This window comes from Juglans microcarpa x Juglans regia, chromosome 8S (genome assembly GCF_004785595.1).
Source record: "Juglans microcarpa x Juglans regia isolate MS1-56 chromosome 8S, Jm3101_v1.0, whole genome shotgun sequence".
Lineage (NCBI taxonomy): Eukaryota > Viridiplantae > Streptophyta > Magnoliopsida > Fagales > Juglandaceae > Juglans > Juglans microcarpa x Juglans regia.
In genome coordinates this window covers 5,379,889-5,524,067 of record NC_054609.1, presented here as the reverse complement: position 1 = coordinate 5,524,067, position 144,179 = coordinate 5,379,889, and the positions used below count along the sequence as shown (strand labels likewise).

The 144,179-nt window shown below is 35.4% G+C and overlaps 10 protein-coding genes and 1 non-coding gene across 18 annotated transcripts; 3 read left to right on the top strand and 8 right to left on the bottom strand.

Annotated features, from left to right (window-relative positions):
- Positions 1-13,277: 13,277 nt before the first annotated feature.
- On the bottom strand, positions 13,278-13,724 carry LOC121244157. The gene has a single exon (XM_041142192.1). It carries the CDS (start codon positions 13,722-13,724, stop codon positions 13,278-13,280), a length of 447 nt encoding a protein of 148 aa, XP_040998126.1.
- A 14,781-nt stretch (positions 13,725-28,505) lies between these two features.
- Positions 28,506-32,008, top strand: LOC121244035 (probable LRR receptor-like serine/threonine-protein kinase At3g47570). The gene is made up of 2 exons (XM_041142080.1): positions 28,506-31,294; positions 31,416-32,008. Exons 1-2 carry the CDS (start codon positions 28,597-28,599, stop codon positions 31,814-31,816), a joined length of 3,099 nt encoding a protein of 1,032 aa, XP_040998014.1. The 5' UTR covers positions 28,506-28,596; the 3' UTR covers positions 31,817-32,008.
- Positions 32,009-33,579: 1,571 nt separating this feature from the next.
- TRNAR-CCU lies at positions 33,580-33,652 on the bottom strand. Its single transcript has one exon. It is a non-coding gene; the product is annotated as a tRNA-Arg (tRNA).
- Positions 33,653-45,791: 12,139 nt separating this feature from the next.
- LOC121244093 (protein WEAK CHLOROPLAST MOVEMENT UNDER BLUE LIGHT 1-like) lies at positions 45,792-51,787 on the top strand. Of its 4 annotated transcripts, none has more exons than XM_041142138.1 (4): positions 45,792-46,037; positions 46,213-46,268; positions 48,161-48,861; positions 49,557-51,787. In XM_041142138.1, exons 3-4 carry the CDS (start codon positions 48,163-48,165, stop codon positions 51,465-51,467), a joined length of 2,610 nt encoding a protein of 869 aa, XP_040998072.1. In that variant the 5' UTR covers positions 45,792-46,037; positions 46,213-46,268; positions 48,161-48,162; the 3' UTR covers positions 51,468-51,787. The 4 variants fall into 4 exon arrangements, with proteins under 4 accessions (XP_040998072.1, XP_040998070.1, XP_040998073.1 ...); XM_041142136.1 differs by having other exon boundaries at positions 48,130-48,861; XM_041142139.1 differs by having other exon boundaries at positions 46,185-46,268.
- Positions 51,788-52,685: 898 nt separating this feature from the next.
- On the bottom strand, positions 52,686-55,077 carry LOC121243858 (photosystem I chlorophyll a/b-binding protein 5, chloroplastic). Of its 2 annotated transcripts, none has more exons than XM_041141924.1 (6): positions 54,792-55,077; positions 54,552-54,684; positions 53,687-53,799; positions 53,384-53,449; positions 53,214-53,302; positions 52,686-53,123 (listed from the first exon to the last, which is right to left on the bottom strand). In XM_041141924.1, the coding sequence occupies exons 1-6, from the start codon at positions 55,007-55,009 to the stop codon at positions 52,981-52,983; spliced, it is 762 nt and encodes a 253-aa protein (XP_040997858.1). In that variant the 5' UTR covers positions 55,010-55,077; the 3' UTR covers positions 52,686-52,980. The 2 variants fall into 2 exon arrangements, with proteins under 2 accessions (XP_040997858.1, XP_040997857.1); XM_041141923.1 differs by having other exon boundaries at positions 53,384-53,485; positions 54,792-55,076.
- Positions 55,078-57,577: 2,500 nt separating this feature from the next.
- On the bottom strand, positions 57,578-59,334 carry LOC121244948 (sterol carrier protein 2). The gene is made up of 4 exons (XM_041143201.1): positions 58,964-59,334; positions 58,787-58,847; positions 57,991-58,093; positions 57,578-57,892 (listed from the first exon to the last, which is right to left on the bottom strand). Exons 1-4 carry the CDS (start codon positions 59,096-59,098, stop codon positions 57,811-57,813), a joined length of 381 nt encoding a protein of 126 aa, XP_040999135.1. The 5' UTR covers positions 59,099-59,334; the 3' UTR covers positions 57,578-57,810.
- A 4,041-nt stretch (positions 59,335-63,375) lies between these two features.
- LOC121244988 (thioredoxin-like 4, chloroplastic) lies at positions 63,376-66,242 on the top strand. Of its 3 annotated transcripts, XM_041143250.1 has the most exons (5): positions 63,420-63,508; positions 64,830-64,853; positions 65,110-65,419; positions 65,631-65,684; positions 65,792-66,242. In XM_041143250.1, exons 2-5 carry the CDS (start codon positions 64,843-64,845, stop codon positions 65,912-65,914), a joined length of 498 nt encoding a protein of 165 aa, XP_040999184.1. In that variant the 5' UTR covers positions 63,420-63,508; positions 64,830-64,842; the 3' UTR covers positions 65,915-66,242. The 3 variants fall into 3 exon arrangements, with proteins under 3 accessions (XP_040999183.1, XP_040999182.1, XP_040999184.1); XM_041143249.1 differs by lacking the exon at positions 64,830-64,853 and having other exon boundaries at positions 63,376-63,508; XM_041143248.1 differs by having other exon boundaries at positions 63,378-63,508; positions 64,830-65,419.
- A 6,273-nt stretch (positions 66,243-72,515) lies between these two features.
- Positions 72,516-75,814, bottom strand: LOC121244043 (abscisic acid 8'-hydroxylase CYP707A1-like). The gene is made up of 9 exons (XM_041142087.1): positions 75,600-75,814; positions 75,178-75,499; positions 74,648-74,797; positions 74,292-74,533; positions 74,012-74,111; positions 73,794-73,872; positions 73,443-73,549; positions 73,232-73,350; positions 72,516-72,931 (listed from the first exon to the last, which is right to left on the bottom strand). Exons 1-9 carry the CDS (start codon positions 75,794-75,796, stop codon positions 72,832-72,834), a joined length of 1,416 nt encoding a protein of 471 aa, XP_040998021.1. The 5' UTR covers positions 75,797-75,814; the 3' UTR covers positions 72,516-72,831.
- Positions 75,815-81,902: 6,088 nt separating this feature from the next.
- Positions 81,903-86,925, bottom strand: LOC121244940 (cold-regulated protein 27-like). 2 transcript variants are annotated; one of them, XM_041143192.1, is made up of 5 exons: positions 86,726-86,925; positions 85,988-86,152; positions 85,559-85,865; positions 82,697-82,809; positions 81,903-82,390 (listed from the first exon to the last, which is right to left on the bottom strand). In XM_041143192.1, the coding sequence occupies exons 1-5, from the start codon at positions 86,810-86,812 to the stop codon at positions 82,313-82,315; spliced, it is 750 nt and encodes a 249-aa protein (XP_040999126.1). In that variant the 5' UTR covers positions 86,813-86,925; the 3' UTR covers positions 81,903-82,312. The 2 variants fall into 2 exon arrangements, with proteins under 2 accessions (XP_040999126.1, XP_040999127.1); XM_041143193.1 differs by having other exon boundaries at positions 81,903-82,325.
- A 2,322-nt stretch (positions 86,926-89,247) lies between these two features.
- Positions 89,248-99,615, bottom strand: LOC121244630 (serine/threonine-protein kinase tricornered-like). The gene is made up of 12 exons (XM_041142789.1): positions 99,119-99,615; positions 97,769-97,943; positions 97,262-97,345; positions 96,468-96,709; positions 95,291-95,522; positions 94,918-95,082; positions 94,708-94,839; positions 94,252-94,365; positions 92,406-92,453; positions 91,613-91,691; positions 89,974-90,030; positions 89,248-89,674 (listed from the first exon to the last, which is right to left on the bottom strand). The coding sequence occupies exons 1-12, from the start codon at positions 99,304-99,306 to the stop codon at positions 89,613-89,615; spliced, it is 1,578 nt and encodes a 525-aa protein (XP_040998723.1). The 5' UTR covers positions 99,307-99,615; the 3' UTR covers positions 89,248-89,612.
- Positions 99,616-112,253: 12,638 nt separating this feature from the next.
- LOC121244156 (glutamate receptor 2.5-like) lies at positions 112,254-125,122 on the bottom strand. Its single transcript, XM_041142191.1, is given in 6 exon segments — positions 112,254-112,710; positions 112,829-113,226; positions 113,523-113,609; positions 113,612-113,819; positions 114,052-115,367; positions 124,882-125,122. Coding segments are annotated over 6 exon segments (2,616 nt in total). The 3' UTR covers positions 112,254-112,344.
- Between the last annotated feature and the right edge of the window lie 19,057 nt (positions 125,123-144,179).

The following is a 144,179-nucleotide window of genomic DNA, read 5'->3' as shown; positions in this document are numbered from 1 at the left end:
TGCTTGGATGATTTGTATACTTCATGCAATTGTCAAAGAAATTTCTAAATCCTCTATTGAATTATTACCAATCTGACTTCAATAGTGCCTCATCAAAATAGTATTTATGCACAACCCAAGTGTTCACCGTGCCCTTTAGTCAACGATGAAACAAAGATTGGCAAGAAAACTCGAAAAAATAGCATCATGCAAAAGTTTGTTCATAACTCTCTAGGTACAAAATCTCATAACAAATGGAAATGGAACCAATCAATACACAACCCATTCAAAAGGATTTTTGAGCTTAAGTTTAAGAGATTACTCACACAGGCTATATTAAAAATGCAAAATCAAAGTAAATTGCAAAGCTAGAGTCGATATGGTGAAAAATGGATGAACTCCCCAGGAAACACACTACTTTTTTTCAGCGTAGGTAATCGATCCCCTCTCTCCTTGCTTCCCTCAATTTTATCATTTTTTCGTGCATCCTCTGCAGTGGGCATAACCAACTCTCCTTGCTTCCCTCCTTTTTATCATTTTCTCGCACATCCTCTAAGAATTTTTGTACATGTGATATGAAATTATTTTAGATCTGTTTTTTATCATATGAAAATGGTATGAATAGTTCAGCACGTGGTTTGATATGATATGTATCTGAAAAACCTTCTGCATGACTTATCTGTTTTTCCTCTGATTCTAATTCTAGTTCTGATATGATGATAATGGTGTTCACATGATATGGTTGCTACTAACATGATATGATATGATATGAGTGCACCCACTTTGGAAACAAAATGGGATTTTATGTATTCTTTATTGTGTGCACACTTGGGATTTCGAGAATGAATAAGGGAAAGTTTCACAATATAATATTGTCTAGTTTGGCCACCAGGGATAACACAACCCTATCACAAGAGTTGAACATAGTATATGATATAATGTAGTGATACGATACGATGCGATACGATATGATAAGAAGAAGATGTTCAGTTATGTTATACCAAAGCGTTTTCTTTAATATGAACAGTTTTTTTTTAATATGAGCAAGATTGGAATGTCACTCTAAAATGTTGTTAATATGTTTTGAGATCTGTATATGAAAATGAAATGTTTTTGTTTCCTGCATATTGAACGTAATGAAAAAGTTCATGTTGTACACACAAGTAAATGTGTTTTGCTTACTGAGTTGTTGATAACTCATCCTCCTATTATTTTCAAAATATTTTTCAAATGCTGTGGAGGGTTCAGCTAAGAACCAGGAATAGAAAAATGTGAGCAGGGCTAAGCTGAGAATAAGGCGTCAAGTACCTTAAGGTACTACTGTTAATAGAAGTATTTTTTATGTCTATTAGATATGTTTATGTATTTGGTTTAGTAAGACTTAAAGATTTATTAGTTTATTATGTTGAGATTATTTGGAGTTAGTGGACCCCTTGGTTTATATTGTTATTGTAGTGATGACTTTGTGTAGATTATTATGTGTCTAATTGAAAAATTATGAGATTGTTTATTGTTTTTGAAATCTTTGGAGAATTTAGATATGTTGGGAGACAGGTTTATAAGTGACAGGTAGTAATTTTTCGACCCATCCAAGTACGGGACGTTACAATAAGTTTCGGTCTATTTGCCAATACCTTTGCAATTATTTTGTAGAAAACATTGTAAAGACTAATAGGGCAATAATTGGACACTGTCTCTAGGGATTGTTTCTTTGGAATTAGGACTATGAAAGTCTTATTCACATCATCAAATCCCATCCTTGTACTAAGGATTTCCTTAATTACGCCAATGACATCACTCCCCAATATACTTCAATGATCTTGATAAAAAAAAAAAGCTGGAAACCCATATGGTCCTAGAGAGCTAAAAGGATTCATCTCAAATATTGTCTTTTCTATCTCCTCTCTAGAAAAGTCTTTTAGCAAGGCGATATTCATCTCTTATATTACTAGTGGGACGATTTGTGCTAGTGCTTCAGTAATCCCTTCTGATTGTAATGTAGTAAATAGATCCCGATAAAAGAATCGAAACGTGCTACTAATCTCCTCATCATGTTGCATAAATCCCCTCTCCATTTGATAACTTGTGTATTTGCATTAGCTTGCTTCCTTTGGTTTGGACACATATGAAAATACTTGGTATTCCTATCTCCTTGCTTCCTTTGGTTTGGACACATATGAAAATACTTGGTATTCCTATCTCCTTGTATCCACCTTTGTTTAGCTCTCTAGTGCACTTCATATCCTCATCTTCATGAAAAGAGTTAACTTTTCTTTGCAAGTCTTTGATAGCCACAGTGGAATGACCTCGGTTCAAAAATTGCAGCCGCCTAGTCATTTCTCTCTTCTGAGTTATGAGCTTTCTTTGATTGTTGTGAATTGTTTTACTCCAGCACATCAACTTGTCCCCACATCTATCCAAGCCTCTCTTTGTGGTCTCAACTTTACTAGAAAAAAGAAGTGAACACCGCCAAGCTTTCTTGATAACATCTTTACATTTTTCCCTTCTCGCCCAACTGGCCTCATATCTGAAAATTTTCCACCTACGCATGAAATCTCTCTCTTGATTATGGCAAGAAATGAGCAAAGGGTAGTGATCAAAGCTATGGATAGGAAGAATATAAATATCTGCAAGGTCATAGAGGGAATGCCAATCACTATTCCCCAACACTCTATCCAATCTATCTTTTGTGAACTCCATTCCTTCCTTGTTATTACACCATGTATATTTAGATCCCCTGAAGCCCAAATCCCTTAATTCACATTCTTCTACTACTTTCTCTAAATATCTCCATTTGTTTGTATGGTCTAACTATTGCTCCAAACTTCTCTTCTTGAGAAATAGTTTCATTAAAGTACCCCAGCACATCCATGGTAATTGATTGCAAGGTTTAATCATCCTCAATAGTTGCCAACTTTCCACCCTTTTTGCTACTACAGGGTGCCCATAGAAACTAGTCAAAGTCCATTTGTTATCCATAATAGAATTGTTTGTGATCAGAGAAATATGACTCTGGGAAAAAGAACTCAGCTCAACTTGTACTTCCTTCTTGCATAGAACAGTAATACCTCCACTTCTCCCAATACTATCAACCACGAAACTGTTTTCAAATTCCAATTTGTTATGAATAGCTTCTAGTCTGTCTCTTTTGCACTTGGTTTCAATAAGAAAAATAAAGAGAGAAAACTTTTCCCTCACCTAAAGGTAGAGTTCGCGAACTTTCTGAGGGTTCCCAAGACCTCAACAGTTCCAGCATAACAGAATCTAATTTTTGTAGGGATGTTGGACAACTTCTACCAATTCTATTTGTTGGTCATACCTAATAAAAGGGTGGATTTTGGTTCTTTTAACAATCAAAACTTGCTTTTCCTCTCGCACAATGTTTCTCTTTTTATTAGAACAATTGATATCCAAGTTCATAGATGATTCCAAACTATCACAATATCCCTTTATTTTCCTTCTCTAGCTCTCCTCTTCCAATTGGATAATGTCTTCTTTTTATCCACATTAACAACCATATTATTAGGGGTTGTGGAGGGAAAACATGTCTGGCTACTGCCATGCATGGTATCAGCCATGTGACCTTCGTTATTAGGAAAGGTTAGGATCAAGTTGCTTACTGAAATCTTGGAGGAAATTCTGTCCTTTTCCTGCATAAAAGATATGATTGAAGAATCATTCTTTTTTTAATTATCTCCAGTTGTGGCAGGTCAACACTCCTCTGACTTCCTCCATTTAACTTAGAGTCGGGTTATTCTGCCGTCAGTAGCCCGCTCAAGTTGAGTGCTTGTTGTTTTTTAGTTTTTTTTTTATTTATTTTTCTTTTCACATTTTTTAATATATTTAAGTATTTTAAAAAAAGAAAAAAAATCTCAATACAATTAAAACCACTTCCTTAATCTCTAAGTAAAAAAAAAAAAAATTGTCAAGCGATCAAATTGAGCGGTATAATTAGGAGGCAAAGTAGTTTTTTCCTTTAACTTATTACCAACTTCAGCATCTATCAACTGATTACTTCTTCTCTAATATCTTTATACGTTGTATCACCATCACATTCTTTTAAGCTCACAAGATACTTATTAAAGGACCATGGACGCCCTTGCATTATTCTATTTTACTCTTTTTCCCCTTGAAATTCTATTAAAAACCTATTACATCCGACCTCTTTGAAAGTTGTGTGCCCTTTAGCTTTTCATATTTTCGCCATTGTCGATCTAAAAGTTCCTCTATTCACCTTCTTATCTGATACTATGAGAGCTACTAGACATCTTTTTCCTTTCTCAATCGAAATCATAACATCTTCCTCTTGTACAACTACTTCTTGTCTCTCTTCTTCAGTCAGTTTTAGACCCTCGTAGAGATTAAAAAGCTCATCCTCCATTCCCAAAAACTCTTCAAACAAACTGTGCAAGAGAAAAACTTACCCACACCCTCAAAAGGAGAAAAATTCAGATTGCTATACACTGTACATGCAGTACTTCTAAGCTGCTATTAATTTTCTATATATACGTTTCATAATTTTATACAATTGGCAGGCATTTGACTGCATGTTGATGCTTGTTTTAAAGTGATTGCATTTGCCCCTAATTCCCGAACAGAGTAATCAGACATTTTTCTTGCACGCCTCATCCGCACATGCATGCTAGCGATAAAGCAAAATATGTACGGACTGCAAAGGATGAATAACCACTTAAAGCAATATTCTTCATTCATTTTAAAGTTTCCTTTAATCTAAGGGTGTTCATCCGGGTTCCAACTCAGGAACGGACCCGGGTTTCAAACCTGGGCCGGGTTGGTCCGGGTCAAACCTGGGCCGGAACCCGGGTGAATCCGGGTTTTTCAAAACCGGATTTCGGGTTCCGGGTTGAATCCGGATTTTTTTTTTTTTTTAACAAAAGCTTTTTTATTATTAATTGTACTTCAAATATTCTCAATAGAAAACCAATATAAATCTCTTTTAGTCTTATTTCTTAATATACCATAAGCATATAAACAATTAATTAACTTTTTAACTAAATGCATGTAAAAAAATAAATCAATCAATATTCATCATGTAAAATGCATGCGACATACAAGATCCAATCAACTACATATTACATTGTTTGAACTAATTTGCTAAGAATATTACAAAACATATACATTGCTTTAATTAAACTCTAATACACAACAAATTGTTTGCAAAAAATCAGAAAATTTTCCATCAATTAGCTCTTCTTCCAACAATCACAGGATAGCTCTCTTGGTTGAATCAGAAACTAGTATTTGATGTTGTTGCACGCCATATGGGAAAGGGGCATTTGTTACAACCTGTTCAAACTAGAAGCAATATAATAGGTCATTGTTAGGTGGCTGATTGGTACAACTTGCAGTGCTCTGTAACTAATCTCAGTATAATTTATATGCTGGAAACTACTCGTTCATGCATGAAGTTCATGATTAGGTGGCTGATTGGGAGAGTAAAGATGCTTATTGCTAAAATTTAGTAGAGCCTTAAGGCTCATCCCATTGGCAATGAGCATGTACTGCATGGATGCATGGATGTGTTGATAGAATTGTAATGCTAACATTTAGCTGCTGATTGCTTGTAGCTTCCTGATCTTTTCTTTCTATTTACAATCGTTTGAATAGACTTGGACATGAATTAATATTGATTTTAAAAAAACAAAGATGGGAAAAAGAAAAAAAAAAAAAAAAAAAAAAAGGATGAATTGCTTTAGCAACTCTTGCTTCTAGTTTGTAGTTTGTACAAGTTCATGCCTATCAAAAGGTAGGAGACAATATATCTACTAATGCAACAATGGCATCTGATTCTCCAGCTCAACAGGGTAACAGAAGCAGTGTCCCCTAGAAAATCAATTGTAGCAAGTCAACTTTAAAGCAATTTTCGTTGGTAGTATGGCAGCCCAAATCCATTTTCTAAACTAAGAAATAACAGCATTCAAGATCCGGAAAAGAACAAAATAGAAGCAATGAACTTACTCTAGATCTTTTTCAGCATGAATGGGAAGAGATACTCACAGCAGCATCTGTTGAAGATGAAGATAGATAATTATCTAAAAAAATATTAAAAATGAGTTAGATAGATAATAAACCGAGATAAATAGAGATATTAAAATAATATTTCAAATTTCAAACTTACCTTCAAGGTCTATCGATTGTACGTATTCTTCCAACTCCCGGATGTCAACATGTTTGGTCCTTAACCAATTTTGAGTGCAAATGAGGGCTTCGACAGTCTCTGGAGACAATGAACTCCTAAAAGGATCCAAGATACGTCCTCCAGTACTAAATGCGGACTCCAAGACAACAGTGGAAATGGGGGTGGCTAACACATCACGTGCTACCTCAGCAAGGACGGGATAATTGGCGGCATTAACTCTCCACCAATCCAAAATATCAAAACTGGGTGATTTTTGTGCACACCCCTCTTACAAATACCGATCTAGTTCTGATCTAAACTCCATAAGCCCTTGCTCCTAAAGATATTTCTCTAACCTGATATCAAATTTAGTCGAGATAGTAGAAGTAGAAGTGGTGCTTGGCCTCCCTTGAGCCACATTAGAACTCCCCCACTACCCACACGAAATTTGTTATACTGCTCAGTCAAGCGGCTTAACAAGAGTTTAACCTTGGCCTCTATCCTATCCGCCAACTCATCCATTTTGCACTGTTTCAACTAAAACTTCATTGCTATCATTTTATACCGTGGATCAAGCACAAAAGCAACATATATCATCAAGTTGAACCTATCTGTGCTACCCTAATACTTTTCATACTTACTTTTCATATTTATACCCATGGTGCTAGTGATAATATCATGACTATTGCACATATCATTTAATGCATCTTCAATTGTGCAGAGTTCTTGAAAGTATACATTAGCCGTCACATACAAAGAATCAGAAATGTTCAATGTAACATCATAAAATACTTTCAGCAACTCTACAAAAATATGTGCTTTTTTCCAATCATCAACAGTGGGGTTCACGAATTCACTATCCACACACATATAATAGTGTTCAAAGGCTTGTTTGTGTTTTTCAGCGGTACTCAACATCAAATATGTGGAGTTCCATCTAGTAGGAACATCCAAGCAAATCATCATCTCACTAATATTTTCCTTTACCGCACAGCCTTGAACTTGGCAAATCTCAACGGTGAAGACTTCACATATCTGACGGCATCTCTAATCCTTGTTGCAAACTCATAAACCTCTATCAAGCCGTCCATAACAATCAAATTCAATATATGGGCAGCACACCGCATGTGAGGAAACTCACCACCCAATATGGTACAATCACTATCCTTTATTCTCCTCCTCATGTAATCAACAACAACATCATTAGAGGAGGCATTATCAACTGTGATGGTCAAGATCTTATTAATCTCTCAATCATGCAACCCCAAGTCTAATATCCTCTCAATAGTTTCGCCCCTATGGTTGGAAATTTGGCAAAACTTTATTATTTTTTTGTGCAATTTCCAGTTGCAATCAATAAAATGTGCAGTAATGCACATGTAATTCATATTTTGCACCGATGTCCATGTATCGGTGGTTAGAGAGATTCTTTGACTATCCAACAATTTTTTTAGTTGTATCTTTTCTTCATTATACAGCTTAATACAATCCCTTTTTAAAGTGATTCGGGATGGCAAAGTAAATCAAGACTCTAAATCAACCACGAACACAACAAACCTTTCGTTCTCCACAAGCCTAAAAGGCAATTCACACCTAATAAAAAACTTAGCGGTTGACACCCTAAGTTTTTCTTCCATTTGTTATTGAGTAATAAAAACCACAAAAAACAATATAATAAGTAATTAAACACTAATAATCAAATATAATAAAATATAACAACTACAACCCTCTAAACAAGAACACTATATAGGGCATGCATGAGTAAGAAGTGAAAAAAAAAAAAAAACCTTGAAAACCTATCTCTGATATCATAAGCCTACATGAAAAAAAAAAATCTATTGCATCCTCACAAACCACAAGACATGCCAACATGTCCCCTGTAAAACCAAAGGTCTCATCTGTTGCCGGAACAATCATGGCAAAAAAAAATTCAATTCCAATAATAGCCACCTTTAAGCATGGCTTATGATTTTTTCCTGTGAGAAAAAGGTGGGGGTATAGCTAGCTTATAACGTAGCATGGAACTCCATGTTATCCCCCCAAAATCATGACTATCTAATGTTAGAAACCCATGATGCATAGAATTTTAATGATCTCTGAGTTCTTACTAGCTAGCTAGAGATATATGTTAAAGCTACTTCATTTCTCTGCAACTTGCTTTTCTCATTTCAAGCTTTAGTTTGTATAAGATATGCATGGTTTTTCTTTCTCCCAACCCTACTCCATTTGATTGCCCAGAAGTTTCTATGAACAGAAAAAGCAGTGTAACTACAACCCATGTCAATTGTCAACCCCTACAAGTCTAAGTATTCCAAATATACTTTTTGGCTCTTCCTGGCAATTAAACAGAATGACCCGAAAAACCAAATGTTAAACATCCTCTAATTCCTGGCGCACACAACTCAGCGATAAGCCAAGGAACATCAAGAACATTCTAATTTAGGAATTAATTTAGGAACTCCAGACCATCCCCCAGTAAAACTTATAATGCTAAGCCTTTTCCACCCAAACACAACTTAAAAACTTAAAATCATATTCAGGACATCAACTGATCAGACCAGTAGTGTACGGGAAAACTCAGTTTGCCAGATTCTTGTTAGCCAAAGCCTACATGCTCAAGCTCAAGTTCGCACGGAGAGATTTACAGAGACCCAAATCGAAATAAAAAGAAAAGAACAAACCTTGGATGACAGCGACGACGATGGTGAGGTCACGAGGATGATGGGGTTTCTTTGATCGGCAGATTCGGCACTGAGGGAGGCTAGGGTTCCTTAATGGCACTGAGGGAGGCTAGGGTTGCTTAACTAGAGAGAGAAAGAGAGAGAGAGAGAAGGCTGAAGGAGGTGGGGGGCGGGGGGTTTTTAACCCCTGTGTCAAAACGATGACGTTTTGACGCTAGGTTTGATTTTAAAAAAAAAAACCCGGGTACCGGGTTTAAAATCCAGAACCCGGGTTCTAAACCCGGTATCCGGCCCGGGTTGACCCGGGTTTTGCAACCCGGGTTCCGGCCCATATATGATCCAGGCCAGAACCAGAACCCGATTTTTCAGGTTCTGGAGGACCAGGTAGGGAAAAAACCCGGCCCGGATGAACAGTGCTACTTTAATCAACTCCTAACAGGTGAGATACAAAAGAAATTCTCATTATACTTCTTATCTCTTACACAATGAATCAACTTAATGGTTTTAAACTTTGGGCATCATGTAACCATGTTTATACATCTTTTGTTTTCAATTTAATGAAAGTAAAACGCTATCAATTCGAATGGCATGACTTAGGTTCAAACAAAATTAAAAACTCCACACCCTAAATGTATAGATTTCTCCCGCCATAATGTCCATTCGAACTAATAGTAAATGTTTGAATATAAAAATATGTCCATTCCAACGGAGTACTATCAGTTCGAACGTCACATTTCTTGTTCAAATAATTGATTATTCAACTGTTAGGATTTTTTGAGACGAAATTGATATTTCATCCCAAAAGGCGAAATTTGTTGCAGTGATTGCCTGTCATAAAACTGTATCACATTCTAATAAAATGACAAGATATATGTACGGACCAAAGTAGTGAACCAAACATTCCTGTAATTATTTTTTTTTTTTTTTACTATTATCATTACATATATAGTTCATTATATAAATTCTGGATATATACTTTAAACCGCCTTTAATATCCGCCGCTATCAAGCAGCAGATGCAGCACTAATATGCATGCTCAGTGGTCTGGCCATTATAACGCATCGGTCCCGCAGGGATTGAAGAGTTACTTCCTGTAACTTAAAACTCACAATTCCTCAATACATTTATAGACTCCAAAAATATAAAGTCATCAGAATACCACAAAAATCTCTTAATAAAATCCGCCGATTCTCAGAAATCCTCTATGAGTAATCCATCATGCTTAAATAATCATCTCACTGATGCTCCATAATCCTGATCCTTAGCTGAACTATTCAAAATCATCTGAAAAAATATATGGAGATAAGAGGTGAGTTATCAACAACTCTGTAAGCAGAGGACATATACTAGCGTGTAAACATGAGCATTTTTACAGAGTTCAGAATGTAGAAACAAAACATTTCAGTATCAATATGCAAATCTCAAAAATACACATTATCAGAAAATCAGAGCGACTTTTCAAACATTTTATATTCAGAAACCAACTTTTCATATTCAAAGACTCCTTTGGCACAACATGACTGAACATCCTCATCTTATCATATCATATCAGAGCATCATATCAGAACAAAAACCATGTTTAACCCCAGTGGTAGGGTTGTGCATCCTGCAGAAAGCCAAACAGAACATAAATCACCATGTTAACAAAGCGATTGCACTCAGAACAGAAAACCACTATTATATCCCGTGGTGGGCCAGAGGTCACTATTATCTCCCGTGACAGGGCCAGAGGTCACTATTATATCCCGTGACAAAGCCAGAGGTCACTATTGTATCCTGTGACAGGGCCAGGCATCAGAGCAAAACAGAATCAGAATCAGAATCAAAACAGAATCAGAAAGTCATGCCAATGGTTTTCAGAAATCACATCATATTAGAGTACAGAACATCTTCAGATCAGAACAGAATCAGATCACAAAACATAATTTATGCACAAAATTTCATATTCACTTTATTTTTCAAAGTTCAGAAACAGAATGTCAAAAATAAGCTCATGTCTAGACTAGTCATGACAAAAATACTTTCTTCTTAAATAGAATATCATGAGTAATGCAGAACAAATATCTGAGGTTGTTTTCAGATTTCTTTTCATAACAAAACATGCACATTTTTCAAAAAAAATACCTCAGTTCATTTTATTTTATTCAAAGTCTAGCATAGGAACCCCGCTTACCTAAACTTCTTAGCCCTTTCAGAGTTTTCCTCAAATATGTCGAACAATTAACAATCGTCACCTATAAAATAATCAAGTAATTCCTGTAAATTTCCAATCAACCACAAATTTACACTGTTTAAGCCTAAACTTTTACTATATCTATTTTAATTCTTCAATACCTAAAAATTCCATAACCTTAAAATATCTTCATTCTCTAAATTTCCTTGATATCAATCAACATTTAAGATAAGTACAAGTAAAAATTTCATAAAAAAATAAATAAACAAAAAAAACTTTAATCATAATTTAAATGTTTGAAATAAAATTACACTCTATAAAAATAATTTTCTTCCATTAGTACAAAATAAACATCCTATTTATTTCTGTAAAAAATTTCTTATACTTCCCACAAAGACCATGTAAAAACAGATTTAATATAAACATAATACCTAATTGAAACCACCCAATAATGAGGGTAATAATGTAATTTCATATCCAAAATATATGAAAACTAACTTTACGTAAAATTCTAGAGAAAACATTGAATGAGTTTACGGTGCAACAGTCGGTGACACGGGGTGCGAGATACTCACCGAGAAGAGAATGAGAGACGCAACGGTAGTGCTGGCCGGAGGTCGAAGGTGGCCCATGAGGCGGCGGTAGAGCACTGAGATTGAGAGAGAGAGAGGGAGGGAGATGAGAGAGAGAGAGAGAGAGAGAGAGAGAGAGACGGAGAGTGAGAGGGCGAGAGAAAAAAAATAGCATGTGAGGGACTCACCGTGAGGGCAGCGACGAAACGGAAACAAGGAGGCTAGGAGCGGCGACAATGTCGTCTTTTACAGCTGAGGCAAACAGCGTAGGCGGTGGCTTAAGGGCTGTGGGTTGGTTGAGTCAAGATTACTCTGTTTCGGGTATTAAAAACAGGGATCGTTCGATGGTAGTGAAGCAGCGTCTTCCGTCGTGTAGGGGGCTTGTCGTGTGGGTTGTGGGGTGGAACAGCTTCGGTGGTGGTTGTGAGGTTTGGGCAGGGTGGCTCCGTGCGGTGGACCTACGCGTGATTGGCCTTCATGGAGTGGCTCTCGGTGGGTGGGTCTCTTGTCGTGATCTTAACACTCGTGGTCGAGTTTGACCTGTGATGGCCGTGGCTGGTGCACTGCAGAAGTACACGGTGGGGGCGGTGGGCAGGCGATGGTGGCCAGACGTGGTGCAACGGAGGGTCTTGCTTCCTTGGAGTTGGGCTATCAATGGTTGTTAATCTTCACGTAAGAATGGGACGTTCTCACGGTAATGGCATGTTGCTGTGGTTGAGGCCGTGAAGGAGGTGATGGCGCACAGTGAGGTATTTAGCCTAGGTGATGGCAGCCTACGGTAGGAGGATGGGCGTCGGTTTTTTACATGGAGAAAGAGGTTGGCGTTGAACTAGGAGGGGTTGGTTGGTTCTGTGCAGTGGTTCAGCAACGGCACAGGGTAATTCTCAAGGGTATAAGATAAAAGTGTATCTTTATATGGGTGATAAGAAAACCCTAGAGAAAGAGAAGAGATAGACGTGCATGGGTAGTGTCGTGCGTGGGGGAAAAAAATTAATAATAAATTAATAATCATTAAAGTCCAACAATAAAAAAAATATTTATTAAAGCAAAGAGTAATTTAAAAGCAAACACTAATTAATATCAAGAAAGCACATCAAAGTAAATTTCACTACCTAAAAATTATAAAATAAATCTAACGAGAAATCCGATAAATTTTAAAACAAGAAAAGTAATGTTTAAATTAGTTAAAATAAACCTTCGCTATAAAAAACAAAAATACACTAAAAATATGGGATATTACATCCTCCCCCTTAAAAAAATTATGTCCTCGAAATTTGCTTATTTAACTGCTGCTACTTCCAATAGGTTAATCACGCTTCCGCTGCGCACTCTGATTTGAGTTGAACTCTAGCCTACACTGTGTTGTGTTGATTCCTGCCTCGTGCCGTGAAATCAGTCCTCCGAAGCGGGTTGGGGTTCATGCTCCCATCTGGTTGCTTTGGACAATCTCTGACGAGGTGGCTATGCTTCCCACATCGAAAACACCGTCCAGTTCTCCTTCTGCAATCCCCAAAGTGTACTACGTTGCATGACTTGCAAGAATTATTCCGTTGATTATCCTGCACCTGTCTCTGGCCTGGGTTGTTCACTAACTTCATCCTCTTCCATGGTCTTTGATTCTCGTTCAAGGGAAACCCCAATGGCGTCAGCCCCTTCCTCTGCTCCTGAAGTTCAACACTTCTCTTGAAGCTTCGCTCGACTATTGTGGCCTTATTTACTAATTCTGAGAAGTTCTAGATCTGAAGGGCCACCACTCGCTCATAAATCTGGTTATTTAATCCCTCCTCAAATTTTCGAGTCTTCTTCTCCTCATCGGGTATCAGATATAAGGCAAAGCATGAAAGTTCAATATATCTGGCAGCATACTGGTGTAACGTCATAGTATCCTGTACTAAATCGGCAAAGCCCTTGGCCCTAGCATCCCTAATCGATCTTGGGAAGAAACGGTCAAAGAAAATCTGCTTGAAGTGGGGCCAGCTAACCACTCCCCTCCCATCAGCTTCCCTGATGGTTCTCTCTGATATCCACCATCGCTTAGCCTCACCAGTCAATTTGAAGGTGGAGTACAATACTTTTCGTCTGTCAGTACAATTCAAGACACAGAGTACCTCCTCAATATCCTGGATCCAGTCCTCAGCTAAGGTCGCGTCGCCACGACCATCAAAAGTGGGAGGGTGCATCTAATTGAACTGCTCTATGGTGCATCCGTCCTCTTCATTTCTTGCATTCAAGCCCCCAAGATTTCGAACACGACGTCGAGCAACCATCCTGGAAGACTTATCTTTGGTTTAAACGTTTCAAATGAAGAAAATAATAAAGTAATAACTGCGCGGAAAAAAATATATATATATAACTACCAATTAATCTATAAATCATGAATCAAATAATCTCTTTCTTGTAGTGCATAAAATTCTAAACCCCAATTCAAAAATTTATTTCCTAAAGTCCTAAATTTCAAGACCTCATATATCATAGTCTACGGAACTTCAAACTTGGCTTTTAATCAAGCTTATTTACGCCTATAAAACCTAAACCTTAAATCTTATCAAAATCATTTTCTACATTCCATCAAAAACCTAGTGGATCTAAGACCTTAAACGTCATGAAGATCGGTTCTTAAAATTTACAAACTTTAATACCTCAAATTTCCTAGAACATATTCCCAAAAGCCTATCAAATTCTAAAACTTTAAATACAAATTTCATCACCTCTTAGTTCTAGAATTTCTATACCTCAAATCTGAAGTTTCTTCCTAAACCCACATATATCTAAACCTCCAAGGTTTATAGCATGCAGAATTCAAACCTGGCTCTGATACCAACTGTAATGCCCGGTCCCGCAGGGATCGAAGAGTTACTCCTTGTAACTTAAAACTCACAATTCCTCAACACATTTATAGACTCCAAAAATATAAAGTCATCAGAATACTACAAAAATCTCTTAATAAAATTCGCCGATTCTCAGAAATCCTCTATGAGTAATCCACCATGCTTAAATAATCATCTCATCGATGCTCCATAATCATAATCCTTAGCTGAACTATTCAAAATTATCTGAAAAAATATATGGAGATAAGGGGTGAGTTATCAACAACTCAGTAAGCAGAGAACATATACTAGCGTGTAAACATGAGCATTTTTACAGAGTTCAGAATGCAGAAACAAAACATTTCAGTATCAATATGCAAATCTCAAAAATACACATTATCAGAAAATCAGAGCGACTTTTCAAACATTTTATATTCAGAAACCAACTTTTCATATTCAAACACTCCTTTGGCACAACATGACTGAACATATTCATCTTATCATATCATATCAGAGCATCATATTAAAACAGAAACCAAGTTTAACCCCTGTGGTAGGGTTGTGCATCCTGCGAAAAGCCAAGCAGAACATAAATCACCATGTTAACAAAGCGATTGCACTCAGAACAGAAAACCACTATTATATCCCGTGGTGGGCCAGAGGTCACTATTATATCCCGTGACAAGGCCAGAGGTCACTATCATATCCCACAGGGCTAGAGGTCACTATTGTATCCCATGACAGGGCTAGACATCAGAGCAAAACAGAATCAGAATCAGAATCAGAAAGTCATGCCAATGATTTTCAAAAATCACATCATATCAGAGTACAGAACATCTTCAGAACCAAACAGAATCATATCACAAAACATAATTTATGCACAAAATTTCATATTCGCTCTATTTTTCAAAGTTCAGAAGCAGAATGTCAAAAATAAGCTCATGTCTACACTAGTCATGACAGAAAATACTTTCTTCTTAAACAGAATCTCATGAGTAATGCAGAACAAATATCTGAGGTTGTTTTCAGATTTCTTTTCATAACAAAACATGCACATTTTTCAAAAGAAGACCTCAGTTCATTTTATTTTATTCAAAGTCTAGCATAGGAACCCCGCTTACCTAGACTTCTTAGCCCTTTCAGAATTTTCCTCAAATATGTCGAATAATTAACAATCGTCACCTATAAAATAATCAAGTAATTCCTGTAAATTTCCAATCAACTACAAATTTACACCGTTTAAGCCTAAGCTTTTACTATATCTATTTTAATTCTTCAATACCTAAAAATTCCATAACCTTAAAATATCCTCATTCTCTAAATTTCCTTGATATCAATCAACATTTAAGATAAGTATTTGTAAAAATTTCATAAAAAAATAAATAAACAAAAAAAACTTTAATCATAATTTAAATGTTCGAAATAAAATTACACTCTATAAAAATAATTTGCTACCAATAGTAAAAAATAAACATCCTATTTATTTCTGTAAAAAATTTCTTATACTTCCTACAAAGACCATGTAAAAACAGATTTAATATAAACATAATACCTAATTGAAACCACCCAATAATAAGGGTAATAATGTAATTTCATATCCAAAATCTATGAAAACTAACTTTACGTAAAATTCTAGAGAAAACATTGAATGAGTTTACGAGGCGGGGTGCGAGATACTCACCGAGAAGAGAACGAGAGACGCAACGGCAGTGCTGGGCGGAGGTCGAAGGTGGTCCACGCGGCGGTAGAGCACTGAGATTGAGAGAGAGAGAGGGAGGGAGATGAGCGAGAGAGAGAGAGAGGGACGGAGAGTGAGAGGGCGAGAGAAAAAAAAAAACAGCATGTGAGGGACTCACCGTGAGGGCAGCGACGAAACGGAAACAAGGAGGCTAGGAGCGGCGACAATGTAGTCTTTTACAGCTGAGGCAAACGGCGTGGGCGGCGGCTTAAGGGCTGTGGGTTGGTTGAGTCAAGATTACTCTGTTTCGGGTATTAAAAACAGGGGTCGTTCGGTGGTAGTGAAACAGCGTCTTCCGTCGTGTAGGGGGCTTGCCGTGTGGGTTGCGGGGTGGAAGAGCTTCGGTGGTGGTTGTGAGGTTTGGGCAGGGTGGCTCCATGCGGTGGACCTACGCATGATTGGCTTTCATGGAGTGGCTCTCGGTGGGTGGGTCTCTTGTCGTGATCTTAACACTCGTGGTCGAGGTTGACCTGTGCTGGCCGTGAGTGGTGCACTGCAGAAGTACACGGTGGGGGCGGTGGGCAGGCGATGGTGGCCAGACGTGGTGCAACGGAGGGTCTTGCTTCCTTGGAGTTGGGTTGTCAATGGTTGTTGATCTTCACGTAAGAGTGGGACATTCTCACGGTAATGGCCTGTTGCTGCGGTTGAGGCCGTGAAGGAGGTGATGGCGCACAGTGAGGTATTTAGCCTAGGTGATGGTCGCCTACGGTAGGAGGATGGGCGTCGGTTTTTTACGTGGAGAAAGAGGTTGGCATTGAACTAGGAGGGGTTGGGTGGTTTTGTGCAGTGGTTCAGCGACGACACAGGGTAATTCTCAAGGGTATAAGATAAAAGTGTATCTTTATATGGGTGATAAGAAAACCCTAGAGAAAGAGAAGAGATAGACGTGCATGGGTAGTGCCGTGTGTGGGGGAAAAATTAAAAATAAATTGATAATCATTAAAGTCCAACAATAAAAAAAAATATTGATTAAAGCAAAGAGTAATTTAAAAGTAAACACTAATTAATTTCACAACCTAAAAATTATAAAATAAATTCAACGAGAAATCTGATAAATTTTAAAACAAGAAAAATAATATATAAATTAATTAAAATAAACCTTCACTATAAAAGAAATACATTAAAAATACAGGATAATACAGCCATCATGTTAGAAGAGACACTAACAAAATTGCTCATGTTTTAGTTCAGAATACCCTTCTTATTTATGATGTTGTAGTGGACATGAAGGATCCTCATTCATGCATTCAGTCTTTGATATGAGTTTTTATGAATGATATATATGATAATTGTCATAATTAAGTTATGAGAAATTAGATCTACATGGTCAAAAGACTCATATATACTCATCATGAAGGTTGGGAATTTAGTTTTTAACCATCATGATCAATAATCATTCTGGATCCACTTATAGTTGCTTAATTACTTGCTCAAGCATGAAATATATTCTTATCATTTATATATAGAGAATTAATATAGTCATAAAAAGATTCTATAAAAATAAGCTTACAAATTGACGTAATTTTATATTATACGTTAGATTATCTATTTCATAATAAAAATAATTTCATAATTTAATATATCATATCAAATCACGTCAATTAATGAATTTATTTTTATAAAATTTTTTTATAGCTAAAATATTTATCATATATATATATGACATTTATATAATATATATGTAACCATCCATGCATGCATGCTTAAAATTAGATCACACCATCCATTAATATTGTTATAAATGGTATAACCATGCATATATGCTTTAGTTTCAACGAAAGAACTGAATTAACTAACTTGGCAGTAGTTGATACGTTCAAAAATCTCGCTGCTAACGCTGACTAGGCACTAGTCCGTTCGTAATCATTCATGCTAGCTAGCTCCCAGACACTGTCATGATCATCTCTATTTGCAAGGACGTCTAGCTTGTCATCATCATTACTTACAGATTGGTCTTGAATCTTGATCTTAATTTGACACATAGGAAAATAGGATTATATGGATCGACGAGGATAATTATTATATATATTGAAAAATAAGTAATGAACTATTGCATGCTTCTTCTACCATATTTAAACGTTAACCCTAATCGGGGTTTCCAAATCAAAAGGGTTTTAGGTTATAAACAAGAATTAGCTAGGACACCAATTTAGCTTCAAGTTCTATCTTTATTTTTATAGATGAAATAAGAGAAATTGAGATGAAAATTAAAAGTTGAATAAAATATTATTAGAATATATTTTTTTAATATTATCTTTATTTTGAGATTTAAAAAAATCAAATTTTTATTTTATTTTGTCTAGTTTGTAATGATTAAATGAGTTGAAAAAAGTTATAAAAACAAACGAGGCCAATCACAAATTCTCTCATCTCATCTTATAATTTATTATATATAACATCTCGCATTTTAGTGTATTTTTTATTGAATGATTATTTTTATTAATTCAAAAATTTATTCTCTTATTTTAAAATTGTCAAATTTTTAAATGGTTTATTTTTATGATCTTTAATTTGTGAAAATTAAATTTGATATGTTTCCTTAATATTAATGATTGTTATGCATTTAAATTGTTCTTCTTTTTTTATATTAATTTATTGTTGAATTTAATTATTTTATCTTCATTTTATTATTACGTTTAAATTGTTTTAATTGACTTGCTGTTTTGAAATATTTTTCGTTGGATCATTTTTGTGACCCAAGATGTGAGGATTGGTACTCATTTCTTTTCCTCCATTTTTCCTTTTCCATTTTCTTTCTCCTTCTCTTTTCTTTCTTCTTCATTTTCTTTTTCTCCTCTCTCTCTCCCGCGCGCGAAGGTCTCTCCTCCCTCTCTCCCCGTGCGTTGCTTCTCCTCCACCTAGCCACCGTCGCGCGCCATCGTGTACCTCACCGCCCCTCTCCTTCTCTTCCCCACCCTCTGGCGACCACCCCCCTCCAATCTCAGCCTCCCTCATGCTGTCATTTGTCCCTACATTCAACGTGAAGTCGTGGCCTCCATTTGCTCCAATGCCACCGTCACGCCACCTCCGGCCACCATCTCTTCATCACTTCATCATCGACCTCATATCAACCCAATGCACCCATACTCAATCCCAATCTATCACCGGTGAAGCACATTTTCTAAATTTCCGTTTTGGGCATTTTGGCCTTGACCCACCCTCTACACCGCCACCCACGGCGAACCACCACCACCATCGGCTTCACCGACATCCCTAAGCCCTACCTTATCAATTTCGAGTCTTGGTTTTCCCCCGTTTGAAAGTGGGTTTTTGAGACACACAGTCATAATGCATTTTGCACTATTCTGTAGTTGTGTTGCCACTTCTTGCACCTTCGTGATCATTCAAAAATTATTATATAGCACTGTAAGTATTTTTTCCAAAGAACTATCATAATTTAAATATATTTTTGCACTAACTCATTTTACTGTGTTCTGGTTGGTTATATCGGACTGAGTCCGAGGAGTTCGGGGGTCAGATGGATTGGAGGACGGAGTTGTTTGTGTGTTTTGGACTGTATTGTGAATTGTTGGATGTTAGATTTTATGACGTTTCATGTACATTGCATATTTGCACACATGATCATGTTTGTAAATAAAAATGGGTTTTTGTGTAATTGCATTCATGTTCATGTGTTTATTGAAAACTGGATTTTCATGTATTAAAGGATTTTTGGGTGCGTGCGTATCACGACCCCAAGCCAAGATGGGGCATTATCTCGGTGGAGCTCCTCTGGTCACTCGGGAGCGGAATATACTGAGTGATGTCCTCTAGGTTGTCGCTGGGCGACAACGGGGATCGGACGGGATGGTAACGCTCTGGTGCCAACTCCGTGGCCCCTCTACTGGCGGGGGTTAGGGGATGCTTGGCCACGAAGGCGCTCGGTGCGGGACTGGGCATCGCTCGTTACGAAGTCACATACACGGTCGTTACCCGTGATGTGACGATGAGAGCCAGGGTGTGTGGATGATCCCTAAGGGAGATCATGGTGCATACAGTAAAATTGATTAATGGGCTATTTTCTGAAAAAATAGCGTATGTTGGATAAAATGGTTTTGTGTGGGTCATTTTCTGGGAAAATAATGGATTATTATTTTTGGGCCGAAAAATGAGATTTTGGCGGGTGTTGGAAAATATTTATTTTCGGAGAAAATGATATTTTGGGTTTGTTGAATATTTCTTCATATGCATGCATGTTGGTTGCATTAATATGTTTTTATCTCATGGTTCTTTGGTTTATACTTACTTGTAGTACCATTCTATGGTAACGCAGATTCTGATGTAGAGGAAGAGGAGGGTGAGTCTGAGGATTCGGCTCCGCCCGAGGAGTGATTAGGAACACTCGTATTTGTTTTGGGATTTGTTTTATATTTTATTTGGGATGACTGTATAACTTTTTAAAGATAATTTATTTTGAATATTTGAATTTAAAATTCTAGTACTTAGTTGACTTCTTTATATTTATTCGCTGCATTATTTATTGTACAATGTTGTATGTACAAATACTTGACACTATCGTTGAGATACGTGACCGTGTTGTCACCATCCTGACGTCACCATTCTCACATTTCCGTACGTGGGAGTCGGGAGCGTCACAATTTTATTTTTAAGCATCACTCAAATACATAAAAACACTTTTTAAGGAATACATTATAATTAATTAGCCCCTATAGACCATATATATTTTGAGAAATACATTATTAGCTCCAATTGTAAAAGTTTTCCACGTATGTATTGACTTGAGGTCTCCTCCACTTTGTTGGTGCTCCAACAATGCATCCACTTTCCTGCAGTGAGAAGTGATATTTGGAGTTCAATATTGTATCATTTTATTATTGGGAATGACTAATTAGTCCTTTTATACATTCCAGGGGGTAATGTTTCTTCATGATTCCTTTTCTACATTATGATAAGTGAATATACTAATTATTGATTCTAGTAAATGGTATTGTGAATAAATGGGGCTGAAAAAGCCGGATTTGAAACATCAAGAGGACCTAGAGTACATAAAAGAATTAGAGCGGAGCTATTCCCACCGCTAGGAGCTCCCGCTAGGGCTCCCGCTAGTTGTTTTAGGATGAAATTTTTTTTATATGTATTTTTTAACACATTTAAATATATTTTAAAAAATAAAAAAAATCAAAATATTATTAAAAAATTCTTACTTAATCATTAAGTAAAAAAAATATTAATAAAAAACTCACAGCAATAGAAACTAGCGATAAGAGTAGTATTTTCCAAAGAAATAAACACAAAAAAAAGAAAGTTACAACATTTATTAAACATTTATTGTTGTCCGAAATATTTACTCGAGAAGTTATAATTAATGAGTAATGTTAGATATATATATATATATATATATATATATATATATATATAGTCATGGGTTGTGTAAACGCATAGTTACTCATTTTTTTTAGAAAGAATGTGCGACGCTTTTAAAAATTAAAAGTTGAATAAAATATAATTAGAATATTATTTTTTAATATTATTATTGTTTTAAGATTTGAAAAAATTAAATTGTTTATTATATTTTTTGTATGAATTTGAGAAAAGTTGTAATTCTGAGATGAAACTGTTTTTGTATTTAAACGGGACCTTAATATTTCAAAAATAACTTCGGATCTCGGCTCGTGAAGCTGGTGGCATGCCAAGCAGCTTTATATATAAAGAGAAGTATTAAAGCCACAAAAAGATCTCATAAAAATAAATTTACAAATTGACGTGATTTTATATTATACGTTAGATTATTTACTTTACAATAAAAATAATTTTATAATTTAATATACCATATCAAAGCACGTCAGTTTGTGAATTGATTTTTATAAAATCTTTTTAAGATCAAAACATTTATCATACATATATTTATATAACATGTATATAATATGTACGTAAGCATGCATGCTTAAAATTAGATCACATCATCCATTAATATTGTTATAAATGGTATAACCAAGCATATATGCATTAGTTTCAATGAAAGAAATGAATTAATTAACTTAGCAGTAGTTTATACGTTCATAAATCTCGCTGCTAACACTGACTAGGCACAAGTGATCCGTTCGTAATCATTCATGCTAGCTAGCTGCCAAACACTGTCATGATCATCTCTACTTGCAACGTCTAGCTTTTCATCATCATTACTTACAGATTGGTCTTGAATCTTGATCTTAATTAGACATATAGGAAAATAGGATTAAATACTATATTATATAGAGATGAGGATAATTATTATATATATTGAAAAATAAATAATGAACTATTGCATGTTTCTTCTGCCATATAATTAAACGTTAACCCTAATCGGGGGTTTCCAAATCGAAAGGTTTTTAGGTTATAACCAAGAATTAGCTAGGACACCAAATTGGCTTCAAGTTCTATCCGTCTTGTTTGTTTTTGTAGATAAAATAAAATAAATTAAATTTAAAAATTGAATAAAATATTATTAGAATATATTTTTTTAATATTATTTTTATTTTATGATTTAAAAAAATTAATTTTTTATTTTCTTTTGTGAGAAAATTTAAAAAAATATTAATGATTAGATGAGATTAGTTAAAAGAAGTTATGAAAATAAACGAGGCCCAACACAAATTCTCTCATCTCATATCATAATTTATTATAATTTCACTTTTAAGCAATATCACTCAAACACATGAAAACACTTTTTAATTTCAAATTTTTAACTTTTTAATCTAATCATAACAATTTTTTCAAATTTTCAAATAAAATACAAAAAATAATACAACTTTTTCAAACTTTAAAATAAAAATTATATTAAAAGATTATATTCTTACAATATTTTATTTTTATAAAATTTTTATTCAATTTTTTCTCTCTCATTTTTCAAAACTTATTAAAATATCTTAATAAACTCAAATAATTTTACTATTTGAGGATGGAGTTGTTTGTGTGTTTTGGACTGTATTATGAATTGTTGGGTGTTAGATTTTGTGACGTTTCATGTACATTGCATATTTGCACACATGATCATGTTTGTAAATAAAACTAGGTTTTCGTGTAATTGCATTCATGTTCATATGTTTATTGAAAACTGGATTTTCATGTATTAAAGGATTTTTGGGTGCGTGCATATCACGACCCCAAGCCGAGATGGGGCATTACCTCGGTGGAGCTCCTCTGGTCACTCTGGAGCGGAATATACTGAGTGATATCTCCTGGGTTATCGATGGGCGACAACGGGATCGAACGGGATGGTAACGCTCTGGTGCCAACTCTGTGGCCCCTCTACTAGCGGGGGTTAGAGGATGCTTGGCCACGAACGCGCTGGGCGCAGAACTGGGCATCGCTAGTTATGAAGTCACACGCACAGTCGTTACCTGTGATGTGACGATGAGAGCCAGGGTGTGCGGATGATCCCTATGGGAGATCATGGTGCATACGATAAAATTGGTTAACGGGCTATTTTCTGAAAAAATAACGTGTGTTGGATAAAATGGTTTTGTGTGGGTCATTTTCTGAGAAAATGATGGATTATTATTTTTGGGCCAAAAAATAAGATTTTGGCGTGTGTTGGAAAATATTCATTTTTGGAGAAAATGATATTTTGGGTTTGTCGAATATTTCTTCATATGCATGCATGTTGGTTGCATTAATATGTTTTTATCTCATGGTTATTTGGTTTATACTTACCTGCGATACCATTGTATGGTAATGCAGATTTTGATGTAGAGGAAGAGGAGGGTGAGCCTGAGGATTCGGTTCCGCCTGAGGAGTGATTAGGAACACTCGTATTTGTTTTGGGACTTGTTTTATATTTTATTTGGGATGCTTGTATAACTTTTTAAAAATAATTTATTTTGAATATTTGTATTTAAAATTCTGGTACTTAAATGACTTATTTATATTTATTCGCTGCATTATTTATTGTACAATATTGTATGTACACACATTTAGTACTATCGTTGGGATGCGTGACCGTGTTCTCATCATCCTGATGTCACCATTCTCGTATTTCTGTACGTGGGAGTCGGAAGCGTCACAATTTCATTTTTAAGCATCACTCAAACACATAAAAATACTTTTTAAGGAATACATTATAATTAATTAGCCCCTATCTACAATATATATTTTGAGGAATACATTATTAGCTCCAATTGTAAAAGTTTTCCACGTATGTATTGACTTGAGGTCTCCTCCACTTTGTTGGTGCTCCAACAATGCATCCACTTTCCTGTAGTTAGAAGTAATATTTGGAGTTAAATATTGTATCATTTTATCATTAGGAATGACTAATTAGTCCTTTTATACTTTCAAGGGGGTAATGTTTCTTCACGATTCCTTTTCTACATTATGATAAGTGAATATACTAATTATTGATTCTAGTAAATGGTATTGTGAATAAATGGGGCTGAAAAAGCCGGATTTAAACCATCAAGAGGACCTGGAGTACATAAAAGAATTAGAGCGGTGCTATTCCCACCGCTGGGAGCTCCCGCTGGAGCTCCCGCTAGTTGTTTTTGGATGAAATTTTTTTTTTATATGTATTTTTTAACGCATTTAAATATATTTTAAAAAATAAAAAAATCAAAATATTATTAAAAAATACTTACTTAATCATTAAGTAAAAAAAAATATTAATAAAAAATTTACAGCGATAGAAACTAGCGGTAAAAACTAACGGTAAGAGTAGTATTTTCCAAAGAAATAAACACATAAAAAAAGAAAGTTACAACATTTATTAAACATTTATTGTTGTCCGAAAAATTTACTCGAGAAGTTATAATTAATGAGTAATGTTAGATATATATATATAATCATGGGTTGTGTAAACGCATAGTTACTCATTTTTTTCAGAAAGAATGCGCGACGCTTTTAAAAATTAAAAGTTGAATAAAATATTATTAAAATATTATTTTTTAATATTATTATTGTTTTAAGATTTGAAAAAATTGAATTGTTTATTATATTTTGTGTATGAATTTGAGAAAAGTTGTAATTATGAGATGAAACTGTTTTTATATCTAAACGGGACCTTAATATTTCAAAAATAACTTCGGATCTCGGCTCGTGAAGCTGGTGGCATGCCAGGCAGCTTTATATATAAAGAGAAGTGTTACAGCCACAAAAAGATCCCATAAAAATAAACATACAAATTGACGTGATTTTATATTATACATTAGATTATTTACTTTACAATAAAAATAATTTTATAATTTAATATACCATGTCAAATCACGTCAGTTTGTGAATTAATTTTTATGAAATCTTTTTATGATTAAAACATTTATCATACATATATTTATGCATGCTTAAAATTAGATCACATCATCCATTAATATTGTTATAAATGGTATAACCATGCATATATGTATTAGTTTCAATGAAAGAAATGAATTAATTAACTTAGCAGTAGTTTATACGTTCGTAATCATTCATGCTAGCTAGCTGCCAAACACTGTCATGATCATCTTTACTTGCAACGTCTAGCTTGTCATCATCATTACTTACAGATTGGTCTTGAATCTTGATCTTAATTAGACATTTAGGAAAATAGGATTAAATACTATATTATATAGAGATGAGGATAATTATTATATATATTGAAAAATAAATAATGAACTATTGCATGCTTCTTCTGCCATATAATTAAACGTTAACCCTAATCGGGGATTCCAAATCGAAAGGTTTTTAGGTTATAACCAAGAATTAGCTAGGACACCAAACTGGCTTCAAGTTCTATCCGTCTTGTTTGTTTTTACAGATAAAATAAAATAAATTAAAATTAAAGTTAGAAGTTGAATAAAATATTATTAGAATATATTTTTTTAATATTATTTTTATTTTGTGATTTAAAAAAATTAATTTTTTATTTTATTTTGTGAGAAAATTTAGAAAAATATTAATGATTAGATAAGATTAGTTAAAAGAAGTTATGAAAATAAACAAGGCCCAACACAAATTCTCTCATCTCATATCATAATTTATTATAATTTCACTTTTAAGCAATATCACTCAAACACATGAAAACACTTTTTAATTTCAAATTTTTAACTTTTTAATCTAATCATAACAAGTTTTTCAAATTTTCAAATAAAATACAAAAAAGAATACAACTTTTTCAAACTTTAAAATAAAAATTATATTAAAAGATTATATTCTTACAATATTTTATTTTTATAAAATTTTTATTCAATTTTTTCTCTCTCATTTTTCAAAACTTATTAAAATATCTTAATAAACTCAAATAATTTTACTACTATATATTCACAAATTTTTCATCTAATCTCATTTCTCAAACATCCTCTAACTAGAGGACATCACCTCCGGTCCTCAGGTTCTTATAATTAATTAGCCCCTATCGACCATATATATTTTGAGGAATACATTATTAGCTCCAATTGTAAAAGTTGTTCACGTACGTATTGACTTGAGGTCTCCTCCACTTTGTTGGTCCTCCAACAATGCATTAATTTATTAAACATTTATAGTTGTCCAAAAAATTTACTTGAGAAGTTATCATTAATGAGTAATGTTATATATATAGTCATGAGTTGTGTAAGCATACAATTACTCTTTTTTTTTTTTGGAAAGAATGCACAATACTTTTAAAAATTAAAAGTTGAATAAAATATTATTTTTTAATATTATCATTATTTTAAGATTTGAAAAAATTAAATTATTCATTATATTTTACAAGTGAATTTGAGAAAAATTATAATTATAAGACGAAACTATTTTTGTATCTAAATGAGACCTTAATATTTCAAAAATAACTTCGGATCTCGGCTCGTGAAGCTGGTGGCATGCTAGGCAGCTTTTGAAACCCTCACAGTTCTATGGTAAGAAGGATTCAATATAAACATCTTGTCTATTTTACAATTACTCAACATGGGATTCACATTTCTCCTACACTTCAAAATCTCCATGATTTTGGATTACCATACATATATATATAAATATATATATATATATATATATATATGTATATAGTTGACCGACTCTCTATCAATCGACTCTCTATCAGAAAAATGGAATACTGCATTATTACATTATTATTTAAAATACCCAAAATAATTTTATTATTTTAACAAAGTCTAACATGATGAGGTGAATCATGTTGACAGAATTGCAAGGATCAATATCCCTTAATCTTGACAGGCAATTGTTGCTCATCATCATGTGTTAGCTAAGCCAATATATTGAGACACGTGGGATCGTATTATCTATTTAATTAATGTCATTTTATTCATGATCAATCATAATGATATATTTGATGAAATTGTTGACCGTAAAAATATCTCACATTAAACACATGAAGTAATTAGTTAAAGTAGTTATTTTATATTAAAAAAATATCACAATCAATCATATTAATAGAGTCTGTAAAAGAGTACGCAGAAGTGAATATACATAAAATTTTTGAAAATTAAGCAACTTGGTAGTTTTACCATTTGTGTTTCTTGCTAAGGAAAGTGACTGGAAATATCATTGAAGACCTTTCATTGTATTGTCTTTATTACCGCAATAAATCCACTTAATTTATTGATATTAAGATTAAAAAAAAAAAAAAAAAAAGCAATGAAGACAAGATTTCCTTCCACTTATAAATATTTAAAAGAAAAAAAAAAGGTACCGTACGTTCTGATCTATACCGAGACATGTCCCGGTATATTTATACTTTTCTTTTTTTTTTTCTTTTTCTTTTAAAGATTTATAAAAAAAAAGTTTAAAAATAAAAAATACACGAGGGGTGCTTAAAATCACGAGACAATGTCACAAAGTAACATTTTCTTCTCGAATAGAGGAATCAAGCACGTATCTTGCACATGCTACCGATTGCAAAGGATGAATATTGACTAAAACAATCTCCTCCATTGATATTAAAGTTTCGTCTAATCTCCTAACAAAACAAATCGATCCTGATTATACTACTTATCTCTTACACACTGATAAATAAAAACAAAAAAAATCAAACTTTATTATATGGTGTGTATCAATCAAAAGTCTCAAACCACTACGATCTTGATTTGAATAAATGATCCAACACCCCTTGTAAAAGCATAAAGTGCATGGGCTAGGAATAAAGTTGACTTCATGACTTAATGGCATGCACATCATTCCAAAACATGGATAGAGAGAGAAACACGTTCTTGGCAAGAAAATCTAGCCAATATAATTGCATTTACATTGCGAGCGTGACATGCATGGCATTAAATTTCAACACCTAAGGCCTACAAAAAAGAAAAAAAAGTCATCACCTAAGGACCTAGTCACCTAGCCATCAAACTTGAACTTCTTTACCCTAAGTGAAGACATGTATAGAGAGCAAATTTCATCCAGAAAGAAGGCAACCCACTTAAATACATCCATGCATGCATCACACATACATACATATGTATATATATTATGCCGCCTTTTGAGCTGCTAAACTAAACAGCTAAAGAGCCTTCTGTTTTGCCGAAGCAAATACCCACATATCGGTACCAACAGCTAGCAAAACTATCAACCCGCCTTTGTTAGAAGCAGTTTATTCAGCCATTATTGATGGCGCATGCATCATCATCTTCTTTCTGCATGCAGTATTTTGTGTTCATCTGTTGCTTTGTCTCGTCGATCACCTTTGTGGTTGGCGCAGGGAATGAGACTGACAGGTTGGCCTTGCTGGATTTCAAGGCCAAGATAACTCATGACCCACTTGGTTTCCTGAGCTCCTGGAATGATAGCATCCATTTCTGCAGATGGCAAGGTGTTACATGTGGTCGAAAACATCATGAGAGGGTCACAAAATTGGACGTGCAATCCCAAAATCTGGGGGGCTCCATATCACCACAAGTAGGAAACTTGAGTTTTCTTAGGGAACTAACCCTCTTAAACAACAGCTTTATTCATATAATCCCTCCAGAAGTTGGGCGTCTGCGCAGACTGCAAATCTTGGCATTAGGCAACAACAGTATCAGTGGCCAAATTCCAAGGAATATATCTGGTTGCGCCAATCTCTTCTACATCCGAGTTCATTATAATCAACTATTTGGAGAAATCCCAGCAGAGCTTTCCACCTTGTCCAAGCTCCGACGATTGTCTCTTTACAATAATAACCTAATAGGAAGTATCCCTCCTTCTTTTGGAAACTTATCTTCTCTTGAAGTATTGGATGCTGCTTATAACAACTTGGGGGGGAGTATTCCGGAATCTTTTGGCGAGCTGACGAAACTAATACTTTTTAGTTTGGGTTCAAATAGATTTGCCGGTACAGTTCCTCCATCAATCTTTAATCTCTCTTCTATCATAGTCTTTGATGTAGGAGAGAACAAATTACATGGGAGTCTTCCTTGGGACATGGGCATCACCTTACCCAATCTCCAACATTTTCACATTTTTGAAAATCAGTTTTCTGGATCTATCCCTGTTTCAATAGCTAACGCTTCATATCTATATGGCCTGTATATAGACTCCAATAAACTCACTGGAAAAGTTCCCTCTGTAGAAATGCTTTACAGACTTGAGGCGTTTTCCATTCACTCCAATCTCTTTGGACATGGTGGAGGAAATGACTTAGGTTTTCTTTGCTCTCTCACTAATGCCACGGATCTCAGGATATTGTCTACAAATAATAATAACCTTGGCGGTGTGTTGCCTAATTGCATTAGCAACTTCTCCACTACTCTTAGCTTACTGGGTCTAGGAGAAAATAGAATATCTGGAAGCATTCCAAGAGGGTTAGGAAATCTCATCAACTTAGAGACGCTGGGGATTGGCAAGAACACAATCTCAGGTAGTATTCCTTCTGAGATCAGCTACCTTGGGAAGTTAAGAATTTTGGATTTATATGAAAACAATCTCTCAGGGAACATTCCAGCCTCTCTAGGGAACTTAACACTATTGATAAATTTGTATTTAGGAATGAATAACCTTCATGGTGCAATCCCTCCAAGCCTAGCTAAGTGCCAAAATTTGTTTGAATTGGTTCTTTCTAGGAATAAGCTCAGTGGTATTATCCCTCCACAAGTCATGGGTCTGATCTCATTCTCACTAATTTCTGTGCACTTGTCTGCAAACCAATTTACTGGTATCCTCCCCATGGAAATAGGAAACTCGAAAAATCTGGAAAGATTAGATATTTCTGAAAATAAGTTATTTGGTGAAATCCCAGCAAGTCTTGGCGGCTGTGTAAAACTAGAAGTTCTTGACATGAGAAAAAACTTCTTCCAAGGACCCATTCCTTCATCATTGGAGTCATTAAGAGGTATTGAACTTTTAGATCTTTCTAACAACAATTTGTCTGGAGAAATTCCAAAGTTTTTGGAACGTCTCAACTTATTGGAGAAATTGGATCTATCTTACAACCATTTTGAGGGTGAGGTACCAACAAAAGGAGTTTTCAGTAATGCAAGTGCAACTTCAGTTAAGGGAAATGGTGAGCTCTGTGGTGGGATAACAGAGTTTCAGCTTCCTAAATGTAAATTCAAAAAATCCCAGAAGGGGCAGAAGCTGAGCCGTACCTTGAAGTTGATCATCTCTCTGCTTGCTGCACTTCTTGGAATCGCTTTGGTTTTGTTGTGTCTACTTTTTTCTCTAAGAAAGAAGAGAAAAGAAAACCCTTCAAGAAACTCAGAAAATTCTCTTCTGAATGTATCTTACCAAAGCCTCCTAAAAGCTACAAACGGGTTCTCCTCGGCTAATTTAATTGGTGTTGGTAGCTTTGGGTCAGTGTATAAAGGAGTTCTTGATCAGGATTCTCGTACAATTGCTGTCAAGGTCCTCAACCTCTTGCGCCATGGAGCTTCTAGGAGTTTCATTGCTGAATGCGAAGCTTTAAGAAATATCAGACATCGGAATCTTGTAAAAGTACTTTCAGCTTGTTCAAGTGTTGACTTTCAAGGTCATGATTTCAAGGCTTTGGTGTATGAATTCATGGTAAATGGCAATCTAGACGAGTGGTTGCATCCAAATCCAAAAACAAATGATGATGAGGCTCTAGAGAGACCACAGAGTTTGAGTCTTCTTCAAAGGTTGAATATTGCCATTGATGTTGCTAATGCATTGGAATATCTTCACCATCATTGCGATAAACCGATTGTTCACTGCGATCTCAAGCCAGGAAACGTTCTTCTCGATGAAGAAATGACTGCACATGTTGGTGACTTCGGCTTGGCGAGATTTCTTATTGAGCGCGCACAAGATTGTTCAACTGATCAAACAAGCTCCATTGGAGTAAGAGGAACTGTGGGTTATGCTCCTCCAGGTATTTTCTTTTCTCAGATCACATTTTTTCTTTCCATCTCGAGTTTATTACAAATTCCAAGATTATGTACTTACTTTCATTTTCCTTTCAAACAAACATGTTGATCTGTGTGAATATACAGAGTATGGTATGGGAAACGAGGTATCAACATATGGTGATGTATACAGTTATGGCATACTCTTGCTGGAGATGTTCACAGGAAAAAGGCCAACTGATGACATGTTCAAGGACAGCTTTATGCTACATGAATTTGTCAAAGCAGCTTTGCCTGAACGACTGGTTGATGTTATTGATCCTGTTCTTCTTTGGGAAAGAGAAGATCAGCATGGAGAGACAAGAACTAATGAGACTCCCAATTATATTCAGAGTCAAATCACAATTAGTTCCAAAATCAGAGAATGCTTGAGTTTGATACTTGGAATCGGAGTTGCTTGTTCCATGGAATTTCCAAGGGAAAGGATGAACATCAAGGATGTCTTGAAAGAGTTGCATTCGATTCGAGAAAAAACTTCTCGGAATTAGTATTGCACAGAGAAAGAACTAAAGGGTCGATTGATTAGCAGTATATATTACATTTTGCTTGGGGGAAATAAGAAGCAATTTTACATTTTTGTTGTCACATAATATCTTCTTTTTTAATAAGTAGTTCAATTTCGTTACAAAAATGAGGGATGCAATCCTTGAATTTAAGACGACAACGTATCCATCGCTTAGTTTGAGTCTTAAATTTACGAAAAGAATAATCATCTATACAAATTTCAAGTATACAAGTCTCGCGAAGGTATTTTGTAAACAAATTGGATCCCATCCTAAAAATGTATAAAAAAAAAAATCATTTATTCAAGTAAAATTTATCTTTTTACAAAGGCTTGCACGAAATTTATACACATAAAACTTCCGCTTATCATTACTTTTAAAAAAATGGCCAATTTGAAAATTAATATCCCTTTACTCAAAAAGAGTGATAATCTCTTAAATATTGTAAATATAATAAATTTTATGGGATTTATAGAGAAAAAATCATCTACCTCTCTTATTCAAAATTGTCAAAATAATAATAGTTTAAAAAATTAAGATTTCTTACAATATTGGGCTGTCATGACAATTTTAGAGAGGGAGCTTGTAGGGTCTATGTAATCAAAATATTCTTCTACAAATTCTATGCTGAATTGAAATATATCCCTACCTACTATATATAATGATATGGTCAAAGTGTCCCTATATAGCTGCTACAGTTCTTAAGTTGGGTTAAAATGTGTTCCTACATATATGAATGGATTTAGTTGCGTTTGGGTAGTAAGATATGCTCAAGTATTTTGTAAATAGTAATAAAATAATAATAATAAAATATTAAATAGTGGTGAAAAGTATGTGAAAAGTAATAATAAAATAAGAATAATTCTACATATAACCGTGAAATGCGTAAACGTCGCGTAGTCGCTTTAAAAAAGAGTGTAGTCCATTATTAAAAAATTAATTTTTTTCATGTGGATTCTATATTTTATTCAATTTTTTCAAAACGATTACGTGGCGGTTGCACAATTTACAGTTGTAAATATCTTTTGTTATAAAATAATAAATAGTAATGAATTATTTTCAGTACCCAAACTAGGCCTTAAAACATTGATCATACAACAAATCAAATTAGACAAAAATACTGTCGATGCAAATCAAATCAGTCAATTGAAATCCAGCCAGAAATCTCCACAACTATAACATCTCCATCTCAGATCTCAAGCAATCATAAACCAGACACAAATTTACAGTGAAAAGTTCGGACTATTTTATCTTATGGTAAGACAATTATGCTGTAGTGGTTATTAGTCTATCATATCTGATCCTTTATCCTGATCAAGCAGAACCGAGCGCATGCCTTGCACATATATAAGAATAAAGTTTTACGTTACCCACTTCTTCATGTGTACGTGTGACATTACATTACTATAAAAAATCATTACTTTTTAATACAGACAGATGTGAGTGGGTTTGATCATGTCAATGTATATCCTGATGTTTTTACTAATTTGTTTGATCATGTACACGTTTATAAATAATTTTTTCCAGAAATAAATTATTTATTGGATGTACAAACTCTGCGTACTCCTTTTAAATTTAAGACTGATATAGATTGATATAAAATATATATATATATATATATATATTTTTACTCATTTATTTGAGTACAAATTTGAGTACGCGGGATTTATATTTAGCATTATGCCAAAAAAAAAAAAAAAAAAGAAAAGAAAAAATTAACTTCTTTAGCATACGGCTAAAACTTAGAACGCGCCAGATAGGGGTCGAACCTATGACCTTCTGCTTAGGAAACAGACGCTCTATCCACTGAGCTACAGGCGCTTGGATGCTTGATATACAACGCAAAATATCTTGATGATGACTTGGTTGGGCACATCATTTTATGGTGAAAAATCAAATAACAGACAAAAGTGTTTAATTGTTTTGCTTAGCTGCTTTCATTATTTTTTTGGTAAATGGGTTGTCCTTTAATTAGCTGTGCTCCTAATTTCATGCCTTAGCTACATCTATCTTGAAAATATGTCAACTTTTTAACAATTTCTTTATCCTCTAAATCCACTCATTTTAATCTTTTATGAATATTTTTAAGTATGTTTGGATGGTGAGATGATCTTACATGATTTATTAATAATAATAAAATAACAATAAAATATTAAATAATAGTAGAGTGATTAGTACTCAAACACATCTTTAGATGACATGTCTATATATCCGCATATTGTAAATAGAATAATGACGTGAGAAGAGGAAGAGATTATATCAAGTTAAATCCATAAGTTGACGTAATTTTATGTATATTGTTATATCTATTTTATAATAAAAGTAACTTTATAATCTGATATACTGTATCAAAACACATCAATTTGTAAATTTATTTTCTTGTAATTTTTTGTGGCAAAAGTATTTCTCCAATAATATATACAAACTCTAAATGTACAAGTTTGGTGCAGATATTTAATAAATAAAAAAAGAACCCCACCAATTGACAAGGCATGTGCGATACTTTGAAAAGGGTTTAGCATTTCTGTTTAAAAAATATTTGAAACTTTGAAAAGAGAAAGTCTACTATGCCGCCCCAAACATACCACTTGGTTTGACCGCTCGGTATTTTTTTTTTTTTTACCGAATGATGAAAAAATTGATTTTAAATGTATTGATATATTTTTTTATTGTTTAAAAATGTTTAAATACATTAAAAAAATGTGAATAGAAAAATGAAAAAAAAAAGTTACTTTGCAACTAGCGGTAACACCGAGCGGGGCTACTCGGGCGGCAGAATAGCACCCCTCCTTTGAAAAACAAGGCCAAAAAAAAAAATTACACTGTCGGTCAAAAATTCGGTAGAGTTTCACGGTGCACATAGCAGGATCCAAATAATAAATAATCAGACATATATGTATCAAGAGAAACACTACTATGCCACCCCACTCTTACCGCTTCATTTGACCGTTTGGCAAACAAAAAAATTTTTTTTTTTTGCTTACTAATTAAGGAAGTGATTTTAAGTGTATTGGTATATTTTTTTATTTTTTAAAAATATTTGAATGTATTAAAAAAAAAAAAAAAAAAAAAAAATTGCCTAACTGTAAGAGTGGGGCGACATAGTAGCCCCACTCATGCATCAATAGTAGTAATTAGTAATTATTCTTGCCTAAAAAGTAATAAAAAATAGTAATTATTCTTTCTGACCTAGTATGTTATTCTAGCTTTCATGCATGTATTGGGACCAATTGCTCATGTATTTGGGCTTTTGTATTCGCTAGGATCTCTTTTACCAAGATTAAAGTGATGCTTAGGGATAGTTTGATTTAAGTAATATTTAAAAAAAAGGGTTAAAAAAAATATTATAAAGTAAAAATATTATTAGAATATAATTTTTTAATAATATTTTTATTTTAAGATTTGAAAAAGTTGAATTGTTTTTTATTTGTTATTTGAAAGTTTAGAAATGTTATAATAATTAGTTTTAAAAAGTTGTAATGATTAGTTTGAAAGTATTTTTATTTGAATGATATTTGAAAAAAAAATGAAATGGAATGAAATAAAATGGAAATTATTTCCAAACATCCCCTAAAGAAAATTTTTTTTTATCTAGTTAAAACTAATAAAATAAATCCCACAATTTTTTTACCCTATCACATGTAGGGGGAGGGAATAAAAATCTATTTGTAAGTTTATTTATTACTCATCAAACATACTATTTATGTGAAATTCTGTCACATAAGCTAATATAAAAAATATTTGTGTTTATAACGTAAACCAAGAATATGATATGTATAATAATATATAGTTTAACAATAATAAAATGCGGTATAACCGGTTTAAGAACATACGTAATGGAATAATTATCATTTTTGCAATGTGATCATAATTATATTTTTTTCACCGTTTGACGGATAATTGGCGGGTTAAGAAAATAATGGTATTGAAAGAGGGATGAGATTTAATAACATATTCTCATTTCACAATCAAGTTTAATTTTGTTTCGATGGAGAAAAGAAAAGTGACGAACAATGTTTTAATACGGGTGTATAATCATTTTGGTATGAGAAAATCTTAAGCTTTCTTGGAGATGGATAGGAAGAAGAAAAGTTCAGGTCCATAATAATCTCACCACAGTAAAAAAAAAATCGCGCAAGTGTCCTAATCTCTTGTAATTTGTCAAAATGAAGGAACCGAGAATGACGCAAATTTTTGTTTTATTTTAAAAATATTTTTGTTCATGTCTACTGGTAATCGTAATAATCATAATATGGTGGGTCATGAGAATGAGAAAATTTTCTTGTCAAATAAGGATTTTTTCTCCATTGTTCCATAGTGAGGACTTGTTTAATGATAACTTTATGAAAGTCAATAATTAGAGATACAGGTGGAGAATGTTGAGTTTGAAGAGAACAATGAATTTCATAAAAAGAAATTGAATCTGTGTCTACTAATATAAATTTATAAAAATATTGAATTTTCTTAATATTTTGTGGAATATAATGCTAATCTGAAAAGAGAAAGACATCGAATAATTTTTTGGGATCAGACAAGTGCTGGATTTCAGACTCAATATGGAAGATTGGATGCCAGTGAGTCTTAATAATAATAGAGGATGCAGAAGGTTGTGATAAAAGTAAAGGATTAAAGATATGAGAATGAGTAAAAGAATAAAGAGAAACGGCTTTTGAATGTGTTGATAATTCTGGAAAGGCTAATAGTAAGAATGAGTTGTACAATAACCTAATTGGTTGTTGTAATGTTTCCAATACCGTGTATGGTTTTGGAGTTACAAAAGGGCAAGGTGAAGGATATGGAGGAGATGGTGGTCTAGCATATGAGGATTTAGACTTTACTTTTGATTTTGGGGATGACTTAATTTTCCTTGTAAGAATTCTCGGGATAGAAAATCAGAAAAAGAATTAGATTCTCTCTTAATATATTCAATATCAAAATAAAAAATACTTAATATAGTTTGCCATCTAGTAAATATTTTTTTAACAGCAAGTTTTTTACATCTTTAATCAAAACTTCCTTGGTTGATTTGCAATTTATTCTTAGTAAAAATTTTTGATTTAATAAATCATCATGAAATTTAAAAATGTGTAATACAATAGCTAAAATTTCTTTTTTTAATAGTACTGAAATTCTTTTGGGTAGAAAATAACATCCTGAATGGAATCTAATAATCTATTCAAAATTAGTTGATAATTTTTGCTTTATAATTCCTCCATAACCAAGATCAGAGGCATCGGTTTCAACGATTTTAAAAGTATGAAGAGATAAGAGTCTTAAGTATGGTAATTTTTTAACATAAGACTTGATTTGTTTTATAATATTGTATGTTTTTTCAACCATGGAGGATGATTTTTTTTTAATCTTTTAAATAATGATTTACATAATAACCTGAGAGATTGATAAAAATCTATAACATAATTAAGGCTTCCCAAGAATCTTTGTAATTGTTCCTTATCTTTTATTTCATCAGTGTATTTATTAGCAAATTCTATTGCTCTACTGATTGGAGTAATAGTTCTTTAATGGATATCATGTTCAGGAAATTTAATTTTATTTTAGAATAATTTATTTTTGGTGATAAACAACTAATCCATTTTGTTTAATAATTTGAATAAATGTATTTAAATGTTTCCAATGCTGCTCAATAAATGAAGAAAAAATTAATACATCATTTATATAAACAATTGAAAAGTGAGTGAAATGAATAAATATTTCATTCATAATATTTTTAAATTCACTAAGAGCTTTTTTAAATCCAAATAGCATAACATTTCATTCATAATGTCCGAATGAGATTGTGAATGTTGTTTTTTACTGATCTTTTACAACAATTTAAATTTGTCAAAATTCCACTCTTCATATTAAAATTTGAAAATATAGTAGCATTATAAAGGTGAGATAGTAAATCTTTTTTTATTAGGAATTAGATACATAATCCATTGTAATACTTTTTATGGTTGATTACTAATCGAGGGACTCCTCATTCTAATTCTGTCTATTTTTATTGTAAAATGGAGCACAACTCTATAGTGATTTACTTTTTTTTATTAATTCTTTTGGTAATAAATCATTAATTTCTTTTTTACAAAACTTCAATAATTCATTGTTCATTTGAATTAGTCTAGCTTTAGTACGAAAATTTTTTTCATAGAATTCTTTCTCATAAGGTAATTTATTTATATGTTATTTTATATTCCAAAAGAGATTTGACAAGCTGGAGCATACTTCTTTTTGAACTATAGTTTTAAAATTATTAATTTTTTGGATTAATAATAGATATTTTAATTGTTCTTCAATTCTTTTGTATTTTAATTCTTCTTTTAAGAAATTTATTTCTTTTTCTTCTCTTTTAATCTTCTATTTTGTTAAAAATCTAATTTCTTTGTTTAATGAGACTTCTTTTGAAACAAGAGAAAATAAGAATTTAAATTGAATTTTTTGCTCAAATATTTTTGTAAAAATTCCTTCTTCTATTACAGATAAATTGTATAGTAAAACAACAAATGGATTTCCCATTATTACTTTGATATTAATATTTTTTACTAAAATAAATGTTATATTAAAGTAAATTTCATTATTACATATATATGTGCATTAGATAATTTATAATTTATAATTTATATTTGATTTTGTTCCTTTGACATAGGATAATGTTTCTTTTATTTTTTTCAAAATATTTGAAAGGTATTAATCCTTCTTAGATACAATTTAAATCCGCTCTTGTGTCTAATAAGACAATTGTTGTAAAAGAAAATTATTGGTTAATAGAAACTATTACTTCAGTATACCATTTCTGAAAATTTATTCTATCAAGGATGTTAATGAAATTATTTGTCTCATCCTTAATAATTGTTGTTGAGCATTCTCCTTATTCTTTATTATGGGTATTAATATTCTTATCTATTTTTAATAATATAATTTACAATAATTGTTCATTTGAAACTTCTAATTTAAAATTAGATGTTTTCAGATTTTTAACCTCTTGTTTTATCTCATTAATCTCTTATTGTAAGTCTTGTAGTGTAACTCCCCGAATCTGGGTGTCCAAGTTCAGAGATCTGATTCTGATATCTATTTTGTGAGACTGAAGTAAGAACAGATTTAGGTGTGTGATAACTAGAAGGTGCTGGTGAAAAATAATGTGAAAATGATCTTTTAAAAAGTTGAAAATCTATTTAGACTGTACCATCTGTCTTTTGATCTATGTATTCTAGATTATCTATAGCATTGTTTTCTATTTTACATAATGGAGTTATATTATCCAACTTTCATTTATTAGGAAAAGTAATTTGATTCTAATGAATTTGTTTAGGGATATGCATACTAGAATTTGGTGTGTTAGATTGTAATAATAATGTATAGACTTTTGGACTAATAATAAGGGCTCTTGGCTCTAATATTATTTTTATAAGTTTATAATGGATCCTATAAACTACAGTTAAAGGATGCGATTATTTTATCATGTGATAACCACTTGTTTTAATAGTCAATGTTAAAGCATGTAAAATATTAGTACCAAATAAAGAAATGAATAATTGGGGTAACAATTGAAATAAACTAGACCTTGGAACAAGCTGGATTCTACCATAGTAAGTAATGAGTCATAAAATTTATAATGTCTTTCAGCTCTTAGGCAGAATAGTACTGAAGCATTTAAATCACTTCATGTTAGTAATTTTATAGCAACCTCAACCTGTATTAATCTAATATGTATGAAAGAATATTTTTGTTCCATATGATGTTTAATAGCATCTTTTGTTAATAATTATATTGATTCATAATCATTAATTAAACTAATAGTTTTTTCTACAGTTTTAATTGAATAATTAGTAAAAAATGATAATTTTGAAAAGAAAGTGGATTATCTATCGTTGTTAAAAACCTGTATCAGTGACTTTTTACTCTTTTTTATAAAGTAATGATACTCAAATGATTCTGTATTATTTTAATCTCATCTCTTAAGAAATTACAATGATCATTTCATTCATCTATTACTGTTTGTCTATTTTGAAAGACTAAATATTTGTTAATCATTACTACGTTATCTTGTTTCATTAATTGTTGTTTTTATTAAGATCATTTACTCTATCAATAATTATTTTTAATTCAAGTCTTGTATTATAATCTATATATTTTAAATAGTATAGAACACCGTAACCAATGCTACGAGTAAAATAATATTCCATAATAACAATATTACAATATTACAATATAAATAAGGTGTTATACGCTAATTTGTAAATAGTAGAATTCAAAAACAATATTTGTATACGGCCGAGTGAAAATTGTCGAGGATGGCCATGCTTTAATAATTAAAAAATAATATACATACAACTATTAAACAAATTTTGCACTACTATTTAATACACATGATTTTTTTTTTAATTTATATACATTTTGCTTGATTTTGATGGGCTTGAATTTAAAAAATAAAATAAAAAATTATTTTATTAGACAATCATTTAGAAATTACGAAATAATCGTCCATGTATAATTTCCCTTTAAAACATTCATTCCTCGAGATTTTGCTCAAAGTTGAGAGAGCCTCAAGTGAATAGAGAAAGACGCATCAAGTGTACTTTATAAATTTATTATTGTCCCCATAAGTATTTCAAGAGAAATGCTATTATGCCTAGGCATGTTCATCCGGGTCAGATTTTTTTCCAATCATGTCCGGAAATGGATAACCGGATTCCGGTTTCAGGTTCTAGTCCGGAACAAATTCAGGCCTGTACCCGCATAAAAAAAACTTAAGAAAACCCAGTCTGAGTACCAGATATTAAACCCGAAACCACATGCTACTCGGTTTTTTTTTCCCCCCTCGGATTGAATGTTTTGATGTTCTTTTTTATTTTTTGTATTTCGTTCTAGCAACTAAGGTTGCGTTTGGATGTTGAGTTGAGTTGAGTTCTCTATAAATAGTAGTGAGTTGAGATAATTGAGTGAGTTTTGTGGGACCCACTTAATATGAGTTTAAATATGTTTGGATATTAAGATGAATTTGAATATATTTATATAAAATTGAAAACATATAGGACCCACCTGACATGATATGTCACAACTGGCGCAACCGGTAAACAAAAAAAAAAAAATTTAAAACCATGCAGTCGCGTTTCATTCTTTCACATTTGTGTAAAGCCAGCAAATGGAAACACGAAAATCGAGGGATGGAAAGAAGAAACCGAGATATGGAAAATGAAACAATAGAAGAGGTGATATGATGTCTGTCAGTGTGGGGCCCAAGATGAGTTGAAAATTGAATTACATTCAATAAAAGTGAAACTTGTGTTTGGATGTCGAAGGCACTCTAAATATAAACTCATGTGAGACGAGTTCATCATCCAAACGAAACTTTTAGACATAAACTCAAAAAGAAAATGTATATTATATCCGATGAATTTTCCATTTTAGGTTTTTTTTTTTACTCTCTTCTCCACGTGACTTTTTATTGGTGGTCAATGAATATGTAGGCTTTGATTTAAAAAATTAAATAAATGGAGTTTAAATGATGCATCAATATTTTTTTTCATGAAAAAATATTCATAATATGTAGGCTTTGATTAAAAATAAAAAATCGAATGCAATCCGAAACTCGGGTTCCGGGTTTTTAAAAATCGGTTTCAATTTGGGTACTAGCCCGAACTCGATTTTGAAATCCAAGTTCTGCCCCGGATATACCTGGGTTCTCAGGCTAGAACTCGAATGAACAGTCCTAATTATGCTAATTATGCTGCCATAGTTATACCCTTCACTTTGTCCCATTAACGCGGTAACACCATATGATGTCACGTGCGTGGCTTATTACAAAAAAAAAAAAAAAAAAATCCAAACATGAAAGGGAATATAGTTTTAGTTGTCATCTTCTTGTGTTTTCGAACAAAATTTTATTTTGAATATAAATTTTTTAATAAGTCATATAGTACCACATAGTAATATCACATCAATGAGGCAAAATGATCAGCATAATTAAGATGACATAATAGCAAGACTCATATTTCAAACAATATTAATAAATGAGCAAAAATTGGTCTTAGGACCAATAATATTACGTTTGGATAATGAGATATTCTAAACTATTTTGTGAATATAATGAAAAAATAATAATAGAATATTGAATAATAGTAAATAATAGTGAATAATAATTAAAAGAAAGATAAAAAGATAAAAAAATAATAAATAATAATAAAGTATTCTTTTAATCATATATCTATTTTTCTGTTCGTCGAAGCCCTCAAGTTTAAGAAAGAAGTAGATATTTTTCTCAAGTTGAGGAACCTTGATCATGTTTCGTTTGGTTACTCAATCCACCTCAATTCATTTCAATTCATCATTACAACTTTTTCATATTTCAATATAAAATATAATAAACAATTCAACTTTTTTAAATTCTAAAATAATAATAATATTAAAAAATAATATTCTAACAATATTTTATCATCTCAATTCAACTCAAGCTTTGTTTGGAAAGTAAATCCATCTCAACTTATCTCAACTCATCATTACAATTTTTTTAAATCTCAATACAAAATATAATAAATAATTTAACTTTTTCAAATCTCAAAATAATAATAATAATAATAAATAATATTTTAATAATATTTTATCAACTCAACTCAATTTAACTCAACTTAATATTTAAATATACTCTTAATTTAACATCTAAAGTAACCTTGTAAGACCCAACCACTCAGCCGCCCATTAATTTAACGAATGTTGAGCGATTCTATATATTTCGCTTTTCAATAAATTTTAGAAAAATAAATATTTGAAAGATAAAATAAATAAATAGAATTTAATGCGTTTGGTAAAAAATTGGGTTAAATGGGGGGTGCAAGTACCAAGTACTAGTGTTTCCCATAAAACATTATTAATATCATGAGGACGCGCATGCCGCATGGCGCGTGAAACTCGTGACCACCGCATCATTAACATCGTATCACCTCTGCCTTAAAAACCTCATATTCTTCGATTCAACAATGATTCGGAACCTATATGTACCCTCTCTCTCTCTCTCTCTCTCTCTCTCTCTCTCTACGTATTTAATTTCAAGAAATGATTAATAGTTCTAAAATATACAAACTTCATGCATTTTTTTTTAAAAAAAGATAAATCTAGAATTTATTTAAAAAAATATTTTTTTAATAATAAATCTAATTCTTTTTTTTAAAAAATATGCAACTTGTATACTTTAAAATTATAATTAATATTACTCTTTAATTTTTATTCCAAATTACTACATTTTCCATGTGCATTGATATGATGGAATAATAGATTTTCAAAGAGGATTTTCTAAATTACTATCTTTAAATTTAATAAAATCAGTAAAAAAACATAAATACAATATTAAATAATAATAAAAAAATCAAGAACTACGTATAGTAGCCCTCGACAGTGAAGGTGACCCCTCCTTTGGTAGATGAAGACGACTTGTAATGATCATCCATCTCGTTGTAACTCGATCTAACAGATTTGGATTTCAGATCCCATAATATTTACTGAATATTTAATACTATATGATAAATTTATTTGGATGATTATAAATATTATAAGATCTACGTTATATATTTATTGCTATTCCACTATAAAATCTAGAGTTTAAGATTTTAAACTCTTAGGCTGCATTTGGATGTTGAGATAATTTAGATGTTGAGATAATTTCAGATAATTTGAGTTGATCTATGAACAATAATGTTTTGTGAGTTATATTGAGATGTATTTGAATATAGATAAGTTAAGATGTGTTTAAATATATGAAATAGGTTGAGATGAGTTTAAATTTTTTATAAAAATTAAAAAAGTAATGAATCTCATTAATAATTGAGTTGAGATGAATTAACAACCAAACACAATCTAAGGCCTCATTTGTTTTTACAGATGATATAAGTTGAATGAAAGTTGAATAAAATATTGTTAGAATATATTTTTTTTAATATTATTTTTGTTTTGAGATTTGAAAAAGTTGAATTATTTATTTTATTTTATGTAAAAATTTAAAAAAATTATAATAATTATATGAAATAAATTGAAATTAAAAATTTTATGAAAATGAACTAAACGTAAATCCCAATCTAGCTATCAAAAGGGGTGATATACTCTACCGTGAGTTGATATTTATTTTATTGTTATTTTTGTGCATTCTGTTATTTGATATTTATATAATATATCGAGGTTATTTTAAATAATGCAATTTGTGGTTTTAAGGTTTATATTTATTTGGATAGAGGGATGCAATTCTATGCATCAGTCATTATTTATTTTTACGGCTCATATCTTTTTATAAAATGTAAAATTATTTTTTATAAAATATAAAATATTTAATAATAAATAATAACTTATGACAAAATATTTTTTTCAAAACACATGGTGCTATTCACAAATCCCTAGCCCTCGGCTTCTTAAAAAATGGATGATTCTACTCACAAATCTTTCCGATCCATTTCCAATCCCAAAGCCCTTTTTAACGGCTCCGATTTGTCCAACTCGTCGGTCGGTGGTGTGTAATAGCATCTGGACCCCACTCACAAACGGGAAATTGATGGGATGGGGGGGTACTTCCGTCATTTAATGCGTCATGCCAGTTCTCACCGTTTTGACCGTTTGCGCTTTGTCGGGAATTCTACTAATTCCACGTACCGATATCTTTCGCCACTGCCATAACATAACCTTTTTACTAAGTTGGCCACTCATTCAACACCTGTGTCTTGACTAATAAAACTTGAATGACATGGGCATAACAGTCTTTTCATGTGGGAGGACTTTTCACGCGCTTTGAAGCGTTGACTTGATTTATTTAGGGGCCACATCGGGCCCTGAACTCCATGAGCTGGCCTTTATTATTTTTATCTCTACGTTTTTGGAAAATTGCTTTGCTTAAATTATTTATTCTGACAGATTTAAAAAATAAAAAATAAACAAAGAATAAACATCATTTAAAAACTAAAAATAAAATAAAAATGCTGCAACTTTGAATGGAATCATAGAACATGAAAATATTTGAAAACAAAAGAAAAGACTAATTAATATGTCCTTGTCTATCACTTATTTTATTGGATTTTTTATTTTTTTAAGTTCTAATTCGTTAGAGACTTATGTTGCGTTTAGGTATTGAGATAATTTATAAATAATAATAAAAAAATAAAAAAATAATAATAAAATATTAAACAATAATAAAAAATAATTAAAAAGTAATAATAAAATAATGAATACTCCACTACCCAAACTACCTTATTTATTTATTTAGACAGGATTTTCTATATTAATTTGAACCCTTATAAGCAGACAAGATTTGTTTTATTTTTGTATTTTATGTTATAGAGTAAGAAATATACCGTGGGAGAGATCTATATATGGAGTGGGTCATATGATATTTATTGAAAAGTATTAAATCTCCTAAAAATAAAATTCATAAACTGATGTATTTAAATATGATTCTTTAAATTTACTTTACAGTAAAATAAATTTTACAATCTAATATATTATAACAATCTATATCAATTTTTAAACTTTATTTAATGAAACAATTTTATGAAAAAAAATATTTTTCATATTTATTATTTTTATGGAGTTTTTGGAACATTACTAAGTATTATTTTTATTATTTCATTTTGCTATATTTTATCTCACATTAAATATCAAAATTCAGATAAATTCGGTAAAATCTTGATGAGATTTGGCTCAATCTTTTGTTTGCTAAGATTCTCTTAAAAATAATGCTTTAGGCAGAAATTTTTTTTATATAAATAAATTTATAAACTGACGTAATTTAATATAATATATTAAATTATAAAATAGATATAATAAATCGTAACACTTCTCAATAAATAACTAATTTTTTTTATTAAAAACAAAACCCACAAAGCTCCATATGTCACCATAAAAACAACAGTGACAGAGTGAATATAAAAAGCAAAACTTTCTTTTCTCTTTGTCCTTTTCCTTTTCCTTTTCCTTTTCAAATAATAATAATAATAATAAAGAGAAGAGAGAGAGAGAGAGCTGATTATTTTTTCCGAGCTGATTATTTTTCCATGGAGTTGGTAATGGATTATGGGCTCCTGCATTCCTATTTTTAGCTGCAAAAAAATCCAACCTTAATTTTTCAGCTGTATATGCTAATTATATAAAATAGTCTTCATTCATTCATAGACTTATCTTCTTCATCGTCCATTCGGTTTCACTTCTCCATTTCTCTTTCTCATCTCTCCAGGTACCCTTTTTTTTCTTCTTCTTTTTCCGTCTGCTTTTTCTTTTTATTTTCTTTTTATCTTTTTTTTTTTTATTCAGTTATTAACGATTCAAATTCAGCGTCTTTACTCTGCAATTAGCTTGATTTTGATTAGTTTTCAACGTTTAGTGCTTAAAAAATCTTGATTGGTGCTTAGGAAGCTGAAGTCCCGGCGTCGATTTGCATAGGATTTCTATTTGAGGAATTCCGCTGGTAAGTTGGTGTTTTTGCCGGCTAGTGATGCAGTTTTCTGGTTTGTTTGAACTTCTGATTTATATGCATGTTCGAAGCATGCTTTTGAAATGAATTTTCTATGTATGCTCGGTTTTGATTGAGGGATTTTCCTTCCACTTTCTTTTTTCGCTCTTTGCGAACAATGTTCGTAAAGAGCGTTGAAGTTGAAATAATAACTTCATGTGTACATGATAAAATGGGATAAATATTAGTCCAATTTTTTTAGGAATTTTGATTTTTTTTTTCTTTTTATTTGTACATGCTTATATTGTTTATATAAAGGCAAATCAATAGTTTGTGCGTGTTTGACAAATTTTAAAACACTTCTCCTTGGAATTGTCCTCTAATCCTTTGATTTCGGTTGGAAGTTTATAAGATATGGTTCGCGGTAAGGTTGATTGTTGTTCCTATGGGAGTTATATATAATTTGCGGGAATTACTGCATTTGAAAAGCTTGACCTTGACGTAATCAATGAGATGTACACCGACGTATTTGGGGAATCCTTTTTGATGTTTTTATTTTATGGTAGCATGGCTAATAAATTCTAAGATAGAATGCAAAATTTGGAAAATTTTGTGCTCTTTCTAAGCTGGTACAGTTTCAAAAATTTAGAAAGGATCTTTCATCTCAACATTACTTTAATGGTTATAGCAGCTAACCTTTCCTTGGAAAGGAGAAAGTACAATTACATTTTATTTGGCCTTTCAAGGTACTAGTTGATATGCAATTGCATGTGACAAGGAGTTGCTTGAACAAATTTTTGCATGTAATAGAAGCATCTAATACTTGCGTGATTGAAACACTATCTCCTCTGGTTGGACTGCTAGAAAGATTTGTGATATTGTTAAAGTGGCTGTGAATTCCGGAAATTCAATTTTATTCATTCAGTAACAAATTCAGGAAGCTGATAGGCAGCACACACGGCCTTTACCCTGGGCCCTATATCAAAGAGCAGTAATGAAAGTATTTTTTTTCCCCTTTAGTTTTGCTGTTGCTTGCTTGTTCCCTAATTGCTATGTATCTTTTTATTAGCTTTTATGTATCTGTGAGAATGAAAGTTTCACTAATCATGTTCAATGTTTATTTGAATCGTTTGGTATTTATGATGTAGAAATGGTAACCAGTTATCTAAAGGCCTGGGCCAATCATTATGATTTTATGTATTGACAATTCCTCAATATCCTTTTTTATGAATTGCAATGTTGCTCTTCACCCTCTGCCCATTTATTTTCTAATATCTGCCTTTGATTCTTGTCTAATTCACTGTACTCTGGTTACTAGTTGGAATCCCTTTTTAAATCATTTTTGAGGACCTATCTCCCATTACGCGTTTCCTGACCTCAACCCTGCTTCAGTTTCTTTCTGATCTCTCTTTGCCTCACATTTTTTTTTTTTTTAAATTCAATATGATTTCTGCAAGGCCTGACTTCCTTAACTGATCAGTAAACAATGTCAATTTTCAACGCACTTGGATGCAACTTATATCCCGTTCCCAATTTCCCCAGCTTGACATAGATGATGATGAAGTATTTTCAAAACATGTTATCTATGACGAGGATTGATACATACAGAGAGAGAAGAAAAAAAAAAAAATCCAAATCAACCTTATGGCCACCTAACTGAAATTTGAATTCATCTACTTGCCACTCAAGGAGTTTCAGTCTCCAATAATCCTAGCCACTGAGTTGTTTTAGCTAAATTTTGTTTTAGCTCCGTCTGTGGCCATATATGTCCAAGATATATATACTTTCAAGAATTCCATGAACTAGGTGATGAATTTCTTGTAATAATTTATATGCTCATATTTGCTAATTTGATTTCTGTTTATGTGGATGTTAGATACCCTCTCAGCTTTCCTTACACTTTCTAGGTATGGATGAAGTGAAGCCTCCTCATGATGTGAAAACTGCACAAGAGATGCCTCTACAGTCCTCACCTTCGCAGGATGATTGTCATTCTCATGTTGAAGCTAATCCAGTTACCAATGGAAAAGCAGAAGCCAACAGTCAGTCTTCAGAAACTGAACAAGATACATCTGATGTTCCAACTCTGGGACAAGATCGGCCAACTCCAGCAGACCCTTCAGCTTCAAGCTTAACAGATAAAACTGATAAAATAGAGACAGGCCAAGGGGCTAAAGTGACAGAAGATTCTACAAGCTGTGGGATAATAGATTCTCCTGATAAGCAGCAAGCTCAAGACAGTTCTTCTATTGACACTGCTCATATTCAAGTGGGTGATGTGAATTTGGCTTCTGCTTTCTCTCCTGAGGTAAGGAAATCCGAAAATCAGGACCATGAAGTATCTGACGAGCATTCCTCTCCCGAGGTAAGGGAATCTGAAAATGTGGATCATGCAGCAGCATCCAATGAGCTTCTTTGGCCCCGTGCAAAGGTTGCTGATACTGCCATTAAGAAACCAGCAACAATTGTTCCTTCTGAATATGTTAAACAGGTAGATGTAAACAGAGGCAATATTGATACAACAGCACCTTTTGAATCTGTCAAAGAAGCTGTTTCCAAATTTGGAGGAATTGTTGATTGGAAAGCCCATAGAATCCAAACTGTGAAGGTATATCCATTGTGTAGTTAGTTAATCTTCTCAGTGTTAAACATGATGACACCCTTTAAGCATCAACTTGCTTGAGCTTTGTTTTATGATTGGCCTCATACTTACCTTGTTTTGTTTCTGTTGCTACAAAGTCATACCCAAAGTATTTTCAGAGATTATTATACAGTAGATGGTACGTTTGGAAAAAAGTATTTGATTTCTTGATGTGGTTTTCATGATTATGGCAAGTGGCAAATGTAGTGGTAATAATTTTGTAGTGGCAATTGCAGGAGGTTGTATTGTTGGTGCCATTTCAGTATCTATGGTAGAGGAAATGCAAGTCAATCTCCCATAGAGATACCCAATTGAAAACTTTGATGTCAAACTCTATTTAGCCTGAGAGCAATTGCTTTTTCATTTAATAAGACTGCACAAGTTTCTTTTAATGTTTGTAGAACAATTTTATTTAACGTTGAAGTTTCTATATTATGTAAGCTTTTTTCAGTTTGATTAGGAAAAGCTCTCATTTCTGATTTGCTGCTTCTGGTTTTTCTCCTGACAACTTGTTTTTTGAACATTTTCCTGGAATACGTGATGTTTTCTTCATTAGATATTTTCTGATTTGCTTGTGAAGATTTTATCGCATTGTGGATTTTGCCTCCAGGTGAAGCTTGTGGTATGTTTTGCTGTAAATAAATGTTTCTCTGGCTGTGCAGAGGCGCAGGCATGTAGAACAAGAACTTGAGAAAGTACAGGAGGAGATTCCTGATCATAAGAGACGATCAGAGATAGCTGAGGAGGCAAAAGTGCAAGTGCTAAAGGAGTTGGACAGTACTAAGAGACTCATAGAAGAACTAAAGCTCAACCTCGAGAGGGCACAAACAGAGGAGGATCAAGCAAAACAAGACTCGGAACTTGCCATGCTCAGGGTGAAAGAGATGGAGCAAGGAATTGATGATGAGGCCAGTGTTGCAGCCAAGGCACAGCTTGAAGTGGCTAAAGCCAGGCATACAACTGCAATTGTGGAGCTAAAATCTGTAAAAGAAGAGTTGGAAGCACTGCATAAGGAATATGCTTCTTTGGTGGCTGATAAAGACGTAGCTGTGAAGGAAGCTGAGGAGGCTGTTGCCGCATCAAAGGAAGTTGAGAAGACCGTGGAAGAACTGACTATTGAGCTTATCGCCACAAAGGAGTCATTAGAGTCTGCACATGTGGCCCATTTGGAAGCAGAGGAACAAAGAATAGGAGCAGCCATGGCCAGAGAGCAGGATTCTCTCTATTGGGAGAAGGAGTTAAAGCAGGCAGAAGAGGAGCTTCAGAGACTTGATCAGCAAATTTTATCAGCAAAAGAACTCAAGTCAAAACTTGGCACTGCCTCAGCCTTGCTACTTGATTTGAAAGCTGAACTAGCATCTTATATGGAATCAAAATTGAAGGAGGAAACTGACGAAGGACAAGCACATAGTGATGTTGCTCACTATGCTGAGCTACACTCACATAGTGAGCTAGAGGAACCAGGAAATAAAACTCATAGCAATATACGAGCAGCAGTTGCTTCTGCAAAGAAAGAACTTGATGAAGTGAAGATTAACATAGAGAAAGCAACTTATGAAGTAAATTGCTTGAAGGAGGCTGCTGCATCATTGAAGTCGGAGCTTGAAACAGAGAAATCCACTCTTGCCACCATTAGGCAAAGAGAAGGAATGGCATCAGTTGCAGTTGCATCTCTTGAAGCTGAGCTAGACAGGACGAGGTCTGAAATAGCTCTAGTTCAGATGAAGGAGAAAGAAGCTAGAGAAAAGATGGTGGAGTTGCCCAAACAATTACAGCAAGCAGCCCAAGAGGCTGATCAGGCCAAGTCACTTGCTCAAACGGCTCGCGAAATGCTGCGCAAGGCAGAGGAAGAAGCTGAACAAGCAAAGGCTGGAGCAAGTACTGTGGAGAGTAGATTACTTGCAGCTCAAAAGGAGATAGAAGCTGCCAAGGCTTCAGAGAAGCTGGCCATAGCAGCAATAAAAGCACTAGAAGAGAGTGAATCGGCTAGAAGCACCAATGATGTTGATTTGCCTAGAAATGTAACGCTTTCTCTTGAAGAGTACTATGAGCTCAGCAAATGTGCCCACGAGGCAGAGGAGCAGGCCAACGTGAGGGTGGCAACTGCAATTTCCCAAATCGAAGCAGCCAAGGAATCTGAGTTACAAAGCTTAGAAAGGTTAAAACAAGTGAATGAGGAGATGGCTGCTCGAAAGGAAGCACTGAGATCTGCGATGGACAAGGCTGAGAGGGCCAAGGAAGGGAAGTTAGGTGTAGAACAGGAGTTAAGAAAATGGAGGGCTGAACATGAACAGCGACGGAAGGCTAGCGAGTCTGCTCAAGTAGTAAATCCGGTTAAAAGCCCGAGGAAAAGTTTCGAGGGGATAAAAGAATCACACAATTTTGAGGTGGCACCCGATGCCATACTCCCTACTCATGGTGCATCTAGCCCACAGACACATATGCGTGGGTATAACTCTGAAAGTGAGTTATCCACAGAAGGGAGGGTTGGAAGAAGAAAGAAGAGACCACTGTTTCCGCGGATTCTTATGTTTTTGGCCAGAAGTAAGTCACGTACACCCAAGCCAACATAATTCGTCTCTGAAAACAGTATGTAAGTATAGTCTTTGCTTTTGTGGCATTAGCATACCATTTCTTTTTTGCTTTGCCGTTTCTCTCACAGTGATCCCTAGTGTTGGACTTGGTATGATGGAAAGCTAGTAAAATATAATTATGATAATAATATTTAAGATTAAAAAAAAAATTTACATGTTGGGATTTTTTTATGTATTATAAGTCAGATTCGATTATATTTGTACTTGCCAAAAGGATGATATGGCTGGGGAATTTGGAGGATGTAATAAGTCTGTTTTGTTGCTTTTTTTGATGGGGAAAGACATTTTCATTGCTTTAATGTAATATATAAGTTTTCCATGCCCAAGAATCCAAGAATCAACTCCTGTAAAAAGGTGTAGGAAAGAGTTCGAGCCTCTTGTGAGCTACCCTTATGCGTCTCATTTTTTTTTTTGAGAAAGCGTGATTGTATTTTTCTTATTTAAATGGTTTTGTATATTTTTCTTATGGATTGAAAAGATAAACTGATGTTACTTTCTGCTTATTTCAAATACATTAAAGAGCTTTGATGTTTTTCATTTAGTGGGCAACAAAATGGATAGAGATGGTAAAAGTACTCCAACTTTCTCATCATTGCAGAAACGGTTTTATCTCACTACAAAATATTTTTCATTGAGACTCTATTTGGATACAGAAACGGTTTCATTTTATCTTATCTCATAATTATAAATTTTTCAAATTTTTACACAAAATATAATAAAAAATTCAATTTTTTTAAATTTCAAAATAATAATAATATTAAAAAATAATATTCTAATAATATTTTATTCAATTTTTATTAAAATCATCTCATTTTATCTCATCATCCAAACAAGGCCTAAACTCAATTGTGACTTTCAATCTTGAACTCCAATTGATAAATTTTGGAAGCTTGTCATTTGCTATTCATTATTATTCTTCAACTTGTAGAAAGATAATTTGGTTTTTTTTTTAATAATTTAGATTAATTGTACAATTTAGTTCAAGTTGTACAATTTTTGTTTGTACAATTTATGAGAATATATCCAAGGCATCGTGAGAAGCTATATGAAGTTATATTCTACCTACAAACATGGTTTTCCAACTACATCTGTTGTAGTTTAAAGATAGAAAACATTAAAAATATTTTAAATAATTACATATATATTATATATAATTCACAAAATAGGACAAATTTATTTATTTTTTCATTCACGATTAAAGAAAACTGTGAGCTTGTTCACCAGCCTAACTATTACCCACAAAAATATATTGTCAAAGTACATATGCAATGTTGGGAGACCAAGTTGGATTCGGATTTGAGGAGTGCTACACCCACATAAGAATTACACAAAAGTAATTCTACAAACTAATTTGGTTCCATGTGAGCCATCAGATCTACATTACAATAAAAATAACTTTACAATTTGACAGACCGCATCAAGACACCAATTTGTGAAATTGCTTTTGTGTAATCACTTTGTAACTAGAGTATTTTTCTTCGGATTTACACTTTTAAGAGGCAGGGTGAGAAAGGTTCTGAATTATAGTTGTGTGCCATGGATTTGAGAGGTGTTCCACAAGGTTATCAATTGGTCCTACATGAGTCACATAAGCTTGCACAAAGAATCCGAGCATGGCTACCATTGCAAGACGTCCTGAAATGAAATACAAAAGCCATAGAAAATAAGAAATGACCTAAGAGAAAGGAAAGACAATATGTAAGAAACAATGAGCAAAAGCCATACCATTTTTAATCTCTTTCAGTTTCCAGTCACCGGCATTTTTGATGTCTTTAGCCAAACCAAGAGGATTTAGCAAAGGACCACCGGGGTATCTGTTTGGCAAAAGCACCAGAACTTTAGCTTTTGGAGTAATTGTCATAGATACTAATTTGCAATTTTCTTGGGAAAATTACCCAGGTTCTAAGCCTTCTAGTGCTGCTTCTATCCCAAGAAAAGGTCCCTCAGCTTGAGATCCGGGACTAACAAAATCCATGTACCTCTTAGTTTCAGCAAAGCTGTGCAAAAATGAAGCAGCAGGAAAAATAAGTAAAGATTACCATAGAGATAGTTGCAGAAGATTTTCAACATCATGGACACAATAGCAAAAACATTCTTTGATTATCATTTATCACTAAGCAAGGTTTTTACCACAGAGGAAAGCAAAAAATATGTAGGAAATTCATCAATTCAATGGTTGATATTGGCGGAGGTTGTACCCCATCAAGATTAGTTGGACAATGAACAGAGTTCCTGTGTTGGCAAACTTGAATTTTATTGCACCTGCATCGTACCAAAGTGGTAGATTGATGATTCCTGTCGCACGCAGTAACTGTAAAAAAGTACAACAAATATTAGAAAATGACAACAAAAATTAAACTACCTGATAGAAGTTTTCTGGAGAAGGGTATGGTGGTTCTTATTATAAACCTTACAAAAGACTGCCATGTAATGGCACATTCTTTCAAATGCCCAGAATGTTTGAACTGAAATCGAATTACTTGCATAAGTTTGAAGTTCCTACAGTTTCTGTCCTAACTTAAATGCCTAAAGTTCTTGTCCTAAAAACTCACACGAACAACAACAAATGTTCTAAAACCCACGATCTAAGCGATCTATTCCTACTGTTTGAAGACCCAAAAAATCTGTATTGGTCCTTTATATTGGGATCAGAATCACAAGTTGGTTCCTTAAGGCTAATAATGTTGCTCTCAATGCAAACAAAAAGGTCATTTCTCAAAGTTTGGAATTTCAAATAAGAGAAATACTCTAGCTACAAATGGGATTAAATAAAAGTAAACTCACAATCTGATGTGGATTGATGCAGTACATTAGATTGTACAGTTACTTTTATTGTATGGTAGATGATCACATAAACATGAAGATTTCTACTACAATCCATGCGGTCAGATTCAAAATCCCATTTTTATTCAGAATTCAGATGATAACATGGAATGGGCTAGTTCTGGGTTGAACTGCAAAGCTCATTTTGTCCTTTATAATATTGAGTACATTTGGCCACAAATCAGGACCCTTTTTACAATTAATTTTGGCGACAAGGGATGAAGATTTGGAATTACTCACATCAGTAAAAAGAATTCCAGCAACTCCGAGCATGGCAAAGCGAGCATGAACCAGCTCTGCCTGCACATACCATTTCAAGCTTTGCGGATCCTCTCCAAGCCCAAGTGGGTCAAATCCATAATCTCCCGGTAGACTAAAGGCAGAGTGAGAAGAAACAACAACAATAACAACAACAAAATCATTCGAACAAACATCTAGTCAAGAAGCAACAAAACTGAAAACTATCATGAAATGGCTCACCTTCCATCAAGGTAGGGTGGAGGGTCAAGCCCGGGTAGCCATGTAGGGCGGAGCTGAGCTCGAACCACGGTTCGGGTAATACGTGAAGTGGGTCCTAGTCTAGCAGGCCAAAATGTGTTCTTTACACCAAATGAGGGCTTATTAATAATGTTCTTACAAACAAAGGATGAAGAAAAGCATGGCTGAACAAGGAATACTCTTCCCCCTGCAAGAGCCATTTCACTCTTATTTTTTTCTCGCTCTGTATCAACAACTACAAAGACTGGAGTCTGGAGGTATTTCTAACTACGTATGAGTTATGACTACCATCCATGTAAGAAAATAACACGATAACATGGGCCCACTTATCCCAAATCCTTGAAGCCGTTGGATATCAGATTTGCAGAGATCTTTCATCTTTGTAGTAACCTTTGGATGAAAGGATTTCTGATATTTTCTCAGTTTTTTTATAACAAGGTCGTAGACAGGACTTTGTTATAAATTCTGTGAGAGTATTGGCAACTAGCCATTGTCAACTATAAATTTTGACTAAAATTTGAGATATCAACTAAAATCAAAATTTGAGATATCGACCAAAATCAAAATAAGAATATAATATTATATATTGTAATAATATTTTTTTTAATATTTTTAATATTTTGCAAAATAAATTATTTATATTATACGCCAGAACTTTATTTACAAATTTTCATGAGCATGTCCACGAGCATTTGCAAGCATACAAGTCTTCTTTAGTTAAACTTTTCTACTTCAGCACAATTTATAGACTCCGCTTTCATATTCATGATAAAAAAAGAAAAAGAAAAGAAAAGCACTGCTGAAAACACAGAAAAGAAAGAAAGAAAGTGAAGAATTGAAAAACGAGAGAAGGAATATGAACATAATAGTTTAGAAATAAACAATAACTAGTCAAATTTAGAGAAATATATAGAATTATTGTAACTTAAAAGTAGAACTTTAGATGTTTGCCTAGTTCAATGCCCACTTTCGAACTACCTAACCAAATTTTGAGAAGGCTTGTAAAAGTTCAGTTAGGCTTTGATCATTCCTCAAAGTTTGCAGCTAATATTGAAAGTAATTACATTTAAAAAATTTCGGTTGAATTGCATTTTTTCCTCTTTATTTCTATATTCTTCTAAATATAGTACAATTTGCTTCCTAAATTCAACTTTCTTCGCCACTTACCCTTCTATTAGATGAGATCGTTAATTTAGATGGGAAATCAATTAAAAGAAAGAGTAACGATACACGTGCAATTTTTTTTTTACAGTTTTTTTTTTTTTAAATCATGTTTTAAAATAAAGGTATTTATGTAAAATAATATTACTTTTATAAATTATTTTAGAAAATACAGCTCGTTTAAAATATAGTTGTATAAATTATTATAAAAAAATATTGTATGTTTATATTTTTTTAAAGTGTAGGACTCTAACTACGATAACTTAAAAACAAGTCCAAAAGTTTAATGAAAAAGTAATAACAATTTCCAAACCAAAATTAAATAACTAAAAGGAAACTAACATGAATTTTTTTTTTCAAAAAAAATAATTAAAAAAAGGATAAAAAAAAAGGTTTGGAAAAACCTAAAGGGTAATGATTCGCTTCATTTACTACTCAGCTATTTTTTTTCCTTTATGCTCTTTGAGTTTGGATTATTTTTTTTTAATTAAATTATATGATTATATTGGTTGATTAAATTTATTTTCTTCTAGTTTATGGAAGAATGTCATGTTTTGAGATTTCTAATCCATATTCAAATAAAAAAAAGAAAAAACATAACTAGATAGTAAAACAGTAGTAAAGAATGTGTAAATGTATCATTATCCAAACCTAAAACTATTACCAAACTTAACTCTAATTTTTTTTCAAGGAAGTACAAAATGAAGAAATTTTCACATAAAATACAATAAACAATTCAACTTTTTCAGATATCAAAATAATAATAATATTAAAAATTAATATTTTAATAATTTTTTATTCAACTTTTAACTTTTTATTTCACCCAACTATTCAAATCAGACCTAATTTGGCCTGAGCTTGATTTCTTATATCATCTGGAAAACACCCACTTGTTTGGGCGAGGAATTGTCATAACCGACACCTAACAACTACCGATTCGAAGGGATGCCTGATAAGACAAAATAATCATGCCTCGAGGGGTCCATTGATAAGACCGCCATCACTGGACGAGTATCTTTACAGAAACATTCCAGAGTAAAATAGCATGAACTAAAAATGGATTTCTAGCCATGATACTTGCATACTTTAGACATAATAATTCAGGACGAAAGAAGCAAGGTGATCCGAGTAATGACAATGAAATCATCTCTCCTAAAGGAGGGGTTCAGGACTAAGAAAAATATGTGATAACTTGCAGTTTTGTGAGACATGAATAAGAAACTAATCCAATTGTTGACAAAACTATAATCGATACAATAAATTATTTTGGGAGCAAAGATTTAACACTTTTTTTTATTAGCATTAGGTGTCCGAGAACAAAGTCCCGACTAATTCCATTGATACACAAGCTTTCGGTAATGAGTTTTTCGTAAATGCACCTCAGATAATTTAAGAAAAAGTTCTCCCAATCCGACAGTCTCTAAAATTTGTTTACACCCAAGAGGGTTCAAACCTTAGACCTAGAGAACCATATCACCATAACCAACGCTTATACCACTTGAGCCAACCTCTAAGGGTTAGCAAAGGTTGAACACTTAAAAAGCTGCATTGCAGTTTATGCCGCAACAGATGGAATCAATCAGAGGACAATGCATATCTAATAGGTGGGAAAGAAGATCGGGCGAATTTATATTTCAAGGTCCATCATCTGGACTAAAAAGCCTCCATATGCACATCATATTACATAGAAAACTACGCAATGATTAAAGACAGTTTATTATATAAGACTTCAGACTTCTCTCATCTCCCAACAAAAGTTTGAAATATCAGTCTAAAGCTCTACCAATTCATAGAGATAATGGAAAGAACCCAAATGTAAGTAAATCCCTAACATATCTGCTCACATCTTCGAAGGCTTGGGGAAAATATCTGGTGTGAATTTCTGTGCTGCACTCAGACTGCCCTTAATCTTCATTGCACCTCTGTATTCATTAATTTTCACAAAAGTTTGTAAATATATAAACACAATCGAGGGGAAGTGATAGAAAATAGATTTAGAAAGAAGCCCGAGAGACCACACCTCATGAAAGCAATTTGAGGATTCATTTTCCCCAAGGCAACCTTAACAAAATCCTCATCCTTGAAGGAAAACGTTGCATCAGGCTTTCCTCCTTCATAAGAACCTATAATTCAAGAAAACATAATGATGAATGTCGCATAACCCCAAAAAAGTATACTCTGTATGTGCCTTTTGAATTGTTCTGGCAATAATTGAACGCTAGTTTCTATGGCTTACAATTCGACATAAAGTTTATGGGCAAGTATAGGGCATATAAATAGCGCTACATCATTCAATTCCATCCCCAAATCTTCCGCCTATGTTATTAAGATTTTAATAAAAAGAAGATCCTTGAGCACCTCATTCAAACGTTTCGTAAATTCTCAGCAACTCTCATTATTCCTTGTACACAGAAAACCCCAAAGTGCACTGGTTATTATCAAGAGTAAGCAACTCTTACTACCCAATCTGGTTCAATTACCGCGACAAATTACACAGGAAAGTGTTTTTTCCCCTTTTCGGAAGCAAAAAGTACCACTCTTTCCGCTGTGGCACCTGTCCGAAGGGGCCTAGACGGGGATGACACAGAAAAGTGTTCTAGTTGCCGTGGAATTACACTTTTTTCTTTCAAGTTTCAATACCATTTGTAATCGCTGCAATCAAATTTACATAATTTCCGAGATATGCTGACGATGGTGCAATTCAATGACAGAAAGCTATACGCATGACAATCAATGTATGATGTTTTTATTAATTCAACAGAAGTAGAATATAGAAACAAAAAGAAATTAAGAACAGAAATCTAGAAGCCCCTAACCTTTGCTGACCTCCCCCTTCTTCAGATCAACGACATACGCTACCTCATCGAATCCGATTTTCTACAATCCGAGAACCAACGGAAAGCCTGGATCAGATTCAGATGGGGTGTCCGTGTATATATATGAAAGAGACGATATTGATCTGATAAACGAGGTCGTGCGTGTGTGGGGGGTACCTTAGGAGCGATATTGATCTGATAAACGAGGTTGATCTTCTTAGTGAGCTCTTTGCCGGCATCGGTGGCCAGGTGAAGCTTCATCTGGTCCATCAAGGCGTCGGACTTGAGCTGCTTGCTGCTGGACTCCGCCATGGCTTAGCTCTACGGCTCTACCCTCCCCAACTATCGCTCGCTCGCTCGCAATCTGTTCGATTGAATGTGCCTTCCGGGACACGAAACTAAATTCAATGCTACAGAACGGAGTTGTATGATATTGGTAGAGAGACGGTCGACGATGATGTGAGAGTTGGTTGAGCTGACGAATTAATTAAAGGATTGGGGCACGCATCTCTATGAGTTATAATTTGTAGCAGGCGAGATGACGTACATAAATAGTTTTTCCAAAACTAAATAAAAAATATAAATACATATCACTTTTCATAATATTTTAAAAAAAAAATTATTTTTACAAATTAACTTGTAAAAATAATATCATTTTACTAAAATATATTTATTTTACATTATATATTATGAAATATATTGTAAAATGTATTGTGTGGGTATCATTACTCTTTAACGTATAATATATTAATTTACGACTTGATTGTTGCTTGAGCAAAGCTCAACCAGTGAGTTTGCTTGATGTGTGCTTGACAGTAGACTTGAGTGAAGATTAGACAAATTGTTCAGTTCGCTTGATGTTGGGCTCGAGTGAAGCACTAACCTTAGTGTTCGCTCAAGCAGCTCTCGATAGACCACTCGAGCTAATGTTCAATTGCCTGTTTGCTCAAGCGAAGAACTTTGTTTTTGCCAATTAGGATTTACAGCGCCATTCTCTATAAATATGTAATATTCTTATATCTTATCTACGAATTTCAGCAGTTTTAGAGAGAGTAAAAAGAGGTAAAGTGTAACAGCATATTGTTAGAAAAAAAGCCCTACAGAGAGAGTTGAAATTGTGTGAGTAGAGATGTGCTCTTATAACTCACTGTGTGACTGTAATATCCTTTAGAATAAAATCTCCTACAACTCTATGGACGTAGGCACATTGCCGAACCACTTTAAATTCTGTGTGTCGTGTGTGTTCTTGATTTCAATACTTTTGTATTTATTTTGCTATTTGTCTTGATATCGTTGTGTGCGAGTATGGTAACTCTGTAAGAGTTTTATTTAAACTTTATGTTCCACACATCTATATCCTAATAGGTTTAGAATAGTTCAATATTTATTACTTAATTGATGAGTCACAATGGGATAAAATTAATTGTAATGAGATAAGATTAACTCTATATCTAATCACAATGGAACACAAAATTTCTAGATTTCTTAATGGTTAGAAATCTATAAATAGTACTGAGGGGTTAAGGGTTCTCACCTACAACATCATTGTGCCCTTAGCCATTGGGAAATTCTTGTGAGGTTAGGGTGATCTTTTTTTTCAAAATCAGGTCAGATTCTTTATCGATTTGTGATGGATAAATGTAAGTCTTTTAGCTATTATTATTTTATTATCATATATCATAGAATATCAAAAATCCGAGTATTAATGTTTATGTTAGAATATTTATAAGCGTGCATAACATGGGTGGCCGAAAAGTGATAGATCTGACATTTTCGACCTACAAGAAAAATAAAGAAAATGAAATAAATAGAAGACTATCTAGATTTTTAATTCAAAAATATTGGAGAGGAAGGAGTTTTCTTTCCGAGAAAGAGAAGAGAAAGGTTTAGAAAGGGCTGAATTACTATTATCAGTGACTTATCTCAAACTTATTTTTCTTAACATGATTAATATTGATATATTTGTCTTATTAAATGTAAAAAATTCTAATTTTATTGTTTTTTTTTATCTTACATTAAGTGCATTTTAGATGTAAGATAAGTTCATAAAAGTAAAGAAATATATGTGAGTAGTTGTAAAATCTCTTTAAGATGAGGCTTTAATATGTTTGAGGAATGATGAATAGTACAAAAAAATTTATTTTGATATAATAAAAAAAAAATAAAAAAACAAATTTATGAAAGAAAAAAAAAAGCAATTGTAGCAATGGTGGCAGCCAGCCACTACCGGTGGCTCGACACTTTGGCTCATGGGATCGTTAGGAGAATGAAATGAAATGAGAATTTTGTAAATAATAATAAGATAATTTGTAAATAGTATGAGATAGTTTGAGTTGAGTATTTGTTTTTGAATAGTAAGTTAAGTATTTTTTGAGTTTTGAAAAATGTGAGAGAAAATGTTGAATAAAAAAATATTATAAAGTTTAAATATTATTAAAATATAGTTTTGGAATATTATTTTTTTTTGGAAATTTGAAAAATCTGAATTGTTTTTTATTTTTTGTTTGAAAGTTTGAGAAAATTGTAATGATTAGTTTGAAAAAGTTGTAATGATTGTTTTGAGAATATTTGTATTTGAATTATGTTTGAGAAGAATATGAGATGAGATGAGATGAAAATTTTAGGATGAGATCTATTTTCAAACAAGCTCAGTGTCTAGCTACGACGGGAAGGACTAGACCAAGCTATCCTTCACATCCAAAAAAACCTTAGCCACAACTAATATTGTGTTTGGGTTGTCCCACCTCGACTGTAGAAGTAGTTGTTGTCAGTTTATAAGTGTAAGGGAAAACCTCACTCATTGAGTTAGCTTTTAGGGTTGAGAGATGCTCAAGACCATCCAACATATTGTTGGGTTTGTGGAGCTTGGTTTTGTTGGTGTGTCAACAAAATTTGATGACCCGACTTGAGAATGATGCATTATGATTTTTTGGCACTGTTCGCAGTAAGAAAAAGGCATTAGGAAGAAAGTGCTCGATGTTCACACAACAGGTGACTTGAGCGAAGCTAAGGCAGAGAATTTGCTCGAGTCTCACTTGACAGGTAGCTCAGCAAACATTAGACATACATTTTGCTTGAGGTGAGCTCGACACTCCGCTCAAGTGAATAATGTAAAAAAGTAAAAATTAGGTTTTCGCCATGTGACACTATAAATTGTGCTTAATGAACAATTTGGTACGTTCTGAGTGTTCTGAATAGTAAGATTTCGTTCGAAAGTGTATTTTGTGATTCTTTAGTATGATAAAATCATCTGCAGTTCTGTGGACGTAAACACGTTGTCAAACCACGTTAATTTTGTGTCGTGTGATTGATTTATTTGTGTTTACTTTTACTTGTTTGTCATCGTTTTTCACAACATATGGTACTTGTGCCCATTTAAAAAATTAGAACACAACTGTTCTTAGGTATTCTCAGACATTTTTAAATATTTTATTTCCAAACATCATTTAAATATCAAACATTTTTTAATTTCAAATATTCAAATTTTTTATCTAATCATTACAAATTTTTCAAATTTTCAAATAAACACAAAAATAATACAATTTTTTCAAATTTAAAAAAATATATTATTAAAAAATTATATTCAAATAATTTTTAACTTTATAATATTTTTATTTAATTTTTTTTCTATTCTTTTCCAAAAATCTAATATCTTATTTCAAACTATTTGACTACTATTTACAAACTATTTCATTACTATTCCTAAATATTCTAAAATATTCTTAATATCCAAACTAACCCTTATCATGGTTAAATTTATATATCGTGAAAACAATATATAGTAGCTTTAGCAGTAATAGTGTAAAAATATCACTCTCAACATAGGTAACAAGTGAATGTGATGTTTGAAAATGATTGGAATGTGTTAAGATTTTCGGAAATATGAGATTAATTCTCCTGTATTTTATTTATTCTTCGTAAAGTATTCTTGTGTTTTTCTCTTAAGGCTAGTTTGGGTTACTATTTATTATTTTATTATTATTTTTTTATCTATTATTTATTATTATTCAATATTCTATCATTAATTTTTATTATATTTTTTTTATAATTGTTGATAAAATATTTGAGATCTCGCTACCCAAACATAACTTTAAAGTATATAAGATTGTTTGACACAAAAACATTTACATTTTTTCCCCTTAAATATAACCCAAGGCCTCAAAATCTCCCGTCAAGGGAAATTGAATAATACCCATTTAAGTGAGAAAAAATGATTCTTGCAGTTTTAAAATATATAAATTTTGGGCATTTCTCTTAAAAAATATAGATAAATATTAGATTTATATAAAAAAGAAAAAACTCACTTTTTGAATATAGATCCTACTAGTTTCTAAAAATAGTGCAATTTTTGCACATCCTAGAATTACATTTAGCATTATTAAGTAAAAACCAACATAAATTTATTTAGAAAAATAATATTTATAATTTTTTTTTAGATCAATATTTACAGTTTAAGTGTGTAAATTTAATGCACTTCCTTTAAAAAATAGATAAAAAAAAATTCACATAAAAAAAATTATTTTTAAAATAATGAACCCACTTTAATAAGTAAGCGATCTTTCATACCCAAATTTTCATTTTCAGAAGTAAATAGAAATTAGATATATAGCAGTTGGTCAAGGATATAAAATGCATAGTGGATATGGTAGTGCGGTGTCCTCTTTTCACTGGTGGTTTTCTTCAGCAGCTATCCCAAAGCGCGCGCTTCCCCAACTGCCGGAGGTAAGCACGGAACCCGCCTACGAGTTGCTGACTCTGTTGATCAGATACATATATTGTAGTTGTGATTCTGACTGTACATTAAACATGCATAAAACCGAGTGAATATGACATCTGTGATTGTCTGTCTTCTTGTTGTTCTTATTACTTTGAGTAATGTTATTTATTTATTTTTTTTTTCTGGGCAACTTTTAGTATTGTTTGTTAAATGTGAATCTGTGATTGTATGTTTCATTGGCCAGGCTTGAAGGCGTCCTGAGAATTTAGAATGAACTGGGTCTTTGGTCGTTTTGTTTTGTCAATCTACGAGGTGGTTGTACGTGAATTACGCTAATGCTAAAGGAGCATCATGAGTTTGAAAAATTGATTTAGGTTGAACACGGCCTCGTTAAAGGCAGACTACGCAATATTAATATATCAAAGAATGGTTTCTCATGTGAGCCAAAGCTTTTGCAGTGAGTAAATTGAGCAATTATTTCATGTCAAGTGGTTGGTTATGATCCAAAGATCTGTATGAATTCAACAAAAAATATAAGGGACTCGGTAAAACTTTAGGGAAAAGGAAACAAATTGCATGCTTTTTTGGCTGCAGCTGCAAGTTGCTGCTTCTTGAACATTATGTCACCATGCTATTTTAGGGAAAAGGAAACAAATTGCGGACTTCATTATGCAGATTTTTAATCAATAATGGAAGATTTGTGAGATCTGGTGCGTGGCTCTGTAGAGAAGGAAATATTATAGAAAGAAACATTTATCTATAGTCTGCATTGCTGTATATTTTTTTCTCTATTTATAGGCTAGTCATAAATCTTGTGTGATTTCTAGGAGAGACTGAAATTTACCTGCCTATCTGAGTGGTTTGGAGTAAATAAATGAATTAATTTTTCTAATTTTGGGATTATCCTACATGACATGACATCCATCTGTCGCAGGAAAAATGAAATGTAGCAAAAGGCTGTTCCTTAGAATGGACAGAAATAGAATTATTTTGCTTCTGAATCCAAATTTGTAGCTATTCTGCTTCTTTTTACTATGAAACTTTAAATCTCATTGATGGCCCAATGAGGGCTTAATTCCATATTTTGACTAAAACGTGTGGATCTTGTAGAGAAATCAACAAGTAGAACCGATAGTATGAATTTCATTTTACTATAAAACGCATGAAGATCTAGTGAAAGTTTTCATAAAGTGTGGATGTAATTATAATTGTCCCTGACCGCAGGGAGGTAATTTGTAATTTACCCTGTTTCTTTACTAGTCCGATGATATAATGCTTATGGAATTTTCTCTTATTTTGATACTCATCATCTTTTACATCACACAGGCAATAAATTAAAATGAAATTCAGGTCTGGGCTGAAGATATAGATTGAAGCATCTATTTTAGTGATATTTTGAAGATTTATTATCTTGGGTCTTCAGTTTGATTGCATATATCGGAGCTTGGGGTTTGATCTATGTTGTCATGCAGAGGCAAAAATATTTTCATTGTAAAGCATATTTTGGTTCTGGAAAGAACCTAAATAGACAGATTGATTCTAGAGTTCCCTGTATAGTTCCCAGCTTTCTTCATGAGAGAAGTGACGTTAGATTATGTCTTATTAGGGCAAAGATCCCATCTACCATCAAAGCTTTGGACACTTTCCGAACTGAAAGAGTCAGAGGGGCTAATGATAATCAGTGGGAATTATCTGATGAAGATGATGAGCTCTGTCCTGTTGAATGTGTTAAAGAATTTAAGACTGATGAGGAATTCTCCAAAATTATTCAAAAGGCCAAAGGAGCAAATTCTTTAGTTGTGGTAGATTTTTATCGTCCTTCTTGTGGAAGCTGCAAGTACATAGAGCAAGGGTTTGCAAAATTATGCAGGGGATCTGGAGATAAAGAAGCTGCTGTAATCTTCTTAAAGCACAATGTGAGTATGCTAGTTGAACTCGGCTTGATGGGCTGATAAAATGTATGAAACTTCTAAGCATTGCCCCCAAGCCTCACCGGACAACCTCTGAAAGAAGAGGGAAAAGTTCATCAACTGATATTTAACTTTATGGCTTTTGGCCATTCTTGGTCATTGTGTCAATTATCTTTTATCGACTCAAAATAAGAACTTGCAATGATATGTACTGCAGGTAATCGATGAGTATGATGAACAATCTGAAGTTGCTGAACGACTTAGAATCAAGGTAAAATACAGAGTACCATTTTTAATGTGTATCATGAGCTACTATTGATCAACTTGTTCCTTTTCCATACTTCATGATCCACTGAGACTTTATATAAACTGATGCAGTCTGTGCCCCTCTTTCACTTCTATAAAGGCGGGGTCCTGTTGGAAGCATTTGCAACCAGAGACAAAGAGAGGATTGATGCAGCCATTTCTAAATACACATCTCCTGCATTTGAAGATGCTTAAAATAGTCCAGATATGATTCAAGTCCTTGCACCTTTACAACAATAGCGGGTAACTTCCATCAAGGCCTACTTGGCTCGAGTATAATTAGAAGTTACTAGGCTTCTGTATACTGTTGAAGATGGAACTGGGCGTGTTTAGCCGATGCAAAAGAATCAGGTAGGGGGCTTGAAAACCACTGTCATCTGTCCTCCATAACTCACCAATTGAATGGTTTATAAGCACTTGATTGATATCATATTAAAGAATCTCCAAATGTATCTGTTCTATTCTTCTGTAACCCAACATTTCTTATGCAACCAATTATTAGTTATGAACTTTGAAGCTGAAATGTTGACTGCTTTACCTGGAACAAGGTAACACAAAGCAAAATAGCTTACAGCGCTTGTCATCCTCGATCTTGGGAGTGGGAAAATTGTCCTCCAAGCGACAAAATATCATACAACCCAAGGACAGTGGAGAATGTAAAGCAGCTTTTGAGGCTAGCATGCCTTAATAGCTACATGAGTAAACAGATATGACTCTTTATCCTCGATAAGGGTTTTCTCCATTTTAAATGAAATTAATAATATTCATTTAGTATAAAACATAGAATTTTTCCATTGTTAACTTCAAGTGAAGTGCAGAGGATCATCCTACTCTCACTCAGAGGCGCTTATTAGTCTGTGTGCCTCACTCTCTCTTCTTATATTTGGGATGGTTGGATTTACTGATTGTCTCATGCGTTGCCCAAGCCTTACATGAAACTCACATGCTGCCCTTGCCCTTGCTTAGTACCTCCATATGCCACACGCATGGCACCCTCAGCTTTTCTTTCCTCCAATTACAAGATCTAACCAACCCCCACTCCATTTCTACTGAGCACCATTCCTTCTCCATAAAGAAGATTGTGAACCAGTTGTTTGTAAAAATGTCTCACACAGCGTGAGAGTCTATTGAGAGTCTTCTAATATATATACAATATGTAGTCCATGTACAGAAAGTAATGAACATTACAAAGTGAAGGATTTACGGGATATAAAATTATAAATGAAATACAAGAAGGATTCGGTGTTAGGAAGAGGTTTCCATATTTTGCATTTGTAGCCATTGGTCATGTGTTGGGTTGTTTATTTCCATAGTTGTGCATGTAGCCATTGATAGATGATTTCTTACCATACATGAGTCTGTAGCCGTTGCTGGCTGATTGGGTTGTAGTCGTTGGTCATGTGTTGGGTTGTTTACTTCCATAGGTGTGCATGTAGCCGTTGCTGGATGATTTCTTTCCATACATGAGTCTGTAGCCATTGCTGGTTGATTGGGTTGTAGTCGTTGATCTTGGTTGTTTGAGTCTGTAGCCGTTGCACCTTGATCTTGGTTGATTGGGTGATTATTATTAATATTCCCCCGCAAATTGAGCTAAGATAGAAGGCCAAGTTTGGTTCGTAAAAACTGAAGCGCAGGGCGATCAAGAGGCTTGGTGAAAATGCCAGCAAATTGGGAAGATGGCAGAATGTGTCGAGTATGAAGGAGGTCGAGAGCAACACGTTCGCACACATAGTGGTAATCAATCTCAATATGCTTGCCCCGTGCATGAAAGACAGGATTGACAGTCATATGTAGGGCACTAAAGTTATCACATAATAGAATTGGTATTAAGGGAAGAGTAACCCCAAGATCGCGAAGGAGAAACGAAATCCAAGTAAGTTCTGCAGTTGTGTATGCCATGGCACGATATTCTACTTCAGAGCTAGATCGTGAGATGGTATTTTGTTTCTTGGCAGACCACGAAATGCAGTAGCCGGTGGTGGAGCGGCGAGTATGTGGATAATCTGCCCAATTTGCATCAGAAAAAGCATAAAGATCAAGTGCAGAGTGTGAACTAAAGTGAATACTAGTATCAATAGTATCGTGTAAAAACCTAAGGATACATTTTACTATTTTGTAATGAGCCATAGTAGGAGAATGTAAAAATTGAGATACAAAATTAACACTATAGGCTAAATTAGGGAGAGTGAGGGTGAGATATTGAAGAGCTCCAACAATGCTTCGATAGTGTTTCGTGTATGGAAAAGGAACATCACTAATGATCCCTTTGGTTTTGGACATCATGGGTGTACTCATAGGTTTATAGTCTTACATTTGAGCACTTTTTAAAATCTCAAAAGCATACTTAGCTTGAGATAATATAAGACCATCAGAGTTACGAGTAACTTGGATTCCCAAAAAATAACGTAAGGGACCAAGATCTTTCATAGCAAATGTTGCCCAAGAGCATTAACAAAGGAGTAGAGGTGTGTGGGGTTTGAACTTGTGAGCAAGATATCATCTACATACAATAATAGAAAAAGTGTGCCTAAAGAGGAGTGATATATAAACAGAGAAGAGTCAACGGAGCTACACATAAAACCATAGGAAATTAAAATACAACTGAATTTATCAAACCAAGCATGAGGTGCTTGTTTTAAACCATATAAGGTTTTGTTTAACTTGCACACATGAGAAGAAAGGGTAGGATGGATGAAACCTGGAGGTTGATCCATAAATACGGCGTCTTGAAGATCACCATGAAGGAAGGCATTCTTGACATCGAGTTGGCGAATCCCAATTATGAACAAGAGCAAGATTAAGCACAATCCGTATGGTTTAGGGCTTTATGACAAGAGAGAAAGTCTTAGTATAATTGACACCATCAATTTGGTGAAACCCCTTAGCAACAAGGTGAGCTTTCAGTCGATCAAGAGTACCATTAGCCTTGATTTTTGTTTTGAAGACCCACTTTCACTTGATAACATCCATTTGAGGAGTGCGAGGTACAAGCATCCAAGTGTTGTTGTCATGAAGAGCTTTAATTTCGTCTTGCATGGCTTTGGTCCAACCTGCATGGTTAAGAGTGGATCGAATTGTCTTGGGCTTCTTGGGGAGGGTGATCAGAGAGTGGTAGTGAGCATACTTAGGGTTTGGTCTTCTAACACCTACTTGAGATCGAGTAATCATGGTGTGGCGAGGTGGATCCAAGTTGGGAGCGTCAATGGGTGAAAAAACTGAGTTGGTCGGAGATGGAAGGTCATCATGCCATGTAGGAGAAGGTGGGGTGGGGGCAAAGGTTGACACATGCATTGTATGCAATGGAGGAATGGGAATGTCACCAAACTCAGGCGGAAGAGGTACCTGCATAGAGGAAACATTAGAAACATTCATAGAGTTAGGAAGTAGAGGTTAGGAGAACGCCAATCTAAAAAGGTGGATAAAACTTGGTTGCTAGATGAAGGGAGATGAAGATTCCCAGGCTATTTGTTGGGAAAGGTTGACTCGTCAAAAAACTACATGTTGGGAAATGAATGTGCGATGAGAGATAGGGTGGTAGCATTTGTACCCTTAGTGTTTGTCACTATAGCTCATAAAAATACAATGGAGAGTTTTTGGGTCAAATTTATTATGCTTAGTATCCCAAGTATATGGATATCATTTAGAACCAAAACTCGAAGGGAGGTGTAGTCGGGATAGTGACCATAAAGGAGGAAAAAAGGTGAGTGCAGATCTAAAGCAGTAGATGGGAGGCGATTGATTAAAAAAAGGGTAGTTGAGAAAGCTTCAACCCAAAAACGTTTAGGAACACCACTTTGAAAAAGTAAGGTCATACCGAGTTCTCGAATAGTACGATGTCGTTGTTCAACAAACCATTTTATTCGGGGGTGTGAGGACATGAGTATTGATGGAGAATGCCTTGTTTTTAAAAATGTTGATTGAGTTGAGTATTGGTGAATTCACGACACCATCGGTTTGGAAGATTTTTTTTTTTGTTGAATTGACGTTCAATGAATTTTTCAAATAAGAGAAATGCATTAAAAAAAAATCTGATTTTTTTTTTCGTAAAGGAATAACCCACATATATTTTGAAAAAGCATCAACAAGACAAGCATAATATTGAAATTTTTCAACAGATAAAACAGGAGCGGGTCCCCATAAATCGCAACGAATTTTTTCAAATACATTGAAAGTATTATTAGAAGAGGGCAAAAAAGGAAGTTTACCCATTTTTCCTAATTGACAACTCTCACAAATAGAGAAGTCTTTATGTTTGTCAAGAATTGAAATAAAGCCTTTTGAACGTAAAACTTGAAGAATAGAAGCTTGAAGGTGTCCCAACCGTTGATGCCACACTTCTTTAGAAACAGTTCTAAATCGAGTGGAGAAGTGTGCTTCAAGGGGTGGGGGCAAGACATATAAATTACTCTTCCATCATTCATTCAATAATGTGTGGTTGGTCTCCATTTCCTTAATAAAAAAATCAACACCATAAAATTTACAATTGTAAGGATAATTAGAGGTTAATTGACTAATCAATAAGAGATTTTTCGTCAAGTCAGAAACAAGTAAAACTTCTTTTAATTTAATAAAAGAATCACCAGATTTAATAAAAGTGTCACCAATGTGTGTGATTCCGTGAAAGCTACCATCACCAATAAGAATAACATCATTGCCAAGATATTGACGTAGATTGTAGAGCATACCTGAATTATCTGTCATGTGTGCTGAAGCACCTGTGTCCGTTGTCCACTCAGCATCATGAATGCCATTCTCAAGTGCATGGCAACCAATGCTTGAGGAATGTCATCGGGTTGAAGAGCATGATCAAACTGGTGCTAACATTTTAACACAATATGCCCATTTTTTCTGCAAATTTGACAAGTTTGGATATTTTCCCTAGAAGAGTCATGTACAATTAGGGCAGAGTTGTTTTGTCTCCCACTGGGAGAAGGATTTGGGCGAGCCATGTGATTAGCTTGGGAGAAGCCAGAGAAGGTCTTTGGTTTAAAATTTCTGTTCCTTGCCTTTTTTTTCATAAAACGCAGTTTTGTGTGTTGAAGGTCTCATGAAGTTGGGTTATTGTCTCAAACCCCTGCAGGAATAGCACAATCTCAGCATAAGAAGGCATGGGCAGCTTGAGCATGGTGGTGGTGAAGGGTTCATATTTCGGTCCAAGGCCGTTGAGAAGAGCGAACACCTTCAATTTGTCACTCACTGGTTGACCAATTGTTGCGAGATTATCACAGACAGTTTTGAAGTTTTTGAGATGGTCCTGTAACGAAATCGACGCCTCCTTCCACATGTAAGTGAGTTGCTAAGTAAGTTGGAATTCCCTTTCTTGGGACTCCTGAGCATGGGCCTCTTAAAGAGTATGCCAAACTTGGTAGGAAGTTTCAAGCCTGACAACTAAACCGAGTGATTCCTCGGACAATGTACCAATGATCTAGCCCTGGAGCAATTGATCCTCCTTCCGCCATTGAAGGTAAGTGGGGCTGATTTGGTTGTGGGTGGTTGTTGTTAAGTCATCGGTGGAAGGCTCATGTTGGGGTGGATGAATAGAATTGGTGAGATGGTTCATGAGGTCTTGGCTCTCAGCTAAGGCCACGACTTGTTCTCTCCATAGGGGATAATTTTCCCGGTTTAACTGTAGGGTCACAAAGTTATTGATAGAGAGTGAAATGGCTGCCATGGAAGTAAGACTCTCTAGCTCTCACAATGGCTCTTGATACCATAAAGAAGATTGTGAACCAATTGTTTGTAAAATTGTCTCATACAGCATGAGAGTCTATTGAGATTTAAATTATTGATAGAGAGTGAAATGGCTGCCATGGAAGTAAGACTCTCTTGCTCTCATAATGGCACTTGATACCATAAAGAAAATTGTGAACTAGTTGTTTGTAAAATTGTCTCATACAAAGTGAATGATTTACGAGATATAAAATTATAAATGGAATACAAGAAGGATTCTGTGTTAGGAAGGGGTTTCCATATTTTGCATTTGTAGCTGTTGGTCATGTGTTGGGTTGTATATTTCCATAGGTGTGCATGTAGCCGTTGCTAGATGATTTCTTTTCATACATGAGTTTGTAGCCGTTGCTGGTTGATTGGGTTGTAGCCGTTGATCCCGGTTGTTTAAGTCTCTAGCCATTGCATCTTGATCTTGGTTGATTGGGTGATTATTGTTAATATATACTCCACACCTCATAAGCCTCAAGTGTCGATCCAGTCGCACGTTACCCTTGAGTATCACACAAACTATAGTCATCTCCCTACAACCATCTCCCTGCTTACCCAAAAATCTGGAGTTGACATACTCCCATGTCAAGAAAAAAAAAAAGTGGCCCTTCCTACTACCACCCATTGTGGGAGTCCAGTCAAAGCGACCAAGACCAATAAAACTTTAAGGCTGCTGCATCAATCACTTTCATGGTGGCTTTTCTTGATGCATAATTAGTTGAAAAAAAAAAACATGGAATCAGACCATTAATTTGGCCCCATCTACCAATTTGTTCTTTGTCTAATTTTATTGCTCTGTTGGATATCATGCCCTCCTCTCTGGGCATTATTAGTTTTTCCAAAATTAAACAAAAACTCCAACAATCCCATCTTTCATAGGGTCCACTGTCTACCGGAAGAAATATTCACTACAAGAAAAACGAGCATTTGTGAAGGATTATTTGTGACGAAAATAAACTCATTTTGACAGGAAATAATTGATCACAAATAAGCAGTTTTCTTATAGTGATTGTCCTCTATCTTTGAACTAGGATGTCTTCCATCTTCCAAATGGCCAATTGCCGTAGCGACACGCGGTTATTTTGCAGCCTCTATCTCATGGCTCAAAGGCAGGCGTGGTTACTATTGATGGACAAGGAACGTTAAGAGTAATTAGGTAAGAACATTGTCAATCTCTTTAAAACTTGTTGGGCAAAGCGATATGCATATTTGTTTCAAACTATGAGGAAAAAGAAAGATTCAAAGAGAGCGTGAGACTGAGAGGTGAAGTTTCTTTAGTGATAATATGTCACAAAAATCAAAACCTAGGGAAAATAAAGTAAGGATCTACATTAACATCCAACCCTCCATGAGTTTTGGAGTGATGGTGGTGATAATTTGAACATATGCTGCTTTTAGGTAGTAGATTCTTTCCAAAATCTAGCTGGGAGTCCCTCCATGGGCACTGGGAATGGACTGTACTGAATGCCACTATTGGTTCCCACCACTTCCCACCTGCAAAACACGAAAAACTTAATTTACAAGCTTATTTTATTGACACACTTAATATACTACTAATTTTAAAGCCTTTCCCATCAACCAGCATCAAAAGTATGATATTATAGCCACAAAGTGATTACATAAATATAATTTCACAAATTGATGTGGTTTCATGTGGTTTGTCAGATTGTAAAGTTATTTTTCTTGTAAAGCAGATCAGGCGGATCATAAGGCCACGTCAGTTTGTGTAATTATTTTTATGTAATCCCTTTGCAGCTCTAGCACTCCTCTTTAGTATTTTCCTTTGTAAGATACCTGAATTTGGTGACCAAATGGTGAATCATAATCAGTATCTCCAGCTTTGCAAGCTCATTTCCTGGGCAGGCATGAACTCCACTGCCAAAGGGCATAAATGTATTGGGTTTTGGGGCAACCTTGATAAACATGAAATAAAAAAATGTCTTAAGAGTGCAAAAACTGAAACTTAAGTAGCTTAATATAACTTTATGCAGGGATGTAGTCATACCTCAAATCTTGAAGGATCAAATCTCTGAGGATCAGAGAAGAACTCTGGATTGTGGTGAATGTTCCTGAACAAAGGCATCACTTTCCATCCTTTAGGAATTAGGTAACCTGTTGCAGATTATGGTGTCAGTCATTTCTTTAAATGTCAATAGTATTCTAGAAAACTGGTTCTTAATCATATATTCTATTAATTTACAGAGTCTAGAGAGAATGTCTCCTTTTTGTCTCTTTTTTTAAGGGCCTGTTTGGCCTCCCCATTTGAATACCAATTCCTTCTGCTAAAATGATCCTACTTCTTGATTTTTTTTTTAATTTTTTTAGTGTCATAAACAGTTTTAGGTGCTCCTCTTACCCTTGTATTCCACATCAGCCACTGCTTCTCTGAAGGTGAAAGATATAATGCTTGCCATTCTCAAGCTTTCCAGTACTACCTGTGTAAAACCATAGTTCCCCAGTACTGTTAGTCCCCATGCAACAAAACTCCCTGCCCTTTTTGGCTAAACAACATGTCCAAAAAAAAGTGAAACAAAATTGTCAATGCAAGTGATATATTTTACACTCTGTACATACCTTGTTAGTCACTGGCATTAATGTTCTTATTTGGCTCCAACTCAGTGGACGATTACCTTCATCATTTGAAATGCGAATAGCCTTCTGTTCAGCCTGCAAAGAGACTCGTCCGTGTAGACGCACAGCAAACAGGAAAGAAAAAAAAGAAAAGTATACTTGCAAGCCTGTTTATTGGCATACTAGACAAACAACTGTATAAAAAACAGTGATATTTTGACTTTTTTGTTTTTATGATGGCAAAACAAACAAGCGAGATGGTTGTTGATCATACCTTTACAGCCCTAGAAGAAGTTTCGAGTTGTCATGAAGGTACTTGACAATCCATGTCATGACACTAGCTGTAGTGTCTTGAGCTGCAAACAGTACTCCAATGATGTTGTCTGCAATTTCGTTGTCTCTTAAAATCCCACCCTTTTCGTCTTTGGAGTTCAGTAGACAACCCAGAAGATCCTTGTCTAGAGATTTCTTCTCCTTCCTCTCACAAATAATATCACTGAGAATCTTAGTGAGCCTCTTTCTTGCCTGCACAGAATCCCACAAAAAATAGATAGAAAGAAGAGGCCAAAAGACAATCAATTGGCCGGAAAGAAGAGTTCAATACACATGATCTGAAGTTATTGCGGCCATTTTGCTTACCATGAGCGCCTTTTTGAAGGGAGTTCCTGCAATGTTAGTAGGAAAGGAGTTGTAGCCTTTATCTACTAAACAGTAATTCTTCTTCAGCTCCTCTCTATAATAACCATCCAAATGGCCAAAAATTGCAAGTATGCCAACCTCAAAAGAAAACTGCAAATGCTTCGAGGACCAACCAATTATTATGAACAGTAAGCTACAGTATATGCTTAAGATTAAGGGAAATACTCTGGTTAAAAAAAATTACATAATGTGACTTCATCTCGTACGTAAGTTTGTCAAATTAATTTTATTTTAAAATATATCTAATAAATCAGATAAAATCCCGTCAATTTGTAAGATGTTTTGTATAAGTTGTTTGTAGATATAGAGTAATCTAATTTGGAGATCGACTGCCCATACCCGGGCAGGAATTAGACCCGTCGAACATGGAACACGTGTTTCATAATAGGGTATAAGAGATACGTGTCCCGTCTCCAATTCCAACAAAAAAGAAACCAAGCCAAAGAACTTACAAAACTGAGCAGGCTTACCTTTTTCATTTCGTGGAAAGTATTAACAATATGGCCGCCTGCCCATGAATCCAACGCAGATGCTGCTATGGCATCGATACCCTCCACCAAGTTCCGAATTGCCTCAGGGGACAAGGATCCTTGGACAAGCTTTCTTAGACGAAGATGGTACTCCCCCTGGTGGAAAAACAGTGCTGCTTGGCCAATCAGACGCTCTTTGCTCTTGGGGTAGGCTGGTTTGAACAAGTGAGCAGCTGTCACAAGCACAAACCGAGCATCCTCGGGGCTAGCCAGCATGACACAAGGGCAGCCAAGAATATTGGTCTTGAAGATTTCTCCATACCTGAAACAGTTCCATCTCCAATATCAGGTAGTTCAGAAAAATAACGATCGAGCAGAAAGTTCGTGTCTAAACAATCACTACTTTAGAGCATGCAGCAAACCTTTTCTGTTTGGCTGCAAAGTAAACATTTGGGTCTTGAGAATACATTTGAAGAGTCTCTCCTATGTATGGCCATCCCATTGTACCTGTGGGAAGCTTTGCTCTTTTCTGGGGTTCTTTCTTCTCCCCTCGTAGGAAAATATACGAGAATATAATCGTAAGGAGAAAGATGAAAACACAGAAAAGAACTCCACACATCTCTATCAGCGAATGATCAGTACTACTCGTCTCCACCTTTCTGATCACAAAGTGCAGAATCCGAAATCTTTGTAATTTCTATGCCACGCAGAGAGGGAGAAATGAGGTTTATATAGAAGCTCAAGTTCCTTAGTCACTATAAGGGTGTTTAAAAAATGCTTAAAGAAAAAGAAAATAAAAATTAAAAAACTCATTTACATTAGTGCGCGCATTTGGTAGACACGTTTGATATATAGTCACCTTAGCATTTCCTTAAATATATATACATTGGACAAGGACTAAACTCAGTTCAACTCATCATTATAATTTTTTTAAATTTTAACACAAAATATAATAAATAATTCAATTTTTTCAAATCCCTAAAATAATAATAATATTAAAAAATAATATTTTAATAATATTTTATCATCTCAACTTTACTCAACTCAACTCAACTCAGTTCAACATTCAAAGGCAATAGTCATTTTCTTAAATATTAAGAAAAAATAATATATATATATATATGAGTGGACATATTTGATAATTATACTATTATTTTCCTATATTTAATGTTGAGCGATAATATTACTCTAATTTTTGAATTTGTCAATTTTACTCTTACAGATTGATTTAGGGTGCGTTTGGTTACCAAACTCACCTCAACTCATCTCAACTCATCATTACAATTTTTTCAAATCCCAACACAAAATATAATAAACAATTCAACTTTTTCAAATTTCAAAATAATAATAATATTAAAAAATAATATTCTAACAATATTTTATCATCACAGCTCAACTCAACTCAACTCACTTCAACATTCAAACACACTTAATATATAAGAAGTGATACAACCATAAAAAGATATCGCAAAATTTAAATTCACAAATTAACATATCTTCATTTAATACGTTAGATTTACTTTACAATAAAAGTAGTTTTATAATCTAATACACCACATCAAGTTACGTCAATTTGTAGATTTACTTTTATAAAATCTTTTTGTGGCTAAAGTATTTTCCTTAATATATTTTAAAATAAATCACATTAATTAATATATATATATATACACACACACATAATAATAAAATTTTAAAAGGAGAAATAAAAATATTGCCATTATTATTGTTAAGATAAATTTAAATAATAAAATCTACACATTCTCATCAGTCTTAACTTTTTAAAATAAGCGTAGGTTTTACGTACATATCAGAATATGAAAATTAATCAATTAATTATAATAATCTGGTTTGATCTCCTGCTGTAAGATTTCTGCCAGAGTTTCTTCATTGATAAGCTATAACATGAAACGTGTCGAATGGAGTGCTTTAGACACAGAAACGAACAAGAACACGTTGCCAATTTGTTAATAAAAAATATGAAAATGCAGGCTAGACATGATGATATATTCCAAGGAAATTAAATTACGTACCGGGGACTACTTAATTGTATGATCTTATCCCAAATTGCTATATTATTGCTTGATTCAAATTCACGCCAATTAAGTGGAGGCGTAATTGCATTAATGTTATCCCTAAGGGCATATAATTAGATATATAAGGCAATCGAATTACTATTTTTTGTTGTGTATTCTATATGTCTAGTCATTCCAATTGATGTAACACATTTTAAGAAATTTTATAATCTAATAATCAAGATTTATGAAGTTACTTAAAATATATCAAATCAGATACGATAACTACGGTTGATAAATTCAGATGATAATAGTAGTATTGCTAATCATCATGTGGTAACTCTCGATATGTAGAGATAGGGCAATGATATATACAGTTTTAGAGTGTGCAAGCCACGCGCACTCATTTTGAAAAAAAAATAGAGTTTATTATTAAAAAAATAATTTTTCATGTGGTCCCAAATTTATTATTATTTTTTTAAAAAATGCTCGAGGCTTGCACAATGTTTTAGGTTTTCAAATATCATTTATCATAGTAGTGTGTGTGTGTGGCATGCATGACTAAGGAAATGTTTGGAAACAATTTACATCTCATCTTCTTTCATTTCCAAACAATATCATTCGAACACAAACAATTCTAAACTAATTATTACAATTTTATCAAACAAATTATTATAACTTTCTCAAATTTTCAAATAAAAAATAATTCAATTTTTTCAAATCTCAAAACAAAAATTATATTAAAAGATTATATTCTAACAATATTTTAACTTTATAATATTTATAATTCAACTTTTTTTCTCTCATTTTCCAAAACTTAATAAATACTTAACTTAAACTATCCCATTACTATTCACAAACTATCTTACGTCTATTTACAAAATTCTCATCCCGTCTCATTTCCCAAACATCTCCTAATAATTCAACTCCAACCATGAGGGAAGTCCCCCTCCCACTTCTTTCTTTGCAAGATAAGATTGTATTAAATCAAACAAACAAGAAGAAAGGTAAATGGAGTCCAACAATTACATCATTATAGTTAACATATTGTCATTAGTCTCACTCATGTCTAATGACATTTATCCATTTTCTCACCACTAATGTTCACAAATCGAGTCTCCATAAACTACAGCACCATACCAACCATTTATCGAAAGCTTTAGCTAAAATAATCATGGGATTTATATCTAAAACTCATAAGTCATTTGTGACGACATTAAATAAATCGCCGTAATAGGGATACTAGTCATGGGACATATATTAGATTAAGTGATCACTTAATCTAATTACGACATGATTATTTTAACAAATACTTTATAAACATGGAATTAGAGTGATAATTAGTTTCTTTTGTGCCAATTAGATTCAACATGCTTGACCTAATTACTTTGCATTGATCATCTTGTTCTCACTAGGCCTCAAAATAAACTAGTGAACCCTACTAATTATTCGACTATGTTCTTGCTTTTACTAGAAAGGAAGAGATCAGAATTCCAACTTGTTTCTGTTGGCAAATCAAATCAGGAGGAAAATGGGTCTCCAAATTAAGTCATGTGGACATTTCTAGGAGTTAAGATACTAGCTACTCATGATATTGTAGTTGGGACAGGTTATAAAAGGAAAGGTCAACACCGACCTCTTCAATTCATTACCAAGAAACAGCTAGCTAGGCGCGGTTTCTATTGACTTCGAAACTCTCACAATTTTCTCGATGAGAAACTAAGACAGATAAAAGGAAAAATCATCAATCTTAGTCAGATGGATCCGTATATAGCACGCATTTTAATTAATATGAGAAGTGTTATATACACAAAAGGATTATACAAAAATAAACTGATCACAAACTGATAATGTGGTTTCATAGAATCTGTTAGATCTACTTTACGATAAAAGTAACTTTAGAATCTGTCGTATGTACCACATCAAACTACATCAGTTTAAAAGAGGATTGGGATTTTCTATAATTTTCTTGACTCAAACACCTACTGCATTTTTAAAAGAAACAGACACCGCAAGTGAAACTCACCACATGATCAAATACTTTCTGTAGATAATGTGAGTCTGAACATTGAATTCAGTTGAGTCCACATGATACATTTATCAATTAATTTTCAAATTGTAGAAAGTGTTTGAATTAAAAAATTGTACGATAATTAAATTAAATGAAAAGGTTTAGCAATTGTGTGGGATTGTTTATTAAACGGATTGTTAACATATGACCTCAAAGAATAACCTCTCCTTGGAAAATGATTTTTTTATAATTATTTATTTCAAATATGAAACGTTTTATGTAACTACGAGATCAGATAGATACAACATATAGATCCTATAACATTTAATGTTAATCTTGAGCAATATAGATCTTTAAATTAGATTCATTACAAGAAAAACAAGCATTTGCGACGGATTATTTGCGATAAAAATAAACTCAATTTGATACGAAATTATATATAGTCATTTTTGTAGGAAATAGCTGATCACAAATAAGTAGTTTCTTGAAATACCGAGAGAAAAAGATCCACATTCTTTGTCTATCCTTAATCTTAATCATAGATTATTCAAGCAACCAAAATATTTAAGATTTATGGTTTTTTTAGTCGCTCGTGCATATTTATTCAAAGAAAAATATATGCTACACCTCCAAACAGAAAATAATTAAAATATTAAATAAAAGTACTTCATGACAAATCAACTTGTAGATTATAACTGATCTTTTTATTGTATAATAATTAATAAGACATGCTACAATATCAAATGAGGTTTGTTTCTAATTAATGATCTTTAATTAATTAATTCTCTCTCATATTGTAATTTTCTTTGCATGAAGACTAGTATTAACATTACTGATCTCCAACTTGTCAGGACTAAAAGAAGAAATTTAACAACTTGTTCACATTACAGAAACAAACCATGTATCAAAATTTCACTCGATCGTGGCGCTAGCTACATGCACGTAATACGTACTATCGATCATGCATGCTGCATGTAACGTCATTTACGTGACAATTAAAGAGTCGACCCATATAACTTTTATTTTTTAATAAGTTCATGTCATGACATGCGTATCAATCAATAAATTAAACACGAATTGTTACCAAACTCATGATGATCATTTACAAAGATTTGAGCTGATCATCGATCAAGTATTAAATAATATTATATATAGGTGGCTGGAATTTTGAAACTTGTCACGATCCTTATGGTGAGCGTGGCATCAAAGGTAATCTGGGATTTTGCAACGTGTCACAATCCTAGCTGTACGTTTATTTCGGGACTCTTCGGGTACGCAATAATTGATATCTAATTTCTGCCGATCGATCGAGCGATATATATGGATCTCGCACGCATCTTCTTCTCTTGTTTGAAACTTGGAACACCGACTATAAAAGAAGTGTAGACGATTCTAACGAACCATATCTGCGTGTGAGTATATTTTGTAAGATATTCTTTTTATGGTTAAAACATTTCTTTTCAAATAATATTAGACTGCTTATTAGTGAACAGGGTACATGGTTTTGTCAAACATAATATTCATAAGTGGTGTAAGGGTGTAATCAATATTTTGAATACCGTGCCATATTGACCAGTATTTACCGTGCATGCCAGAATAGTAACCGGCACGGGAGAGATATGTGTTTTGTACCGGGTTAAATACCGGCCATTCAGTGCGTTTCGATCAATACCCACTAGTTTTCAGTGTACCGGCCAAAATTTTATATTTTCAACATATTTTTATAATTGTCACTCCAACTCATATTTGAAAACTATTTTCTTAACTTTTTTAATTCACTTGTCTTGAGAATTGAAAATCAAATCTCTACTCCACTTTTCGTGATAAAGATGAGTGGTTTTTTTTTAAATAATTGGATTGAGAACTTAGAAGTATTATTAAGTTTTATAAGTAAGTGTTTTAATTTTTTAACACTCTTTTTGAGACTTGTATTGATATTATTTTAAAATATAATTTATACATATATAATTTATTTATTTATATCTAATGCCTTAATCGAAACGGTCACCGAAACGATATTCAAAACTAGTGTCTAACAACACTTTTGGTACAATGGTGAGGCATGCATGTAATGAGATCAGCCATTGTTGAAATTGATTGATCGTTTAGGGAGGTAATTTCAAACTGAGGGCTAGTTTGAGAGGGCAATGTGTATTTACTCTTAGAATTTTTATTAAAACCCCATTTTATATGTGGTTCCATATCTAGTAATTAATCATGTGCTTAACCAAGTGAATAAACGATGAAGCGCTGTGGATATTTGATGTTGTTCTAACCAGGAAAGATGAGATAGATATTCATACTATTTAAAGGGAGAAAACATTAGACAAAGAGAAATGCTCAATCCACAATAAAATCTCACAAAAATAAATTGATAAACTGACATGATTTGATATAATACGTCAGATTGTAATGTTCATTTTATTGTAACATAAATCCGTCATACCAAATCAATCTACGTCAGTGTATGACTCCAATACGTAGCTATGGAGAGTGGGGGAAAGGAGGATTAAAGCAATTAGTTCAACTGTTATATAATCAGTTTCATAGCCCCACCTTTATTTTCTCTACCCAATTTTACAGCTGATTTGCACACGTATTCAACTAGTATGATGCATGAGTTAACTGAAAGCCTATTTCAAATTCTTTAGAGCCTAAATCAAACACAGATACAACTACAAGGAATTTTAGGCATCAACCACGGCTTTAACAGAAATCTATTGCAGTACATCAGCAAGAAACATGAAAAATGTCTCTTTAGATATAATAAGTAATGTCTACATGTCGTTTAACATGTCTCCAATTCCCAACACAGCCAGTAGTGATGATGAGGGAGAATATATATATATATATATATATATATGTATGTATATGTGTACACATATACAAGATTGGTAGACCGCAGTGACAGCACACGCTAACACTATTTATACTTCCTGCCTGTAGTAGCACTTAAGCCACCGGCAATAAAACTTCTGTTAGAACTCTTCCATCTCAGACACAGCATTTAAAACTTCTGTTAGAACTCCTCATTATTGATATGCATAGTTCGGTCAATAACCTCGTGGTTAGACGGTAGTCGCACGAGTCAGTCATGTTCTGTGTCATCCAGTCACGACTTACACCTAGCCGCAGAAATACAATTCTTTGTAACATCTTCTGTTGTGGAAGAGTTATCATGTGGAACAACCTTGAAAGAGTATGAAAAGATGGACAACATTATGGCCTCTATGCCCACATAATGCATTGATCTTGAGCATGATGCAAGGATTCTAACAATATAATTCAAGGAAAAATTTGGTTGTATGCGGATTTGCACACCAATACGCGCACCAATGCTGAGGTGGAAATGTAGACTTTAATGAAACGCTCTCTTTTTCTTTCTTTTTTTTTAATTAACACCTGATAAAATAGTCTACATCAACATTGGTGCACAAATTGGTCCGCGAATCCGCTTGTACGTAGAAGAGCTCATAATTTAATTTACGAATATTACCTGATCATTGCTAGAAGCATCAGTTGAACAAGATTTCATCCTTTTTCCATCGCATATACCGTTTTCCTTTTCTCCTTCAACTTCTTCATCACCAAAGTTCTGATCTGACACCTCTGCAAAAACCCAAATGGTATGAATGATCATTTGACATATAGAACGATTTTTTAAGATAACATTCTTTTAAACTCTTTTCTACGTTTCTATCCTATCTAGATCCCTTTTCCCACCATCATAATTATGCACTAAGACAAAGAGATACACACACATCGATATTTGAAGCTTTATTCAGTAGAAAACGGCATGTTGTTCTGTTTAGCCAAGTGATATTAATCATGCAAGCTGTTAGAAACAGACCATGATTTTACCAGACCACTGTCTATCTATTTAGTTAGGACAGTATACTATCGATTTCATATTACACTTGAATAGACAACATACCTAACCAAGTACTACATTGAGACCAATATTGTTCAGAGATTTTTTTAATTGCCACATAATTCTTGTATAATTCTCTGCTTACTTCACATATTCTTTTCTTTATCCACGCCACCTTTGTGCGGTCTCACAAAAATTTCTTTTATGTGGTACCTACTAAAATTTCTTCTAGTGCCTTTTACTGTTTCTGGAAACTCCACTGTCTACACACATGCCATTCCTTCAATGGTTTCCTCACTCTTCTTGCATATGCAGCTTCAGTCCATCACTATGACACGCTCTTCCTAAGATTATCCAACATTAAACTTCCTTTAAGCTGTCGTATAGACGAAAAATGCAACCTGGGAAGATGCTTTGGGTTGCCAGAGGTTTTTCCAAGGAAAAGAAGGGCAATCCAACGGTTGAAGAATGTGATAAAAAAGATTTAAATTCAAACATCTGCCTTATGGAAGGGATACACCTGATTCTGTCCTCACCTCCACTTTCAAACCTAAGAGAGTATAAGAGATTGTCTACTTCCCAATTATGTGGTAATCTGATAAAGGTGATATTCTACTCACAGTCATCGTTGGAGAATGTGGATGATAGGCCACGAAAACCTCCTCATAGCAAAAAATTTGAAACAGTTCTGGGAAGGTGGTGCACCTTCAAAGGTTTATCTCTGCGCCACACATCATGCCAAAAACAGGTCTTACATTCATCTCTCACCACCAATATGATATGTCTAGAAAAGTTCACCCAACCCTTCTCAATATTCTTCTAATTTCCCACCCCAAAGGTTCAGCTGACTGCATTAGAACTCCTCCCACCCCACATACTACCATACTTAAACTTCCACAAACAATATCTACAGCCTCCCTCTCTGTGGCATAACACCAAAGTCATTTGCAAACAAAGCTTTATTAAATAAAATCAGCTGTTGTACCCCCACTCCATGTAAAGAAATGGAAGCACAAATATTTGACAACCTAACTAGGTTGAATCTAAACTCATTGCCGATCACACTACAAGAAAAACGAACATTTGTGACGGATTATTTGTGACGAGAATGATTATTTGTGATGAAAACACTTATTTTAACAGGAAATAGTCATTTTTGCAAGAAATAACTAGCCATAAATAAGCAGTTTTCTTGTAGTGTCAGTTGAATTCCTTCCCTTAGAACTGTACTTGAGAGTTTCCTCAAGCATCTAATTTGGACAACGATTGCCGTCTTCCCAACCCACATGAAATCCTTTTGGAACTTTCCAATAAGATTGGCCACACCAACTGGGATGGGGAAAAGAGACAGATAGAGTCAACCTCATTTAAATAAATAAAGCTGCTTTCCACCAGCCACTTGTGGTTCCGTCTTCTCAATGATATCATCGCATATGGATTTCTCCTTGAACAATGTACACAATGGGAGACCCTTATACGTAATTGGAAACAGTGACATCCTACAACCAAGATACTAGCCAAGTCCCCAACACCCCCAATGGGAGACTCATGCACGTAATGGGAAACAATGACATCCCCCAACCCAGGATACTAGCCAAGTCTCCCATGTCTTGCACAGCACCAACCGAGACCAATGCTGATCTGGCCAAATTTATTTTCTACCTTGAAATAGCTTTAAAGCATAATAAAAGGCAACGTAGATGCTGGAGATCATCCAGATAAGGATCAAATTTTCATCCCCAATGGTCTCTTGGTTGTGGGCTGGTTTGTAGGTTATGGCCTAAGTTTGCCAATTAGCCTTGCAAAATCAAACTTTCATCCACAATGGTCTCTGGTTTGTGGGCTGGTTTGCAGGTTATGGCCTAAGTTTGCAGATTAACCTTGTAAAAGATCAATTTTTTGTCCACAACCTAGAGACCAACACAAGATTGAGCCAAAAAAATCTTCAGCAATTGCTTGAGTATTATCCAGCATCTCTCGCCTCTCCCATCTTACAGTTCTCTTACTAAATTTCTCTCTGAATTAGAGAGTCGCTGGTCCACCATGAACCTGCATTATATTGAAATGGTCATGACTGCCTTCTCCCCTTCCATAGCCCAGGTTCTTAAATCAGGCCACCCCAATAATCCCCTTGCACCTACTATTATCAACCAGTATATTAGATCAACTATACTCCAAATTAATAGATCAATTATAATAACTGAGCTTCTTTACGTAAGATTGCTGCTGTCACTCAACCTGTTCCTCCTACTATTGAGAGCTAAAATACTACGGAGAGGACACCTGAAATTTTCGTAAACGATATTGAGGCACTCATCTAACTGGTTGTTTTTAGGTCTAATCCCACAACTGCGTCATTGGACTATGAATGTACTACATATAGAAGTTGGTAATGTGAAAGAATACAATTCATCTTTGAATAATTTCCTTTGATTTATTACTTTGTTCTTTTCTTTGTCACTACCAACCAAAATAAGATGAAATTACCTGCGCCGCTACCAACCAAATCACGATGGCACAGATGAAAGTGACAAGCATGAATGTGCTTCGAGTTACAAGTAGCTGATCCACAAAACATAGCATGATTCCCATCTAAGCCCAACGCTTCACTCGTGGATGCAGCAATGTTTTGTACATCTGCAGGTGCTACAACTTGGGGTTTGCATCCAGTTCTAAAGTGCCGTATCCAAGGATTTGTCAAAAGAACACGAGACCCTTTTGCTTTCTTGAGCTGAAGATCATCAGCTCTTGCAAAATTAATCTTCTGCCAGCAACCTCCTCGAAGAACCTTAAACTGGGAAACAAAGATTGAAAGAATCAGTTAAGAAAAAATAAATACATAGCACATACTTATTACATATATAGATATACACAACGTAAAAGAATTCAAATGAAAGAGGAGAGATCAGTTGGAACCTGGCCAGAAGTGGTACGGGTGTTAAGATGCTTTTTCCTGTAATACGTTGGATCTAACAAGCGGCAAAAACCAAGCAAATCCGTGGAATCGTATAACTGGTTCACAAATGATGCTTCCATGGACTTGAGGTATAAACTGTGCTTCTCATCTGTCCATTCAGTACACTGGTATATAATAGATTAACATTACTGGCAGAAATCCTTGAAAAAACAAATGCTCCTACTGTTTCTTTTATCAATTGAGGATAAAAGAAAAAGAACACGTTCAAGAAATTTCGTGCCAAACATGTTAAAAAATATATATATGGTCTAAAAGAATGGCAAGAAAACAATAAACAACTAAAACAATTTAATGGCCAAGGAAACAATAAGTATAGTATGGAATCTTCAAATCCAACAACTGCCTATAGATACTTGTGTATATTGTAATATATTCTTCTCTTTGTCTAACTGAACAGATCAGTTTCATACCCAGAACCAGGGAAACAAAACAAGGTTGAAGATTTATTTATTTTCTCAAACCGAAAGTTTTTAAACGACAAGACCCAGTTTAATCTTCCCATGAACCCCAAATCAATGAATCATCGGTAAAACCCATCACGCGCCTAAAGAAGAGACAACATGGAATAAAAGCAAACAAATCCCGAGATGGAAAAAGAAAAGCTTTACGCTTTCCGAATTGAAAAGAATCTCTAATGATAAAAGCAAAAAAATAAAATAAAAAGAAGAGAAAAATACCAAGCTGGAAGGCTCCTTGGTCTCGCAGGACCCATCGTTAGATACTGTAGAAGAAGTCGGTGCTGCTCTTGGTCCGAAATCCCCCATCTTTACGATGAAAAAGGTCCAGAATAATTGAGCGAGAAGAAGAAGAAGGAAAAAAAAGGGCAATTAAGGAATGAGTATGGAGGAGGAGGAGGACGACGAGGCGGCTGGTGTGTTATATCAAGGAGAAAAGACAAAAATGACGTTACAGTTGTCGCTCGCTTTTACACGTTTCATGGGCCAACAGGTTGCCACGTCAGTGCTGATTAGCTCGACAGCGCCGGTTGCGAGATATTTTAGTTTTTAATTTTTTATTATTATTTATTTTTTTAATATTTGAACAAACCAGATATTTTTGTATCGAAAATCTATCTTTTTTGTAAGTGCCACGTGGGTGGGCCCACGACATATTCCTTGCTGCTTTATCCCGCAAGTAACTTGAAACTATTTGCTGATGCCGTTGGGGTTGTTAACGAGATTGGATTGGCCTTCCTTTGATTAAATTGACACGTGTATATGATTTATTCTAGTATCAATTATCAGTACAGCAAATGAAGAGACAGTTTAAAACGTTTAATAAGTAGCAGAATAAGAATAAGTGTAAAACATGAGATTTAAAGTCGCGTTTAGATGTTGAGTTGAATTGATAAAATATTATTATAATATTATTTTTTAATATTATTATTATTTTAAAATTTAAAAAAATTAAATTATTTATTATATTTTTTGTTGAAATTTAAAAAAATTATAATGATGAATTGAGATGGTTTGATGATCCAAACGTATCCTGATAGATTTGATAGTAAGGTGATCTTAAATATTTTGTGAATAATAATAAAAAAATAATAAATAATAATAAAATATTCTCATAATATTCTATTATCCAAACTAGCTCTTAATCTATTTTTTTAATCTCTCTTTTTAATGTTGTAAGTAAGATATTCAATATTTAACGTTGTGAGTGTAAAACTCTTTTGAAGGAAGTATTAAGTAGAGATTTTATAAAATTATATCTACAAACTGACATAACTTCATATAATACGTTAGATTTACTTTATAATAAAAGTAATTTTACAATTTAATGTATCATATCAAAGCACGTCAGTTTATGAAATGTCTTTGTAACTAAAACATTGTTTTTTTTTAATCAGAACCGCTTCTAAGCGGTTGGGCTGTTATATGAAGTAAAGCAGCATGCTTATCAACTGCTGCTACATCAGAAATCACACAATAATTTCAATACTCTCAACCACATAGAATAGATCATTTGCAAGACACAGATTTCACCCACGAGCCCCTCCCTTGCATCTCTTCTTCTTCCCTCTTCCACCGATCACAGACCCACCATCCATTTGCACCGATTTCACCTCCTCAAACTACAATCGAAAATTAATAAAAATCCCTTCACTCGTGAGCTACCTAAACTGCAAAAACCCTTTCCCCTACGAAACCCCTTCCCCAATATTTTAAACACTGGCTTTCGTCAAACAGTTAGGGGACTAAACAATTTTCATAAAAAAACATTGGCCGAAGTATTCAAACACTGACTTTCATATGTATACACGCAATGTAAACAAGCCATAAGTATTCAAAGACCAAAGAGACAATTTATGTATAGATACCAGAAATCGAAAGCAAATGCAGAGGCAAAGAAACATTCTAGGTCGAAAGCAAACTCAAGAAACTCAGAAATCGAGTTTCTGTGAGAAACTCAGAAATCGAGTTTCTGTGAGGGATGGCCATGCATGCGAGAATTGCCCACCATCGTTCGCCTCTTTCGTATAGTTTCTGGACCTTTTCAATCGATATAACTTTCTTTTTCCTTCTTTTGCAATTTCTCTCAGTACGGTCGAAATTTCATGGATGCGTATAGTTTCTAGACCCTTCCAATCGGTATTGCAATACCCTTGAACTCCTTCAAACCGGTTGAGCTCCGTTGCGGCTCGGTGGCAAGGTCCGTCATCTCTGTGTTTTTTGCACTTTCGTTGTGATGGGTGCTTTGATGGAAGAGGAACGAGGGCACAAGAGGCAGGGCAGTGATGAGTTATTGATCAGGTGTAGATAAATGCACAGTATGTAAAATAGAAAACTTACGTGGAGGGCTGTTGATTGAATAAAAACAACCGAACCGGTTTGATGGATTTCTCTTTTTTACTAGCATAGATCCCACACAAGCATTTAATATTGTGGTTCTCTCTTTTGCATTAGACCATCCAATTACGTCTAACAATTAGGGATCATAATTCATTTCAAACCTGATATGGATATTTTTTTTTTTTTTTTTTTTTTATGACGGAGAACCACCACACGACAGAGCCCTTTGGACTCACCCATGGAACCTAGCATAGCAAACTACCGCCATAACTTCCTACTTAAATTGCAGTTTGATTCTAGATAAAATCGAACCTGTGACATGGGACTCATTGCACACAACCTGATATGAATATTTCCTACCATGATCTAAGTGCTAAGGGAAATTATATTGATCACGAGAAGAGTGCACATAATAACAACATCCAAAGCATTCATTGAAAAAATCGTATAATTTACAGACATATATCCACTTCCACAAACAAAATTGAACGAACTGATGCTATGTTACATTGGATAGACACAGAACTATTTAAGGTACAATTTAGTTTTTTGGTCTTGGGGAAGACATTTAGAACTGATATTGGCTTTTACAGTATCACCCATACATTCTGTGATTGTATAAACAAAAATTGTGCTCAAGATCATGAGCTTATTCATGCTTTCACCTAGCTATTCTAACCGAAACCAGCCTCTTGTAGTACCTTCATCTTTGTTTGTGAAGAGAATAATAATACCTAATCGAATTGAAGCACAACAAAACGATGTTAACTCAAGTTTCCTCGTGCTTCTGCTCCCCCTCTGGTATCACAGTTCCTTGCAAGTCGATCCGACCTACAATGGATATGAAAGAAAAATAAAGAAGTGATAATTAAGCTACCCACTAAGCATTTTAATTGTTATAAATTAACAAAAGGGAAAAGAATTATGTAGTCAGCAGTGCTCCAGTGTGAATGCAATCCTAGGATGTCTAATCTAGCATGTGAGTTTTTGTTCTGCTCGGTCATGAGAAAGCAGAAAAGGAATCGGAATCGGTTGATAGGCTGCAATTGCTAATTGTGGGATATGGTTATTTTTACTTCACCTTGATATCAAAAAGATCTCATTATCAAACACGAAAAGATTAATCATACCTAACAAGGAAATTAGTGATGGGGCCTTCGACGATCCATTTGAACCCATATCCGTACCTGCAATCCACTCCTGAATTGATGAGTCTGGTCCAACTATTTATAAGTAACACAACAGTAGAAAAAAGTGGTCATGACCCCGTTTGGATAGTGAGATGAGATAAGATGACATGATTTTAGATGAAAATTGAATAAAATATTGTTAGAATATTATTATTATTTTGGTATTTGAAAAGGTTAAATTGTTTATTATATTTTGTGTGAGAATTCGGTAAAGTTGTAATGATGATATGAAATAAGATTAGATGAGATGAAACCGTTTCTGTATCCAAATGGGGCTCCCTGAGGTAAATAAGGAGCTCAATTTCTGAAGTAGCGTATGAGATGGGTTTATGGAAGTATATAAGGAAGGGATGACCATGTTTTGCAAATCAAATTCGCTTTGTAGTTGGTGAGGGCATTCGAATTAGATTTTGGAGGGACGTATGGTGTGGAGACCACGCTTTGGAAAGGGTTTTTCCGGCCTTATATCGTATTGCAGTGAATAGGAAGGCTTCAGTGGCAGACATGCATTTATTTTCTCATTGTGCGCATCAGTGGAATATTCTCTTTAACATGGATTTACATGATTGGGAATTACCAATTGTCTCATAATTTTTCAGCTTACTATATTCCACGGAAATTCCTTTAGCACAGCGAGATAGTTTGAAATGGAGGTCCAATAACCACAAGTTATGTACAGTTAAAGCAAATTATAGCATCCTAACAACACAACTTGATATTTACGCCATTCCCCTAGAAGAATATTTGGAGGTCTCGTGTGCCTTCTAAAGTAACCTTTTTTTGTTTGGAGTGCTACTCTTGGGAAGATATTGACCACGGACAACCTGAGGAAGAGAGGATGTGTAGTGTTAGATTGGTGCTACATGTGCAAGAAGAATGAAGAATCTGTGGGCCATCTCTTATTGCACTGTGAGGTAACAAGGGTGTTGTGGGATGAGATCTTTTTAAGGGCAGATGTTGCTTGGGTTATGCCTATAAGGGTGGTGGATTTGTTGGGTTGTTGGTAAAAGATGCAAGGCTACCATCAAGTGACAGCAGGGTGGAAGATGATTCTATTGTGTATTATGTGGTGCATTTGGACGAAAAGGAATGCGCGGTGCTTTGAAGATAAGGAACGCACTACGACCGAGCTGAAAAGTTTTTTCTCCACATTCTAATGTGTTGGTTTTCCACTATTGTATTACATGGGGATAATGTCCAGGATTTCTTGTCTTTAATTTATCATTCTTAGAATGTAACTAGGAGTTCTTTTGTATACTTCCTGTGTACAAGGGTTATGCCTATTTCATTTATATATATAATATCTATCTTTTACTGATAAAAAAAAAAAATTCTGAAGTATTTGATAGAGGCAAGAAATGCAAATTTTATTGAGTGCAAAGAGTCCTAACTCAAGCACAAGAAATATACAAAAACATACATCCAACTAGCAAGAAAAAGAAAAACGGTAAAATTCTTTAAGTCTAACAGGCTGGAGAATTGGGAGCTGTTGTGAGCAGCGTCCAAGCGTAGAGATGGTAGAAAATTATGACTTTTAGTTCTGATACATGAAGCTAACAAAATGATAATAGTAGCATACCTGAATCTTCAAGTGATTTAAGGACATCTGATTTCTTGAAAGTAAATCCAATGAAGTTTGTATCTTTTGATGTCAACATCTGCAAAATCAAATATGCAAAACCTAATTTAGGAATTGGTGTCAAATGCAGAGCAAAAGCTGTTATTCTGCATAGCAATCACTATAAATAATTTATGAAAAATGAGGAAAAATGACAAATATATTAGAAATTAAAATGATGATGAATGGAGTAAATTAATTGATCATGGAAATAACTGTTTATCACAAAACACAAGGAAAAAGGTACAAGTCTTCAGCACAATTTACCCCTATCTCAACCTCCTTCCAAACAAAAATTATAGATCTAAAGTATTACTATTCTTTTTTTTTTTTATTGGCACCAGGTGTCTGAGAACAAAGTCTCAACTAATCCTGGGGGTGCACAGGCCCTCGGCAAATTAAACAATCTCCAAGCTCCAAATAGATATGAAAATTTGTTTTGGAAGCAGTCCAATTGGTGTTTGATATAACAGGAATTTAACATTTCACTGAAACAAGAACTGGAGGACAACTGGCCTTTTCTCTCTTTTTGGTCGAGTGGATAACAACTAGCCGTTAGATGAGAAGAATGTCATTAATATGCATGCACATTACATGATATATTCAACGCCAGTGTTTAGCAGTTCATTAAAAACATCTTTAAAAACTTTATACAAAAAAACAATAGAAAAGACATAGCAGAGACTAATTACTTAAGACTTCTGAGAAGCTTTAAAAATACACATAAAAAATGGAGAAAGTACTGAATCTGTACCTTCCGCCAGGGTCCCACTGTTGGTATTGCTGATGGTGGACCTTCCACCTATAAAAGTAGAAAAGAAAAGGCTTATCAGAAAGGTGTTTTCCATGGCAATCTGTTTTCCCTTTTCATGTTCTAAAACATTCCATAAGGTTGTCGGTGGGTAGGGCTGTAAATGAACCAGTCTGTTGATAGTTCGCTCGGTTAAACTCGAATAGAACTCGACTCGTGAAAAAAAAAAGCTCATTTGTGAAAGCAGATACTCGCTCGAATTGTAAATGACACATACTCGACAAAACTCGACTCGACTTGACTAAGGCTCGTTAAGGCTCGCTCGTTTATGCTCGAGTCGACTCGTTAGCTCGACTCGATTCAAACTCATTCATATATTAATAAATATATACATACACCTATGTTTAAATACACACACACACACACACACACACACATATATATATAGTAACTAATAATATAAGCATACCATTTTTATAATTAAATATATAATATGTAATCTAATTACTTATGTCTATATAGTGAATATACTTCATAAATATATTTTATAATTTGTATAATAATTAGTCGATAAAATTTAATAATTTCATATACCAGTATGTGGGAACCATATATGAAATAAATATATCGTATCATATTAAGTATATGTATTAATAATATATGTAGGCATATAATATATTGTTATTTTGGATAAATATCAACTAGTTAGATATTAATTATTTATAAATTTTTTAAAATTTTATAATTCAATAGAGGTTTTACTTGTTAGTTGCATAAATTAATATTAGATTTTTTATTTTTTTATTTATTTAATTTATTAATTATTAAATTTGATTCAAAAAATAAAAAAAATAAACAGTTCGAACTTGAGCTCGAGCTCGGCTTGGCTCGACTCGAACTCGTTTGTGGGACGAGGTTGAGCTCAAGCTCGAGTTGAGAGTTTAGCTTAACGAGTCGAGCTTGAACAAAGAATAAAAAAAAAATCTCAAGCTCGGGCTCGAGCTCGAACTTGAGTATTTTGAGTCGAGCTGAGCTTGGCAAGCCAAAGACCTGCTCGGCTCGGCTCAGCTCAATTACAGCCCTATTGGTGGGCATTAGACACTTCAGAGGGAACATGGACCACAATCTACATGTTTTGGCCAATCTTGGATCACAATGTCCACATCTACATCAATCCCAGCAGATCTGCTGGCTGGCTCAGCTTTGCTTCTGGATTAACATGAAATTCATAACCTTGTCCTTGAGGTTGGAGCTGAGTTGGTTGTCCGAGCAGAGTGGTGGTAGCTCTGCCCATTCATCAAAAGGGTGTCAAGTTTGATCATTGGGACATACTTATGCCCCTCATTTCTGAAAGCCGGCAGCAGCCACTGATTTCTCTCTCTCTCTCTCTCTCTCTCTCTCTTTCTCTAACCCTCTAATTTTATTTCTATATTCATTCTTATCATTAAATTGTTAGTAACATATAATAATGGCACAGAAAAGATGTAAATATTCTAACATGCAGAACAACTTCATTGGACAATTAATACATGATGGTAACAGTTGTTACCAAAATATGGATAGGACTCATTTAGAGCAATTAGAAAATACAAGGTCTATGTTAAGAAAGGTTGAAAACCCAAGGTGTCTCAGTAGAACCCCGTCAAGCACGAAGGGAAATGGTGAATCTAACTCTTATTTTCATCTAGCCAATGTTGTCCTAAATTAGCCAATGTTGTCCTAAATAAGACTAAAAGAAACAAGGAATCTATTTCTTCTTGTTTTTTTTATTGGTAAACAAATTTTTATTGATCAAAAGAGTAGGCAAATGCCCAAGTATGAAACAAGGAATCCATTTCAGCATACTCACATCAGGAAACTTCTCGAAATTCTGAGTGTCCAAGTCTCCCTTTACAGTAGGTTTATATGCAGCTTCCATTTCATACAGCATGTCCCACTGAATGCATCTGAACCATGAATGTGCCTATGAAAACACCAAACTTATATAAAAACAATAACGCATCAAAATATAGAAGTATAAATATTTTTTATAAGGAAGAAATCTTTACTAAAAAGTATAGAAGTATAAATATGCTCATCAGATTTTGAAATAGTCTACTAAAACGTGATTCAATATAGTTTTTCTAAGATTTTAAGAATGACTGCATGGTGTGCCTATTTTACGAATGGACTATTTGGAAGACCAGTATTTAACTTCTGATTCATTTCCCGTATCAAACTATCATACAAATGGACAATTGGACCATTTCAAAGTTTAACCTTATGATTGTTAAGAACATTGCTTTTTCCTTGGACAGGTGGTTACCTTTACTTCTTCCACTCCTTGGGTACCCAGCCTTGTTTCGACATCACATAATAAATGACATATCAGATCCTTGGCCTCCTCCGATATTTTTGGTTCCTCGGGGAATTTCAAGCACGTTTTCCAATTGATTATCTGGTGCAAGACAGAAAATTCTTGTCTATTAGGAAATAAAATTCATAATTAAGGTCAAGAACCAAAAATTAGTATTACCTTTCGGCATGTGATCCTGGGATCATCAGAACAGAAGGGCGGATAGCCAATAAGCATCTCATACATGATTGCTCCCAGCGACCACCAATCACACTCCATTCCATACCCCTTCTTGAGCAAAATCTCAGGTGCCATATAATCAAGAGTTCCAACAGTTGAATAAGCCTATAGAACATAGCTGTAATCAATGACAGAAAATGTGTAGAAATACCGCTCAAGAAGTAGGACATAAAGAAAATTGAACAGTGTTTTCTTAAAAGAAAATCGGTGCTATGCTCAACATTGCACACAAGATATGACTCAAATTCACCAGAGAATTCAGAGAGAGAGAGAGAGAGAGAGAGAGAGAGAGAGAGAGAGTTCAGATAAATACTAATGCACGACGATTACGTTTCCATCGTTGTAATTGCTCCTTTGGCATCAACCAAGGTGCTCTATCATAGCCAGAATGTCCTTCAGTCTCAGCTGTGGATTCCTGGGTGGTAAAATCCTCATCTTCCAGTAATATTGTTGAATACTTGTCATCCAGAGGCTTGCACAAGCCAAAATCTGAAAGCTTCAAATGGCCATTCTTATCCAGGATCAGGTTATCTGGTTTTATGTCCCTACAAGCAGTAAACCACAAGAGTAAGCATAAGCTTAAATGTTTTACTTGAAAAAAACGAGATAAATGTATTTATAAGTGTAAGAAGGTATAGCTAAATTTCCCATTAATCTCTGGATCAAATTCATGGAAGTTGAGAGAGAGTGAAAAGGACTTCAGTTTCATAAAAGTTATTTTCCTGTCCAACTCAAGTCTTCAGCCAAGGGAAAAGCAATACAACTAATGGCAGGCATAAAAAAAAAAAAAAAAAAAAGATGTTGTAACTTATTATCGGGTGATTGAAAATGACAAAATGGAAAAGAGACCATCCTAATGGCCATTGAAACAGTATATCATATATTTTAGGAATATCTAAACTTGGTCAGTCAGTCAAGATCGGAAAGAGAACAGCAGCAAGTATTGCATATTCAAAACTTTAAATCAGCAAGTGACAGATCTTGGATGGGGGATATCAAGTTCTAAATGGGCATGAAACCAAATCCAGTGCAGTAAATATTAATCGATATATCATAAAGTTAAACAATCATATAGATTTTTTTTTCTTTTTTGAGTTTTATATCCATGGTAGCCAAAAAGATAAATTACAATGTCTAATTGCAAAGAATAGGATACTAAGCCAATCTCAAGATCGATATGATCTCAGGTTCTCAGCCTAGCACTACTTGTGACAAATTTGCAGCCTACTGAGACTATCCTTGACCAATATTCCAACTTTGAAGTGAAACTTGTGCTCAGCCCAAGCTAGGCATAGCCTGTGTTTAATTTGTAATATCTTTCTATAGGTCCTCACAAGCCTGTAGATTGCACCACATCCTACTTTCAGACTGGGAGTACCAGTGAAGCCCGGCCTACGAATTTAGCTTCATTCTAATGTATGCATGCACAAATCTAATAAAATGGATGTAATAGTGAAGATAGAAAGAGAATGAATTGATAAATAGAATACCTATGTATATATTTGTGCTGATGAATTGAGTGGATAGCTAGAATACTCTCTGCTATGTAAAAGCATGCAACGTCTTCAGAAAGAATATCTTCCCTCATCAGTAACGTCATAATATCCCCACCAGGTAAATACTCCATGATAAGGTATAAGAAATCAGAATCTTGAAAAGAATAAAAGAGTTTTACAATGCACCGACTATCAACCTCTGCAAGCAAGTTCCTCTCAGATCGAACATGCTCAACCTGTATTAAGGAAGGAAGTAGAACAATTAATAACATAACCTGACGCGCAAAGCGTACACAAGCGGAACTCAATTCTAGATACATCACATTAAATAATCAGATAGTGTATTTGTAATTAATATCAACGAATTGCTCTATGCAACTTCTTTTTTTCAAGTATATCAAAGGTTTCATCAGAATTCTAGTTTTTAAACCTAATTTAGCATTCTGTTTTCAATCCACTTTATACCTTGTTTTGAATTTTAAGGCAATAAATTATTCACTCCCCCTTTCCATAGTCGCACGGACACCCCAGTGAAGGTAACTTCCAATAGACTGTTTAGGCATGCTGATAAATATAAACAAACATAGCTGAAATGATATAACATGTAATGTTAAGAACAGAACAGAACATTTTTTCAAACTAAAGCCCCAGACAATTATGAATAAATCAGATACAGCAGCACTTATAGCATTAATTCTTTTACAACCATGAAGAAAACGAAGAGTGCCCCAATAAAAGCATCCATTTATTCTAATTTGATAATACCGTCATCTAAGATAGTGCTTCACCTGTCCACGGCTAAGCATCTCTGATTTCTTCAATTTCTTCATGGCAAAAATCTCTCTCGTATCTTTAGCACGGCATAGCCTGACCTGGATTTATTGGACACATAATGTGTTAGTGTGATGCCACCTACCAGTTAAATATATAACCTATATCTACATTCTGTGCTGCAAGGGAACTTTTATGGCTTGTGCTAAGCTATGTTATTGGCCTTCACAAAGCAACAATTGACTCTGGCCCCAACGAGGCAAGTAAATTACAATTGATCTGGGTTTTTTAATATTTTAAAGTATTACATTTGCACGGAACATAGAGTAACTCAGTATTTAAAAGCAATTCTTTTTTATTGGCACCGGATGTCCGAGATAAAAGCAAACATATACCGTGCAAATGTAATACTTTAAAATATGCTACATCACACAATAAAAAGGAAAACCTGAGAAACCGCCAGTGATTTCCATAGTATAATATTCTCACATGCCTCATCAAATGACCAAGAAAAAAACATATACCTCACCAAATGCACCTTTACCAATTACGGTTAATTGCTCAAAGTCATCTATTCCCACTTTGCGTCTTTGAAACCTCATGTATTCAGTTTCTCTTCGCTCCAAATTCCTCAGCATCTCTTCTTCTTCCTCAACAGATACCTGAGCTTCTTGTGCTCTCCTTTGAAGTGCTCGACGTCTGCAACAAAGTAATATGAAACAAACTACCATATATTTGAAAAGAAGAAATAGTCCTCTGCCATTTTCAAGAGAGGGACATCATAAATACTAGGCAGGTTTGGGGGGTGAGATGAGAATTTTGTGTTTTGTTTGAGAGTTTAAAATATTGTGTTTTAATATTATTATTGTTTTGGGATTTGAAAAAGGTGAATTGGGATTTGAAAAAGTTGAATTGTTTATTATATTTTGTATGAGGATTTGAAAAATGTGTAATGATGAGATGAGATGAGATGAGATGAGAAGAGAATTTTGTGTCTCATCCCACCCCCCAAACCTGCCATTAAAAAAAAGCAAGGGAAAAAATTCATTAATTCTTTTTCAATAAAATATATGAATCTGACTTGGACAGAATATTAGCATAATTTACTTATCCTAGAAAAATATGTTCTTTTTTATTAAAGAATGTCATAAATAATGGGAACCTCCCCCCTCAGAGAACTTCAAGATCAATTGGGGCATTGCCATAGATAAGAACCAAGGATGCATTGGAATTGGTATTATAGTAAGGAACTGGAAGCTAAAGTTATAGCTACCATGAGGAAGAAAAGATCCTTCTTTCCCAATCCCCTATTGGCAGAAGCAAATGGTGCTCTTCAAGCTACCTTGTTTGGATTGGTACTGGGGCTCAGTAATATCATCTTGGAGGGTGACTCATTGCAAGTTATTCAAGCTATCTCTAAGGATGAGAGTTTGTCCAGTATAGGATTGCTTATAGGGGACATCAAGTCTAAGTTACTTTCTTTTGAAAGAGAAGCAAATTTAGTTGCTCATAATTTAGCTAAAGCTGCTCTTCTTGCATCTAATGTAATTGTTGATTTGGAGAATTTTCCCCATGTATTCTTTCCTTGATTTAAAGGAATTGAGTAATAAAACTATATTCCTTTCAAAAAAAAAAAAAAAATCCCAGTTTCCCAAATACCAACCAGAGCTTCAACAAAAGTTACAAGAAAAAAACAAAACCAATCGTATCCTAATCTTTTGTAGCAAAACCACAGGTCCAATATAAATGAAAATGTTACCGCTACGAACTTACTATTCTTTTAACCAAAAACCAATTCAATCAAAGAATGAGAATGCAAACATAAACACCAAAATTCTCAACCTGAAGGAAAATCATATATTAAAGAACTGGACCTGTCTTTGCGATCTTGCAATCCTTGGAGATAGTTCTTGTAATGATTCTCTATGAACTGCTTGGCAGCAGCGGATTTCTGCCTAGTAACGGGCGACGAAACGGAGACATCTGGACCTGAGTCTAAGCGGACCCGATCGGGCTTCAAGTTGAGAGCCCCCAATCTCACCGTCCCATCACCACCGTCCATTCGAATCAATCTACGAGCCTCAAAAGACCCAGTCAGAGAGGCACTTCGTTAAAAGAGAAACCTTTTCTTTGCAAAGAGCATACAGTTCCGACTGAGAGATTTAGGGAACGCAAAATGTCTGTAAAAATGACACAGATAAGTATATGAACTGGCAATGATCTCCTTTTCCGTTGTCGCAGTCGCAGTAGTAGCTGTTGTTAGCTTCGTGGACAATGGAGTGCAATCGAAGCCATTGTTCTGGGAAGCAGAGTTTTCAAACACTTCTGTAGAGGGCAGGTGGGTCTGGGCTTACGCTGGTGTCGGCGGAGATACATATATTAATAACTATATAAGCCAGCTAGCGTGGGCGTGCGGTGCGTACGAAAATGTGGGAGTGAGGGTGCGCCGGAAACTTCTATCTTCCACGTCGGAAATTGTGGGTTCATGACTGGGCGGTGTTATGTACGCGCAGAGGAGGAGAATGGGATTTAGTGCTTGTCCAATTGGCCGCAGTGGATCCAGGGAGTCTGGTTGCGGTGTTGGTGCTGACTAGTTGTTTAATCTGACGGTTGCATGCTCTTTTCGTGGTATCTGGTCAATTAGCGGACACCGAAAGAAACGTGGGATTCACGACCCACGACCGTGGATCGTGGAATGCCCTTTAGCTCCTGCAGACAATGTTCGGATCTGGACCACCTCGTAATTTGGTCCACCCGCACAATGATACGATATGATATTTATTTTGAAAAATCATCATTTATTTATAATTTTTATATAATTATATTTTAAATAAAAAATATTTTTATAAAATAATTTTATAAAATTAACACCACTTTATATAAACATTCTCGTATTAACATATAATTGTATAAAAATTATAAAAAAGAATTATATGTATATCATTATTCATTTATTTTATGATAAAAGGTGTCTTATAATTTTTATAATCTTTTTAAAATAATCTTTTAATAAAATATTATTTTTGGTTGTATTTAATTGATTTTAAACCCATTAAGTCTTGGTTTTGTTTTACAAACTTTTGAAATCAACACATCACATTTTATCTCATCTCAATATCTAAATATAGTTCAAATATAAATATTTTTCAATTTTTAATTTTTTTATCTAAGCATTACTTAATTATTACAATTTTCCTAAATTTCCAAACAAAATATAAAAAATAATTTAACTTTTCCAAATCTCAAAATAAAGAATTATATTAAAAAATTATATTCTAACATTCTTTTAATTTTATAACTCTTTTTATTCAATATTTTATCTCTCCTTTTCCGAAATTCTGTAAAAGTCTTGACTCAAACCATTTCAAACTAATAACTCATCACATCTTATCAATTTCAAAACATAATAATATTTGTTAAAGCATTATGTAGAAATTGTAAAACATTTGCATCTATATTATTGTTTATTAAATAATAATATATGAGTAAAATATTTATCCATTCATCCATTTTATCTATATTATTCTTTCCACTTTTTTTTTTTTTTTTTTTTTACTTTTCTTCTATATATCTTCTCTCTTTCTCAATCTCAAGAGCTCGGAGTACAATGCACGGATAATTGTGGGGTTTTACCTATGGTGGATTACGAGGAACAAAACCCTAAATAGGGTAGGTTAGAATGAATCAAGATCTTACTAATTCATGGTCTAGAATGCGAGGAATAATTTTCCTTCAAAATATTCAAATAGTTACACGTTCCACAAGCAATGAAAGAGTCAATATTCTTCTTTTCTTTTGAGAGTTTGACTAAGACCCGCCCGATTTGGATATAAGAAGTGTTTCATCTTATCTTATGATTATAATTTTTTAAAATTTTCACACAAAATATAATAAACAATTCAACTTTTTCAAATTTTAAAACAATAATAATATTAAAAAATAACATTCTAACAATATTTTATTTAACTTTCAACTTTCATTTCAACTCACTATCTAAACCAGCACCTAAAAGAAAAACAAAACATCAAAGTAAAAACGTTCGAATATAAAATTTAAGATTTTTCGTGGTAATTAATATTTAATCGATACGGGACTAACAAATTAAGGGTATCAAATTAAATTTGTATATATACCTTAAAAATAAACATACAAAACACAATTTACTTTTGAGTTAAGTTTTGGGTTTCATTGAAAAAAAATAAAGACAAAAAACCTAAATATATTTTTTCCCTAGCTATGGAGGATTATATTTAAGTTTTTCAAGTTTTTGAAGAGCTTTTCCAAAACGTTTTTATAGGGGACTTGCTAGCTAGAAGATGCTTGGGAGCTAAAGAATGTGTTTTTTATTTTTAAATAATTTTTATGTTCATTTTTAATTAAGAAAATGTGGGTTTATACAAATATAATATATACTACATTTTTATTTGATTCATATTCTATTATATTAATTTAATGATTAATGGGCAATAAGTACCCTATCAGTGCCACCAAAATTTAGCTCCAAAAAGTATTTTTGCGGCAAAAAAAAATATGACTATTTGTGATTATAATAGCCATAAATGTTGTAGTGTTAATTAGAACCAAAAATAATAAAAAATAATAATAAGATGCTTAATTTTCTAGTTTTGCCGTTTGGTCGGTAATTAATTAGTATTAATCTTAGGCTTGGACATAAATTTAAAGGCTGAATGCAAGACACTTCAACAGACCTGTTATAAAAGTACGTACTGGAAAATAACTAGGCGCGCAGGTTTTTATATTTTAGTTGTTTTTCTTAAGAGTAACTATACTAGCAAAACCTATTTTATATAATCATATTTTAAAATAAATAAATTTATATAAAATAATCTTATTTTTATAAATAATTTGATAAAAGTATTCCTCATTTAAAATATTATTGTTGATATCATGTTTCGTAGCTTGGACAACTCAACAATTCTTCTCTTCGGCCTACAAGATCCAAGGAGATGAGGGCTTGAGGTGGTGAGAGAGACCTCCGATACGTTAGTCAGAATTATCTCTTTGTGTGAGAATGTAAGAAGAAAAGTGTTTAGAGAGATCTACCTGAACTCAAGACATGTTTATATACCCAATCGTGGTGGTTTCCACCCACTGCTAGCAGATCATGCAGGGTTGTGCGGGACATTGTACTGGTGGTAGGTTTCTCCTGTCATGTCAATCGTCGCCCTAGCGTATTATGTATGGGTTTTTAGTCTGTCCCTTGTGGCAAGTAAGGAGTGGGAGGCGCGTGCACTACTTTGGCCATAAAAGTGAGTGGATGTCTGGCTCTGTCATTGCATGCTGGATTCTTAGATCATTTAATGCGGTGTGCTCGTTGTCCGACGGTATGGGCTGTGGTCTGAGCAAGTAACGTGACTAGTCACCATATCTTATGGGCCCTCTCGAGCCTAACCTAGTCCTTTTTCCTTCATTGGTTATGTACTGGACTATCTATTGGCCGGTTTGGGCCTTGAGGGGAACCAAACCCCACGCGCCCCAAGTGGGAAAGTAAAGCCCCCTTCTGAATACCCTGTGAATTCTCATTGGGCACGTGCGTTGTGAATTCAAAAATTGTTTGTCACGACTTACTTTACACTGGATTGTGCCCACGTTGCCATGCGTGAAGAGATGGTTTGGCCTCTACGCGATCTCGATTTGGCCCATGACTTCAATGCGCGCAATCCTCTCCTTTCCTTACTCAAGGAGGGTGTGCGACAGTTTATCTTTGTCATCATTGCACGTAGCATGAGTTTCGGGATTTTCTCCTAACACTTCGTTTCTTGCGACGCCTGTCACTTCATCGTAAGGTAGTTTAACTGGAGTAAGCTTCTATTTAAACCTTGTTTTCCCCCTCATTTTGTTACTTCCTTTTGTTTCTCTCGAGCCTCCCATCACCTTTTTGCTTCTCATGCCTTCTTCTTCGCCGTCTATTTTCAGTCTTTACCCTGTGCTTATTTCAAATGGCTCCCAAGAATGCTCCTCACCTTGGTTCCAAGAAGAATCACTCTGTGTGTCCCGAGGGGACTTCTGGTGGTTCTGAAGTTGTGGTGAAACCCACCACTAGAGAGAAGTCGTCGTTCTTCAAGGGCTAGAACTGGGAGTCGATAGCCTTTACCATTGACCTTCGTGTGCTACGGGGAACGTTTTGCATTCCTGACTCGGTTGTTTTGAAGGCTCTGGGCCACCATGACGCAGTTGTCGATGATGCTAGCCTAGCAACAAAGGTGGCCCTCTTCCCTCTAATGTTTCCGACCGGGCTTTGGCTAACATTCTACTGCCCTATTCGCAGTGTTTTGGACTACCTCAGCTTGGCGCCCGTCAGAATGCATGGCGGCTCTTGGTCACGAGTTGTGTAATCTTTCACCTGGTGCTGAGCCCCAAGACCGAGGAGTATCCTAATCTAACCACGAAGGAGTTCCTTTCCGTGTATAGGGTGCTGCACCTTGATGGCCATCTGTGCAGTTTCAAGGCCCATGCCCGAAAGAGGATCACGGTCCTGGAGAAGTTCTTTTCTCATATCAAGGATTGGACCAGGTGGTTCTTTTTTGTGCCAAGCTCGGGCTGAAAATATCCTGAAGGGGAGGCTATCCACCAGGTGTTTCTGGTCCAAATTGTTTGGGGAACCATGCCGGACGATATGTCCATCCCCATTTTTCTATCCGAACGGGAGGAGGCCAAGTTGGAGGTCATTCTGTCTTGGGCAAAGGCCCATCCTGACAACCTGATTTCAAACGCCGTGTTAACCGACTCCAACATCCGTTGCCACCTCTCCACCCCAGACCGTTCCTATGTCCTGGGTCGACGCTTCTTGAGAGAGCCCTCAGCTTCCCAAGGTCAAAAGAGGCCTTTTAGCTCATCTTCAACCAGTGGTTAGAGGAGAAGGCCCCGTGTCGACTGCGATGCCGCTGAGGTGTCTTCGAGCTGGGAGGGAGGCTTCAAAGGTTTCGAGTAGCAGGACTATGGTAGGCCTGTCCTCTGGCCAAGTTGCGACCCCATTGATTCCCACCTTGCTGACTGCTTAGGCGTCCATGACTCAAGTAACCACGCCACCAATCACTCATGTGGATGAACTGGGTAAGGATGAGGTTGGCTTTCGGATGACTTTCATTGAGGCTTTCCTTAAGCCTGCCCCGAGAGGGGCCTCTGCGTCGGCAATTCCCTTCAAGGATGTTGTCGAGCCATCCCAGCCTATTTCCAACGAGTTCCTAGTGAACACTCTTGTTTTCGCAGCGTCTGTCGCGGTGGGCATGAGTCCCGATCATAATGAGGAATGCCCTGGCCATCCTTTTGTAGTTGAGCTTAACAACAACAAGATCTCGATACCTTCCCTGCCCTTAAGCCAGACCTCCGAGCCTAACGTTGCCTCATTTTTTGCCCAGAAGAGCCCACCTTCAAGGCACCCCTTAATCAAGTGGAGGGAAAAACCATTCAAAGGTTGGGGGAGACCAACCAAGAGGAGGGGGAGACCACTGTGCCCGAGCGAGAAATGGCTCAAGAATCTCCTGACTCGCAGGGTTCTCCCGTCCTACCCGAGGGCGAGGGGGTTGGTCAGTCGTCAAGGCCTCCCTTCGTGGAGACACCAATTCCTGAAGTCCAGGACCTGGAAGGGAATGTGGCTGGGGATGTCCCCCTTTCGGTGTTTGAGGAGTCATCAAAGCCTAGAGGGCAAGCTGTTGTTGGTGGTTCTGATGGTGTTGGCCCTTCCTGGGCGTCCACCCCGCAGGTCCCCGACTCCTCCTGGCAACTAGGTGGAGTTGGCCTGTCAGTGTCCTGCAGGAGGGCGGGTCCTGGTTTTGACGCTGCACTGGCAGAGGCCGTCAAGCTCAAGGCCAAAAAGCTTAGGGGGTTTTTTTTTACAGGTATTGGTGTGGGACTTGGTCTGACCATTACTGGTTGATCTTCCTTTACTTTTGTTGTTAACCTTGTGTGTTTTCCAGACCAGTTTGACAACCTAATTGTGGAGGAGAGAGGAGAGCTTGAGGAAGAGGTTTAGGCGCTTAGATCCCTTGTTCTCCTTGCTCGCCTAGAGGTTTGCAAGGTGAAGCAGGAGGTGGAGAAAGCTGTCCGGGAGAAGAACGCTGTGGTGGAGAATGTGACCGAGTTGCAGGCCACCTACAGCGTAAAAAACGCAAGCTAGCCAAGGCTTGTCAGGAGGTGCCCTTCCTTAAAGAAGACTTGGCCAAGTCTCAGGATGAGGTGGGACCTTCTCTCCTCGAGGCCAAGCTTCAGGAAGTAGAGAGAGACTAGTTTCGAAACAAGCTGGACAAATGCAAAAGAGAGCTGGATGAGACCAGGGGCTCTCTTGATTCCCTCCATGAAGACAAGGCACGATTGGTCGAGCAACACAACATTGATATCTAACAGAACAAATGGACGACGAGCAGTTACATTGAGCTGACCAAGATGGTGCAAAGTAAAAGAGGGAAGCCATAAAGAGGCGTGACGTCAAAATCAAAGCCTTGGAGTTCGAGCACGTAACGGGGTCTAGTCCCTCGACCTTCAGATCCTCTGCACGTCTAGGCAAGTCTTGGGACTTGTGCCCTGCCTAACTTCGCAATGAGTCAAGAGACTCAGTTTGGTTGCACAAAGGTCAGCAAGTCAAGAGACTTGTGTCCAATGGGCCGTATGGGCAAGTCCTGCTTGTGTCCGGCTTGACTTGGGGCGAGTCAAGGGACTCAACTTGGTTGTTTTGCTTGAGGGAGATATCTTGAGAGGAAGACATATTCATTTCCATAATTTTGGCATTTACATATACATTGGCGAGTTACAATCTCAAGGGAAACACTTCTTCAGGTGCTCAACATTCCATGAGTGGGGGAGCTCTTTCCCTTTGTCGTCTTTTAGGCAGTACGACCTTGGCCTGTTGCTAGTTGTTACTACGTAAGGTCCCAACAAGCGTGGTCCCATCTTCCCATCTTCTTTTGTCGTGACCCCAGTTTGCTTCAACACCAAATTGCCCTCCTTGAAGGATCTGTGTCTAACCCGCCTGTTGAAATGTTGCTCAGCTTCCTCTTGTTGCTCGTCTTCTGCATCTCAACCTCCTGTCTTCTTTCTTCTAGTAAGTCCAATTGTTCTTTTAGTCTTTCGTCGTTGGCATCAGAGTCAAAGTGTTGCACTCGGTAGAGCATCCCTACTTCCACCAGTATAACGACGTACTTCCACCAGTATAACGACGTCCACGTCAAAGTGCTCGTCGTCGTAAGTTAATGCGAACGGCGTTTCTCCTGTTGGAGTTATGTCGATCTTTTAGTATGCCCAAGGACCTCAGGCATCTCCTCAGCCCATCTTCCCTACTAGTTCGTTAGCTTTTGCTTTAGGATTTCCATTAGGGTTTTGTTGGTCGCCTCAACTTGTCTGTTGGATTGTGGATGGCCTAGTGAATAGCACTTGAACTCGATTTTGATTTTTGCAAACCACTCTTGGTAATGGGAGGATTCAAATTTTCGGTCGTTGTACAATATGATGCTTTGAGGGATGCCGAAACGGCTGATCACGGACTTCCATAGGAACCTTGTGATAACAGCAGTAGTGATAGTTGCTAGAGCTACCACTTCTCCCCATTTGGTAAAGTAGTCAACCGTGACAGTTACAAATCTTACTCCCCCTTTGCCTGGAGGAAGCGGTCTGACTAGATCCAATCCCCACTGCACAAATGGCCACGGGGACATGATTAATGTCAACGTTTCTAGCAAGTAATGCAAGACTGGTGCATGTACCTGACACTTCGAGCATCTTCTTATGAACTCTTCAGCGTCTCTAAGGCATGGGGCCAGTAGTACCCTGCCCTCATTACTTTCATGGCTAGTTCTCTGCCTCCCAAGTGGCTGCCGCAGACTCCTTCGTGTACCTCGCATAGTATATACTGGGCCTCAACCTATGAGACACATCTCAAGAGTGGCTTGGAAAAGCCCCTTTTGTACAGGACCCCCTCTATTATCGTGAAGCGTGATACTCTATTTCTGACCTTCCAAGCTTCTTCCCCATCACTCAGCAACTCGTTGGTGTTCAGGTATTTCATCACATCTTATGCCCACTCTGGTGCTTCGAGACAAATGACCGAGACCTCAATCCTTGTGGTCGAGAAGTCCACTGTCCAAGTTACTGTGTTTTTGGTAGGCGCAAATCTTCTTGTCCTGAGGCCATTCGTGCCAGCTTTTCTTCCACCTGGTTCTCTCCTCTCGATATCTGTTGGATGCGGAAGTAGCGAAAGAAGTCGCACTCCTCTCTCATTAACTGAAGGTATTTTTTCAGTTTTTCACCTGGGGTGGCAAACTCGCCCTATATCTAGTTAACAACCACTTGGGAGTATGCCCTAACTTCCACTTATGTCTCTCTTAAAGCTCTAGTTGTCGCCAGTTTGGCTAGCAGTGCTTCATACTAAGCTTCATTGTTGGTCGTCTTAAAGGTGAGCTTGATTGCATAGTTCTGTTCTTTGCTGGCTCCTATGACGATGTGTACCCCAGCAGCTGTCCGGGAGAAGGACGCTGTGGTGGAGAACGTGGCCGAGTTGCAGGCCACCTACAGCGTCAAAAACGCAAGCTAGCCAAGGCTTGTCAGGAGGTGGCCTTCCTTAAAGAAGACTTGGCCAAGTCTCAGAATGAGGTGGGACCTTCTCTCCTAGAGGCCAAGCTTCAGGAAGTAGAAAGGGACTAGTTCCGAAACGAGCTAGACAAATGCAAAGGAGAGACCAATTAATGTCAACTTTTCTAGCAAGTAATGCGAGATCGATGCATGTACCTGACACTTCAAGCATCTTCTTACGAACTCTTCAGCGTCTCTAAGGGCATGGGGCCAGTAGGAACCTGCCCTCATTACTTTCATGGCTAGTGCTCTGCCTCCCAAGTGGCTGCCGCAGACTCCTTTGTGTACCTCGTATAGTATATACTGGGTCTCAACCTATGAGACACATCTCAACAGTGGTTTGGAAAAGCCCCTTTTGTACAGGACCCCCTCTATTATCGTGAAGCGTGATACTCTATTTCTGACCTTCCAAGCTTCTTCCCCATCACTCAGCAACTCGTTGGTGTTCAGGTATTTCATCACATTTGATGCCCACTCTGGTGCTTCGGGACAAATGACCGAGACCTCAATCCTTGTGGTCGGGAAGTCCATTGTCCAAATTACCGTGTTTTTGATAGGCACAAATCTTATTGTCCTGAAGCCGTTCGTGCCAGTTTTTCTTCCACCTGGTTCTCTCCTCTTAGTATCTGTTGGATGCGGAAGTAGCGAAAGAAGTCGCGTTCCTCTCCCATTACTTGAAGGTATTTTTTCAGTTTTTCACCTGGGGTGCCGAAGTCGCCCTGTATCTGGCTAACGACCACTTGGGAGTATGCCCTAACTTCCACTTATGTCTCTCTCAATGCTCTAGTTGTTGCTAGTTTGGATAGCAGTGCTTCATACTAAGCTTCACTGTTGGTCGTCTTAAAGGCGAGCTTGATTGCATAGTTCTGTTCTTTGCTGGTTCCCGTGACGATGTGTACCCCAACACCCCTTCCTCAACCCGGCAAGATGATTCATTGACGTGTTTCTTGCCAGGGTTTTCCTACAGGCACTATCGACACTTCTTCGGGAAAGCCGATGAACTCAGCCACAAAGTCTGTTAGCACCTACCCTTTTCTCATCATGGGAGGGAATACTCAATATCGAACTCGCTTAATTCGATGGCCTAGTTCAGTAGATGGCCTGAGGTGTCCGGTCTTTGCAAGGCCTTATTGAGGGGAGTGTCTATGAGCACTTTCACAGGGTGAGCTAGGATGTAAGGCCTCAGCCACCTGGCAGCAATCACCAGGGCGAAAGCCATCATGTTCATTCACGGTTATCTCGCCTTAGCTCCTTTGAATGCGCAACTTATACAGTAAACATGCTATTTTCAGCTCTCATTCTCTCGACTAGCCTTTATCATGTCATCTCCATCTCGACTAGCCCTGGTAAACAGGCACCAGACCAAAGCATGGAGGCAAGGCTAGTCGAGATGGAGATGACACGCTAATCTGCAGATCCCATAGACGACGCCATTGTTGATGATGTGTTTCATAGACTGGGCAACTAAGCGATTCCTCTCTTCAACCTGCAAAACCCAAGGAGAGGAGGGCTCAGAATGGTGACAGACATCTCTGATGCCAAAGTCAGAATTATCTCTTTGTGTGGGAATGTAAGGAGAAAAGTGTTCAGAGAGATCTACCTGAGCTCAGGACGTGTTTATATACCCAATCGTGGCGGTCCTCACCCACTGCTAGCAAATCATGCAGGGATGCATGGGACATTATACTGGTGGTATGTTTCCCCCTGTCATGTCAATCGTTGCCCTGCCGTATTATGTGTGGGTCTTCAATCTGTCCCTTGTGGCAGGTAAGGGGTGGGAGGCGCGTGCACTACCTTGGCCATAGAGGTGAGTGGACGTCTGTCTCTGTCGTTGCGGGCTGGCTTCCCAGATCATTTAATGCAGCATGCTCGTCCGGTGGTGTGGGCTGTGGTCTTAACAGGTGACGTGACCAGTCACCGTATCTGACTGGCCCACTCCGGCCAAACCCAATTCTCTTTCCTTCATTGGTTCTGTATTGGACTATCTACTGGCCAATTTGGGCCTTGAGGGGAACCAAACCGCACACGGCCCAAGTGGGAAAGTAAACTTCCACTTCTCAATTATTATTTAAAAAATTATAAAAAAAGATTATGTGTCTATAAGTTTCCTTTTTCTAATAATCTTGGTATGAGTATTTGAAAAATATTTTATTTTCATGTCATCTTTTGGAAAAAGACCCGTTCATATTTTCATAAGTGTTGGGCCTAAGCCCATCAGGATGGCAAGATAACAAATGTGGGCGATTAAAGACTCAATCATGCTGGGCACACATTAAAACAATTGAGAGGCAGGCAAGTCGAAATGGATTGGATTGTCATAAGATTCGAAACTCTTAAATTATATTTTATTCAAAATCATTGTTGAACAGTTTTCTCGTGCTCATCAACTGACTCAAAAGAAAACCCGAACAAGATATGCACGCCAAATTGACCCAATTAGTGGTCAAATCGAACCTCCAGAGAGATTATCTGTTAGCGGTCGGTCAAATCAAACTCCTAAGAGTTACCGTGTCAGGTCCCAGAAATCAAGCACTTACATGGGCAATGCCATTCTGGGTTCTCATCATCAACAAATAGATCCACATATACAACTGGCACTCTCTTTATATTCTAAACTTCCTACATTCATATAGTACCCAATCTTGTTGGTCAATCACCAAATTCAAGAAAAGCAAGAAATTGTTTCAACAGTTTAATAAAAATACTGCATAGCCAACTCATATATATATATATATATATATATATATATATACTCAACTAAACCGTTCAAGTTACATAAGAAATTCTGCATTTCTCCCCGGCTTATAAAGATATCACAGACATGTATTAAAAGTTCAGCATTAAATACAAAGAATGTCTTTTGAATTGTATTACAAATCACATTTCTCTCCAAATGAATATATATATTAATCAGCATCTGTACATGACAATCATTTACGTACTGGTAAACACGCTCTAAGTTAGTGAGAGGAAATTTGTGTAACATCCTGCTCCTTACGGTTAATAATTAAGTCACATTATTTAAAAATTCTCGAGGAAGTTGGAGTGCTATTACTAAACCTTAACTTAAAAATATTTTCTTGTATTCTAAAGGAAGTGTCAGGTACAAAAATTCTTTATAATAAATAGAGTTGTTTTGTATTAAAATATTGAAATCATAAATGAGAGTACGCAGAAGTATTTATTAAAATTTCTCAAAATTTGTGCCATAAAAATCATAACATAAAATCTCTGTACATGATCTAGGTCATTGTCACGCCTCCCTAGACTAAGTCAAATCCTGCAGCTCTACCTTCACAAATATTCTAACATGTGGTGGTTTAAAAATATAAAAATAAATTAAAATGAGTCGATGACTCAGTAAGAAAATCGTCATAACGTAAAAATACTTGACATAAGATTTTCATAAAATATTTTATGCTGATCAACTTAAAATCATGACAGATCATACTGATGCTTATGCTATGCATGTCTGATTTATCTGAATTAACTGACTGATTTGATTTGTCTGACTGATTTGACTGGCCAACATACTTAATCTTGTGTGCAAGGCTATGCACCGGCCCGATGTCCTACGGCTGCAAGGGGAGCCACTGATAGTATTCTGGCATACTATGGTGGACCACGCTTGAGTCCGTGGCTTGCACATCCACCTTGAAATTGCATTGATACCATGCATTTGAATAGCCATCTGATTAATTATTTTGAGTTTATCTTACACTTGATCTTATGAAAGTTTACGTGTTTTATGCAACGTAAGATGCATGAGATGCATAATACATACATAACTATAATATGCAGAAGGAAACATGATAAATGACGTGCTTACAAATATCATGACATGCGTGGTACACAAACATTGGCTTCCTGCAAAGAATTGACTCTAATAATCTTAATTTATAATCAAGCTACTTATCTTGTAGTGTTACTTCCTAAAATTTTCAATTCAAAATCAATCATGATGCTGGACTGAGTATCTTGGGTTCGGCCGCTGCACTTATAGGGGTTTGTGATTTTTTCTAAATAACACACGAAAATGAGATATTTATAGAGATATTTGGGAGAGGATGCCAACGAATTCGAGTTGGACTTGGTCACAATCATTCAAGAAGATAGTTTGAATTTAAAAATATGATCTAGTAGTTCATTCAATATAGAATTGGCAGTAATTGAGACTGTATAGGAGACTTCAAACAATGATGATTTTAAATTAAAATAAATTTCTAATAGCCGATTTTTAAATTCTAAAAAGAGTCTAACTCTTTTAATAAATAATAAATGAAATTTAACCTAGTTATTGACCCTAATTAAAAACTCGTAATCAATTTCAATAATTTATCGCTCGTGTGCTTATCTAATATAGCCCATTAAATATAATTTAGGCCCAATAAAAATTATCAATATTCCGACTTGGATGGGGTTGTTACATCTTGTATATATATACACGCAGCACTCGGAAGGTTTTTGATCTCCATCTTGTCAAGCTAAATTTTCGGGAGTCTAGTGCTTCTGTAATGCCTTAGATCCTTATTCTGTATGGAAATGGAAAGTTTACGTAGATTCGAGCAAGAAATATTAATGCCCACATCCAAACTCTGCTGCCATCTACCATTCTAGCTGGCATGAAGGTCATCTTCAGTTGACCTTTTTGAGCTAGACGCACTATGGTAAGTACGAATGCAAATGCAGAAATCCCACCTGAAATCAAGAACAGGTTGTAGAAAGGCTCGGGACCTAGTTCTAGATCATCGTTTAAGTTGGCCGAAGAGGAGCAATTATTAGAGGAAAGCAAGAATTTTTCTAGCCGTTTCATTTCTCCACTTTGTTTCACTTCAAGGATTCCTTTTGAAATGTCTGTGACCAGAGGAGAACCCTTTGGGAAAGCCTAAGATGAAATGGGGAGCAAAAAATGCAAAAACAAAATATCAGCTTTGAAGGAAATTAAGATCAGTAGTAAACAGATACAAAGAAGACCATAAAAAAGGAGATCTATGACTGCTTACAAAGCCAAAACCTCCAAGACTGAAAGTGGGTCCTGCTATGGTATAGCCCTTGCAGTATTTTGCGAGGAAGACTTTGGCGTGTGGGACAACGAAGAAAACTGCTGCAATTTCCCCTCTCTCAAAGGCTTCAGGGTATTCGCTTATCGAATGAACTCCCCTTATATTCTCTGGCTTAAAGTTCAACACATTTATCAGGTATCTCACAATGAAAGAGTTTCCATTACACCCAACTGCTGCATGTGTTTTCTGAAGTGTCACAATGTCTGGGACAGACGGTTTAAACCTAGCGACAGTCATTTTGGAAGTGAGGCTTGCTGTAAAACTAGCCGAGACAATAAGTATGACAAAAAGCCATGGTGCCAGCACAAAACGAGACAAACTGTTCTTAATTGGTTCTCCTGCAGATTATAAAATGAAGGGAGACAACATAAATAGCATCAAATACAGTACTGTATAGACAGAAAGAGAACTTGAACCCAGAAAAGTAACGTTACGATACGTTAAATATATTTTATAATAAAAATACTAGTTTTACAATCTAACATACAACATCAATCTATTTTGTAAGTTTATTTTTATTGGATCTATCTGTGACTGAAGTATTTCTCCAAAAGAAAACCTTAAAAGGATTGCTTGTGATTCAGTTTATACAAAAGTTACTGATGCTAAAATATGTTGGGTACTGGAGACTTACTTTGAAGAAAGAATAGGACAGTAACGGAAAACCAAAGCATAGTTCCGAAGCCCTCAAATTCAGGATTACCACCATGTTCAATTAACCAACGACGAACCCTATGAAGAGGTGCATCACCACTATCATTAGCCACATGCTTTTTGTGAAGACTTTGATGAACAACCATTCCTCTTTCAGCTTATCTGGTTTTACTTTGACTACCATCACGAGTCCCGATTCAACATATGGCTGTGTAAATTCGGCATATCGAAACCGATCTGCCATTATTTCTGTATCACCAACTGCTGCATCCAGGCCCTAATATTGTTTTACATATTGATCATTGATCATACACGTATTAATTATTTCTGTAATACAATTAATAAAAGTGCCATAACATTAGTCATGAATAATATCAACATGTTTAACATGATACCATTAGTACTGAATAATCATTGCAGAAAAACATGCTTTTCTTTTTCCTTCTGGTTTAATTATTGTACTATAAACTTAAAATTGGTTTTGATAGTTTAAACAAATTAAAACCTACCTTGTAGAAGACCTGTTCCACCATATTATCATATGATCCATAGAATGGAACCAAGACATAAGGCAAATGATAAGGGAGGCGCTTTACAACTGCTTCAAACACATCAATGGAAAAACCGGAGACGAATGTTCTGTTCTGGTCCTGTTCATAAGTCACTTTCACAAACTGATTGAATGCACCCTTGGCAGGAACCCCTATCCTCAATGCTTTCTGCTCACCACTGCAAGTCCATCCCTTTGGAACTGTTTGCAGGCCACCTGGCCAAAATATTGGGCCCAAAACTCCTGAAGAACTATTACCAATTGTTACCTTCAAGCTATCATACTGGGTGAAGTTCTCTAAGAAATTGAATTCTGGTGACCAGAATGCTATCTCCTTGTAGCTTTTGCCAACCACATTAATGATCCGAAAGACTGGCACTTGTGACAAAGTACCGTTCTTGAAGTTTATCTTTCCACTTAGACCTTCAAAGTTGCTGAGCATGATTTGTTGAGATAATTTTTTCGGGGTAACCCTTCCTTGTATTTTGTTAATGGCTTGAGCAATGGCCCAAGTTGCATCATAAGCTCGAAGTGCAAAAATGCTTGGGTTAGCATTCTCTTCTTCAGGGTACTCTGATCCGAACTTCTTTCGGAATTTGGTTTTAAACTGCTTGAAAGTTTCACCGGAAGAAACAAAGCTGGTTTTAAAACCAATTACTCCTTGCATGTTATAGGTAACAGAAGAATCCACAGAATCAAGAAGGCTTGCAATCTCATCAGTCACGATCCACACGTAGCCTTTTTCCATCATACCCATTTGATTTGCCGTCTCAAAAAGCAAAATAGCTGACTCTAAAGAAGACGGCAAAAATATGAAAACCCTATTGCTCAAACTGCGTAGCTTCATCAGCTCTTTCTCAATGGCTGCTTTTCGGTCTGGCAGAGAGGATAGGGAAGGCAAAGTTGAGTGGTATTCAATTGCTGAATCCACAAGACGAAGTGAATCGGAAAGGAGGGTTAATGTCTCTAGTTCAGCGGAAAACCCGTCGTTGTTGTTGATCTTTTCGTAAATTGTGGTCACCTTTCGCCACCTAAAGTGGCCTATAATGGCGGCAATACACTTCATGTGGAGGGTGACATCGTTGGCCATTTGAATGAAAAAGGACGGTTGAATTGGTATCAATGATGGGACCATAGCAAGTGAGGCTAGGGAAATGATGGGGATACGTACTCGATCCTCGAAGGTTTTACTATTGTCAGAGATTAGAGCAGATTCCTGAATCGTCAGTGTTCCGATGACAGCTTGCACTCTTTTGGTGTCAATGAGATGGATTGCTGCAAAGAAAATTATCAAAAGTTTTCAGAGTAGAGCGCAGAATCTCAAGAATATATAGATGGAGTAACTGGATCATGTAAATCATGATGAAGTATATAAGAAAGAGTGCAGACCAAGTGTTTGCTGAAATGCCTCAAAGAACTCCTTTCATATTACAAAATTATTTCGTCATCTTTAGGCCATGTCATTTACATCATTTATACTAAATATATAACCACCTACTCTCTATCATTGTGACACGTGTATCACAAAATCTTATTGTGTTTTTACAAGAGTATCCTCACTCTTTAATTTTTGTATTATTTTAGAAGTTTCTAAACATGTACTTTGTGGTCCTTCCTTCCTTTTGGTGCAATCAACTTCATCTTTTTCTGAAGATTGACTTGTCTTATCAGCCCCCACGAGTTAAGCGGCACTTGGCAAATAGTGAGGCTTGATCATAAATAGGAAAATCAAGTTGTGGAGAGGGATTTGGTTAAAATATAAGCATGCAAGTTGATCCTTGCTGGAAACAAAGGAAACTGTGAGAGTCTTGGTAGCTACTCGATCTCTAACAAAATTACAATCCAATTCGACGTGTTTGGTACGAGAATGTAACACTAGATTGACCGATAAATATGTGGCACCCAAGTTATTACACCACAAAGTTGGAGGTTTGGTTAGAAAAATCCCAAGTTCTTTTAAAGCGATTGTATCCATAAGATCTCACAAGTAATATTTGCGACGGCCTTATATTCTGCTTAAGTGGAGGATCTAGCAACTGTTGGTTGCTTTTTGGATTCCCATGAAACAAGATGTGAACCAAAATAGATACAAAACTCACCAGTAGACTTTCTATCATCAGAGTAACCAGCCCAGTCGGTATCAGAGAAGGCCAAGAGATTAAATAGCCAGTGAGTTGAAAAATGCAGACCAAATTGAGGAGTGAGACGTAGATATTTGAGTATTCTTTTGACAGCTTGCCAACAAGAATTTTTGGGACAATGCATGAACTAGCAAACTTTATTAACAGCAAATGATATATCTGGCCGGGTAAAAGCTAAATATTGTAAACTTCCGACAATACTCCTATAAAGGTGATCAGGATCCTCAAAGGAAGATCCATCAAGTGCTATGAGTTTGGTGGAAGTCGACACAGGAGTGAAACAGGTTTAGCATTGTGCAAGTTAGTGCGATGCAGGATATCATTGATATATTTGGACTGACTCAAATAGAGGTCGTGACTGTTTCGAGTCACCTCTTTACCAAGAAAAAAATGCAAATGGCCAAGATCTTTAATAAGAAAATAGTTACCCAGAGCATTGATGAAATCAGAGATAAGTAGAGGATATGACCCAATAACGATTATATCATCTACATAAACTATGACAAACACAACATGATCAGATTGTTTGAAAATAAAGAGGGAGGAATCAGACCTGGACTCTTGAAAACCAAGAGAAATAAGCTGTGATCAAAGCTTGGAGAACCAGGCCCGAGGAACCTGCATAAGGTCGAAGATGACCTTTCTGAGCTTACAGATGTAAGTTGGAAAATCGAGGTTGGCAAATCCGAGAGGTTGATGTATGTAGACCTCCTCCTCCAAGTCACCGTGTAGGAATGCCTTCTGCATATCAAGTTGATGTAATGACCAGTTGCAAGAAACAACTATGGAAATGAACAAGCTAATAGTGACAGGTTTGACAACCGGGGAGAAGGTTTTGGTATAATCAATCATAGGCTATTTATGGAAACCCTTGGCTACAAGGCGAGCCTTGCGCTATTCAAGGGTGCCATCAGCACACCATTTGATTTTAAGAATCCACTTTGGGCCCAAGACATTGAACGAAGGAGGGGGAGGAATGAGATCCTAAGTGGAGTTATGTATGAGAGCTTGGAATTCGAGTTGCATGGCATGACGCCATTCAGGATATTTAGATGTTTTTGTGTATGACGTGGGTTCCTCGTGACCCTCAGTTAGAGAGGAAACAGTGAGGGAGACAAAGGGTTTGGATGAAGGCCAGTCAACAGTGCCATCAATGCACACACGAGGGCATCAAACATTTGCTTTTAATCGTGTAACCATAGGGCGAGTATTTTCTGGGGATGAAATCATGGGTGGGAAAGCAGATGTAAAGTTCAGCGCATAGAGATTAGGATTCAAAGGAGCTGGAGAGGAAGAAGATGGTCTTAAGTGCCTTGGACTAGACGAGGGAGATGATGGACTTATCATGTGAGAAGGTGGACTAGGTAGATGAGTAAGCGGGCTGGGAGAATCTCGTGTGCCAAGGGGTAAGGAATCGGGTGAACCATTGGGTTGAGCTCGCATGGTGGGAGTTGAAAGGAAATGAGAAGGAAGGTTGAACGGGGTGATGATATGGGTTGAGTCATGAGTTATAGGTCTAGAGTGGATGGGACGCAGCAATTTTGCAGGTTGTGAAATTGTAATGGGCTCAGATGCAAAAGGAAAGTAATTCTCATGAAATTGCACATCTCTCGAAATATATATAAGTGTGGCCTGATGGTAAATGTAAGCAACAATATCCTTTATAGTCAGGAATATAGCCTATAAAAATACAGTGATGGACACTAACATGGACCTAGTCTTAAAGATCCTTTGCAAGTTTCAGATGGGCCAATTACAAGGTCAAGAGTCAAGAAGATCAATGAGGCAATGCAAGGATTGATGCAATCCACTTGAGACGAGTTTAGCAAGAGCCCAACATTCAAGATGGGCTCGAAGGATGAAAATCCAGTTTTGATTCATTTGATAAGCTATGGAAGAGGGCAACAATATGACTTAAAGGCTTTAGGCACTTGAAGGCTTTCAACTTGTTTAATTTCATTTAAAAGAATTATTTTATTAGTTTAGAATAATTGAATTTATTATGAGAATGACTCAAAATGGGCCTATGCAAGGGCATGTTGGAAAATTTATTATTTTATTGAACTAAGGTTAGGGTTTTACTATAACGAGTACTGTAGCCACACTGTAAATGCGGCACTATTCACACAAGAGGAGATAAACTCAACTCACAATGAATAAATTCATCAAATTTCATAAACTCCTTAAAATGAGGTTACAAAGAGTATTTAAAGCAAAAACTAATTAAATGAAGATTTAATTAGCATTTGAAATGGAGATTTATTTTTTAAGACTGACGTGAGCATTCGATTTATAAGAAAAACAGTTATTTGAAAAGCGGAAGACTAATACTAAAAAAGGGCATGGATGCATGTGCAAGGAGGGAGAGGCCAGTCTCGACGACCAATGCCACATGATTGAAGAACTGTATGGAGCAGACAAAATTCACCTCCCCATTCGTTTGCATAGCCAGAACATTGGTTGAAAAACAATTGTTAATGTAACGTAAAAGGGCAACAAAAATAGACATGACATCAGACTTTGATTGAAGTGGAAAAAACTAAATATATTTAGTAAAGTCATCTACAATAGACAAGTAAAATCAACAACCAGCAGATGACAATACTAGAGTCAGCCCCCAAACATCAAGAAACAATAGTCAAATGGTTTTCTAGAGCGAGAGGAAGATGGCGGATGTGGTAGAGCATGGATCCTGGCCTGTGGACAAGTTGAACAAGGTGATGCTAGGGAACTTGAATTTGTTGGAAGTTGAAAATTACGAATGATAAAAGAAGTGACTTGGGGTTAGGGATGACCAGGTCGCATATGCCAATTGTAAGTAGATGTACGTTCACCAAGGAGAGCATGAGGTGCAGCAAGTATAGAAGAGGAAGCTGAAATAGTGGTGGGAAGAATATACAGTCCATTCCTAACACTAGTGCCTTGAAGAAGTACCTCTCGGGTTTATAAATCCTTTACAAAAAAACAAGAAGAATAAAATTAAAAATAAACCGAGTTATCTATACATAATTGACGAACAGACAAAAGATTTTTTGTAATGGAAGGAACAAGTAAAAGTTGAGAGAGAAGGAAATTGCCAGAAGATGTATGCAGATGAGCTGAACCTGTATGCTATATGAGAATGGTAGAGCCATGGCCAACACTGACTTGATTTGTTCCCTGATAGGATATTGAGTCCAAGTTGAGGTTTTGAAAGTCACCAATGAAGTGATTTGTGGCAGCAGTATCTGGGAACCAATGATGAAAGTGAGTTGAAGGTGCATGGGGTGTCGTGGTTGTGAGGTTGGCTGAGAGGCTCAGTGGAGGTGGTGTTTGATAGGTCTGGTTGAATCTGCGGTAGCAACTCAAGGCTGTATGTTCAATTTTATGACACACTTGGTAGATAGGGCGTTGGTCATTTCGATTAGTAAAAAGGTTGGTACCTCCAAGACACCACGACCTCGTCGTGGCCCACAACCTCTGCCTCTTAAATTTGTAAAAGGAGGAGCAGGGGAGGATTTTGTGTAAGTGAGATGCGCTGCCAAGGGATTGCCAGAGATAAGTGTGTAGGTTTGATGAGCTAATCTGGACTCATGGTTAAGTAAATAACTATAAATTTGATGAGGAGTCGATGGATCGGCTTGAGTAGTGAGAGATGTTACCAAAGAATCATAATTGGTGCCCAGACCTGCTAATAGATATATTGAAAATTCTGTTAGGGATAGAGGTTGGCCTGCTGCAGTTAGGGAAGCAACAAGTGTTTTAGCCTTATGGAAGTAGTTAGTGATCGATTCAGGACCCTTCTTAAGTGTAGCAAGTTGAAGCTAAGTTTGCATGATGTGAGTCGATGACTAAGCTGTGAATAGATTCTGCAACGTGATCCAGACCTCATGTGCAGATGTACATTCAAGTACATGTGCCAAAACATTTTCAGATAAAGAAGAGTTAAGAGCCGAAATGATCAATTGATCAAGCTAACACCATTTGGTATACTTGGGATTGGGATTGTCATTAACCATGGGAGGAGGCATAACAAAGGAGCCATCCACAATAGATAATTGTCAATGGTAAGCTTAATCGTAACAAAATGACTAGCTGATTTAGGATAGAGGTATTGACGATGAAAGGTGGGTTCTGGTTGAAGGTCTCGGATGAGATGGAGGAATCCATCAGGTTTGTATATATAAGGGATGACGTAAGTCTTTACTGGTCTCCTGATACCATGATAAAGTATAGAAGAAAGAGTGCAAACCAAGTGTTTGCTGAAATGCCTCAAAGAACTCCTTTCATATTACAAAATTATTTCGTCGTCTTTAGGCCATGCCATTTACATCATTTATACTACCTAATACATAACCGACTACTCTCTATCATTGTAGCATGTGTATTACAGAATCTCATTCTGTTTTTACAAGAGTATCCTCACTCTTTAATTTCTGTATTATTCTAGAAGTTTCTGGACATGTACTGTGTGGTCCTTCATGTCTTTTGGTGCAATTAGTTTCATCTTTTTCTAAAGATTGACTTGCCTTATCAAATCATGATCATGATCAATTGGACTTGATCACCCCCAGAAACTTAAAAATTCTAAACTTTTGTTGCAGGCCATGCCTTATTTGAATAGAGAAGATTCAAAGCATATAAATATGATAAGCTTCTGAGATTAATGCATGCAAAACATATAGGCCCCATGACTTATTAGCTGAAACTATGATCTCTTCAGCATTTGAATCCAGAAAATATCCTCTATCCATGTCATATTAAGATAACGTACGTAAGGTGGATTAATGATATTGCATGCAAATATGGTAGTTTCTAGCTAGCTATGTTCATAAGTTGATATGATGTCCAAAATAAAAATATTTTTCATGGAGAATTGTAATAATCGGCCTCAAGGCCTGGCCCAGGACCACGGCAAATCATCTTTGAGGTGGTGTTCAAAGATTTTTCCTATGATTGGGTTTGATGTGATATTGGGTTTGGATTGGTTAGCTTCCAGTTATGCCAGAATTGACAGTTTTAAAAATGAGGTGGTGTTCAAATTTTCAGAGGGAGAGGAACTTCAGTTTTTGGGTCCAGAGTGCGTACCCTTCCATCAGTTATATCTGCTTTTCAGGTTGGCAAGTTAATGCATGATGGGTGTCAGGGATACTTGGCCTTCGTGGTGGATGAACCAAAGTAAGAATTAGAGTTAGAAGAGATACATATTGTGAGAGAATATCCGGATGTTTTTCCTAAAGATTTGTCTGGATTGCCACCCGAGCGGGAAGTAGAGTATGCCATTGAACTAGCCCTAGGCACGGCACCTCTTTCCAAAACCCCTTATCGAATGGCACCATCAGAGTTAGCCGATGAGAGGGGTCATGAGGTTTGGAAATAAAGGCAAGTTGAGCCCTAGATTTGTCGAGCCCTTTGAGATTCTTGATCGGATTGGCCCAATTACTTACAGGGTAGCCCTACCACCAACACTCTCAGGGGTACACGATGTATTTCATGTATCTATCCTGAGGAAGTATATACCTAAGCCCACCCACATTATCGACTACGAGCCTCTTCAACTTCAGGAAAATCTGACTTATACAGAAGAGCCGATGCTGATTGTAGAGAGAAAAGAACAAGTATTACAGAATCAGACTATCCCATTGGTTAAAGTGGTATGGAATAATCATGCTATCAGTGAAGCCTCTTGAGAATTAGAAGATGAAATGCAAGTCAAGTATCCACAGTTGTTCAACGGAGATCTTGATAGCTTGTGACAAATTCTGCGGACGGAATTTCTATAAGGGGGGAGGATGTAATAATCGGCCTCAAGGCCTGGCCCAGGCCCATGACAAATCATCTTTGAAGCCCCAGATGCTATCATTTTCGGTGAGTGACTTTCCCCTTTCTTTTTCTTTTCTTCTTCTCCCCGTAAACCGCCACGATTTTTCCATGCCTATGTAGTTTATTTTTTTTTCGTTCCTTCCTCATTTCCAAACCTCCCAACCGACCACTCTCCCTTTCTTTTTCTCTAAAGTGCAAACCTCTCATATTCTCTCTCTCTTGCAATTTCAGTGATTTCGGTGCACCCAGGTTTCGATTTATGGAGTAAACCAAGGTTAGCATCTCACTCTCTCTCTCCCTATATTTTTCTTTTCGGTAGATTTGAGATTTTAGGGGTTGCATCTGATCATAGATTTTTGGGTTGCCGTCGAGCCCTCTTACCAGAACTCCTAACGTTGGTAAATCTCCATTTCGCTATCTGATCTCACTCTCATTTTTTTCCCTCTATTTATGTGCACCCAGGCCCTCTTTCTCCTCAATTTTTCGTGCACACACTCAAGGTCTCATAAACTCTCTATTTTTACCCAGTCGTGCACACACTTTAACCACACACTCATTTTATTTTCACAGTGTGTTTTCCCTCCATCGAGTAATGCCTCCCTCGTGTTTGTCAATTTTCTTCAAAGAGCCCAACACTGGTAAGCCTACGTTACTCTCTTTTTCTCTTTTTGTTCATCATTTAGTAAAAGGAGAATTTTATGTGATTTTAAGTTTAGTTATTTTAATTATTTATGTTAAAGTGTGGTGATTTGGGTTGATGTGTGGCGAATGGAAGTGATTGATGGCTGCTCGGGATGGTTTATTGACTGTGTGTGCAATGTGTATTTGAGCTGGTTGTGTTGGGTGTGTTATGAGTGGTGTAGATACCCAAGATTTGAAGTGTTGGATGATTAAAAATATATGGTGATTGTGCTGAAGTTTTATATTGAAGGTTGGAGTTGACATGGTTGTTTATGTTATGTTTTGAACACAGGAGTTGTCATTGTTGGTTTTGGAGATGCTAGTGGCTATGTTGGGGTTTAAATGCTAATGGTTTGAGGAGGGAACTATTCGGGTTTAATTTTATGATAGACTTTGAGTTAAAAATGGGTTGTTTTGGATTATTACTCAATAAATAGTAGCTTACTGGTTTGGTTTATTAAATGTTGGATATATGTTTTGTTTAGGTGGTATAACTACTAGAGTTCCAACTCAAGGTGTAGATAATACACGGAAGTTAAGTAAGTAGGGTTCCTATACTAGCTTTGCACAAAAGAAATGAAATAAGGTTGACTTTGAAAATATGCATGTTTATCTTTGAAAAGAAATCTGAAAAACGACCTCAGATATTTGTTTTGCATATGCATAAATCCTATATAAGAGAAAGTATTTTTGTCATAACTAGTGTAGACATGAGTTGATTTTAACATTTTATTTCTAAACTGTGAAAAAAAGCAAATATAAGATCCCAAAAGTTTTGCTTTGATTAAATGAAAAAGTTTTGTGTCTATTATTCTTGGATATGTGAAATGTACAAAAAGTGTTCAGTATTCAGTTTTAATATGATGTGGCATCTGAAAATCTTGGCATGAACTTCTGATTCTATATCTAAATATGATCTGGTTCCAATGATGCTCTGTTCTGTTTCTGTTAAGGCTCAGCCACAGGTATAATGGTGGTTTATAACCCTATAACGGGAATGAAACATGGTATACGGCCCAATCACAGGTATAATGGTGGTTTATAACGCTGCCACAAGGGCGAAACATGGTATACGGCCCAGTAACGAGTATAATGGTGGTTTATAACCCTACCACGGGATTCAAACATGGTATACGGCCCAGTCACAGGTATAATGGTGGTTTATAACCTTACCACGGGGGTCAAACATGGTATTTGTCCCAATGTGATACTCTGATATGCTACGAAGATGAGGTTTAGTTTGTAAAATGCCAAGGGATATTTTTGAAATAAGAAAGTTTTTATGAAAGTTTCGCTCTGACTTTCTGATAATGTGTTTCAGTTTATACATTCTGAAAGTAAATATTTTGTTTCTGTTTTCTAAAAGTAAATGTTTTGTTATGCATACCGAACTTTGAAAATGCTCATGTTTACATACTAGTATATGTTCTTTGCTTACTGAGTTGTTGATAACTCACATCTTAATCTTCATAATATTTTTCAAATGACATTGATGGTTCAACTGAGGATCAGTATTAGAGTTTGTGGGCAAGATTAGCTGTGGATAGTTATTGGGTACCTCATGGTAGTAGTGCTGTTGGTGGATTTATTTATTTAGTAGGTTGATTTCAATATGTTTAGACAGTTTATGGAGACTTATGTCAATTCTATTTTATTCTATTTTGTTAATTGAGACATGAAGAGAAATTGATATTTTTATTTGGATTGTTGTATTGAGGATCTGATATGTAAGTATGTGTGGTTTATTAAATTTGAAGTGTTTACGTTTGTTTTGGAGTTTTGGAAGTATATATTTTTGGATTTGGAAATATATTAGTATTGTTGGAGTTGATTATCAGGTGTCAAGAGTTAACTCCCTAAACCTCTTGGGTCGGGGCGTTACAAGCATTGACATCAAAAGTATGTAGTCGCATGTAATCTAGTGGCACAAGATCTAGACCATGCAGTATCAAAAGTTCAAATAAAACAACATTAATGGTACATTTAAATTGGTAAAAGAAAAAAACAACATAACCAGTACATGTTTATATGCAGTTTTGTGTAATGTGGCAGGACACACAGACTAACTGAATTTGTGCCCAAATATGGCTTCATCTTAAAGCATCAATAATATATAATATATATGTAATATATAGATTATATCTCGGAGAAGGTTGAAAGTTTACCAGTAGAAGTTGCCCGAGCTGAATTACCATGGGAATCTTTAAGGTGCAAAACCAGCTGCATAGAACAATTCAAGCGATGCAAATCTCTGGCTGCCATATCCATGGCTACTTTCTGTTCCTTACCCATACGAGAATCATAATACAAAACAGCACCTGCATTAACAGGTACTGCTGCTTTTCTCTTTGGACAGTTCGTCTTCTTCTCTCCTTCACGGGCAAAAGATTTTGATGCCACCGCCATTAATAGCAACAGAACTAAGAAGAAAGAAAGATCACCACCACGAGACATATTTGCAGCTATCCGTGCGTTGTGATCTTGATCTTCTGGTGTGGAGAAGCGCTAGCTGTTAATGGGTGAGATGAAATATTATTTGACGGGTCAAAGATGGAGAATGACTTGACTTTGAGAAAGAGATAGGAGATCAAATATATATATAAAGGAAAGCATGCAACGTACCAATTGTGGGAAATTAGAATCTTATTTGGAATCTCAAACTAACCTCCACACACTATATTTTTTTAAATTTTTAGATTTTTTAATATTTTTTTTTTAAAAAAATTTGAGTTTATTCTTTTAAAACTAATTCAATTCTTCTATTCATTATTCATATATTAAATATTTGATAAAAGAAAAAAATAATAAAAATTCAAAAAAGTATAGTGTGTGGAGGATGTGTGAATAGTAAGAGATTATGTAGACTTTTTCTTATTCCAGTTGTATTCCTCCTTCGTTTGCTTACCAGTTCCTCCATAATTTTCCAAAGTCAACTTAGCTTTGCTTATCATGGACTTCTGCTGTATTTTCTGCTCCCTCAATTGTTGATTGATACTTCGAAAAAAAATAAAACAAAATTAAAAAAACATGAGACGAATCTAGATATAATACCAAAGACCATTTCTCCCCAATTTCCCTTCAACAACATATAACATTAGAATTATATATTTTGTTTTGATATGTGAAATGTAAAATATAATATCATAGGTACAATATTATTGTAACGCCCTAATAGAAGGCTCAAGCTACACGACCTATACTGATCTAAAAAGACTAGTCAATAATATATATAATTAGAGTCTCATTGAAACGTTATAAAGAGTAAGAATATCTTTCTTCTCAAGAAATGTGTGATTTCATACACTAGTATATATCTACCTTTAATTATCATTACTTATGAGAATGGTGAATCACATACATGACTATGCATGGCTGACAATGAACTCAACATGTGGCCTACCTTCCTTGTAATTTTCTTGAATAATTTAAGCATTGACATGGACATGGTCAGAAAATCAAACAATATCTCAAGTCAAATTTTCAAGCTGGTCGTTTATGGATGTAAAGACTAAGGGACTTGGGCGGAAGCTCGAGGAGGGTGATGATCGAGGGCCTTGTCCTCTGATTAATATTATAACAAGGCTTAATTGATCGGATGATAGATCTTGATTATAGTTCAATCACTTGAGACTTAAAAAAGGTGTCAATGATTTCGTTTTTATAAATTTTTTTGGCTAAACATTTCTCTAAATAATTAATACCTGCAGTGAACTCAATGCAATGCTATTTTCCAAGTAGCAGAATTAAATAGAATAGAATACAGATATATGATTCGAATTCAAGATTTCTATTACGATATCATGCAAAATTATTATTTATCTAAAAAATATAAACTAATAAAAAGATATAAATTTAATTATTTATATTCCATTCAATACTCGAAAACATGTATGGGAAGATGGGGTTTATCATATCGAGAGATAGTGACAATATTAATGCTTATTGACGAGGTTTTGCAATGAATATTATTAATATATTATATATACGTAGTTTTAAGGCCAAGTACTACCGCATTCTGGTTTTTCACATTACGGGAATAAATGCATGCATGGTTAAGAGAAAATCTGCAAAACCAAGTAGTAGAAGGCCAGGGTACCTCGATCCTTGATTTATTGGACAGTAAAAAATTGGCCCTCATGTTAAAGATCTTCTTTAATTAATGCATCTCTGTACTTCAACTCGATGTTCATGTGGATTATACATAGCTGAGTTTTCTTATTATATGTGTTGAGGATACTTTGCCTTGTCATATGTGACATAAATGACTTCTAATTCTAGGATATTCTTTTTTATATAATTTTTATTTATTTGTCCTCCAATTGATATGTAATTATTTCATGCAATTTGTAATTCAATATAAATGGAAAATACTCACCACTTTACAAGTGTGGTGGTTTTCATCAAACTCTCTCGTGATATCACCAGCCAAACTAGATTAGCATCCCTTATTCGATCCCTTCATCCTCCCTCCTGATGGCTACCGAATCCTCCCCCACCCTTCTCCCTTTCAACACCTTGATTCATATGGTCACCATCAAGCTTTCTTCTACCAACTATCTTCTATGGAAGAGCCAACTCCTTCCCCCAAGAATTATTGGGCTATGTTGGTGGAACCATTGTGCCACCACCTCGATTTGAACCTTCCCACTCTCACATGCCAAATGACAAACACTTGGTGTGGAAAGTTGCTGATCAACGCCTCTTCAACGGAATGCTTTCCTCTCTCATCGAAGAGGCCATGGCTAAGGTCGTTGGCCTGTCCACCGCACGCGAGGTTTGGTTAGACTTGGAGAACATGTTTAGCCACCATTCAAAGGACCGCGAACTCCGCCTCAAAGACAATCTCCAGCTAATGAAGCACGTCACATTCAAGGCCTTCTGTGACCAACTCCATGCGATTGGTCGGCCTGTTGACGGCACCGATAAGGTGCACTAATTCCTCCACGACTTCTCGAGCTTCTCCACCACGCAAATGGCCCTTACGCCTCTCCGTTGTTTTACTAATTTGGTCTCCAAAGTTGAGAACTTTGAGATCTTTCACAAGTCCCTTGAGACTTCTGCTCCTCCTGTTGTGGCATTCACCGCCACAAATCATGGTCCCAAGCTGTCGAACCAAAGGAAGTTCTCTTGCAACTCGCATGGCAGAACCAACGGCCATGGCCACACTTCTTCAAATAGAGGCCGCTCTCACTCTGGTCAAGGGCGCCACCCTCCCCGCTGCCAAATTTGTCGAATGGATGGTCACTTGGCCAATTGGTGCAACCCGCGGTATGCATGCAGTGAGTCCAGTACTCATCTTGCCGAGGCCTTCACTGGTTCATGCTCTCTAAGTGAACCTAAGGCCTCTGATTGGTTCTTGTATACTGGGGCTTCGGCCCATATGTCCATTGACCCATCCATTTTGGACCAGTCCAGTCAATATATAGGTAAGGACTTGGTAATTGTGGGGAATGGTGCCTCCATATCCATTACATATACTGGTATCCTCTCCAATGTTTTGAATACCGTACCAGACGCCGTACTGGTCAAGGCACTGGAACGAAATATTTCGATACCGGTACCGTTTCGGGATAGCGTTTTGGGATAACGTTTCGGGATAGTCGATATATGAATAAATTATATATATAAATATATATAAAAATTATATTCCAAAATAATAGTCTATATATAAATACATATATATATAAATTATAAATAGTCTAGTCTAAATTGGGGGTTAAAAAAAAAGCTTGTGGTTTGAGAAAATGAAAAAAAAAAACACACAATCCGAAATATCGGCCGGTACCGGCCGAAATATAGGCCGGTACAGGCCGAAATTCAGGCCGGTACGACCGGTACCTGCCGGTACGGCCGATATTTTGGCCGGTACGGAACAGGTATAGTACCTGTACCGGCCGGACGACCGAAATGAAAAATTTCGGCCGTACCGGCCGGTACGGTACGAAATTTAAAGCACTGATCCTCTCTTCTACCCCAAATATTCATTTATTAGATGTCTTGGTTGTTCCTCACCTCACCAAAAATCTTCTTTTAATTAGTAAATTAACATTTGATTTTCCTTTATTCATTACATTTACTAATAATCTTCTCATTGTTTAGAATCGTCAAACAGGAAGGGTAGTGGCAACCGGTAAGAGAGATGGAGGCTTATATATGCTGGAGCGTGGCAACTTCGCTTTTATTTCTATCCTTAAGAATAAATCTCTACATGCTTCATATGATTTATGACATGCTCATTTTGGACATGTGAATCATTCTGTTATTTCTTATTTAAATAAAAAATGACATATTTATCTTACATCTTTATTACCCTTTCTAGCATTGTGTAGTCCATGTCAACTTGCGAAAAATCATCATTGGTCTTATTCACGTAACAAACATAGGTTGTCTCATGTGTTAGATCTTATTCATTGTGACATATAGGGTCTTTCCCCTGTCAAATCAAATTTGGGATTCGCCTATTACGTTTTCTTCACTGATGATTATTTACGGTTCTCTTCATTAATGTTTTCAAGCAATTTCAAAAATTTGTGAAAAATCAATATTCTTCTCGAATCAAGATTTTTCAAAGTGATGGCGGGGCCGAATTTACTACCAATTGCTTCAAAGCTCATCTTCGTACCTCTGGCATTCACCATCAACTTTCATGTCCATATACACTTGCCCAAAATAGTTGCATTAAATGAAAACACCACCATGTGACTGAGACCAACTCGGCCATTCTTTTCCACTCTCAACTTTCTCCTCGCTTCTAGGTTGACACATTCAGCACTGTAGCATACATCATCAACTGTTTGCCCACACCATTTCTTAGAGGTAAGTCACCATTTGAACTTTTATATGGTTCCTCTCCGAATTATGAAAATTTTCATCCCTTTGGTTGTTATGTTTGTCCTTGTTAGCGTGATTATATGCTTAACAAATTTCTCCTCGCAATATTCCCTAAATTTTTTTGGGTTATAGTTCCTCTTATAAAGAGTTTCGTTGCCTTGATCCCATCACCTCTCAGCCATATATCACCCGACATGCTCAATTTGATGAAAATCATTTCCCTTTCATCGATACCTATCAGGGCCTCTTTCCTCTCTACATTTTTTCAACTTTTTGGAACCCAGTATTTTCCATACAGACCCCCTCCCTTTTCCCCTGCACAACATTCGCCGCACATTACTCAATCCAGATATACCCCGTGTGCTATCTATACTGACCCAGTGGATGAGTATTTGCAGGCTACTGATTCTTTTGCAGATCCCTATGCGCCGCACCCGGCTTCTAGCCCACCCTCTACTAAGACACAGACCGTTCCTCATATTCTTGCTCCTGTATTTCCGTTGGGTTCTCACCCTATGCTCACACAAGCTAAAGCTGGTATTTTCAAAACTCGCCATTTAGGAAACCTTGGTGTCTTGGATTCCTCTGGACTTCTTTCTGCTCTTCTTGTCTCTACTGAGTTTAAAGGATTCAAATCTGCTACTAAGAATCATATTTAGCTTGCCGCAATGGATGAAGAAGTTCAAGCCCTGCAAAATAATCGCACCTGGATTTTGGTCCCTCAACCTGCAAACACCAACATTGTCGGCTCCAAATGGGTGTTATGTACCAAATATCTACCTGATGGATCCATTGAGCGTCTCAAAGCCTGTCTTGTTGCCAAGGGCTATACACAGGTACCTGGTCTTGACTACACTAACACTTTTAGTCCTGTTATAATGGCTACCACTATTCGTGTTGTGCTTTCTATTGCTATGACCAACAAATGGCCTCTTCGTCAACTTGACATCAAGAATGCATTCCTCAATGGTACTCTCACTAAAAATGTTTATATGGAACAGCCTCCTGGGTACATTGATCCTCACTTCCCTAATCATGTATGTCAGTTGAAGAAACCTCTCTATGGTCTCAAGCAAGCTCCTCGTACCTGGTTTCAGCGCTTCAACTCTTTTCTCATTCAACTTGGTTTCTCTTGCAACTGTTCTGACACTTCTCTATTTGTCTTTCATAAGCAGACTGACATTATCTATTTGCTTCTTTATGTTGATGACATTATTTTTACTGGCAACAACTCATCTCTTCTTAATAGCTTTACTTGTAAGCTCAGTTCTGAGATCTCCACTAAGGATTTGGGTCCTCTTAGTTACTTTCTTGGCCTTGAAGCTTCGCCAACTGCAGATCGTCTTTTTATTAGTCAGCTAAAATATGCACGAGATATTCTTACTCGAGCTCAGTTACTTGACAGCAAACTTGTCCATACTCCCATGGTTATTTCCCAGCACTTGCCTGTTGATGTTCCTCTGTTTTCGGATCCCACTCTTTACAGGTCTCTCGTTGGCGCACTCCAATACTTGACTATCACATGCCCCGACATTGCTCATGCTGTCAACTTTGTCAACCAATTTCTGCATGATCCAACTGAAGATCATTTTCTTGTTATTAAGCGTATTATTCGCTATGTTAAGGGCACCCTCCATTTTGGCCTTACATTTCGCCCATTTGCTACTCCTGGTGCTCTAGTCGTTTACTCTTGTGACGCCCACAGATTCCGCTTGGGATCGGACGGACATCTGAAGCGTCGGGACATGCAACACAAGGTTACATGCCCCCGTTCATGACATATAAGATGTAATGTTCCTAACATGCGTCTAACATTATGCAATATTCGCAGCGGATAAATTTTTTTTTTTCTTTTGGCAATACCATGCACCAAACTTATGATATCCCAAATACTTAAAACATACTTCATACATAAAGACATACTAACAACCGAGATCACAATACTAGTCCAAAATGATTGTGAACAAAAGAGTGATGGAGATTTAATTCCACAAAATACAAGTAGTAATCTAGGGCAACTACATCTAAGTCGCACTGTCGCTTAGTTGACAGTTTCCAGCTAGTCGATCCCCAGTTCTCCTTCAGATCCTGTAACAAGATCTACCATTCGGGGGGAATGGTAGTTGGGACTACCACAGTGAGATTTGATTACAAATCTCAGGAAGTTAACAAAAAACATTCACACAGGTTAATGATGCATGCATGGCAATAAAGGCATAAATGCACAATCAAAGTCAATAGTAAACATAACATATCTTGACATAGCATGGTATGAAATAATAAGCATAGCATGACTTGACATAACATGACATGAGCTGACATAACTTGAACTGAAACTGAAACTTAGCTTGACGTGACATAAACTTGAAACTTGACATGAACGTAAACTTGAACATAACATAACGTGAAACATGACTTGAACGTGAAATACATGAACTTGGAATTTTATTCAGTAGACTTAATCATTAAAGTGACCATACGGGTGCTACACAGGTACCCTTGAGCCGTGTGTCCCTGTCGATTACCAAATCACAACACAGGTGTCTATACCAGCTGTGAGTACGTTAATACTTATTCCACAGTTGTTGTGGCCCCACATATCCTACGTGTCACAATTGCTGTGTCTCACGTAGTGTATGCTCCACAGTTGTTGTGGCCCCATACTTCATGCCCCACAGTTGTTGTGGCCCCATGAATTGTTTGTGCCACACTTGCTGTGGACACATGTAAAATAAAGTTTGGCTCCATCGGCGTTAGTGCCTGGCGCGCTCCGGTGACCAGCTAATTAGGCCCCATTCGCAACCTGTTGACTGTACTTCGTCAACCCAGGAAATTTCACACCTATTTAGACACTCCAGCGTGAACAAAGGAATTTCACTAGGATATTACCTCATCCTAGCGCTTAGGGTCGTGATTGACCTGAATAACTTAACAAGACTGTTCTCGAGATACACAAACTGTATTCGAGACGAAATGACATGAATATGAAAAGATAGAAGTCCTGATATAGTGTAACGTGACATGAACATAAGATGACATACATGACTTACTTTGAGACTTACTTATAATAGAAAATATTTTATAACATGGCATACATGTAACAGATATTATTTCGTAACATGGCATAACATATAACAGACAATATTCCGTAACATGACATAACATATGACAGTGAATATTACGTGACATGAAATACATGTAACAGATGGCATACTTAATTTAACATGACGTACTTGCAATGTTATAGAAATACGTGACAAATATCTTGTGTAACAGATGAATAATTCGTGATAGAATAAATTATGTGTAACAGATAAATATGTAATGACTTGGCATGGAACATATGATAACATGCATACATACACTTCAGTTCCCTTACTTATCACTCATACACATTAAACTGATAGTAAGTTAAAAGCTAACTTATCTCGACAGTCGCGTTCTACGAAAATAAGTGTGAAATACGAGGAACTGTAAGAGGGTATTTTAAAAGTTTGAAATTAATTACTAACAAGTAGAAATGTGAAAAGAGGCAACTTAGAGTAAAATTACCATTTTACCCTCTACATATGGAAAAATGACTATTTTACCCCTAACTTAAGGATTTCACATCCTAACTCCAAAAATAACCAAAATTTACATTCCTCATGTAAATTTTGTCTTAAACTCAAATATTAACTCAGAAAAATTTAAAAATATTCACAACTATGGAAAACTCCCTATTGCCGAAACCTACATAGGTCATTTCTCTTGATTTTGATTCAATTCTTTCAAAATTCAAAACTCATAATTAAACCAAAATTTTGTAACAAAGATCTTCCTATCCTAAATTTAAAAACACACTTAAAATATCCATTAGGAAAAATCTATTCATCAACACTAAACTTTTTGTAAAAAGACCCAAACGTTTTAACAAAAAGTAAGCCATTTAAATCACAAGTTTTGACCTTAATAAAAACATCTCCAAGAATTCCAAAAAATCAAATCTTACCTCTAACATATTTATAACATCATTCTAAGATCAACCATGCTTTAAATCATTAAACAAAAGTCACCAAAAATCACAAAACAACACTTGGAGTTTTTGGTTCTAAACATAGTACAAAACAGAAACTTTTCTCTCAACTACATTTGATCAATCTCTTGATCCATGACTTAAAGACATGAGATCTTTAAACTAAAACATCACATGGTCTAACAATGTATCCTAAAGAAGATCTAACTATCAAACTTAAAATCACATGGCTAAAATTCAATAAAACATGGATCTAACCCAAAAAAATAAATCTTAGGCCAAACCGAAATCCTCTTGCATAGAAAAATCATATCTTTAAAAATAATACTAAATATATTCAAAATAACATCTTAAAATGTATATAAGAGGCTTAGGATCATCATATAAAAATATCAAAGCCTTTGGAATAAGATTATACCACGAAATATTTAAACTTTCACAAAACAAAAACTGTTTTCCCACCTCCAGTTTTCAAGTTTCTAAATATAAGAAAATCTATCATCAAAAGTTTTAGTCATGCAATAAAACCTCAATGAACATTCATAAATATATGTTAACAATACTCCATAAAATTTTCGGACCAAGAGATGTCCATTAGCTTGGTAAAAAATTCCAAAACATATCATACTCTCCAGTTTCACTCCTAGAATGACCTTTCCATGGTTAAAAATACTTTTGACCAATCAAATGAGCATGGTTTGAGACGAATAAGATATCTACGAAAACTATACTCAAAGATGAACAACTTAGATGAAGAAATCATCGTGCCAAAATACATATAAAGGGTAAAAAATGGCCACGTAATAATACACAGAAATCTGCTCGAGAGAACGCTTTTGGGTTTCTCTCTAAGAACGGGGAAAGAAGTGAAGAAATGGAGAGAAGTGTGTCTTGCATGACTTTTGACTCCTGGATGGGGTAGTTATGGACTTAAAAGACCCTTGATTGGAGTTGGCTATGTGACATAAAGTGGAGAATAGTGAGAGGCATGGACTGCTTGCAATAGCTGTGAGAGATGAAGGTTGATGGAGTGGATTTCTCCTTCACATCAAGGCACTATTAGGTGCAGCCAATGGCAGTGGATGGTCTGCCATGTGGGGAGCAAACTTCTCCAAGAAGCTTTGCCAAGGTGGCCAATTTCGTGGGTCTTGGTGGGCCCTAACCAAGTGGGCTTCAATTTGGGGTTTAAAGGGGGTTTGGTTCGGGTTTAAGATGCTATCAAGCCCAAAACCAATTTTTCTTGGCCCAATCAAATTTTCAATGTTTAAAAGGTTGGATAATGATGTTATGACAATGATTTGATAAATTAATAGCATGTGAAAGTGATTTAATCAAGTGATTAAATACAAAGCTAGTATCGGATTAAAAAGGGTTTGAAGGCCAACTTAGGTTTGGGGGAAACCGTTTAGGGTTTTGGTTTCAATCAATTTTTTTTTTTTGGCTTTCAATTGGATTCCAACCATTTAGGGTTTTGCTAGGGTTGAAACCTCTTTGGTCTGGCACAATTTGGTTGAACAGATGAAACAAGGTTTTGCTTAGGTGGCATAATCTCACACCTTGATTTGCTTCACAAATCTATATAAAGGTTTCTCTTTGTGCCAACTGCCAAGTGTCTAATATTATTCACTACGTGTGGCTAAGATCTTGCCGAATGTCCAAATAAAACTTCTCTAACCTAATTTGGACATTCCACATTGTAATTTTAAAAACACTGCACTAGGTGCGCTTATCGAGGTTACTATTCACTCCAAAAAAATTGCATAATAAACTTAGTACTGAAAAATTCTAAATATTCATATTAACCTATAGTGAAAATCGTTTACCGAAATTCATCCTCGAAGTGCCGCTAACAATAATTTCACAATTTCCAACAGACATTTCGTCCGGAATTATGAAAATAGGCTATTGCGCCATAAAATCCTAAATAATCCACTGAGTCTAATGGCGTAGACCATAATGCATTCTGACACTTCTAACTACATCAAATAATTAAACTCGTAAATCTAGCACCATAGTGAGTGATAACACTGATTATGATGACAGACTAAAACTTGAGCGATTGATCGATTCGTAAAAATGTATGGGTTTTCACGAGGTTCCTAAGGTCAAAAGAAATTCTACCAGTGAATTTCTTGTGGGCTGTTACAACTCTGATGCTTACTGGGCAGGTTGTCTCGACACTCATTGTTCTACCTCTGGCTACTCTATTTATCTTGGCGACAATTTGATTTCTTGGAGTGCTAAGAAGCAACCTACTGTATCTCGTTCAAACTATGAATCTGAATAACATGCTCTTGTGCACACTGCAGTCAAATTTCTTTGGCTTACGCATCTCCTTCGTGACCTCCAGGTTCTCATTCCACAGCGGCCTCTTCTCTTATACGACAACAAAAGTGCCATTTTTTTTAGCTCCAATCCAGTTTCTCACAAGTGGGCCAAGCATGTTGAATTAAACTATCATTTCCTTCAGGAACTTGTTGTCGCTGGCAAACTTCACACGCAGTATTTACCCTCTCACCTACAGGTTGCTGACATATTCACAAAAAGTGTTCTTCAACCTTTTTTAAAATTTTTCCGATCCAAGCTTCATTTTCGTTACAATCTGACGCTCAGCTTGCGCCGGGGGGGGGGGGGGGGGGGGTGGGTGTTGTTGATGATACTTTGTCTTAATCTAAGGCTTGCCATATGTGACATAACTGACCCCTAGTTCTAAGAGATTCTTTTGTATATACTTTCTAATTATTTGTCCTCCAATTGATATGTAATTATTTCATGCAATTTTTAATTCAATATAAATAGAAAACACTCATCACTTTACAAGTGTGGTGGTTTTCATCAAACTCTCTCAATCTGGATGTTATAAGGCATTATAATATAGATGTCTTCGAACTGCAAATCACATTACTTATCAAGAAAGAAGTACTGCATGCACTATTAAAATTTTTAAAGCCACATTTGCTTTTCTTAAGAATTGGAGGAATTATTAGACGAGGGATTTTCTTTGTGGCTAGGGAATTTTAAAAATAACACTAAAAGAAACTTGAGTGTTTGTAAAGAATTATTTACGGTAAAAATAATTAATTGTGACTAAAATAGATTTATTTTAATAAAAAAATTATCATTTTCATAGCAAATAATTGACTACAAATTAATAAGCACTTTCTTATAATGAATGCATAAAGTTGATCAGAATGATCGACCTCAACTTTCAATTTATATATCCTTAATTAAAAACCAGCAAAAAGCTCGTGTAAAATCATTTTTAAAAAAATCGTGTACATGCATGTGGCTAATGCCTTGTTTGGGTAACGAGATTTAATTTCTCAGATATTCTCATAATTTTCTTCTAAAACACAAATTATTATTCTTTCAAATCTTTAATATTTTTATCTAATCATGATTACATAATCATTATTCAAATACGAATTTCAATTCAATTATGCCAAACTTTTAAATAAAACACAAAAAATAATAAGTTTTTCTTTTTTAATTTCAAAACAAAAATTATATTTAAAAAATTATATTCAAACAATTTTTTAACTTTATAATATTTTTATTCAACTTTTTCTCTCTTTTTTCTTAAAATCCAATTATACGACTTAACTCAAACTATTTCAAAATTATTTACAAACTATTTCACAATCATTTACAAGATTTTGAGATATTTTAAGGCTGTGTTTGCCTACAAATACCATCTCAGACGACTCATTTCTTCTCTTCTCATCTTATTATTATAATTTTTTTAAATTTTCACACAAAATATAATAAATAATTCAATTTTTTCAAATTTTAAAATAATAATAATATTAACAAATAATATTCCGATAATATTTTATTTAACTCATCTAAAATCATCTCAACTCTCAATCCATACAACACTTTAACCTCTATTCGTGAAATCGAGACCTAAATCTCTCTCTTTATATATCGAAAAAAGAAAAGACACGAATGACGATGGTTGATCATGTTCGCAGCTTAGATACAAATCATAAAAACGTGGACAAATTGGAAGGTGTGGAAAATAATTGGTTGTAAGACTCGTTGGCTGGATTTGATGTGAACCATGGAGTCATGGACGCCTCTTTTGATTGTGTGATCGGTGACACGAGTTGGTGACACGAGTTATATAGGATGCCAATATACAAAAGCTAGGCAGGTGGTGGTACCATACCCACTCAAATTGCATTTTTCTTTATGTTTTCAAACATTCTTTAAACATATTTAAATATTTTTTTTTAAAAAAAAACCGATATGCTAATAGTCACTTTCTTAATCATTAGTTTAAAAAATAATATTAAAAAATAAAATAAAATATATCATCAGCCAAATTGAAAGGACAAACTTAAGTAACATAAAATCATTTTCATATACAAAAACAAGGAGATCAACGGACCCTACAACTAACAAAAAAACAATAGGAAAAATTACAATACAAATAAAACAAAAATAAATTAATGGAAAATTATGTTAACAGTAGGTTAGTTTTTTATTATTATTATTATTTGGAAAGTGGGGGTTTCGAACTCCAGACCTCTATTTTAGAGGCTGGAGGTTATGCCAACCAGGCTATAGGCCTTTGGCAACAGTAAGGTTAGCTTAATCGGTATCATACTTCTTGGTCTAAGATAAAGAAAAAAATTTTCATTGGCCTAGGGCGATTTTGTTTGAGAAGTACTACGTCTACAAAAGAATTATATAAATGTGAACTTACTAATTGACATGCCTTCATGTGGTTCGTTATAACTACTTTATGATAAATGTAATTTTACAATCTTACGTGCCACATTAAACAATATTTTTCTGTGAGTTTACTTTTATATCATTCATTTATATATATTTAAAGTATTTCTCATTTTGTTAACAATTGAGTTGTCGTGTATGTTCCACTTTGCTCGCTAATGAATTAGAAGCTCGTTATAGGAATTAGTAGTGTATCACATATTAAGTAAAGTGAGGTGATTGTGGTTTTCAATCAATCTCATGACGTTTTTGGTAGAAGAAGTATAGAACTCCCAATAAAAGAAAGAGGAGAAGAAATTGTTAAAGTATCTGATATTAATCAAGCTTTGACCAAGTCTTTAAGCTGTTACGATTATGTACAACACATTTATTTTTTAATTCAAATATTTTTCTGTTGTAAACTTCTCTGCATGTGCATGTTGCACTCATGTACGAAACTCACCTCAATTGTAAATTCATAGTATAAATCTATGTGAATTATATGATGTTCGACATCCAAGCCGAACACTTTCAGTCCTTCCTTTTATTATCTTATATGGTATCAGAGCTAGAATTTAAGCTCACGCTTTCTTTTCCTAGTTTACGCTTCCGCAAGTGGCCTCACCCAACACAAACTCATCTTCCCTTCACCTTGAAAGCACCGGCACAACTAGATCATTATACCAGCACTATCCCTCCCTTGTTTCCTTCAAGCTTGAGAGACCCAACTACTTAGGATGGCAATCATTGTTTATGCCATTTCTAAGAAGAAATTCTCTGATGAGTTTTGTGGATGGCTCAGAAACCGTACCCAACAAGAATTTGCTTGACAATACACCAAATCCAGCTTATGGTATTTGGTTCAGGAAAGACCAAGCTCTTCTTGGTTGTATTCTTTCCTCTATCAACGAGACATTGGTCTCTAGTGTGTATGGCTTGGATAGCTTGTACAAAGTATGGAACGCTTTGTTGGCTCGCTTCTCCAGCCAATCACGCTCAAGGATTGCTCATATCAAGCACTAGCTATAGACAATTTCACAAGGTAGTCGCACCATTACTGACTATCTTCAATCCGCCAAGGCTCTTACAGATCAATTGGCAGCAGCAGGTAAACTTGTAGATGACCAAGATTTAATTTCATTTATTCTTGGTGGTTTGCAACATGGGTTTAATCCCTTTATTACTTCCTATAACTTTGCTTCCTGAGACAAAGAGTTGACCATTGAGGACTTTCATGCTGAGCTCTTGAGTTATGAAGCATTAATTGATTCTCAGCGTAGTATTGGAGGTAACGTGCGTATTTGACCTCCAATACCATGCACTTTGCACTTGTTGCCAATAAGCAAAAAAATAACCTCCTGCATAAAAAGAAGCCTCCAATGCAAACAAATCGACCCACACCAAACACTCGAACTACAGGTCCCTCTAATGTATAGCAATACACACATGTGACAAGGCCAAATCATGATCAAAATGCCTCAGGAAATCGGCCCTTATGTCAAATATGTGGGAAAGCAGGTCATATGGTTCTTGATTGCTACCACAGATTTGATTTTTCATACCAAGGTCGACATCCTCCAGCTGAGCTTGTAGCGATGGTGGCTGAATCTAACGCTGCTTATGAACACCAAGTTTGGTATGCCGATAATGGGGCCAATGCCCATATCACATCAGAAGCAGAGAACCTCACTCATTAGCAGCCCTTCACTGGCCAAGATACTGTGACTGTAGGTAATGGTTCTGGTTTGTGAATTAAAAGCACTGGATCAACATCTTTACAAATTGGACAAACCAAACTCAACCTCAAAAACATTCTTCATTGTCCTCATGCTTCTACAAATTTGTTATCCACAAAGAGATTTTGTTTAGACAACAACTACTATTTTATACTAACTGGATCTAATTTCACTGGGAAGGAGAATCAGACAGGGTAAACGCTACTCCACAGGCAGGTTGAAAATGGGTTATATCCTATTGCTAGCAGCAAAAGTCTTCAAAATAAATTACAGTGTTTAACGGCTACCAAAAAAGTTACTACCATTGCGAATAATTGGCACTCTAGGCTAGGCCACCCGTCTAAATTTATTTTAGAATCTTTTGCTACCACAAAGTCTGTGTCTTTGTCCAATTTAGTCAATAAATTAGATTTTTGTTATGCTTGACAATTAGGAAAAGCAAAACAATTACCTTTTTAGGAGTCAACTTGTCAATCTGCATTACCTTTGTCTTTAATTCGTTCAGATGTTTGGACTTCACCTGTACCGTCTGTAAGTGGGTGTCGTTATTATGTTCTTTTTGTTGACGATTTTTCCAGATTCAGTTGGATGTATCCCCTCTATCATAAGTATGATGTATTTGTTACATTTATGAAATTCAAATCTCTTGTTAAGAATTATTTTTCTTGTTCCATTAAGCAATTGCAAACAGACAATGGTAGAGAATTTTTATCAAATCAATTTAAAGAATTTTTATCTAAACATGGGATCTTCGATAGACTAACATGTCCTCATACCTCTCAACAGAATGGAATCACTGAGCAGAAACATCGTCACATACAAGAAAATGGAATAACTTTACTTGCTCAACCAGGACTTGAAAAAGGGTATGGGGTAGATGCTTTTCTAACAGTTGTTTATGTCATAAATAGGTTACCAACAAAAGTCTTAAGACAAAAGTCTCCTTATAGCGTGTTACATAACAAAGAATCAAATTATTCAGAGTTACATGTCTTCTTCATACCTACTTTTAAGACCTTACCAACCACATAAGTTGACTTTTAGAAGCAAAATATGTGCGTTTATAAGATACTCAATAAACCAAAAAGGATATCATTGCTTAGATTTAGACACTGGTAGAGTATATATTTCTAGGCATGTTATTTTTTATGAAGACCAATTTTCAGCTAAGGATATGGCCGTAAGATCAATTTTCCCAAAGAGTGCGGTGCCAAACAATTCTTTACAAGTAAGCTTATTTCCAGTTTTATCAAATATATTGTTGACTAATAATCCCATACCACACTTGCCAAGCCAAAGTCAATGTGGCGCCCACGACCCCCATGTAAGGAGACACGGGAATCGAGACGCCGGGATGATGATGACAAGGTCACACATTCAAACGTTAGTACCAAGTGTGTGTACATGCAACAGTGTATAAAAATAACATAGCGGATAATTAATACAACTAAGTACCAGAATTGTTAATACATTTTAATTAATCAGTAAAAATGTTTAAAAATTATACAGTCATCCAAAATAAATATTTTATAAGTCTCAAACCAAAACGAGTGATCCCAAATCACTCTTCGGGCGGAGCCGAATCCTTAGGCTCACCCTCAGCCTCGTCTGCATCGAAATCTGCGTTACCACAAAATGGTACCGCAGGTAAGTATAAACCAAACAACTACGAGATAAAAATACATTAATGCGACCAACATGCATGCATATGATGAAATATGCATTATTCTCAAAAATACTATTTTTCCTGAAAATAGATATTTTCCAACACACGCCAAAATCTCATTTTGGCCCAAAAAGAATACTCTGTCATTTTCCCAGAAAATGACCCAAATCAATAAAAACCTCATTTTCCCAAAAAATGAATCACATAAAATCCTTTTAATCAACACACGTTATTTTCCCAGAAAACAGCCCATTATTCCATTAACCAATGCACCATGATCTCCCCTAGGGATCATCCGCACGTCCTGGCTTCGTGGCGATGCTCAGTTCCACGCCCAGCGTGTTCGTGGCCAATCACCCACTATGCAACGAGCGATGCCCAGTTCCGCGCCCAGCGCATACGTGGCTTAGCATCCTCTAGCCCCCACCAGCAAAGGGGCCACGGAGTTGGCACGAGACCATCTCGTCCAATCCCGTTGTCGCCCAGCGACAACCCAGGGGACGTCACTTAGTATATTCCGTTCCCAATTGACCAGAGGAGCTCCACCGAGATAATGCCCCATCTCGGCTTGGGGTCATGATACACACGCACCCAAAATCCTTTAACACATGAAAACTCAGTTTTCATGAAACACATGAACATGAATGCATGTACACGAAAACCCAGTTTCCTTTACAAACATAATCATGCGTGCAATATGCCATGTACATGAACAACACCATACCAACAACCAACATTTCACAATATCAACCAAATACACAGCTCCATCCACAATCAATCTGACCCCCGAACTCCTCGGACTCAGTCCGGCATGTCCAACCAGATCACAATAAAATGAGTTAGTGCAAAAATATATCTAAATCACGATAGTTCTTTAGAAAAATACTTACAGCGCTATATAATAATTTTTGAAGGATCATGGAACTGCAAAAGGTGACGACACAGCAACGTAATAGTGTAAAAAACATTGTGGCTGTAGGTCTCAAATACCCACTTTTGAATGGGGACAAACTAAGACCCGAAATTGATAAGATAGGGCCTAGAGAGATCGGTGAAGCCAATGGTGGTGGTGATTTGCTGTGGGTAGCAGCGCAAATGGTGATTTTAGGCCAAAAATATCCAAATCGGAAATGAGGTTGGATGTGCTTTACCGATGATGGATCGGAGCTGGGGTTGGGTCCATTGGGTTGCTAGGAGGTCAAAGATGAAGTGGTGAAGAGATGGTGGCCGGAGGTGGCGCGACGGTGGCGCTGGAGCTCAAGATGCGTCGCGGCTTGGTATGGTGCGCGGGGGCTATCGGCGGCGATGGAGGAGTTGGAAATGGAGGGAGGTGGTCGCCGGCCGGTGGGAAAGCTGATGAGAGGGGCGGTGTCGCGCAGGGGGAAAATGGGATGCAACGGAAAAGAAAAGAAAAAAGGAAAGAAAATGAGAAAAAGAAAAGTGGAGAAAAGAAATGAGGTCTAATCCTCACCTCTTGGGTGACAAAAAATGATTCAACGAAGATGATTTTAAAACAGCATCTCAATTAAAATAATTTAAACGTAATGATAAAATGAAAATAAAATATTTAAATCCAACAATCAATTAATTTAAAATAAAGAGAGATTCAAATGCATAACAGTAATTAATATTAAGAAAACATATCAAATTTAATTTTTCACAAACTAAAAATAATAAAAATAAACCCACTAAAAATCCGATAAACTTAAAATAAGAAAATAAATTTTTAAACAAATAAAAATAATCCTTCAGTAAAAATACACTAAAATACGTGGTGTTACATCCTCCCTCCCTTAAAAAAAATTCCGTCCCCGAAATTAGCAAGGTCAAACATTAAGGCTAAGACAGGAATAAGATTCAACTAGGAGTAAACTTAAGAAACATACCGCCAGTCAATCAAATAAATACGGATACTGCTCTCTCATGACAGCTTCTCTCTCCCAAGAGAAATCCTGAGCCAACGGATCGCTCCATGACACCTTCACCAAAGGTATTGTCTTAGACCTTAACCTTTACTCTTTCCAATCCACAATCTGAGTCGGGGTAACTTCATAAGAAAGATTAGGCTGAAGTTCAAAGCGTTCAGAGTCGACAAAACGTGGCTCTAGCTGTCCAAAACTCTTCTTCAAAGACGACACATGGAACACATCATGGACATCCCCAAAATGATCCGACAGGGCAACCCTATAAGCAACTAGCCCAACTTTCTCTATAATCTGGAAAGGACCAACATACCTCGGATTAAGCTTTCCCTTCTTACCAAAGCGCTTAACCCCCATCATCGGAGAGACTTTAAGATAAACCCAATCACCTATCTCAAATGATAAGTCTCTTCTCCTTATATCTGCATAACTCTTTTGGCGACTTTGGGCTTCTGCTATTTTAGTCCTTATAAATTGAACTTGATCCTTTATTTCTTGAATTTTCTCAGGCCCAATCAATTTACTTTCGCCAACTTCATCCCAACACAACGGTGATCTACACTTCCTCCCATAC

What these genes read in the sequence shown, in the direction of transcription:
- LOC121244035 (XM_041142080.1), top strand. Translation starts at nt 28,597, where the DNA reads ATGGCGCATGCATCATCATCTTCTTTCTGCATGCAGTATTTTGTGTTC. An exon ending in TGTGGGTTATGCTCCTCCAG is followed by an intron (nt 31,295 to 31,415) that starts GTATTTTCTTTT and finishes GTGAATATACAG; the next exon opens with AGTATGGTATGGGAAACGAG.
- LOC121243858 (XM_041141923.1), bottom strand. Translation starts at nt 55,009, where the DNA reads ATGGCTCTTGCAGGGGGAAGAGTATTCCTTGTTCAGCCATGCTTTTCT. An exon ending in CCACCCTACCTTGATGGAAG is followed by an intron (nt 54,685 to 54,791) that starts GTGAGCCATTTC and finishes CTCTGCCTTTAG; the next exon opens with TCTACCGGGAGATTATGGAT. An exon ending in ACTGAAAGAGATTAAAAATG is followed by an intron (nt 53,124 to 53,213) that starts GTATGGCTTTTG and finishes ATTTCATTTCAG; the next exon opens with GACGTCTTGCAATGGTAGCC.
- LOC121244630 (XM_041142789.1), bottom strand. Translation starts at nt 99,306, where the DNA reads ATGGACGGTGGTGATGGGACGGTGAGATTGGGGGCTCTCAACTTGAAG. An exon ending in CCAGGATCACATGCCGAAAG is followed by an intron (nt 94,840 to 94,917) that starts GTAATACTAATT and finishes GTCTTGCACCAG; the next exon opens with ATAATCAATTGGAAAACGTG. An exon ending in ATCACTAATTTCCTTGTTAG is followed by an intron (nt 89,675 to 89,973) that starts GTATGATTAATC and finishes TATCCATTGTAG; the next exon opens with GTCGGATCGACTTGCAAGGA.
- LOC121244043 (XM_041142087.1), bottom strand. Translation starts at nt 75,796, where the DNA reads ATGTGTGGAGTTCTTTTCTGTGTTTTCATCTTTCTCCTTACGATTATA. An exon ending in TTTGCAGCCAAACAGAAAAG is followed by an intron (nt 75,500 to 75,599) that starts GTTTGCTGCATG and finishes GAACTGTTTCAG; the next exon opens with GTATGGAGAAATCTTCAAGA. An exon ending in AACTCGAAACTTCTTCTAGG is followed by an intron (nt 74,112 to 74,291) that starts GCTGTAAAGGTA and finishes CGGACGAGTCTC; the next exon opens with TTTGCAGGCTGAACAGAAGG.
- LOC121244940 (XM_041143192.1), bottom strand. Translation starts at nt 86,812, where the DNA reads ATGGGGGATTTCGGACCAAGAGCAGCACCGACTTCTTCTACAGTATCT. An exon ending in CCAAGGAGCCTTCCAGCTTG is followed by an intron (nt 86,153 to 86,725) that starts GTATTTTTCTCT and finishes ATTATATACCAG; the next exon opens with TGTACTGAATGGACAGATGA. An exon ending in CCCGTACCACTTCTGGCCAG is followed by an intron (nt 85,866 to 85,987) that starts GTTCCAACTGAT and finishes TTTGTTTCCCAG; the next exon opens with TTTAAGGTTCTTCGAGGAGG.
- LOC121244988 (XM_041143248.1), top strand. Translation starts at nt 64,970, where the DNA reads ATGCAGAGGCAAAAATATTTTCATTGTAAAGCATATTTTGGTTCTGGA. An exon ending in TAATCTTCTTAAAGCACAAT is followed by an intron (nt 65,420 to 65,630) that starts GTGAGTATGCTA and finishes TATGTACTGCAG; the next exon opens with GTAATCGATGAGTATGATGA. An exon ending in CTGAACGACTTAGAATCAAG is followed by an intron (nt 65,685 to 65,791) that starts GTAAAATACAGA and finishes AAACTGATGCAG; the next exon opens with TCTGTGCCCCTCTTTCACTT.
- LOC121244093 (XM_041142138.1), top strand. Translation starts at nt 48,163, where the DNA reads ATGGATGAAGTGAAGCCTCCTCATGATGTGAAAACTGCACAAGAGATG. An exon ending in ATAGAATCCAAACTGTGAAG is followed by an intron (nt 48,862 to 49,556) that starts GTATATCCATTG and finishes CTGGCTGTGCAG; the next exon opens with AGGCGCAGGCATGTAGAACA.
- LOC121244157 (XM_041142192.1), bottom strand. Translation starts at nt 13,724, where the DNA reads ATGCACCCTCCCACTTTTGATGGTCGTGGCGACGCGACCTTAGCTGAG.
- LOC121244948 (XM_041143201.1), bottom strand. Translation starts at nt 59,098, where the DNA reads ATGGCGGAGTCCAGCAGCAAGCAGCTCAAGTCCGACGCCTTGATGGAC. An exon ending in AGATCAATATCGCTCCTAAG is followed by an intron (nt 58,848 to 58,963) that starts GTACCCCCCACA and finishes CTCGGATTGTAG; the next exon opens with AAAATCGGATTCGATGAGGT. An exon ending in GAAGGGGGAGGTCAGCAAAG is followed by an intron (nt 58,094 to 58,786) that starts GTTAGGGGCTTC and finishes CTTGAATTATAG; the next exon opens with GTTCTTATGAAGGAGGAAAG.